The sequence below is a fragment of the Aotus nancymaae genome, unplaced genomic scaffold (assembly GCF_030222135.1).
Source record: "Aotus nancymaae isolate 86718 unplaced genomic scaffold, 86718_ANA_hifiasm-v0.15.2.pri h1tg000012l, whole genome shotgun sequence".
Lineage (NCBI taxonomy): Eukaryota > Metazoa > Chordata > Mammalia > Primates > Aotidae > Aotus > Aotus nancymaae.
Genome location: NW_026988423.1, coordinates 33,733,690 through 33,877,868, shown reverse-complemented (window position 1 = coordinate 33,877,868; position 144,179 = coordinate 33,733,690). Strand labels below are relative to the sequence as shown.

Here is a 144,179-nt window from a genome sequence, read left to right as displayed (position 1 = left end):
CACATGCACACGAATGTTCATTGCAGCACAGTTTACAATAGCAAAGACCTGGAACCAACCCAAATGCCCATCGATGATAGACTGGGCAGAAAAAATGTGGCACATATACACCATGGAATATTATGCAGCCATCAAAAACGATGAGTTCGCGTCCTTTGTAGGGACATGGATGAACCTGGAAACCATCATTCTCAGCAAACTGACACAAGAACACAAAATCAAACATCACATGTTCTCACTCATAGACGGGTATTGAACAGTGGGAACACATGGACACAGGGAGGGGAGCACTATACACTGGGGTCTGTTCGGGGGGAGTGGGGGAGACAGCGGGGGTGGGGAGTTGGGGAGAGATAGCATGGGGAGAAATGCCAGATATAGGTGAAGGGGAGGAAGGGAGCAAATCACACTGACACATGTGCACCTATGCAACAACCTTACATGTTTTTCACATGTACCCCAAAGCCTAAAATGCAATAAACAAAAAAGAAAATGTATCCCTACCTCACACGATACACACAAAAAAGTAGAATTCAGAGATAATAATTTTTCAAAGGAAACATATAAAATTTATAGAAGAAAATATAAGGAAGTTTAAAAACACAAAGTGAAAAGAAACACCACACACTGAAGAAAAGATTTTTGCAGCATATTATAACTAAAATAAAATATTAGTATCCATAGTAACTATTCAAATCAGTAAGAAAAACGGACAAAGGATATTTTCAGACAATTCATAGAGAAATATCTAAACAATGAGTATATAAAAATATGTCTCACCTCACTAATAAATACAGATATGCAAATTAAATAACAAATACTATTTCATATCAATTAGATTCCAAAAATTGTTTTATAATGCTCCTATTCACTGCTATCAATTAGGATACTTCAAGAGCAATTTGACAATACCTATTAAGTTGAGGATGTGAATACTAGCAGACACTAGCAGTTCTTCCTCGAGGTGTCTGTTCTAGAGATACTTGTAAACATGCTCAAGATGTGCACAGGCATCTTCTCTAGATTATCAGTGTTCTATCTAAACTTTCATGACAATAACCTCAATGTGGGTCTTTTTCCATTCAGGAGCTAGGCATACAATAGACCTTCTTAATCTAGAAATTAATGTCCTAAATTTCTTGGAAATGTTCTTTTATTTCTCTGATCAGTTTCTTCACTCCAAACAACTTACAAATGTGGTTTTCCAATAAAAAGTCCAGATCCATCCTGAAAAACCCTACAGTAAAGCCCACCAATTGGTAGTTCTACCCAGTTTCCAACTTCTCAGGGCATCATTTATATTGGTAGTCAAGGGTAGAGTCAAAGCAAACAAAAAGAAGAAAAGCAATAAGCTGGGAGATGCAACATGGAACTTGGTGTCTGTGTTAGGATTCTCCAGAGAAACAGAACCTTAGGAGATTATAAGTATATTCTTTCTCTGAGAGAGAGAGAGAGATTTATTTTTAAAAATTGGCTAGCCAGTCCTAAAATAACAACAATTCAAAAAGACATAGGCTCATATCACTCATAAAAATAAATTCAAAATCTCAAATAAAAAGTTATCAAATCAGACCCATCAATGTATATAAAAATATATAAGTAGGTTAATCTCTGGAATGCAAATAGGCTTAATATTAGAAAATCTATTAATCCTCTCCTTCTTCTTCTCCTTTGCTTTTTCTTCCCCTTTTTCTTCTTTTTACTATACCTTAAAAACATGAAACCATTCTTAGCTTGTGGTCTGTATAAAATACGGACATCCAAGCCTCCCCCTCCAGTGATTTTAATCTGGACAGTGGAGGTAACTAGTTGTTACACGTGCTTTTACCACAATCCTCAGTGATTTTAGAGCGTGTCTAAAGTTGAAGACAGTCATTCCTTCCTGCCTTCAATCATTCAACATACACTATTGAGCTTCTGTTTAGAGCACACAAGAGTGAATGAGGCAGACATAGTAGACTAACTGGTGCTTGAAGTTCATAGGAAGCTGAAAAGCCTCCCCAACCTGGAGCTTCAGAAGATCCCTTCAGAATAATCAGGGCAGAGGAAGGCTAAGGTCAAGTCAGTTGCAACCCTAAAGTGTGAGGATCATCTCCAGGCCAGTGGGATCTCAATTTTCCAGTTCTCTATGCGTGAACCATTCCAGCTCTCTACTGGCCTTCCATTGGTTTTGGGTTGTGATTTGAATCTATTATTTTAATACATAGGGCTCTGATTTTTCCTTTCTGCTTTGCTGTTCCATTTGATCTCCATTTCAAATCTGCCTTAAGCCTGCAAGTATCATGGTATGATTTGAAAGGAATTCCACAGAGGGGTGGGAGGAAGGAGATAGTGAAATGGCTCTCAGTAAATTCCTAAGAAGTGTAAAATTGAAAAGGCCTCATTTCTCATCCTGCAACTGTGTTCACTTCTATGGCTCTTTGATAGTCTGTATAATCTTATCAATTTTCTTTCAGTTCTGAAAAAACCAGGTAAAAAGACATACCATGAAACTTTATGAGGGCCTCATAAAGGTGGTCTCTAAGCCAATGACAGTACCTGGTTAAGTTTCCAAAGTCCTTTCTGTACCCAGTCTACCCTGAGGATTGGGTCTCTAGAGGCCAGCTTTGAAAGTGACCGACTGCCCCTTTTAAATGTGTATGTTAGTTATAGTGACCTCTAGTTCTCACTCAACATTAGGACAGAAAGAAACTGCAGAAGATTATTTCATTTGACTTCTTCATTTTAACAGATGTGGAAAGTGAGGTCAGAGACATAAAGAGTGACCTTACTTTACTAGATATATTTCCTCAAGAGCTGTGTGCAATAAACTTTTTCTCAATTAAGTATTATTTTTCTCTTGACTTTAGAGTGTTAGGGTTATCTTATTCTTTTATATTAGTGTACAACCCATAAGCAGTAACCACACTTATTATAGTGGCCCAAGGGTCATGGAAACGTGGCTGTACCTGGTTGCCTTTGTAACATCTGTAGTGCTCTTCTGGTTGTTGGTTGGAAAGGACAACCCCAAGAAGGGTAGGCAGTGTGAGTGCAGGACACACTACATTTGCTGCTTACTATTCATTTATGGTACATATACAGTCAGTCAGGGAATGAAAGGAGGAACCTGTTTTTTGTTCCTCTTTTCAAGCTTTGCTGTTTCCATAACAAACATCATCAGGGAATTCTGTGTTTGCTGCTACCTCACTTACTCTCTCTCACCAAGTAGCCTTCCAGAAACAACTGGCTTTTCTTCCATACGGCCTCCTCATTTTAACCCTTTCTCCATCTTCCACATGACTGCCATCACCTCCTTCTCACAAAATCTCAAATTCCTTTGTAGGTCTACTTTTAAAGCCACCCTCCCTTGCTTCATAACATGTCTTTCTCTTGTCCCAGCATTCCCTTGCTTTCTGTAGGAACCAAATCAAACATGTATCAATATATGTACATGTTATGCCTCTTCTTCCTCTCCCTTCTAATTTCTTCATCTTTCTAGAAGATTCATATCTGAGCCTCATTTATTCCATCCATGTCATTCTGATTCCTAGTTACAGAAAAACAAACTCTTACACCTGGAAGGGAGCTAAGAGATTAGCTGGCCCAATCCCCTTAGTTGACAAATGAGGAATCTGAGGCCCCAAACTAGTTCATAACATATCAGGCACAATTGTAAGCCGGTGATAGGTGGAAGCAGGACCAACATTCTGGTATGTGTCTTGACTGCCACTCTGCCCCAGGCTTCTTTCTGCCCTACCAGTGACTGAACTTAGAATGAATGTCCCATTTATTTATTCATTGTTCATTCAACAAACATTTCCAGGCCCCAAGATAGGCTCTTGGAAAACAAAGATGAATGTTAAAAAGTCACTCCTACTCATTCAATACCAGCTTGGCCAGCATGGTGAAACCCGTCTCTACTTAAAATACAAAAATTAGCTGGTCATGGTGGTGGACGCCTGTAGTCCCAGCTACTCAGGAGACTGAGGCAGGAGAATTGCTTGAACCTAGCAGGCGGAGGTTGCAGTGAGCCAAGATCACACCACTGCACTCCAGCCTGGGCAACAGAGCGAGTCACCACCCCAAAAAAAAAAAAAAAAAAAAAATCACTCCTACTCTAAAAGAATTCCCAGTTTTGGTGAGCAGTGGGCAGAGGACATAGACATGTAAACAAATAATCAGGAGACATAGTTGAGCCTGGCAGGGATGGAAAGCAGGCCAGATATCTTAAGGAGAGGAAGCTGGGAAGCAACTTGGGCATAAAACTACGTGGGGTGTTCAGGGAGCTGCGAGTAGTGGCTGGAGCATGGTGGGTTTTTGAGGAGTGGGAGGGGCAGGAGGAGTGAGTAAGCCTGGAAGCAGGAAAGAGACAAACCGTAAGAGCTCTGTGGACCATGCCTAGGAATCTAGACATTATCTGGCATCATATCAGGAGCCTTAAAGATATTTAAACTCTGGAGTTGCTTGATCATATAGATAGTTTAGAAAGATTATTTTTGAGGCAGAGTAAAGAATAAGTTGCAAGAAAGTGAGACCAGAGGCCAGGAGACAGACTGGCAGGCTACTGTACTCGTGAAAGACAATGAGGGCCTGGATCAGGTTGGAGGTGACAACCAGCAATTGAAGATATATTTAAAAACAGTGACAGCACTTGGTAGCAATTTGGATGTGGAAGCATAATGAGGAGAGAGGACTTGAGGATAACTCCCAAGATTTTGATATGGGTGGTTGAATGGATTGTGGTCCTACTCACTGAAAGCACAGGAGGAAAACAGGTTAATCTCAATCTTAAGATCCAGGTGAATAATCTCATTGGCAGGTGGAGATACTCTCTCAAGAGAGTGATCTGAATTGAAGATGCTAATTTGAGAGTCCTTATAAGAGAGATCATAATTTAAGCTTGGAGGAGAGGCTTATATCCTCTCTTTCTATAGATGTATGATGTTGGGCATCTTCTCATATACCACTCCTTCTATTGGCATGTAAAGTATCGGCATTCGTTAAGATTCAGCCTCAGTTCCCTGAATCCTAACGAATGCCAATACTTCACAGGCCAATAGAACGAGAGGATTTAAGGAGGAGACTAAAAAGCTATTGTTAGAGAGTGAAGAGGAACTAAGAGTGCATGGGGGGAGAGTTTCAGGAAGGCGGGTGTGGCCAACGCTGCTGTGAACTGCAGAGAAGCCAAAGAAGAAGAGATTTGAGCATTGGAAAGTCACTCCTAACCTCAGCAAGAATGCCAACTACTGAGGTGCTGGGAACAGAAGACCAAATGTAGTGAAATTCAGAGTGGAAGGGAAATGCAGATGTGGAGTCAATGAGTCTAGATAACACAAGAAACTCAGTCATGGCGGGGAGAAATAAGAACAAAAGCTGGAAGAGTGCAAGGCTGGGTCAACAATTACTTCTTGAAGCAGGCCCATGCTGAGTGTGCTGGAGCAATTACCCTGAGACTGGCATTCTCCTAAATCACAGACACTTAACTGTGGCCTCCCAGCACCAATGTAACAGAAAAGCATGGGGTCTCTGGAAGGCCACTGGTACTGCCTAATAAACGTCCTGACAGACAAATACTTTAGATTCATCTCAGCAAAACAGTGCTAGAACAACTGGGCAGCCACATGAAAAAGAAGTGAATCTAGATATAGACCTTATACGCTTCACAAAAATTAACTCAAAGTGGATTACAGACCTAAATATAAAATGAAAAATATAAAATACCTGGAAGATAACAAAGGAGAACATCTAGATGACCTTGGGTTTGCTGATGACATTTTAGATACAACATCAAAGGCATGGTCCATTGTATTAGTTAATTTTCATACTGCTATGAAGAAATAGCTGAGAGTGGGTAATTTATAAAGAAAAAGAGGTTTAATGGGCTCACACTTCCATATGGCTGTAGAGGCCTCACAATCATGGTGTAAGGCAAAGGAGGAGCAAAGTCATGTCTTACGTGGCAGCAGACAAGAGAACATGTGCAGGGGAACTACCCTATATAAAACCGTCAGATTTCGTGAGGCTTATTCACTATCACAAGAACGGCATGAAAAAAACCCACCCCCATGATTTAATTACCTCCCACCGAGTTCCTCCCATGACACATGGGGATTATGGGAGCTATAATTCAAGGTGAGATTTGGGTGCAGACACAGCCAAACCATATCATTCATGAAAGACATAACTGATAAACTGGATTTTATTAAAATTAAAAACTTCTGCTCTGTAAAAGACACTGTCAAAAGAATAACAAGATAAGCCACAGACTGAAAGAGAATATTTTCAAAAGACATGTCTGATAGAACACTGCTATCTAACATATACTATAATGAACTCTTACAACTCAACAATAAGAAAACAGACAACCTTACTAAAAAATGGGCAAAAGAACTGAACAGACACATCACCAAAGAAGATCTACAGATTACCAACAGGCATATAAAAAGATGCCCAACATCATACATCTTTAGGGTACTACAATTTAAAACAACAATGAGGTTTCACTACACATCTGCTAGAGTGATAAAAACCAGACACTGACAACAACCATTGCTGATGAGGATGTGGGACAATAGGAATTCTCAGTTATTCCTGGTGGGAATACAAAATGGTATAGCCACTATGGAACACAGTTTGGCAGTCTCTTACAAAACTGTAAGAGACTCTACTACTCTTAAAGTCTCATATTCTTAGCATATGATCCAGTAATCATACTCCTTGGTATTTACCCAAAGGAGTTGAAAATTTACATTCACACAAAAATCTGCATGTGCATGTTTATAGCAGTTTATTTCTAATTGCCAAAAGTTGAAAGCAAGCAAGTTGTCCTTCAATGTGTGAATGGATAAATAAACTGAAATACATCCAAAGAGCAAATATTATTTAGCACTAAAAAGAAATATCAAGCTATGATAATGTGTGGAGAAATCTTAAATCATATTACTAAGTGAAAGAAGTTAATCTTGAAAGGCTTCATGCTGTATGATTTCAACTATATGACATTCTGAAGAAGGCAAAGCTATGGAGACAACAAAAATACCAGTGATTGCCAGGGGTTAGGGGAAAGGAGGGATAAATAGGTGGAACACAGATGATTTTTAGGGCAGTGATGCCATTCTGTTTGGTACTACAGTGGTAGACATGTGTCATTAAACATTTGTTAAAACTGATAGAATGTACAACACCAACAGTGAACCCTAATGTAGACAATGGAGTATGGGTGATGATGATGTGTCAACATAAGTTCATCCTTTGTAACAAACGTGCCACTCAGGAGTGGGATGTTGATAGTGTGGGACACTGGGAGTGGAGAAGGGGAGGGGGTGTATGAGAATTGTCTGAGAATTTTCACACATTTTTGCCGTGAACCTAAAATGTCTCTTAAAAATAAAGTCTATTTTTTTAAAGTAAACAATTTATAAATAAGTAAATAAGGCAACTACCAAGGGAGTAGATAAAATAGTAGTGATATTTTGTCCTAAATGGTCAAGTTAAATGTTGATTTTATAACTTCTCTACTTTTCTAAATATTATTTTTAAACCACGTGAAAGCAAACACCCTCTGTGAAAGATAGTAAAATAAGCCTTGTCCCTGTAAATTAGCTCGTCTGAGCATTCTCAGGAAATCAGGTTTGGCTTGGGATCGATAGGTAGTATAGTGACCTGGCAGAGATTACATTTTTTTCTTTTGGTTCCCCTTCTTGGCCCAGAAAAACTCACATAAACATCTGGGACCCTCTGATGTTAGATTTAACTGGAGAGTGTGGAGTACCAGAAATAATTAACATTTGCTGTGTACACATAGAAGATTGATTCCAGAATGAGTGGTCCATTTTTCCTGGAGAAAGGTGTGGTAGGACTTCTCTGTCCCCCTTAAAAAGGTGAAACCATCATAGAGTTGCTGAAGGGGTCTCATTTACATGGGTGGGTGAAAGAAAACTGGCCTCATTATCTGAGAAAAGAAGGAGAACCCTTTTATTTCAAACATTTAAAGGCAAAAAAAAGACATATTTGCCCAGAGAACAAACCGAGGAAGGGAAAGGCAGAAGTCTGAGTTTTTGAAGTAAGTACCTGAATGAATTTGGCCTGAGGCTCCAGGAAGGCATTTTGAGAGCCCAAAGCCCTAGAGTGTGGACCTGAGACTCTTTGCTCTGTTCTGGTTCTGACTCTCATAGCCAGCAACGGTGAACTCCGCACCAGGCTACTTCTGGGACAAAACATCCTAACCCTCTCCTCTCCATGTAGGTCTGATGAATACCCTACTTCAGTGCAACAGACGTGACTGGTCCTGCTTAGCTTGTGTGGCTAACGGGGCACAATCTGCTCTAAATAACCACACTCTCCAGTAAGCCCTATATCAGTCTTTCTGATATATTTCTGGAGAAGCTGCCTCTCTAGAATAATTTTTAAGCCAATTTATATAGAGAGAATTTAGATACCACTTAAAATCTTCTATGTTGAGATATAATACATACACAATTACAATAATACATGTTTAATTTTGCATTTTTCATTCTGTGTTCACTTTGATGATCCTGGGTGTCACTTATAGTGAGTAGTGCTACATGATGTCAGTAGTCACATTTGTGTTTGTATTTACTTTTAGGAAGCTCCATGGTGCCTAATTAATTGCCTTTCATCCCCCTGTTGGTTATAACCAATTTTGGAAATAAGCTACAAGGAGTAGACTGGAATTTAAGAATGGCACTAGCTTTAAACAGCACTGAATATAGTACTCAAGTTTCAGATACCCTGCCCATAATGTGTACCACAGTGGGAGCTGGGTACGTCTGTTCCATAGTGGGAGGTGAGTGGTTCTGCACTTCCTGGTATGACTGATACTTGGCTAGGTGGGAGGCCTGAGCATCCACACTCTGGGAACAGATGGAGGCCCTTAGTTCCATGCTGCACTGTGGTCACATTTGGGGAGACTTTCTGGGGTCTTTATAAGTTGGGAAATTGTGCAATCTAGGTTGCATTATGGTCATGATAAAATTAATTTTCAGACTGGAACTAAAGTCATAATTACCATTGGCTCTCATTATTACAGATGGATAAGCTCTCATTACTAACTTCTTATTCATTTATGGCTTTACCCAACAGAACATTAAGAGCCCACTATATGTCAGGGACTGTTCTAAGTGTTGAGGCTACAATGTCAAGCAAAAACAGGTATGATATATATCATCAGTGACTTACAGTCTAGTGGGAGACAGAGACTAAGCAGATACATAAATTAATATATAATTGCAAATCATAGTAAGCATTTTGAAGGCAAGATAAGCAGAAGACAAAAGAAGAACTTGACCTGGTTTAGAGAGTCTTTGCTGGTTTCCCACAGCAAAAGTTGGAGCTAAGATGTGAAACACAAGTAGAGCTTAACAGGGAAGGGGAAAGAGAGACTGGGTATTTCAAGCAGAAGGCACAATATCAACAGTGAAAGAAGGGGAAATGATCCTTTCAAGAAACTGAGGCCAGTGTGTTTAGGGTGCAGAGCAGAAAGGGGGAGAGTGACGGTAGTGGGAGCTGGAAAGGAGGGCCAAGCTGTACAATGCCAGACTCTGTAGGCCATGGTAAGTTCTCCTAAGAAGAACTGGAAGCCACTGAAGGGTTTTAAGCTAGAGAGTAGCATGATTACTTGGGCTACGGTTTGGAGAGTAGATTGCAAAATTAAAAAAAAAAAAGTAGGTGTAGGGTGCCCAGTTATACAGCTACACAGACATGTAGGTGAGAGAAAATTGTAGTTTGAAATAAAGTGGTGGAGTAAAGTTAATATACTAGATAAGGAGCATGATGGGGTAGAAAGGGTCATGAATGCTTTTTGGGATTCTGGCCTGTATAACTGGATGAATGCTAATGCCATTCACAGAGACACAGCATGATTTACCTTTATGACCTTTTTTTTCAAGAAGTCAAGAAGATCAGGTTTGAAAAAATATTGTGAGTTTAATTTTTAATATGTTGTGTTATGATGCATTTTTCAGCAACTAAGTACTGTCGAGTAAACAGCTGGATTATATTTGAAGGCGTGGATGTGTATGAGCTAGGCCACAGAGTAGATATAGAGTTCATGGAGAACCTAGAGAAATGTTAGAATGCAATGGCCTGATAGGTGAGAATGAGCCTGCAAAAAAAAAAAAAAGAGATGTCAAAGAGGGAGGGAGGAAGTGTATGGTGTCATCAAAGAGACAGGACTCAAGAATGAAAGAGTGGTCAAATGTGAAGAACAGCCAAGATGAAAACTAAAAATTGCCCTCTAACTGAAGAGATATAAAAGGACAGTGTTACCCTCAATACAAACTGCTTCAGTAAAGTGATAAGACAGGAGCCAGGTGAGAGTCAACTGGGGAGTGAGTGGGGAGTAAGGAAATGGAAACTGTAACAGACAACTGTCCCTAGGAAATGTGACTGAGAAAGGGAAATGCTCAATAGGTAGAGGAAAAGGTATATTCGAGAGGGATTTTTTTCCTTAAAATGGGGGTGTTGATATTTAAATATTTATGAGATAGATTTCTGCTATCTCATGGATAGAGTAACATGAATGAAATTTGCCCTTCTGCCTGTAACAACAGCAACAATCAGACAAAATATAGGGAGTGGCAGTCTTCTAGACACTGGGCATCAGGAACAAAGAACGGAGAGCCCCGAAAGATGGAAATAAATGAGGTGAGCCATTGATTGCCCCAGACTTGCCTTGAGAGAGTTGCCAGGCTGTGGTGCACTGGGCTCCCCCAAGCAATACCTAGTAGGCCAAGCAATACCTAGTAGGCCCCCTGAGTTGAAGAGACAAAGCCAAGAGTCTGGGGAAACCAAGGCAGCTGAATATACAGGATAGAGCATTGATAAGGACAAAAGGTGCCCAGAGGGTGAGCCCCCAAAAGTTGTAAATGCCTTCATGAGTATTCAGCAGAATACTGATTAGTTACAAAAGTGAAATAGTTAAATACTTAGGAATAAATCTGACAAGAGATATGGAAACCCTGTACACTAAAAACTACAGAACGTTCCTGAAAGAAATTAAAGAAGACCTCAATAAACGGAAAATATACCTCGTTCATGGGTGGGAAGACTCAATATTAAGATGTCAGTTCTACCCAAATTGGTGTATAAATTAGATGCAATTCCAATTTGAATCTTAGCAGGCTTTTCCATGAAAATTAGCAAGGTGATTGATATGGTTTGGCTGTGTCCTTACCTAAATCTCACCTTGAATTATAATGATATCCATGTGTATAGGGCAGGATCATGTGGAGATAATTGAATCATTCGGGCAGTTTCCCCCATACTGTTCTCATGGTAGTGAATAAGTCTCATGAAATCTGATGGTTTTATAAACAGGAGTTCCTCTGCACAAGCTCTCTTGCCTGCTGCCATGTAAGATGTAACTTTGCTTCTCTTTTGCCTTCCACCATGATTGTGAGGCCTCCTATGTGAAACTGTGAGTCAATTAAACCTCTTTTCTTTACACATTACCAAGTCTTGGGTATGTATTTATTAGCAGTGTGAGAAAAGACTAATACAGTGATTCTAAAATTTATATGGAAATGCAAAGGACTTTACATTTTACAACAAATTTTGCTAAAGAAGAACAAAGCTGGAGGACAAATGCTATCTGATTTCAAGACTTGTTATAAAGCTATAGCAATTAAAACTGTAGTATTGGTGTAATAAAAGAAAATGGATTAATGAAACAGAATAGTGAGTCCAAAAATAAAAAGTCTCAACATATATGAACCACTGATTTTTCACAAAATTGTAAAGTCTCTTCAGTGGATTAAGAATGATTTGTTCATTAAATGGTTATGGAACAATTAAATATCCATAAACAAAAAAAGAGAGAAAGAGCTAAAGACAAAGTACAAAGTACTTTGATCCATTTCTTATACTTTATACAGAAATTAACTCAAAAACTGATCAGAGACCTAAATGTAAAATCTAAACTATGAAACTTCTAGAAGAAAACAGAAAATTTTGTGATTTTGAGTGAGGCAAAAATTTCTTAGATATGACATGAAAAGTATAATCCATAAAAGAATAAAACTGGGGGAAAAAATTTGCAAAGTATATATCTGATAATGGATTTGTACATAGAATATAAAGAGAACTCAAGAAACTCAATAATAAGAAAACAATTCAATTGAGCATGCAAAAAGTTTGAATAGACATTTCACAAAAGACGATATACAAATAGCAAATAAATGCATGAAAACCTGCTAAACATAATTAGTCATTAATGAAATGCATACTAATACCACAGTGAAAAGTCACGACACACCTACTGGAATAATTATAAGTAAAAAGAGTAACTATCCTAAGTGTTGGTGAGGATGTGGAGGACCTAGAACTCTCACACACTGCTGGTAGGAATGTGAAATGATGCAATCACTTTGGAAAACATTTTTGCAGTTTCTTAAAAGATTGAATATGAGCCTATTCTATGAGTAAGCTATTCTTAAGTATTTATCCATCAGAAAAGAAAGCAGACATCCACACAAAAACTTGTACATTAATATTCCTTGTTTCATTTGCAACAGCATAAAACTGTAAACAATATCAATGTTCACCAACTGGCAAATGGATAAACCAATCTTGGTTTTTACACACATTAGAATACTACTCAGCAATTTGAAAAATAGTTATTTATATACACAATATAGATAAACCTCAGAATAATCATCCTGAGTGAAAGAAGTCAGACAAAAACAGAGTATCTACTGTATGATTCATTCATGTAAAACTTTACAAAACACAAACTAATCTGTAGTGAGAGGAGACAGGTCAGTGGTTGCCTGGGGAGGAGGGGCAGGAAGAGAAGAATTAGAAAGGGCATAAGAAGACTTTTTGGGTTGGAAGATATGTTCACTCTCTTGATTGTAAGTTTTACATGTATATAGTTATGTCAAAATTTGCCAAATTACAGTCATGTATTGCTTAATGATGAAGATATGTTCTGAAAAATACATCATCAGGCGATTTCATCATGCGAACATCCTAGAATGTACTTACACAAATCTAGATGGGATAGCCTACTACATATCTAGGCTACAGGTATAGCCTATTACTCCTAGGTTACAAACCTACACAGCATGTTTCTATACTAGATGTTGTGGGCAACTGTAACACAATGGTATGCATTTGTGTATCTAAATATATCTAAACATAGAAAAGGTACAGTAAAATTATGGAATTACAATTTTATGGGACCACTGTGATATATGTGGCCTGTCATTGAAAGAAACATTATTATGTGGCACATATATATAGGGTTTGAAATATATGGGGTTTGTTGTATATTTCAGTTATATCTCAATAAAGCTATTTTAAAATAATACTTATGAGATAGATGCAGAGATTGAAGAGAAAGCAGTGAGGAGATATAATCTATATGGTAAATTTCCAAAAGTTGGCAGTGGAACATGCAAAACACATGTCAAAGAAGTAGTTCTGGCTGTGTGCAGTGGCTCACATCTGTAATCCCAACACTTTGGGAGGCTGAGGCAGATAGATCACCTGAGGTCAGGAGTTCAAGACCATCCTGACCAACATGATGAAACCCTGTCTCTACTAAAATACAAAATTCACTGGTTGCAGTAGTGTGTGCCTGTAATTCCAGTTACTCGGCAGGAGAATTACTTGAACCCAGGAGGCAGAGGTCGCAGTAAGCCAAGATTGCTCCATTGCAATCCAGCCTAAGCAACAGAGTGAGACTGTCTAAAAAAAAAAAAGATAGGGCTAAGGATACCTCTTCAGCGACAGGAGGGAAAAAAGAAGATGGGAACAGATGGGAAGGGTTTGTAGATTTGGTAGCAGGGAATTGAAAGGGTTCCCATCTAATGGCTTCTTTTTTAAATGGAAAGTTGAAGGCAAACTCATCTGCTGAGAGTGAGGTGGAGGAGGTTTAAAATAGTCATTGCAGATGGAATGCAGTGTGTCTAGAAGGAGGAATAATAGTTTCCAGGAAGTGCTGAGGGCACAGCTGAGGTTGCTCAGCATGAGTGGATAATGGTGCCCCTCTGCCCTCCCATGCCACTTCCTGCAGCAGAAATCAGATGCCCTCATGCAGACACCAAAGAAGTAGACAGTTCAGTTCACACAGGATTGGAGATTTTGCTTGACGGTGATGGCCAAAAGAAGGAAGTTCAGGGTATCAGTGGAACGTGAAATCTAAAGTGAATAAGGAGTGACATGAAGAAAGGAGAAAGCTAATATTTTGTGAGAAAATAAACTTATTTGGAATGAAGGTTTTGATGACCTTTCAGAATAGTTATAGGGGAAATCATTGAACTATAAATAGAATTCAAAGTTATAATCAGGGAGTAAAATGTGTAAAATAGTCATTTTCAGGCTAATGAGTTTTAGATGTTGACAAGATTCAGTGTGGCTATTGAACCAGGACACTGAGAGAGACTTACCCTGTGGGGACAAAGTTAATAAAGTCCGTATAGATGTGTTGTCAAAAAGATTGCGTTTTGTTGATTGCATCCCTGAGCATTGTTTAGCATGTTCTCTGTCCTTTTATGTCCTATAATTTATATCTAAAAGTATAGTCAGGTTCAGATTTGATTTTTATTTTATTTTATTTACTTTTTATTATACTTTAACTTCTGGGATACATGTGCAGAACATGCAAGTTCATTAAGTAGGTATACATGTACCGTAGTGGTTTGCTACACCCATCAACCCATCATCTACATTAGGTATTTCTCCCAATGCTTTCCCTTCCCTTGCCCCCCACCCTCCAGCAGGCCCTGGGGTGTGATGTTCCCCTCCCTGTGTCCATATGTTCTCATTTTTCAGCTCCCACTTATGAGTGAGAAAATGTGGTGTTTAGTTTTCTTTTCCTGTGTTAGTTTGCTGAGGATGGTTTCCAGTTTCATTCATGTCCCTGCAAAGGACATGAACTCATTCTTTTTTATGGCTGCATAGTATTCCATGGTGTATATATGCCACATTTCATTTATCCAGTCCAACATTGATGGGCATTTGGACTGGTTCTAAGTCTTTGCCATTGTGAATAGTGCTTCAACAAAATACATGTGCATCTGTCTTTATAGTAGAATGATTTATGATCCTTTGGGTATATACCCAGTAATGGGATTGCTGGGTCAAATGGTATTTCTGGTTCTAGATCCTTGAGGAATCACTATACTTCCACAATGGTTAAACTAATTTATACTTTCACCAACAGTATAAAAGTGTTCCTGTTTCTCCACATCCTCTCCAATATCTGTTGTCTCCTGACTTTTTAATGATCACCATTCTAACTGGCATGACGTGGTATCTCATTGTGGTTTTAATGTGCATTTCTTTAATGATCAGTGATGATGAGTTTTTTTTTTTCATATGTTTGTTGGCTGCATAAATATCTTCTTTTGAGAAGTGTCTGTTTATATCCTTTGCCCACTTTTTGATGGGGTTGTTTATTTCTTGTAAATTTGTTTAAGTTCCTTGTAGATTCTGGATATTAGCCCTTTGTCAGATTGATAGATTGCAAAAATTTTCTCCCGTTCTATAGGTTGCCTGTTCACTCTGATGATAGTTTCTTTTGCTGTGTAGAAGCTCTTTAGTTTAATTAGATCCCATTTGTCAATTTTGGCTTTTGTTGCAATTGCTTTTGGTGTTTTAGTCATGAAGTCTTTGCCCATGCCTATGTCATGAATGGTATTGCCTAGGGTTTTTATGGTTTTAGGGTTTTTATGGTTTTAGGGTTTATGATTTTAGGGTTTATGGTTCTAGGGTTTTTATAGTTTTAGGTCTTACATTTAAGTCTTTAAAATCCATCTAGAGTTAATTTTTGAATGAGATATAAGGAAGGGGTCCAGTTTCTGTTTTTGCATATGGCTAGCCAGTTTTCCCAACATCATCTATTAAATAGGAAATCCTTTCCCCATTGCTTGTTTTTGTCAGGTTTGTCAAAGATGAAATGGTTGTAGATGTGTGGTATTATTTCTGAAGCCTCTGTTCTGTTCCATTGGTCTATATATCTGTTTTGGTACCAGTACCATGCTGTTTTGGTTACTGTAGCCTTGTAGTATAGTTTGATGTCAGGTAGTGTGATGCCTCCAGCTTTGTTCTTTTTGCTTGGAATTGTCTTCACTATATGGGCTCTTTTTTGGTTCCATATGAAATTTAATGTAGTTTCTTCTAATTCTATGATGAAAGTCAATGGTAGCTTGATGGGAATAGCACCAACTCTATAAATTACTTTGGGCAGTATGCTCATTTTCACCATATTGATTCTTTCTATCCATGAGCATGGATTTTTTTTCCATTTGTTTGTGTCCTTTCTTATTTCCTTGAACAGTGGTTTGTAGTTCTCCTTGAAGAGGTCCTTCATATCCCTTGTAAGTTGTATTCCTAGGTATTTTATTCTCTTTGTAGCAATTGTGAATGGGAATTTGCTCATGATTTGGCCCTCTGACTATTATTGGTGTATAGGAATACTTGTGATATTTGCACATTGATTTTGTACCTGAGACTTTGCTGAAGTTGCTTATCAGCTTAAGGGGTCTTGGGGCTGAGACAATGGGGTTTTCTAAATATACAGTCATGTCATCTGCAAACAGAGATAATTTGACATCATCTCTTCCTATTTGAATACTCTTTATTTTTTTCTCTTGCCTGATTTCCCCTGGCCAGAACTTCCAATACTGTGTTGAATAGGAGTGGTGAGAGAGGGCATCCTTGCCTTGTGCTGGTTTTCAGAGGGAATGCTTGCAGCTTTTGCCCATTCAGTATGGTATTGGCTGTGGGTTTGTCATAAATAGCTCATTATTTTGAGATATGGTTCATCAATACCTAGTTTATTGAGTGTTTTTAGCATGAAGTGGTGTTGAACTTTATGGAAGGCCTTTTCTGCATCTATTGAGATAATCATGTGGCTTTTGTCATTGGATTATGTTAATTGTTTTGCATATATTGAATCAGCCTTGCATTCCAGGGATGAAGCCGAATTGATCATGGTGGATAAGCTTTTTAATGTGCTGCTGGATCCAGTTTGCCAGTATTTTCTTGAGGATTTTTGCATCAATGTTCATCAGGGATAGTGGCCTGAAATTTTATTTTTTTGTTGTGTCTTTGCCAGGTTTTGGTATCAGGATGATGCTGGCCTCACCAAATGAGTTAGGGGGAGTCCCTCTTTCTCTATTGTTTAAGAAGGATAGTTTCGGAAGGAATAATACCAGCTCGTCTTTGTACTTCTGGTAAAATTCACCTGTGAATCTGTCTGCTCCTGGGGTTTTTTTGGTTGGTAGGTTATTAATTACTGTCTCAATTTTAGAACTTGTTATTGGTCTATTCAGGGATTTGACTTCTTCCTAGTTTAGTCTTGGGAGGGTGTGTGTGTCCAGGAATTTATCCCTTTCTTCTAGATTTTCTAGTTTATTTGCATGGATGTGTTTATAGTATTCTCTGATGGTAGTTTGTATTTTTGTGGGATCAGGGGTAATCTCCCCTTTATCATTTTTTATTGTGTCTATTTGATTCTTCTCTCTTTTCTTCTTTATTAGTCTGGCTAGCAATCTATTTTGTTAATTTTTTTTTTTTAACCAGTTCCTAGATTCATTGATTTTTTTGAGGGTTTTTTATGTCTCTGTCTCATTTAGTTCTGCTCTGATCTTCGTTATTTCTTGTCTTCTAGCTTTTGAATTTGTTTGCTCTTGCTTCTCTAGTTATTTTAATTGTGATGTTAGGGTGTTGATTTTAGATCTTTCTAGCTTTCTGATGTGGGCATTTAGTGCTATAAATTTCCCTCAAAACACGCTTTAGCCATGTCCCAGAGATTCTGGTATGTTGTATCTTTGTTCTCAATGGATTCAAAGAACTTTATTTGTGCCTTAATTTCATTATCGACCCAATAGTCATTCAGGAGCAGGTTGTTCAGTTTCCACGTAGTTGTGGGATTTTGAGTGAGTTTCTTAATCCTGAGTTCTAATTTGATTGCACTGTGATCTGAGTGTTTGTTATCATTTTTGTTCTTTTGCATTTGCTAAGTAATGTTTTACTTCCATTATGTGGTTGATTATAAAATAAGTGCAACATGGTGCTGAGAAAAATGTATATTATGTTGATTTGGCATACAGAGTTTTGTAGATGTTGGTCCAGAGCTGAGTTCAAGTCCTGAATACCCTTGTTAATTTTCTGTCTCACTGATCTGTCTAATATTGACAGTGGGTGTTAAAGTCTCCCACTATTATTGTGTGGGAGTGTAAGTCTCTTTATAGGTCCCTAAAAACTTGCTTTATGAATCTGAGTGCTCCTGTATTGGGTGCATATACATTTAGGATAGTTAGCTCTTCTTGTTGCATTGATTCCTTTACCATTATGTAATGCCCTTCTTTGTCTCTTTTGATCTTTGTTGGTTTAAAGTCTGTTTTATCAGAGACTAGGATTGCAATCCCTGCTTTTTTTGCTCTCCATTTTCTAGGTGAATCTTCTTCCATTCCTTTATTTTGAGTGCATGTGTGTCTTTGCACATAAGATGGGTCTCCTGAAGACCGCATACCGATGGGTCTTGACTCTTTATCCAATTTGCCAGTCTGTGCCTTTTAATTGAGGCATTTAGTCCATTTACATTTAAGGTTAATATTGTTATGTGTGAATTTGATCCTGTCATCGTGATGCTAGCTGGTTATTTTGCACATTCATTGATGCAGTTTCTTCATAGTGTCAATGGTCTTTAAATTCTGGTGTTTTTGCAGTGGCTAAGTACAGATTTTTCCTTTCCATATTTAGTGCTTCCTTCAGGAGCTCTTGTAAGGCAGGCCTGGTGGGGACAAAATCCCTCAGCATTTGCTTTTCTGTAAAGGATTTTATTTCTCCTTCACTTTTGAAACTTAGTTTGGCTGGATATGAAATTCTGGGTTGAAAATTCTTTTCTTTAAGAATGTTGAATATTGGCCCCCACTCTCTTATGGCTTGTAGGGTTTCTGCTGAGAAATCTGCTGTTAGTCTGATAGGTTTCCCTTTGTGGGTAACCTGACCTTTCTCTTTGGCTGCCCTTAGCATTTTGCCTTCATTTCAATCTTGGTGAATCTGATGATTATGTGTCTTGGGGTTGCTCTTCGTGAGGAGTATCTTTGTGGTGTTCTCTGTATTTCCTGAATTTGAATGTTGGCCTATCTTACTAGGTTGGGGAAGTTCTCCTGGATAATATCCTGAAGTGTGTTTTCCAACTTGGTTCCATTCTCCCCATCACTTTCAGGTACACTAATCAAATGTAGGTTTGGTCTTTTCAGATAGTTCCCTACTTTTTAGAGGCTTAACAAAACCTTTTTATTGTTCCATTTTATTCTTTTTTATCTAATATTCTCTTCACACTTTATATCATTAAGTTGATCTTCAATCTCTGATATCCTTTCTTCTGTTTGATTGATTTGGCTATTGATACTTGTGTATGCTTCTCAAAGTTCTCATGTTGTGTTTTTCAGCTCCATCAGGTCATTTGTGTTTTTCTCTAAACTGGTTGTTCTAGTTAGCAATTCCTCTAACCTTTTTATCAAAGTTCTCAGCTTCCTTGCATTGGGTTAGAACATGCTTCTTTAGCTCGTAGGAGTTTGTTATTACCCACCTTCTGAGGACTACTTCTGTCAATTCATCAAACCTATTCTCCATCCTGTTCTGTTCCCTTGCTGGTGAGGAGTTGTGATCCTTTGGAAGAAAAAAGGCATTCTGGTTTTTGTAATTTTCAGCCTTTTTGCACTGGTTTTTCCTCATCTTAGTGGATTTATTTCCGTTTGATCTTTGCTGTTGGTGACCTTCAGATGGAGTTTTTGCATGGTCATCCTTTTTGTTGATGTTGATGCTATTGCTTTCCATTTGTTAGTTTTCCTTCTAACAGTCATGCCCCTCTTCTCCAGATCTGATGGAGTTTGCTGGGGATTCACTCCAGACCTTGTTTGCCTGGGTATCACCAGTGGAGGCCGCAGAACAGCAAAGATTGCTGCCTGCTCCTTCCTCTGGAAGCTTTGTCCCAGAGGGGCACCCGCCAGATGCCAGCCGGAACTCTCCTGTATGAGGTGTCTGTCCATCCCTACTTGAGAGTGCTGCTGGGAAAACCCTCCTTGTCTGGATCCACTGCTCTCCTCACAGCCAGCAGGCAGGAATGTTTAAGTTGGTGAAGCTGTGCCCACAACTGCCCCTTCCCCTAGGTGCTATGTCCCAGGGAGATGGGAGTTTTATCTATCAGCCCCTGACTGGGGCTGCTGCCTTTCTTTCAGAGATGCCCTGCCCAGAGAGAAGGAATCTAGAGAGGCAGTCTAGCTACAGCAGCTCTGTGGTGCTGTGGTAGGCTCTGCCCACTCCGAACTTCCCGGATGCTTTGCAAAGGGAAAAACCCCTACTCAAGCCTCAGTAATAGTGGACACCCCTCCCCCCACCAAGCTCAGGTGCCCCAGATCAACTTCAGACTGCTGTGCCGGCAGCAAGAATTTTAACCCAGTGGATCTTAGTTTGCTGGGCTCCGAGGGGGTGGGATCTGCTGAGCAAGACCATTTGGCTCCCTGGCTTCAGCCCTCTTTCCAGGGGACTGAACGATTCTGTCTTGCTGGCATTCCAGGTGCCAATGGGGTATAAAGGAAAAAAAAAAACTCCTGCAGCAAGCTTGGTGTCTGCCCAAACAGCTGACCAGTTTTGTGCTTGAAACCTAGGGCCCTGTGGTGTAGGCACGTGAGGGAATCCCCTGGTCTGCAGATTGCAAAAACCATGGGAAAAGCATAGTATCTGGGCCAGATAGCATCATCCTTCATGGCATGGTCCCATAGAATTTTTCATCCAAGACTGAAAGGAGATGTAAATTTATTAAATTTGGACATCTAAATGCTCTACCTTGGGAATAAAAATAAGGATCCTTGCTTTGATCTAGAGTAAAAAAAATAGGATGTGGAATGGAGATTCAGCTTTCACTTTGGCTTATGAAGTCTATAAGGCTTTATAAAAGTCTTAGATAAAATTTCCATGTTTCATATTGTTTCTGCAACACTAATTTAGTGCTGATGTTAAGTTTTCTATTGCTCAGCCTTTGCTGTTCTCTTGGGAACTAAATTATCTCTTTTAGGGTTTTGCACTTGACTTACTGTAAGTAATTGACATGTGTCAGAGTCATGATGGATTGGAAACTACTCAAAGTCCAAGGCAATTTATTAAATCTTGTTTATATGCTAAAAAGGTTAAAAGCTAGATATTTCCTTTCGCACATCCCCTTTCACCAAAAGAGAGTGGGATTCTTTTAGCTACGGGAATATGACTCCAAATAACTTTAAATTAGTGCTTCTTATTTCAGCATATGTAAAATATATAGAAAATTGTAAAAGATTGATTTAATTTTTAAAAAGTCAAAAATAAAGTAAATTGAACATTGGAAACTCACCTCACAAAAATTCTGGTATGCTACGTCTATAAATACTTTTTTTTTCACTTTTATGAATAAAGTTAGCTGTCTTTGGAGCACTCTGTATAAGCCAGTGCTTTAAATAGTCAGATCCTGACGCTAAGTCTAGAATTACCTCAATTCTGGAAAGATTTTACTGCCTCTGATGGCAGAAGCTTGTAGAAATATGCACCCATTGAAGTTTCTGATTCCCATGACCACGCATTGGTGTTCCAGGGTCCAGCAAGCATAATAGCCTTGATAACAAAAGCAAATATTTGCCATCCTTAGAAAGCAATAAGAAACAACCAGCTCCAACACATCCCAAGCTTTTGTATGGGTGAATGAAAACCCCTTCTTGCTTCATATTTGCATGTGGAACATGTTTTGATTGTTCATTGTATGTGTGTAATTATGCTCTGTTCATAGTAACTTTTTCATATTATAGACTTTATTTGCATTGAAAACACACTGCAAATAAAAAGAAATGCCAAAAGAGAAACCAGAGAAGAAATGGAGGTGGGGGGAGCAGGGAAAGGAAGAGTAGCTCTAGGCCTTTAAGGAGCAGAAGCCAAATGATCTGGGGGCCAGCCCCAGGGCCACAAGGCTGAAGAGACCTCAGAAGTAACTGCAAGAATGGCTGAGAACGGGCAGCATCTGCATCGGCAGCTTGAACAGAGAATCGGCATTCCAGCAGCATCTACTGCGGTTCACACTTCCACTTGTGCCCTCTTGCTCTCGTGTAGGAGGCCATGTCTACTAGCGAGGCTTGCTGCTCCAGTGAGGACGCTGTCCTGTTACTGTGCTTCAGTTGGGAGCTCCCCCTCCAAGTTCCTCCAGAGGCTAGCACCCCTTCCAAGGTCAGTGCGCATGCCAACACACTCCAGCGCCCTCAAATGTTCCTGAGCCCCTGATACACAACCAAAGAGGTGGCAGGGGACCTGGACTTGTTGCTAGTACAGGCGAGTGGGTGGAGGGCTTGATCACTCACACTCGAGGGGAGGACTGCACCATAAACTGAAAGTAGGCTGTGAGAGATGGCCCCCATTACAGCTGTGTGGGGGCAGGGGTGCCTACCCACACTGGGGGGTGCAGGGTCAGCTTGCCTCGGTGATGTGCTCTGAGATCAGGCTCAGCCAACTTGTACTCCTTAGAAGTAAGCGCAGGCCCAATTGGGGGATAAGAGACCTCCCAGCTGTGTTGATAGCTGTGCAAGTTACCTAGACACATTAAGTCTCAGTGTCCCCACCTCTGAAATGGAGACAGTAATAGGATCTACTGTATAAGGCTGCTGAGGTGATGAAATGTGATGATGTAAAGACCGTCCTTGTTCTGGTGCCTGACATATAGTCTGCATGCATTAAAAAGACACTGGACCAGGTTCTTGCTACTTTTTTGTGTGGGGGGGCAAGGTTGTCTTGCCCAGGCTGGAGTGCAGTGACGTGATCATGGCACACTGCAGCCTCAACCTCCTGGGCTCCAACAATCCTCCCACCTCAGCCTCCCAAAGTGTGAGATTACAGGCATGAGCCACCACACCTAGCACTCTTGCTACTTTCAGCTGAGCAATTTGTGTGTTTAAGGAGCCAGGTGCTTGGGAAGAGATGCCACCAGAAGGAGGGAAGCCCTGGCAGAACCAAGAGAGTTTGGATTGAGGAAATTGACTGAGGATCCCAAAAGGGCACAGATTCAGCCTGACATGCCCCGAGGTTCTTGGGAACCATTTTGAGGAGGTGCACAGCAGCCACTGAGCCCACTCCACACCGTCTGCCCTCTGGCAGCCCAGACAAAGAAGAATTCTAGACCTCAGAATCCTGCAGGAGAGATGACACACGTCTTGATAAACAGGGTAAATTCAGGGCAACCGTTAGGGCCCTTGTTACATTCTTGAGCTACAGGAGAGGCTGCTGCTTGGGTTTTGGTTGTTCTTGGCCTCCTCACTAACCCGGGGCACTATTTCCTTCTCCTCTCCTGTCCCCCATGCCTCCCCCACCCTCTTTTAAAAAAATGTTTAAAGGGTTTTGTCAGTAAATGATCTCATTCATGAAGCAGGCATGATGACAGTTTGCAGAGCTAAATGGGCACTTAAGTGTGTGTCTAATAAATCCGCAACAAAAATAAACAGAAGGGAAGAGGGTTTGGGAAAGAAAGGAAGGCAGGCCGGCAGGCATGAAAGGAGCCTGTCACAGTGATTTACACAGCCCCCCTCGGCAGGCGGTTACTACCCCAGTCCCTCCTGGCCATGGCTGACCTGCAGATGCCAGAGGCTGACAGCACAGAGCAGCAGGTGGAGGCCAACGCCAGAGCGCACCTGGGTGGAGTGCAAACAGTGAGTGGGAAAGGAAGCAGGAAGGCTGCCCCATCCACTGCCCATCCGCTGCCCCTTGGTAAGGCAAAGGCACAAGGCAGGCAAGCCAGGCTGGTGGCACCCACTTTCCTCAGGATCTGTGCCCAGATTACAGATGGTATTACCTGGATCTGCCTGCTCTTCTCAAACCATTCTCCACCCAGGATTTGGTGGACAATCCGGGATTAGAGGCATATTCAGGTGAGTTTAGCAAACACCTGTTATTCCAGTGTTAATCACCCTTCCAGGGGCACAAGAGGCCTACCTAAGGCATGAACACTGTCTTAGTGTCTTAGCCTGGTGAGGACGTGCTTAGGAATGCATCTTCCATGAATCACCTTCCTTGCCCAGAAAGAACACCATATGCAGCGTTAAGGGAAGGCGTAAATGTTACAAAACCCTGACTGGAATCCCTAGCCCCACCCCGCAAACTCACTAGACTGTATGTTTCTCCAATAAGATTTTAGTGTATTTGAGGGCAGGAACAGGTCACTTTGCCCCCTTGGCCCCCTTGGCCCCCTCTCACCCACCTTCCTCCCGTAGTATTAGCACAGGGCTAGGCAGAAAATAAATGTTGAAGAAATACTCATTGGCTTGGAGGGTGGCTAATGCTGCTTCTGGCGGTAGTAAGTCCCAGGCACTGCTTTCTAAGGGCAGGGCTGCACAGGCTCTGACCCTGGTTGGCCTTGAGGCCCTCTCTCAAGTCACTGCCATCTCTTCCAGTTTATCCCTCTGCAAAATGGAAAGGATGTCTCTGGCTGCTGCTTATTCTGAGATTTTGGCTCCAATACTGAAAGCTGAGTTCCTGGAGAAGCCTCCAAGGCAGAAGTCAGCTGGAGACCAGGAGAATCCAGATCCTTTAAGGCCCGTCTTCAGGCTTTGGAGACTTCAGTACAGCAGAAGGAACTCAGAACGTACAAACTGAAAAAAACGCCTTGAGGAATTTACCCTCTAATAGGGAAACAAAACTAATTCATGCCCCCTGGAAATACGGCAGGACCACAGTGATAATTATGAAGGGTGCATTAAGAGGAAGAGGTGAGGCAGGAGTTAACAGAATAGACCGGAGAAAAGGTGAGGTTAATTAAGGAACACTTGCAGGGAAATGTGACTTCAAACCATTATGCTGAGAAGCCTAAGAGAGGAGAGCCAGGTGGGCAGGAGAAAGGACCCACAGGGCACGCTGGGGCAGAGCCTCTCCGAGCAGCACTGGAAGAGTCAAAAAGGAGGAGAGATGCCTCTGTGCCTGGAAGGGACACAGCTCTAGCGAGGCCTCCCAGGAGAAGAGCGGGAGGGGACTGGAAAAGGAGATATTTACACAAAGGGCAACAGCAGCCACTCAAGGTTTTAGGCAAACACGGGCAATTAAGTGCATAGAAATCCTGAGAAACAAGTTTTAGTGCAAAGAACATTTTAACTCTTTAACCCCAACACTACCTGCCCCTCAAAGGGTCCTTTCAAATATAATGCAGGGGAAGATTTACGTAGCACCTATGGAAAACTGACAGAGGATCTGACTCCCAGCTAACATTGATCTGGGTGGGAGAGAGAGTGGGGGAAGCCCGTGGGACGGTCTTTCATGCAGACTGTCAGCCAGGTGACTGCTAAGTCCCTGCTCACTTTCTGCTGAGCAGACAACACTAGACGAGGCTAACAAAACAGTATTTCTGAGGAGGACAGAGTTTCATAGCCTCCAGTCTAGTTCTAAGCCAGACCCAGCCCAGGCGCGTGGGGAGAGGCTGAGGTAGAATGAAGTTCAAGGGTTGTGAGAAGGGTGGCTGAACTCTAAGCACTCTGTGGATGGAAAAGGCTCACAGTGCCCTCATACCCGCTCTTCAAGACAGTTCTAGAACTGGCCAGACTCAGAGAAACTTTAAACCAGCCTCAGTAAGGCTGGTTTTGGATAGATGTGTTTAGATGACTTTGAGGGCTCATGGCTCATAGCATGAGACCATGTGGTTGCTGGCTGTCAAGACAGGGCTGCCGGGGCTGGGCACGGTGGCTCACACCTGTCATCTCAGCTCTTTGGGAGGCTGAGGCAGGCAGATCACTTGAAGTCATGAGTTTGAGACCGACCTGGCCAACATGCGGAAACCCCATCTCTACTAAAAATATAAAAATTAGCCAAGTGTGGGCATGTGGCTGTAAGCCTAGCTACTCAGGAGGCTGAGGCAGGAGAATCGCTTGAACCTGGGAGGCAGAGGTTGCAGTGATTCAAGATCATGCCACTGGACTCCGGCCTGGGCAACAGTGAGACTCTGTCTCAAAAAAAAGAAAAAAGATAGGGCTGCTGTTGTGTCTCAAGAAACCTTTGCAGACCCTGCGTAAGCAAACCGAGGGCATCGTGATCCACAACAGAAACTCAGACGTGCAGACTTGGAGTCTGGGAGCTTCAGCAGGAATCCTTCACTCTTTAGCAGTTAAGATGCATCCTGCGGAAGCAGAGGCAGGAACCCCCCACCTCCGAATGCCTGCAGTGGGAAGAAAGCTGAGTACCGGGAGCTTTTCCACCGCAGCCCTTTGCAGTGCTAATGGCAAAGACCCACTGCAGGGAGTCTGGCCCAGGGCCTTGGTTCCCAGCAAGGCTCCCGAGTAACCATAAGACCCCAGGAAAGACATTAAGCTCTCTGTGATTAATGGGTTTGTATAAAACTGGAGGAACAGCCCATTTTACAGCCCAAGGGGGCAGTAGAAGAGCAGTGTGCTTGTGAAAGTGCTCTACAAGCCTCCCAGAGGAAAGACACTTCTAGAAGAGAGGGCTAAAGTCCCTAAGAGGTCAGCTTCTCCAAGTTAGATTCCTGAGGGCTTGCCACGGCTCTCTCGTTTTCCCGGAAAACTTCAAAACAGCAGCAGTTATCAGACCCTTGAGTAACACCCTGAACTCGCAGGGGCCGCGCTCCTGGATGCCAGGAAGGGGAGAGGATGCTTTTGTTTAGCAAGGCCTGGAAAGGCAAGTGGCCAATGGGAAAGCTAAAGTTGAGACACCCGGAGAAAGAAGCTGAGAGAGCAAAGGGCACTCCATGCTGTGTAATCCTGCTCCAGACCCGCACAGAACCGCCTCCAACACAACACGCGTCAGAGCAAAACTGTGAAGCTGGTTTCTGGATGCCAGTCACAAGCTTTAGGAACTGGGGAAAAAAGAGAAGGATGAAGTTCGAGGAGCAGAGCTTGGCTCTCAAGCAGGGCACAGACAGCAATGACCCTACTCACATTCAAAAGGCCAGCCGTTTCTTCAAAAAATTAAAAGTGGAACTACCATATGACTCAGCAATCCCTCTCCTGGGTGTACACCAAAGGAAATAAAATCAGCATGTTAGACATAGTTGCACCTCTATGTTCGCTGCAGCTGCATTCACAACAGCCGAGCTATGGAAACAGCCAAGTGTCGATCACAGGGTGAATGGAGAGAGAAAATGCGGTCTATATACACAGTGGAATACTACTCCATCTTTTTTTTTTTTTTTTTGAGACGGAGTTTCGCTCTTGTTACCCAGGCTGGAGTGCAATGGCGCGATCTCGGCTCACCGCAACCTCTGCCTCCTGGGTTCAGGCAATTCTCCTGTCTCAGCCTCCCGAATAGCTGGGACTACAGGTGTGTGCCACCATGCCCAGCTAATTTTTTGTATTTTTAGTAGAGACGGGGTTTCACCATGTTGACCAGGATGGTCTTGATCTCTTGACCTCGTGATCCACTCGCCTCGGCCTCCCAAAGTGCTGGGATTATAGGCGTGAGCCACCGCGCCCGGCCCTACTCAGCCTTTAAAGAGAAGGAAATCCTGTCATTTGTGGTGACATGGTAACCTGGAGGATGTTATGTTAAGGGAAATAAGCCAGGCACAGGAAGACAAATATCATATAATGTCACTGTGTTTTTTAATATTTAACTTTTATTTTAACTTCTGAGTATAAACTCAGGTTTGTTACAGAGGTAAACTTGCATCATGGGGGTCTGTTGTACAGACTATTTCATCACCCAGGTATTAAGCCTAGTACCCATTAGTTGTTTTTCCTGATCCTCTCCCTCCTCTCGCCCTCCATCATCTGAAAGGCCCCAGTGTGTGATGTTCCCCACCACATGTCCATGTGTTCTCATCACTCAGCTCCCACTTATGAGAACATGTGGTATTTGGTTTTCTGTCCCTGTGTTAGTTTGCTGAGGACAATGGCCTCCAGCTCCATCCATGTCCCTGCAAAGGACATGATCTTGTTCTTTTTATGGCTGCATAGTATTCCATGGTGTATATGTACCACATTTTCTTCATCTAGTCTATCATTGATGGGCATTGAGGTCACTTTCATGTGGAATCTAAAAAAGCTGAACTAATAGAAGCAAAGAGTAAAATGGTGATTGCCAGGGGTGAGGGGTCAGGGGAGATTGGGGAGATGTTGGTCAAAGGGAACAAAATTTTAGGAGAAATAAATCCAAAGGTGTATTATACAACATGGTGACTATAGTCAATTATGTATTGTATACATGAAAATTGCCGAGAGAGTAGATTTTCAGTGTTCTCACCATAGATAAACATGTGAGATCATGCATATGTTAATGAGCTTGATTTAGCCATTCCACCATGCATACGTTTCAAAATATCATGTTATACACCATAAATATACACAAGTTTTATTTGTCAATTAAAAAAAAATAACTTTTTAAAAGGCACAGGCTGGCCTCTCTGGGTCACCAGGCAAAGCCATGCATAACTGAGGCCAGAAGACAAGTCAAGGGCTTGGGCTTGGATCCTCCAAAACACAAGGAAAGCTCATCAGAGGTTTTACGTTCACCAGTGAATTCAACTCCGAGGGGCAAGACACAAAAGCACAGGTCAGGTGCCAAGGAGTGACAACCAGAGGTCAGAAAGAGCGCCCAGAACCCAGCGCTCAGGAATACGGCTGTGTATGGACACGTATATTGTGCGGTGACAGTCACTATCAGGTATCTCAGAAGAGGACACCATGAAAACACATGGACACACAGAGGGGAAATATACACACAGGGGCCTACCAGAGAGAGGAGGGTTCTCACTGGTAGGGAGAGGATCAGGAAAAATAACTGGTGGGTACTAGGCTTAAATAGCTGGGTGATGAAATAATCTGTGCAATGAACCCCCATGACACAAACTTACCTATGTAACAAACCTGCAGATGTGCCCCTGAACTTAAAGAAAAGGACATCATGGGAGCCCAGGGCAAGAGAACAAACGCCGTCCTGGGAAGCCAGCATCCAGACAGGAGGCCTCTTTGGGGTAGGGTGAACAGGACAGAACGCTTCCTTTGGATTGAGACTGAACCAGCACCAACCCACCGGCTTACTTTGGCCGTTGTGCACATTCTTTGGCTCATTGTGACACCACCTGGTAGGTAGATCATAAAACTGTACCATGGGGTGGGCTGGAGGTAGAGGAGACAGCATTCTGCCCGCTTGGTGAAAGCAACCTCGACAGGCAGCTGGGTGTGGTCTGCTCAAACTGGTTCTTGGAAGCCAAATCCTCCCGTCCTTTGTCTATTCACAAGAGTCAAGAAAAAGACTGCTTTCTCTGTGGATCTCAATAGCAAAGGGAATGAGGCACTACCTTGGCAAAGTCAAAACTGCAGTCACTTTCTGATTGTCTCTGTTAATGGATAAAAGCAGGCTGCCTGCCAGGTGATGGAAAACACGTGGATCTTTCCTGTTTTAACTTTGAAATGAATTATGCGATTGTTTTACAGAACTAGTAACAGGTTTGGCTTCCTTGTTGAGGCCACTGTTAAAAGTCGGTTGGTATTCTCCAAGCCTGCAACTGGGCGGAGTTACTGTGGAATTAATAACTGAGAGTCCTCTAAATGGGCACTCGGCCCTGTAAGGCATCACAGGTGAGATGCCGGGGCAGTGATCATAAAGGTGACCCCTGTGAGTTCATGCTCTGGGTCAGAATACATGAGAATCAGACAAAAAAACGGAGGCAGAGTCCTCCTGCTAGGAAGTCTAGATAGATAGAGCCTCCCTCTTTTTGGTCTTAAATTAACGTGGAACACCATTTTTAAATTTAAAGTCACCCAGCACATCTAGCTAAGTAGTTCTCAAGTCTTCTTTTGATAAAAGTTGCAGAACCCATCATCCAAATGAACACTTAGTCAATAAACCCTGGAAAGATGAACAAGAAACCAATAAAAATAAATACCTGCAGGGGATTCAGGGGAAGAGAGGGCAGGGAGGAAGCAAGACTTCTTTTTTATAATTCTGACTTTTGAAGCATATACATTTCTTACCTCTTTAAAAAAGTAAAACAGACACCCAAATATAAAGCGGCTGAGAATGGAGCTGCTCTTGCAGAAGGCGGTGGGAGAGGTGGAGGGAAGAGCCCCGCTACTCTGCCCTGTCCCACCCCCGAGGCTCGGTGCCACTCCCATAGCTCTCAGCACTTGGACACCAGCGGCCTGACCCAATCCTTTGTTTTATAGACAAGGAAAAGGTGACCCCACCGAGTCTGGTTCACTCTCTGGCCTCTGTGGAGGACACATTTAGGCAGGGTTAGATACAGTCCCAAGAAGACACAAAATGCTCAATCCTTTTGAAAGATTTATTTTTAATTAAAAAATAAAAGTTATCTGAACATATCTGCATTGCAGCTTCAGGGATGACACCTTAACCCGTTTATGCTGAAGGTCGTAAATTTTTTTTATGAAAAATCAGACCTTGGTGATGATCTTGAACAGTAGGATATAAATAACTCCCACAAGCTTGGCATTCCAATAATGGAACACTAGGCATAAATGGGCTAATGAAGCAAAAAAAAAAAAAAAAAAAAGCTTATCAGTTCTTGGGTCTCATGACCATTTTATAATGGGTACAAAGGCACACGTGTCTGCAAACAAACTTGATTCAGAAACATTTCTAATAACTCAGAACTCCCCCCATACTTTTGCCCACCCTCACCCCCCCAAAAAAAACAACCAAAAACATTAAATTCTTTTTTAAAACTACAGAAATAAATGCTGAGTCAGCAAGGAACCTGGGCATGCTGCCCATGTGCCGCCATGTCTCTCTGCTTTGATGACTGACTGCCCAGAGGTCAGGAGGGAGAGAGCTAAGCGCCCTCCACTGCATGCCTGGATAGGGCTTGCAACACAGACCCAGCTCCACAGCCGTCACCCCAGCTGGGGCAGGCAGCTCCTAGGTGCTCTCTCCCTTAATTAAGAGCATCCACGGCTAAAGCAGCCTTTCAGGAAGAGAAAGGCCCAAGACAAGCAAGTCTTTGTCAAATGCTTGTGATGACAAGGCCACTGGGAACTGTGGGAGGGAGGGAGACGGGTAGAGATCTTCTCCCCCAGTTTACTAGGCTGCCGGAAGGTTTTCTCTCCCTACGCTCCCTGCCTTCTCTCTTTTCCCTTTGCCCCAGTCTCCCTTTTCCCTCAAAAGGGTTTTACTTTAGCTTAATGGTGGGGGTTCCGAAGAGGGTATTGGCAACTCCTGGGGTGGGTCTGGTGGCTCTGCCATCTCTAAGGGGACATCACATGCTTTCGGTTCCTGCACTTCACAGAGCTCCTCCTGCCCCCGGGAGGGCTCCAGTCGCTCCTCACCCTGGGCCTGGCTGTTCATCTTCTCTTCAGCTTCAATCTCTTCTGATGTGGGGATAGAGTTCTTCTTGGGGCGACCTTTGGGTTTTGTGGGTGCTTCCTGTCCACCTTTAAGAACCTGCATGAGTGAAAAACAGTTATTAAATGTAAGAAATAACTCCTCTCTGCCTTTTTCCTCCCAGTATAACCTCACACTGCATCTAAACCATCTGTTCTGGCAGTGAAACTGCAGGATTTGGCAAAATATATTTCAACCCAACACCTCTGGCCTACAAAGACACCTTCATTCTTTAAATGCTCAATGCACTTTTAGTTAATATTACATATTTTGGCATTTAATACAATAATCATAAGCAGCTACAGAATTCAACTTCAACAATAAGGAAAGAAATGAAAATTAAAATGTTAATGCAGCAACTATCAAGTTGACAAGCTAAAAAGACAACAATATACGTAGCAAGGCGGAAAATAAACACACTGTGTGAAAGTGTGATTGCTGCAACCTTTTCAAGACAACCTGAGAGTTCAAATCAAAAGCCTTGAAATGTGCATAGCTTTTTGACACAGAAATTTCTTAGGCTACATTTTAAAAAATTATCTAAGACTGAGACCAAGATTGATCTGCCAAAATATTCATCACAATATTGGTTATAGCAGCACAAGTTGGAGGGGAGTGATATGTAATCGCGTAGAATTATAGTAAATCCCAAAGAGAGAATACTTGACAACCGTTACGATTACCATGTAAGAGAATGTTTAATACTATGGAAAATATTATTAATATATTTTTGTATAAAACAGGTTCTTAGCATAATCCAATTTGGAGGCTAGACAACCTATACACCACCTTGATTGCAGTGATCTGTACATCTTGTTTGCACGATCATGGATTATTTTTAATCTTTTCTGTTTTCTAAGCTTTCAACAATGATTAAACATAAGTATTTCTGTAATCAGAAAAAATATATTATAAAACATGTAGTCTTGCAGTGTACAAAGAAGTGCAGCAAAGAGTTTAAAAAGCGTTTTGGCTTTGATAGTAGAAAAACTGGGTGAAATTCCAGCTGTGTCACTTATCATCTTTGTCTTTGGGAAAGTCCTTTAAAGGCCCTGAGCATCTGTTTTCTAATCTGTAAAATGGGAATAATAATATCTTGTATTACAGGGTGACAGTGAGGGTGACCAACAGATAACGTGTATGAAGGGACCAGAACTGCCCCTGAATGGTAGGTTTCCTTTGCCCAGAATAAATATGCCACCCACCCTCCTTCTCCTGGCTAACTTCTCCTGGAAGCCTTCCTGATCCCCGAGGTCTAGGTTAAATGCCTTCTGCTATGTGCCCTAGGAGCAGCCTCTACTCTCCCGACCAGAACAGTTTCTAGAAACCGTGGTCACTGCATGTTTACCTGCTGCCCCTCTCACTCAGCCCCTGCATGTAGCAGGTGTTTGACAACTGTTACCAAATGAACTAGGCTTTCTCAACAAACCTTTCCCTAGAGTTGAGGAAAGATATAAAGCAAGCCAAATAACTGAACCGTAAATGGCCTTGGCTGACTTCAAAGTCCTGGCACCCTTATTACCCCAATTTGTGACCCACACGAGTCCCAGGCGGTAGGCAGGGATAATTTTTAAAATATTTATATTTTACTTTGGAATGTAACAGACACTCCTTCCTCCCTGGCTTGGCACAGTCCTTGATTTTCTGGGCAGCTAGTGAGAAAGGCTTCAAGAGGACCTGGATTAGCAGAGATGATTAGGGGTGGGAGATAGTCTTGCTATTTATAAATCTTAATCTTATCTTCTATATATAACCTAGCTTAATCTTATCTTTGATATTTGCATATAAGCTCCCTGAAGACAAAACTTGCTTCTCTCCATTTCTCCATGCTCCAAGAATCAAACTTCCAGCTAACTTCTATGCATCTAAATAAATATTCTATACATATAAAGTAAATATTTAGGGACTGTCCATCTTTTCATAGTCCCTAAATATTTACTGACTGTTTCTCTTTCCTTCAAGAGTAGCAGAGGACCTCCAGGTGCTGAAGTTTAAGAATGAAACCATAACTTATTTTTTATGTGGCTTTGAGATATAATTCACATATCAAATCCGTTTAAAGTGCACTATTCAGTGATCGTTATGATAGTCACAGAATTGTACAACTATCACCACAATGCAATTTTCGAACACTTCTACCACCCCAAAAAGAAAGCCCATAGCATTAGTGGTCAGTCCCTATTTCCCCCTAACCCCTACCTGATCTGCCCACAGCCCTAGGCAACCGCTAGTCTGCTTCTGTCTCTACAGATGTGCCTATTTTTGGACATTTTATATAAACAGAATCATATAATAGGTGGAGTTTTGTGACTGGTTTCTTTCACTTAACATAATGTTCTCAATGTTCATGTTGTAGCATATGCCAGTAAATAATGTTCCATTTTATGGATATACTATATTTTTTTCATTTGCTCATCAGTTGATGAACATGTGGGTTGCTTCCACCTTTGGGCTACTGTGAATGAAGCTGCTATGAACACAGGCATATAAATATCTGTTGGAGTCCCTGCTTTCACTTTTTTTGGGTATAGACCCAGAAACTGAATTGCTGGATCATTTAGGAGCTCTATGTTTCACAGTTTGAGGACTGTTTTCCAAAGCAAATGCACTATTTTACATTCCAGCCAGCTGCATATGAGGGTTCCAGTTTCCCACATCTTCTCCAACACTTGTCGACGTCTGACCATAGCCATCCTAGGGGGTGGGAAATAGTATCTCATTGTGGTTCTGCTTTACATTTCACTAATGACCAATGAAGTTTAGCATATTTTCATAGTGCTTATTGGCTAGCTGTATATCTTCTTTGGAGAAATGTCTATTCAAATCTTTTGCCCATTTCTAAATCTGGTTGTCTTTTTATTATAGAGTTGTAAGAGTTCTTTAAATATTCTGGAAACATGTCCCTTATCAGATGTAAGCTTCTCCCATTCTGTGGGTTTTTTGATTTTTCTAATGATGTCCTTCACAGCACAAAATTTTTAAATTTTGATGAAGCCCAATTTATGTTTTCTTCTGTTGCTTTTGCTTTTGGTGTAATATCTAAGAAGGTTTGGTCTAATCTAAGATCATGAATACTTACTCATACTCTCAGTTTTATAGTTTTCACTCTTACCATTTAGATAATGATTCATTTTGAGTTAATTTTTGTGTATGAAGTGAGAAAAACAAGAAGTTCTCAGTAAACACCTCCTTTTAGCTGAAAATCTACTCAACCACTGTCTTTTCCACCCAAACAGCTAACACACAGATATTAAGGGGACATTTAACAAGGCAGAGATGCTGACAGAAACCAACCCTGGGGAGAAGACGTTGCCTGTATTTCTTTTCAAAGTCATTATCTGATTTTGATTTCAGTCTGAGTGCAGACTTTCGAAAGCACCCAGTTGTGCCAAGATGGAATTTACATGTTGAAAGCAGCTCCACTCAGTATGAAAGAGGTTATACAAAAGTAAGTTGCCTTGTGTAGTAATCAAACTAGAAAAGGGCAGGTCTATGGAAGCCACCTAATTGGCAAAAGAAAGTCCAGCCCAGCAATTAGAGAACACCACCCACACGGTTTGGGCAGACCCCACCTGGCTGTTTTCCTACTGCATGGAAAAAAAAAACAAAAAACCAAAACAATTAGACCATTTTCTAAATGGAATAAAACATTCCAGCACAAGCAATAATTAGGAGATAACTACCCTCTCGGCTGCTTTCTGCACTCAACCTCTGGCCCCCTGCCTTCCAGCACACTTGAGACATGCAATTATCTCAGAACCACCCTCCATCAGGAGCTGCCCATTCACATGCACCCTGTGGTCCTCGTCCTGGGAGCCCTCTCCCCATTTATTCTTAGAGCCAGTTTAGTCCCATTGATCCGGAGAAGCCAGAGAGCTCATTGTATAAGAGGTCACATGCCTCCTTCTGCCTCTCAGAAGAACACCTAGCACACTATCCACTTTTATGAGCCATGCCTGCTCACAGCCGTCCTCCAAACTCTGAAACGAGGTATTCAGATGTTCTGTTGCTGAGGGTGTTAAGACCAAGCCTTTTGCTTCCCTCCCCAGCAGCCTGGGGAGAGGGGCAGGGAATGTCAGTGCAGGGAGGAACCCTCTCCTTCCCTGCACTTTTCAGATAGGAAACTGAACTGACAGAATTTGTCAGTATCAAAGGGCAAGCCAAGGCAGAGTTGGGATTTGAACACAAACCTCCTGACCATTTGAATTAAACTGTCTTAGCAGTATTGCACTCAGCATAATGTGCAAGGGATATGTAACATGGGCCACTGTTCTACGTCTGATATTTATTTGCAATTACCCAACCTCCCAGCAGACTCCAGGCAGTAGACTTAATAGTGGGGGTGATCTTTGCTCCTTTTTCTCTGTCTTTCTCTGCAGCTTTATAGAGCATCGAGGGCCACATAACTGATGACTGCTTCCATGAAGTTGAGAGACAAGTTTGGATTCCCCAGCATGAATCTCCTCCCAGACGCTGTTCACATTAGCCAAACTTCTCAGCCTGAAGATGGGATGTTCTGCTGGACCTCAAGCAGGGCCCCAAATGCCAAGGCGCTGACTCGGACACTACTAGGGAGCAGGGACTGAGAAAGGACAAGCACTCAGGGCTGCTGGGAGTCCCTGAAACTCGTAAAATTCACTTTTGGCTTATGTATCCTGGCCTCCAAAAATTTGGATTCTTTGAGGACATGGATTTTGTGGATAGGTAAAAAAAAATGCTAAAAATGATAATAATCATGGCAATCACATCTCTTGGCTGTATCCTACATGGCAGGTCCTATTTATGTGTTTTACAGAGATTAGCTTAGTTAATAATACAACCCTACAAGGTACATGTTAGGCCTTTTACTGGGGAGTAACAGGCACAGAGAGGTTAAGTAACCTGCCCAAGATAACACAGAGAGCTACTGGTAACAATTCACAGAGCTGTTAACTATTCAGGGACTTCTTATGAGAAAGACAATGACCGTGGGGCCCTCCCAATTCTGTGACTAGGAGAGAAAGGAGGTATCTGTTTACATCCTCTCATGGAACAGAATTGTATTTTAGAGCTCAAATAGACCACTGAATAATGAGGCTTTCAGCCTGTTGCAAAACACTGTGGGTCCCGCTGGAACTAAATTCAACAGACATGAAATAGAGGGTGCACGTCCCATCTTAATGTGTAAGATTAAATTTACCCAACCCGCTATAGGTTACCAATGCTGACCGGTCAGAACTCGTCAAAGATGCTATCTTGGTTCTGGCAGGGTTACCCTTGGCAGCCATGTGAATAAGTCTGAGAATCAAGTGCTAATCTTTTTCCAGTTCCAATTAGGTTACTAGCCTTGAGACATCTTTATTACCCAATTATCTTTTTCTTTTCCTCCCCAGTACCTAAAGAGATAGCCTTGAAAGAGTTTTACTGGGAAACTAGATGAAGCAATCAGGATCGCAACAAAGCCTTGCTATTCCACTCTCTGCGCTGATCCTATAAATCTCCCTGATGGCTCCATGTAATAATGATACCAGTTTGCAGGTCTGTCTCCTGCATTTGACTGAGTATCTTTTTATAATTTTATTTTCTAGTGGACAGGCTCATGTCTTATCTTTGCATCTCCATGGCCTGAATGTTAAATGCTCAATGAATTATTGCAAAAGTGAACTGACAGCTTGGCCCTCTTGGCTCTTAAAGGGACCTGAAAGTGATTGGCTTGTAGAATGGTCTCTGAGGTTAAATCTGCTAAGTTACTTCCATTTTGGCTTACACGGCCTTGATACCTATCAATAACTGGCCCACAACTGTGCCAGCAGCGCAGTTGCTGGTGAAAAACAAGTGACGTCAGAGGCAAAGGCACACGTATTGTCCCACGGGCACTGGGCGGTGCTGGCAGAGGAGGCTGGCTGTCAATTCCTTAATCATCTGAGTCATAAAAAGATTGCTGATAACCAATTTAAACAATACCTCTGCTACTCAGGAGACATTGATTTCAATGCTGATGATTGACGAGGAAGGAGGTGGGTGGTGGATCTTGCACAGAAAGCAGTGAAGGGACTTGCCCAAAATCAGCCAGGGAAGGGCAAGCATGGGAACACGGGCTGGCGCTTCTCACTCCCAAGTCTAGTTCTTTAGAGATCAATCCCCTAAAAGGTGTCTATGTGTGCCTAGCACTGTAGAGTTTTTGGAAGACTATCTATTTAACCGAATCCATTCTTCCTTCAATTTCTTTCAGACGAAGTCTCACTCTATTGCCCAGGCTGGAGTGCAATGGCACGATCTTGGCTCACTGCAACCTCCACCTCCTGGATTCAAAGGATTCTCTGGTCTCAGCCTCGCCTGTAATCCCTCCCTAGCTGGGATTACAGCCACTCACCACCACGCCCAGTTAATTTTGTATTTTTAGTAGAGGCAGAGTTTCACCACATTGGTCAGGCTGGTTTCAAACTCCTGACCTTAGGTGATCTACCCACCTCGGCCTCCCAAAGTGATGGGATTACAGGTGTGAGCCACCGCACCCAGCTGCGTCCTTCAATTTCAACTTGTCTCAGCAACCTTCTCCACTACCCCTCTTCTGAACTCCAATGGGCTTATAAATCTGTAACAACCAGCGCTTAATGATGACATGCTCGCCAGCTACTTCTTGGGCCTTGTTTCTCTGACTAGACCATAAATTCCATGTAGGCAGGGGTGATACTTTATTTCATTACTTCTTATAGTGCCTAGGACAAGGAATGGCTCATATGAGACACAAAATATGTATTTGTTGACTCATGCAGTATCTGTGTTTGAACACGTAACTGGCATCTCTGTCCTACTTTGTGAGCACTTCATGAGCCAAGTCACCTCCATTTGAAAACCCTTTCATTTCAGGGTCAGGTTCCCCCAGAGGAAATTTAGAGATTTCCCCAGGAATTCCCTTTTTCGAGAATACAATAATTGCTGCTTGTTACTTCTCTCCTAATTTTTTCCATTGATATTCATTTGCAATTTACTTATTTTGTTTGTCCCCCATCACCGTTAGCAGAAAATAGCCAGGTATAGCAAGCACTAAAAGTTTAAGAAGAAACAATATTGGACAAAACCACGGAACTGAGAAAACATCTATCCATTGACTTTTTTTTTTTTTTCCTGAAAACTGACGTGAGGAGAATACCTTAGTTATTTGATTATGATGAAAAATATCACATTCTAGCCCTGAAACACCAGGAAATAGGGCTTGTGACCAGACAGGTTAGCAAATTAGAATGTCATCATGAAGGCATGGAATGGACGAGAGGAAAAAGAGCCAGTAAGATTCGGTGAGGGGGTAAGAAGCCCATGTCAGGTGACATGGTGGCACCTGGGCGCCAGAGAACAGCAGGACTTCTTTCCTTATCGCCACCCATCCTCTTTTTCTTTTTCTCTGGTCTTTGACCTTGTCTCTATGGTTTACAAAGCTGAGAAAGGAAACACTCGACTACTTTGGAAAATTTGGATTTAAGTGCTTTTTTTTTTTTGAGATGGAGTCTCGCTCTGTTGCCCAAGGTGGAGTTCAGTGGTGCAGTCTTGGCTCACTGCAACCTCCACCTCCTGGGTTCAAGCAATTCTCCTGCCTTATCCTCCTGAGTAGCTGGGATTACAGGTGCCTGCCACCAGGCCCAGCTAACTTTTTACATTTTTAGTAGATATGGGATTTCACTATGTTGGCCAGGCTGGTCTCGAACTCCTGACCTTGTGATCCTCCCACCTCGGCCTCCCAAAGTGCTGGGATTATAGGCATGAACCACTGCACTGGCCAATAGTGCTATTTTTTTTTTAAATGAAAAGGATAAATGATAATGAAATTGAGTTCCTCAAAATATAGGGATGTATATACACTTTTTTTTTTTTTGAGACAGAGTTTCACTCTTGTTATCCAGGCTGGAGTGCAATGGCGTGAATCTGGCTCACCGGAACCTCCGTCTCCTGGGTTCAGGCAATTCTCCTGCCTCAGCCTCCTGAGTAGCTGGGATTACAGGCACGCGCCACCATGCCCAGCTAATTTTTTGTATTTTTAATAGAGACGGGGTTTCACCATGTTGACCAGGATGGTCTCGATCTCTTGACCTCGTGATCCACCTGCCTCGGCCTCCCAAAGTGGGACGTATATATTCTAATAAGTATACCTAAAAATCAAAGATGGAAATATTTTAGCTAGGTACTAGAGAAGGATTATGGAAACTGGTCACGATACCAGGCACCTCAGAATAACCAGGATGCTTGTTAACATGCACGTTCCCAGCCCTGGCCCAGACTGCTGGGACCAGAATTCTGGGAGGGGGCCTAGAGTTCTGCTTTTTTTTTTCCTTTGAGATGGAATTTCACTCTTGTTGCCCAGGCTGGAGTGCAATGGTGTAATCTCAGCTCACCATAACCTCCACCTCCTGGATTCAAGCGATTCTTCTGCCTCAGCCTCTCGAGTAGCTGGGATTACAGGCATGTGCCACCATGCCTGGTTAATTTTGTATTTTTAATAGAGACAGGGTTTCTCCATATTGATCAGGCTGGTCTTGAACTCCTGACCTCAGGTGATTCACCTGCCTCGGCCTCCCAAAGTGCTGATTACAGGCATGAGCCACCGTGCCCGGCCAAGTTCTGCATTTAACCTGCTACCCAGGGGACTCTGATGCCCACCAAAGTTTGAGGATCACTGCATTAGAGGATGCACAGCTAAAAGAACAGATGCGTCCTCTATGTCATTATAAACAAAGAGCACTGACTTTTATTTTTAGCTCTTGGTGGGAGGAAGAAGGAAGTTGTTTGAAAAGACTCACAGGTAGGGTTAAAACTAGCAAGTAAAAAGCCTGTGAGCATTTTTTCCTTTGATTTCTAAGGAAACTGGAAAAGAATATCCCTCTAGTTAGGAAATCCAGGTCAAGAGAAATAGCTTAACCTACAGTTCCAACAGCTCCCCCACAAGCTAGCAGCACGGAAGGCCTTCCGATCTCTGCAGCCCAAACTGCCACGTGGTCCTGCCTCCCTCCCATCAGCCCTGGAGTAAAAAGTCCTTCCCATCAGGATGGGCTCATGGCTAGTCACTCCTTTCTTACCATTTTCTTCCATTTCATCCTGCGATTCTGATACCAGGTCTTCACCTGCAGCTGAGTGAGTCCCAGAGACTGAGCCAAGTCCAACCTAGAAGGCATGAGATACAAAGGAAGGGTGAGCAGGATGGGGAGGAGCGGGAGAAATGGGATCCTGCTGACAGGTTTCAGACAGGCTCCAGCATGGGCTACCAAGGCTTGGACCACCCCCATCCAACCAGGTCTTCCCCAAAGCACTTTTCTTTCCTCCCAAGAATCCAACAGAGGAAACTTAGGGACACTGAGAAACAGATGCCCGTGCCTGGGGACACCTGGGCCAGTCCCCATCCTGAAACATTTGTGGTCTGCAAGGGACCTGAGAAGGATGCCTGGGCCTTCAACACAGTCCTTTTCCTGGCTTGACAAGAGTATTCACTCTGACTCTCTGGCCCAACGTCCAAACTGGAAACAAAAGGCAAAGCCGGATGTTGCTGATAAGAATCTCACTCATCACTCCAGCCCCAGCCCCGGTCCCACCTCCGGCAGGTGAGTCTCCTGGCTGCCACAGCCCATCTCCTCTGCACCCTCCCACAGGCCAGCAGCCGTGTCCCACGTTTCCCGCTGTTCTCTAATCACTCCGACTGTGTTATTTCTGCCTCCCTAACTCAGTACTTCTTTTCTACCCATGGAAGTGCCCATCACACTGCTAAATCCAGAACCGCTGCTCAAAAAATACTTCTTAATGGATTGATTCAATCATTCTAGCTGCCCTAAATTGTTATAACAATTAAAATGTTATAAATGAATAAATATTATAAAAATTCCGAAAGAAACATTAAATCCACAGCGCTTCCTGCTTTTCATTCTACTGCTAATCATGGTTCTGTACTTCTCTGTAGTGTTCTGAAAAGCCCTAAAAGTCAAAGCCATTTCTGGGGCTAAATCTTACAACACAGCCACCATTTCCTGAGCACCATGGCATTCCTGGCTACATGCTAAGGTCCTGACATGCTGTCATCAATCCCATTCACAACACAGTGAAGTAGGTATAGTTATTCCCATTTTACAGATAAGAGATTTGAGGCTTGGAGAGATTAGATTCTCTCAGCAATTGTAGCCAAATCCTGTCTGCTACCTGGTTGTGTAAACAAAGTTTTATTGTAACAAGCCAGGCACAGTGGCTCAAGCCTATAATCCCAGCACTTTGGGAGGCTAAGGCAGGTGGATCATCTAAGGTCAGGAGTTGGAGACCAGCCTGGCCAACATGGCGAAATCCTATCTCTACTAAAATACAAAAATTAGCTGGGTGTAGTGGCGGGCACCTGTAATCCCAGCTACTCAGGAGGCTGAGGCAGGAGAAACTCTTGAACCTGGGAGGCGGAGGTGGCAGTGAGCCAGGATCACACCCCTGCAATACAGCCTGGGCAATGGCGGGAGACTCTGTCTCAAAACAAAACAAAACAAAAAAAGCAAAACGAAGCTACTTCTGTGCTACAATAGCAGAGTTGGGTAGTTGTCACAGACCATATGGCCCAAAAAGTCTAAAGTATTTACTATTTGGCCCCGCCTAGAAAACCTTTGCCAACCTCTGGCAGATGATGGTAGAGTTAGGAAGTGGGGTAGGATTCAAACCCACAATGTCTGACGCATACACCAGCTCCTATGTTGGGGCTCACCCCCACCCACAATATATCTGCACAAGTTGAATCTGTCAAAGGGAATCACAGGGATTCATCCCAGTAAGCAGCAAACAGCCAGGTGGAGCAAGTGGAATGAGAAAGGGAAGTCCGTAGTGAGGCTTCCAACGTCAGCCCTTGAGCTACAACCATTGACCAAACAGGAAAAGAACCCAGGTCTCCTTCCGCACCAAATGGATATCTGCCTCCCTAGGCCAACATCAGCTGCCTCCCTGCTGCGCCAGCCCTGCTCAGCAAAGCAGTGTGGACTTCAACTGCAGCAACTTGGGACAACCACCCTTGACAGAGCTTGGGCAGCGACCCCCACTTTCTGCAAGGCCCCGGGTTTCTGAGAATTGCCGTCGGTGAATCTCGGGCCCACAGTCTCATCTGCCTGCTCCATGGGGAGTCTCAGGCATGGGTTTTCAGCTGCAGCTCTCTACCTGGGGAAATCTAATCATCAGCGAGGCCTACAGGGAGCAACCCTGAAGGTCTCGGGTGCAGCTACCCCATCCCCCTGCTCTGACCAGGCTGCACAATTTAAAACCCCAATAATACACAGAGTCTCAAGGGACCCTGGAACTGGTCTTAAACCTGCACTCACATACATCTGGTCATCCCTGTAGAAGGGTTACTAGAAGCTGGCAGTTTTATTGAAAGTGATTAACAGGCTAAAGCCAATAAATTCCCAGTGCCAACAGCACTTGGCTCTGCCCACAAACGAAGCACTGCTTCCCAAGCAGTCACCCATTGAGAACCAAGAACCCAGGGGGCCACCCCACTGACTTTTGGTCTCCCCGGCCTCCCTGGAGACGGGTCCTCCATGGCTCTCGTGGTGCCTTCCCGAGCCCAGTTCACCTGAGGCCATCAGGTGCATTAGTCAATGGAAGGCTCAGTTCACAGCTCTGCCACTGCATTAGCAAACAGAGTTAGCTCACTTGGGAAAAATGCAGCCCTGACTCACTCTGGCTACGGAAACATGCTTCACTGTCATCAGCTTTCTCTCATTACCTGCCACCGTTACAAATTCTCACTTCCCTGCATATTCACTTAAATGGGGTCACCTAGGGAACTGGAGAAACAAACACAGAGGAGGAGGGCGAGAGCTGTGGGAGGAGGGAGCGCTCATGGCGCTGGTCACGTAGAGAGGCGAGGAGAGGGCGGGTGAAGATCCAGCTTCTATGCCAAATGGTGTCTTCCCCAGACAAGTGAATCAATCCTGTGTAGGTTACCTGAGAGATGCCTGGGCAGGTATCGGGGAGTCCCAGGAGATTTGTGAAGAACTAATGTTTCTGTAAAAAAAAAAATTCTCTCGCTTCTAAAAAATCAGCCTAAAGTGTTAGCCACGCGTGCTGAGGCCCATTTGACACAACACCATGCTATCACAGACAATGGTGCCCACTCCCACTGGGTGCACAAGTTCATGAGGCTCTCAATTACACGCTAGGGAAATCAAAACAGCCATGTCATGCCCGGAGATCCCATCTATTAGCCTCTGGTTCACAGACCTGTCTACATCATCTGCCCAAAGACACCCCAAATGCACAGGTCTAAAACAGAACTCACCTGTCCCCATCTCAGTCTACCCTGTTCTCTGCCTTCCAAGTTCAGTTCATGGTATCCCTGTCCACCTGGTGGCTCAGTCCAGGAACCACAGAATTCTCAACTCCCTTCTTGTGTCCTCCTGCAATGTTGATTCTGCCAATTCTCTCTTCAAAATTGTCCTCCTCTCACACATGGACACAGGGAGGGGAACATCACACACCGGGGCCTGTCGAGGGGTGGGGGGCTAGGGGAGGGATAACATTAGGAGAAATACCTAATGTAAATGACAGGTTGATGGGTGCAGCAAACCACCATGGCATGTGTATACCTATGTAACAAACCTACACTTTCTGCACATGTATCCCAGAACTTAAAGTATAATAATAATAAAAAAAAACTGTCCTCCTCTCTATTCTTGCCTCTCTGTTCCCACTGCCACCCTTTAATTCAAGTCTTCAGTGACGATCACTGGATTCTATCCTAACTGGCTCCTGCTCTGTCTCTGGCCTCTCTCATCCATCATTTATGGTGCCACCACAGAGACAATTCTAAAATGTAAGTCCAGTCATGTCACTTCCAGCTCTTAAAGGCAGTGCCAACTGCTTAAACAACCAAGTCCACATCTCAGCCAGGCACACGAGGTCCCTCCCACCCTTCGGTTCACCTCTACCATTTCCCCATTCACACCTTAAACTGGAGATGTCCTGGACACTTGCAGTTTCCTCCATGTACCTGGCGAGACATGCTTCTTTACCTTGTATGTGCCAACCCCTCAGTGTGGGATGCCCCGTCCCTCCTGGAATCAAAGCTCTTCTTAAATTTTGCCTCCTCTGAGAAGGCTTCTGTAACCCCATCTCCCACGCTCAGCAGTAGCCTGTGTTCCTACTGCACTCAACACCATACAGGCACCAGAGCCTGGCTTGCTGCATCCTATAGTCATTCCTTCCCAGGATCCCTTTCCTTCACAACAGGACTCTCTTGACTACTTTCTGGACCTACAGTTCTTGCCACAGTGCCCCAGTGGCACCCAGAAGACTCTTAGCAAACAGCTGACGGTGCCTGGTTAACAGAAGCGGAAGCTAAATTTTCAGTCCGTGATATACAGACTCCTCTGCCACTTAAATTTGTATCAAAGAGCTACTACATAGCTTAAGAGAGTAATCTGAGCTTCCTTCCCTTACTCTTTGATAGGACTGGTGTCCAACCTGATATGGCCAAGGCAGTAGGCAAAAGAAGAGAAAAAGGACCTGGGAATCTCCCCAGTAAATAGGATCACACATTATTAGCTCAGCCATCTCCCGAGTCAGTTTGAAAGAACAAGATGAGATGCACACTATTTTTTTTAAAGAGACAGGGTCTCACCTGGAGTGCAGTGATGTAATCTGATGCAATCATACCTCACTGCAGTCTCAAACTCCTGGGTTCAAGCGATCCTCCCATCTTAGCCTCTTGAGTGGCTGGGACTACAGGCGCATGCCATCACACCTGGCTCATATTTTAATTTTATAGAGACTGGGTCTCACCATGTTGCCCAGGCTGGTCTCAAATTCCTAGCCTCAAACCATCCTACTGCTTCAGTCTCCCAAACTGCTGGGATTACCGGCGTGGTGGCATATGTTGCAGTTAAGATAGTAAATTAGAGAAAAGGAGGTGAGGCATTGAGGCCTCCCAGAAAGCAAGGGTCACAATCTCCCCAACATGGATCTCAGAGGGTTTTAAAGAAGGGGCTCTCTGCCAGGTCCTCCCGGATCTCAGTCAAAGAGTTCTGACTTGACATCCATCAAATTCACCAACATGTCTGACCTCCTCAACCAAATCAATCCAGCCCTTCTCAAGCAAGAGCCAGGCCAGCAAATTGAGTCAGTGGGGAATTAGCAGGAGGCTGTGGAGAAGATTGAGAAGGTAATGAATCCAATTCCAGATCTAGTCCCCTGCCTCCGATCCTTAGTGTGAGTGGCTTAAAAGCCAAGCCGGTTTCCCAACTGACCGCCTGAGCAACAATTTGCTAAACTTGACCTTGTTTCTTATACTGAAATAGTGAAGTTCAAATATGAAGACAGAGTGCTGAGTACAAGTTCAGCCACAGACCGTGTGGTGGATTCATGCGGGCTGGGTTCTGTTAACCAAGGTTGAGCAAAGGAGTGGATTCTTCCATAGTGCCCTGCCTCACTGCTACAGTGCTGTGGCTCCACGGCCCGCAATCGGAGCAAGTCTCCCCTTCTCAAGGGCCTTAACTGCGAAGGGTCCCTTCCCTGTGTCCTCACCTGTCTGGGGTAGACAAGTACTTCTGCTTCTGGAATTTCTTCTCCAGGCCCATGAGCTGCAGCTCGGTGAAGATGGTGCGACTCCGGCGGGGCTTCTTCTGTCGCGGGGTGGGCTGTTCGGTCTCTGACTCGCTGCTGGCTAGGGCCTCGCCCCCTGGGGCCTCAGCAGAGACAGCCTCGGTGACTGGGTGGCAGGACAGTGCCTGTGCGATTCCTGGGGTGGCAGGGACCAGGTGGGAGATGACGGTGGGCTGGCGGGTGATCACCGAAAGGAGCGGATATGCCCGCAGGGAAGGGGAGCCTGGAAAACAAGCAGGGAGGTAGGTCACCACGGGGAACGGTGCGGGGAAGCAGGCTGGGACCTGCGGAGGGCTACTGGCTGAGGTCTGCTGATGGGCAGGGCCCTGCTCATAAGGAGGTGCAGATGGAGGAAGGGGAAGGAGAAGTAACTCAAGATCTACAGCTGCAGGGCGGGCGCGGAGATCTGCTCAGCTTCGTGTGGGAGGATGAAGCCCACAGCCAAGAAGAGGTTCCTGCAAGTCCTCTGGTTTTAAGTGGCTCTTTCCCCTCTCTCTCCCTTCAGAATCCCTAAATTTTTGGTCCATGGAACCAAGAAGATGAAAAGAAAGTAGGCAGGAAAAGTTAGAAACACACATTTCAGAAACTGAAATAGATTTGTAATATGCAAACTTCCTGAGAACCACCTGTGGTCTTTATAAAAAGACATGCTTGTAGCTATGAATTCCTCCTGAGAAGTCTGTGTACCTTGAATCATAGCATTTTTCAGAGCTGACAGGATGCTTTGGGATTACTTAATTCAGCTCCCTCATCTCAGAGGGAGTGAATCGCCCCAGAAAGTTTAAGTGAGTTGCCTAAGATAATGTAACTAACTAGGAGGAAGCAGACCAAGTTCTCCTGGCTTGAAGTCCCATGCTATCACCACATCATGAATCACGTGGATACATAATTTAGAAGAGGGAGAAAAACAGATTTTAATTCACATGAAAGCTCAGATTGGTATGACTGGTGCCTCCAGCACTGTGTTAAGGAGGATTCTCAGACTGGTCAGAGCTTGGCTGAGGAAAAGGTGCTGGGGTCGATCATTAACAATGTCTGCTATAAGCATGTGGCCGGGCAGGGTATGGTGGCATACATACCAGTGATATGCCACTCCTGCTTTAGGAATTTCAAGGCAAGAGTCCTTTTCTGTCCAGCAATCTGTTAAATCGGTAAAGTTCAAGTAAAGCGCTCTTTCCTTTCATTTTTCAACATAGAGCTTAAAATGTCTGGATCATTACCTATGTAAATCATTTTATCTCTCAGTTTAGTCATCTGTACAGTGAGTAAGAAAAGTAGCTGCTTCCAAAGAGTCCTTCAAACCCTAACATACTGATGCCACAAAAGGACCTCTCATCCTCCCCATCGGATATCTGTGGAAAATGGAGAAGAACCAGGGACTGCCCTTTGGGATTCTGTCCAGCCCTGACAAGTGACTTCAAGGCCACGGCCAGCATCTGAGCCATCCAACATTCATACTAGCTCTGAGTTGAAACCGACTAACCTCGCAGAAGCCCAGGTACTCAGGAACTCGGAAGCCCACAGTCCCCCAGAAGCCCACCACCCCTGCTCCGCTCTCTTCTCTGGTATTGCATTTCTCTTCTTATTCCTTCCCATGCCTTCGTTTGGACCCCAGTCATAGTTATTAAAACAAATAACTTCTCTTGTTCTTTGAGTTCACATCAAGCAAGGCCCAACAGAAACCACAAAGTGGTTAAATAACAATAAATCACCACTTGCTACAACTTCCATTAACTCTCCAGCCAACTCCAACACTGGAGGTTTTGTGCTGTGGATTCTTTTTAAGAAAAAAAAAAAATCACCTGGGAATGATATTTTATAGCAAGAAAATGAGGATACGTGGGCTTGTGGTTTGGCTCTGACAGCACGCATCCTGAAATGATACTTCTTGAAAAAGAAGCTGGAAGCTTCTTAAAAAGGCGTAAGATGTTTCTCATCTCAAATCACCTTACTCCTTTAATTCTGCCACTTCTTTCAAAAGAGACTATCTTCCTTTAGCAGGCTAATGTGTAACCTGGAAACTAAGAAGCTTATCATTGTAGGAAATGACTAACAATCCACCTGTAAGTAAGGCTTTGTATCACCTTTCTCTTTTGTAAGAGAGTTAAACATTTTTTTGCCCAACATTGAATAATAGTTTGAAAGTGTGGTAATGTCTAGCATTGGCAAGCATATGGGGAAATAGGCATTCATGCACTGTTGGTGGGCATGTAAAACAGTATAATCCTTCAGGACAAATTAAGCAGTATCTACAGTTTGAGGTCTACGTGTACAAAGATTTATGTACAAGCATATTCACTGCAGCCTAGTTTATCATTGTGAATGGGGGAAATAACCCATATATTAATACCGCTCAACAGGAAAATGATTAAATAAATTGTGGTGCATCCATAGTATGGACTACAATGTAACCATTAAAAATAACTATCTAGGCCAGGTGTGGTGGCTCATGCCTATAATCCTAACACTTTGGCAGGCTGAGGCTGGAGGACTGCTTGAAGCCAGCAGTTCAAGACCAGCCTGGGCAATAAAGTGAGACCCTATCTCTATTTTTTAAACTTACTTTTTTTTGAAGTAGAGACAGGGTATCTGTTTCCCAGGCTGGTTTTGAACTCTTGGCCTCAAACAATCTTCCCATTTCAGTCTCCCAAAATGTTGGGATTATAGGTGTGAGCCACTGAGCCCAGCCAGAGATTCTGTCTCTTAAAAAAAAAAAAAGATATAAACTGATGAAGAAGATCATCGAACAGATGGATAAACTATATAAACTAATATGAGAAAAATATATAAAACACATTAAGAGAGAAATATATGACGTATAATCATTTGTATTATCATTCTTTAAAACCATGATTTTTTTGGTCTGCATTTATAAAAGTTTAGAAAGCTAGTTATCAAACTATTAACAGTGATAACCTTTGGGAAAAGACTTGGAATAAAACAGGATGAAAAGGAATCTACACATCTGCATCGAATCCTGCATTCAGTCCAGCCATGTATATTTACTGAGCATCTACTATGGGCTACACTCTGCTCTGGAAGCTAGGGAGATAGCAATGAATACTATAAAGTCCCACTTTCATGGAGCTTAGATTCATGTGGGGAGGCAGAGAGCAAACAAATAAACAAGTAAATACGTAAATAATGCCAGGTAGTGATAAACTATGATGAAAAATACAGCAAAGTGTGAAGATGGGGCAGGTAGGGTGGAGGGCAGGTATTGGGGATGAGGAGTCAGGGAAGGCCATGGTGGGAAGAGGACCCTTCTGCAGGTAAGCACCCCCACGCAGAGGAGCGCCTGGAGAAGGCACAGGACAAGCACCCCAGCCCCAGAACCAGCACAGGCAAAACCCTAAAGGTGGAACAAGCATGAGTTCAAAGAACAGCAGAAAGGCAGACTAAACAAGAAGCCAAGGAGAGAAAATTGCGGAGAGATCTGATGGAGCCAGATTACACAGGGCCTTGTAAGCCAGGACAAATCACTTGGATTTTTTTTTAAAAGCCATTGGCAAGATGTGAGCTGAGGGAGGACACGATCTGACTGATGTCTTTAACAATCCCTAGGGCTCTGTGTGGAGGTTAGACTGCAGGGGCCAGGGTGGAAGCAGAGAAACCAGTGAGGAGGCCAGGCCCTGTTCTTCTAGACCAGAGGCAGCAGGTACACCAGTGAGAGGGGGTGTATTTTACGGTTAAGTTTGAGATGACTTGATGAAGGGCTGAATGTCAGGTCTGGGAAGAGAGAATTGCCAGAAGATGCCTGATGTTTTGGTCTTAGCAACTGGAGACAGGTTGGTGCCCTTTACCAAGATGAGAAAGACTGGGAAAAGAGCAGGATTGAGTGAGAAAACCGTGATTTCTGTCTTAGACATCTTGCACGTGTTGCGGAGTCAGTTAGATAGTCAGTAGATAGAGGTTGGGTAAATAGGAGTCAGTTAGAGGTTGGTTAGAGACACAGCTCCTGAGAGTCTGTGTGGCCATGGGATTGCATGAGATCACCAAGGGAAGGAGTGGAATAAAGAAATGAAGAAATGCAAGCACTGAGCTCTGGGGCACACCAACATATGAGGTCACAGCGAGGAAGAGGAGCTGGCCAGAGACACTGAGGAGGGGACAGAGAGGCAGTAAGAAAGCCAGCGTCTCTTGACACCCCCAAACCTAGATGATACTTCTGCATTATTTACATTTTGCATAGGCTTTTTTTTAAAAAATCTTTAAAAAAGGGACATTACATTAAGTGAGTTATAAGTTTCATTCTCATTCTGAAGTTTTATTTTATATGGTCAGTTTGTCAAAAAAAATAATCATTTGTTGACCCTTGGTCCCAAGGAGTAGTTAAACCTTCATCTAAAAAGCTAGGCAAAAAAAACCAGTCTAGAAATTCCAGAAATTGAGTGTAAAATATGTTTAGTTTTATGACACTTCCAGTAAAACAAACATTGTGGGTGTTCTCCTGGAAAAGAGGAGCTCTTTAGCCCATTCAGAATCCAAAGGTCTAGAGAATTTTCTCCATTTATGTCAAAAGATGTCTGGGTTCTTGAATCATATTCATTCTTTTAAAGGAAACATCATTTAATGTGGAGAAATAATAGTCTTTTCAACAAATGAGGCCAGGTGTGGTGGCTCATGCCTGTAATCCCCGCACTCTGGGAGGTTGAGGTGGGCAAATCACTTGAGGTCAGGAGTTTGAGACCAGCCTGGCTAACATGGCGAAATCCTGTCTTTACCACAAATACAAAAATTAGCTAGTGTGGTTGCATGCACCTGTAATCCCAGCTACTTAGGAGGCCGAGACATGAGAATCCTTTGAACCCGGGAGGCGGAGATTGCAGTGAGCCAAGACCATGGCACTGTGCATGATGAGACTCTGTTTCAAAAAATAAATAAATAAAATAAAAATTTTAAAAATAATTACTTTAAGAAATGGTGCTGGAGCAATTGGACATCCACATGCAAAAAAAAAAAAAAAAAAAAATGAACCTCGACCTTGTAAATTATTTTTAAAATTCACTCAAAATGGATCATAGATCTTCAGTAGAAACAAAATCTATAAAACTTTTAGAAAGAAACATGAGAAAATCTTTATGACACTGAGTTAGGCAGAAAAGTCTTAGTCATGACACCAAAAGTATGATGCATAAAATAAAAAGACAAAAAACTGGTCTTCATCAAAATTAACAATTTTTTGCTCTGTAAAAGATACTGTTAAGAAAATGAGGCCGGGTGCAGTGGCTCACGCCTGTAATCCCAGCACTTTGGGAGGCCGAGGTGGGTGGATCATGAGGTCAAGGAATCGAGACCATCCTGGTCAACAAGGTGAAACCCCGTCTCTACTAAAAATACAAAAAAAAATTAGCTGGGCATGGTGGTGCGTGCCTGTAATCCCAGCTACTTGGGAGGCTGAGGCAGGAGAATAGCTTGAACCCAGGAGGTGGAGGTTGCAGTGAGCCGAGATCGTGCCATTGCACTCCAGTCTGGGTAACAACAGCGAAACTCCGCCTCAAAAAAAAAAAAAGAAAGAAAGAAAATGAAAAAAGTTGCACATTGTGAGACCTGACGAATCTCACACCTGACAAATGATTTTTACCCAGAATATATAAAGTACTCTCAAAGTTTGACGATTAAAAAATAATCCCATAACAATGTGCAAAAGTTTTGAAAAGACACTGCCAAAGAGGTTCTATATATGGCAAATTAGCACATGAAAAGATGCTTAAGATGATTAGTAATGGGAGAAATGCAAATTAAAAACCACAGAGAGGTACTGTTACACATCTGCTAAAACAATCAAAGTTTTTAATGAACTGACAATATCAGGTGCTGGTGAGGATGTGGAGCAACTGGAACTCTCCTTCATTGCCGGTGGGAATGCAAAATAGTACAGCCTCTTTGGAAAGAGAATTAGCAGTTTCTTATAAAGTTAACCAAATGGTTACCATATGACCTAGCAAAACCCCCACTAGATATTAACCCAAGTGAAAAGAAAACACAAAACCCCATATACAGATGTTTATAGCAGCATTATTAGTGATTATCAAAAACTGGAAACAATCCAAATGTCTCTCATTTGAGGATGGATAAACAAAAACTGATACAGACATGGAATGAAATACTACTCAGAAATACAAAGGAATAAAACTATTGATACACACTGCCAGGCACAGTCGCTCACGCCTGTAATACCAACATTTTTGGAAGCCGAGGCAGGCAGATCTCTTGAGGCCAGGAGTTTGAGACCAACCTGGCCAACATGGCAAAACCCTGTCTCTACTAAAAATACAAAAATCAGCCAGGCATGGTGGTGCATGCTTGTAATCCCAGCTACTCAGGAGGCGAGGCATGAGAATTCTGGAACCCAGGAGGTGGAGGTTGCAGTGAGCCGAGATCATGCCACTGCACTCCAGCCTGTGTGACAAAGTGAGACCCTATCTCAAAAAAAAAAACTAAACAAAAAAACTATTGATGAATAGTGGACGAATCTCAAATGACTATGCTTAAGTGAAAAGGCCAGACTCAAAAGGCTATATGATTCTATTATAGAACATTAAGGAAAGGCGTAATTAGGACTAGAGAATAGACTGCCAGAGGTTAAGGGTCGAGGAAGAGCTTAACCACGAAGGGGAGGCACAGGAGAACTGGCTGGGGCTGGGGGAGATTCGAGGGGAGGTGCAAAGATTGTTTTGTCTTAATCATGGTGGTGGTTATATAACTTTTTGCATTTGTTAAAACTCGTTCTTCTACCAAAATAGTGAATTTTTACTAAGAATAAATTAAAGGAAAATTTTAAAAGAAATTAAAATGTTACACACATTTGCTACAAAATAAATTTAAAACAATTCAAAACTACATAAAGTAGAAGACTCCCCTCATTGCTTTCAACCCCAAATCTTAGAGATAAACTTACAGAATTGTTCCTATGTACATATATATGACCTAAATCCAGTAATGTGTACGCTAATCTATTGAAATACATAGTTACAAAATGCTTATTTTACAAAATATAAATGTGTCACATTATTTTTTCTGAATGGATAGCAAAAACCCTTACACCATATATTGACTAATTCAGTGACTTACAATGGCAGGGTTAAGATATAGTAAATTCCCAAAGAAATGAAGTTGGGAATTTTTGTTCATCAGAATTCTGGGAGTCTGCTGGGGAATTTCCATCAACAGAATTCCAAGAATCTCCTGCTCTCCAGAAAAGCTGCCAAACTGGGGGGGAAAACTACCCCTCCCAAGAGCTGCCCTCTGTGGAGGTGGCCACAAATTGGGAACACAATGTATTGGGGACAGGGAATGCGTGGGGGGAATAGAAAGTTAGAAAACCGAGAGGACCAGACACATTTATAGAGGCCGCTGTGCATTTGCACCTTGCGGGAGAGTGAAGGCTATTTAGAGAAGATTTCTGGAAAATATTTTAGGGAGTATATTTTGTGAAATCCATGAATATACTCCTTTAAGAAAAACTAAAATAAAGATCTTCATATTCAAGGCTTCTTTAGCCAGATTTCTGTTTTACATCCACTCGGCCATATGGGGCCCTAGAAATAGTTGGGTTATATTATGTATACATGGGTCTATTCCCGGATTCTGTTCTGTTCTACTGAACTAATATATGATCCTATTATAGGATCACTCCACTTTAATGATTGTGGGTTTTTAGAGCGTTTTCTTGTCTGGTAGAACGAGTCCCCATCTTTATTCTTCTTACATAATTTTCTTGGCTATTGTCATTTATTTTTCCAGTTGAACTTTTTTCTTTTCATTAGAGACAGGGTCTCTTTCTGCCACCTATGCTGGAACGTAGTGGTGCCATCATAGGTCACTGTAACCTTGAATTCCTGGGCTCAAAGGATCCTCCTGTCTCAGCGTCCCAAGTAGCTCGGACTACAGACACACACTACCACACTCTGCTAATTTTTTTAGAGGTGGGGTCTCACTATGTTGCCCAGACTGGTCTCAAACCCCTGACCTCAGGTGATGCTTTCACCTCAGCCTCCCAAAGTGCTGGGATTACAAGTGTAAGCCACCATGTTCGGTTTCCAGTTGAACTTTAGAAATAAACTTGTTATACTCTGAAGAAAGCAAGTCTCACTAAAAACTTGAGTTACACTAACCTTATAGAATAATCTGTAGAAATGATTCTACTGATGATCCTGTCCTTTAGTAGGCTGAAAAGCAATTGCCAGTTATTTTAAAATGACTTTTAGAGATTTGGTTCCATAAAGCTTAAACCTAATGAAAGTCTTCATGAAAAAAATAAAAAACACAACTTCTGATGAATAATAGTGACTTAAGGCAACATCCTAATCACCAAAGTCCATTGTTCAACAATCTTGATCCAAAATTCAGCTCTAAGAGTGCACTCTCCCCCACTGGCTGAGAGTACGCCCCTAAAGTTGGAGGTGCACACACATAGCTACTGTGATACTGAGAAACATTTCAGGATCTTAGGAGGACCACTATTGTCAATAAAAAGAATCGCCATGAGGCACTGTCTTGAGATCTTGGCATTTGATACGTGTCTCTAAAGTTCAGAAGAACAGGCGCGGCTGGAATGGGAGTTGGTGGGTAACGTGTGTGCTACGAACCACTGCATCTCCTGAAAAGCAAACCCATGGGGAGCAGAAAAGTGAGACAAAATATACTTGAGCCAGCTGCTTGCTGTCTTTTCTAATTTTAATATATGACTTGATTTCCAACAAAGTAGCATTGACCCAGAGCTTTAATTTCACAAAGCACTTGCATTCCAACATTTCATACTCTTGAAAACAAGTACTGAGAAACAGTCCCACCATAAATCTATATTTTGACTAAAAATCAAGCCCAGGTTTTAAAAACAGTGCAAAATTATAAATTAATGCATACATTAGGAGACACTTCGGTTACTGAGAAGACAGATAACTTACAACTCTAAGCATGCCTTTCTCTTTCCTGAGAATTATCACAATGTGAAAATGTTGACTGGAGACAGCTGTCCTGCTACCCTAGAGCATTTAAATACACTTGTGAAATTCAGGCACATTATCTGCTACTGAGAATGTGATGACTGTAATAAACCAAAGACACTGTTTAAACAAACACAGTTTTAGTTGACAAAAGCAGTGTAAACATGACCCCACTGAACACATTTTCTAATAGATGTTTTTCTTCAATCAATCCCCTTAACCAATGTTTCGCTCTAGGATGGAGATCACATAACTGTGTTATCATTTACCTGGAAATACTTCCCTGCCAAATCTTTGGCCTTTTTGAGACTGTGTTTTTGGATTCTGGAAAACCTGAGTACATTAGTGGTTGGCGGATGCCGGGACATCCAGGGAGCTTGGGGAGATATGGAGCATTTGCTAGGCTAAACAGAGTATTTTCAGTCACGCTGGTTCTGAAAGCTGTCAGTAAACTCGTGCATGTGAACATGCTTAGGCCAGGCATGTAGCCACTTCAGGGGTGCTGGTTCCTGGCACATCTCCTCCATCTAAGTCCTTCTTCATGGCAGAAGACAGATCCCTGCAGCTACAGCCGTACTGAACCTCAGAGCAAAATCCCCCAAGTATAGTTTCTGGCCTCACACACCTCCTGTGGGCTTCTCCTCCATTCCTCCAATACTCTAGTCTCCAGATTGACTCTCCACACCCACATTTCCAGCTTACACAAGCAAGGGCCAAAGGTCTGAGTGGATAAGAATCTCTAGGCTGGCTGCTTGACTGATTTACGTTCCAGGAATGTGTGACCTATATGTGCACAGAAAGCTTCAGCGGGACATAAACAACACACATACAAAGACACAGGCCCAGAATTATGCAGATAACCTGGAAGAGCGATGCCATGGACAATTGGGCAGCAATAGCTGTTTCCTAAAAAGAAAAAAACATAAAATCACCCACATCGAAGTATTCCCCTAAGCCCCCATTCCTACCAACTGTCTGGAAATCTGGGGTAGTGGGAAGAATAAGACCTCTATTCCTGAATCACGCAGTGACCCTGAGCAGGTTACCAAAACTTTCTTAGTTTCAATGTCCTATAAAGTCAGGCCAAAATTCTGCCTCCTAGATTACTGTGAGGATTAAAGGCATTAATGAATCTGAAGTGCCCAGGGGGGACTTGGTTCCCTTTCTTTCCCTCCCTTCACTTGATTTCATGAAACTCAGTGATTGAGCCGAATTAAAGTAGATTAATTTTCTTATCAAGAAAGCACACCTACTCATGAAGCATACATATGTATCTTCTCATCCTCTGCACATTCATATGCAAAGCGAGATTCAGCAATAGCAGAGTTGACCAGTTTCTCTTTGCCCAGTGGAAGTCTTCCAATGCCCTTGCAGCCATGTACTGAGACTGACAGCAACCAGGGAGCTCAGAGAAGTCAGTCAGCAGAAGGGCTCACCTGGCCGCACAGCTTCCTCAAAACTACCAACACTCCCACAGAAAAGCCTGAGAGTCCCAAGGCACAGCCCTTCGCAAGATTAGTAACAGGCAAGGAAGGATGGAATTGGGGGACACAAAGCAGAACCAAAGTCAATTTCTAAAAACTGCAGGAAGGGGCCAGGTGCAGTGGCTCATGCCTGTCCTCCCAGCACTTTGGGAGGCTGAGGCAGGTGGATCCCCTGAGGTCAGGAGTTCGAGACCAGCCGGGCCAACCAACATAGCAAAACCCCATCTCTACTAAAAATACAAAAATTAGCCAGTTGTGGCAGTGTGTGCCTGTAATCCCAGCTACTTGTGAGGCTGAGGCAGGTGAATTGCTTCAACCTGGGAGGTGGAGATTGCAGTAAGCCGAGATCACGCCACTGCACTCCAGCCTAGGAGACAGGGTAAGACTCCATCCAAAAAAAAAAAAAAAAAAAAAAAAACCTACAGGGAAAACAGATACAGGGTGGTTAAAGTTACTTTGCCTTGTCTTATAATGAGAGTGAGCTGCATCAAAGTAGAGCTGAGTGTCGGTAGTCACCAGACGTAAAAGTTCTCTGACTGTGTCCCCATAAGCACAATCTGTAAGCCTGGGAGAGAGAAGAACAGAGGGAGGGAAGAAATACAAAGAGATTCTGAGTAGCCTTTTAACTGTGATTCACCAAGTTTTTAGTCCAGCAAGACTGAATGAAACAGATGCACTCTCTACAGATTCCAGCTTTGTGTGACTGAAGAAAACAGAAAATGTTTTAAGAGGCCAACTCAAAGGCTGACAAAATGTCTTAGCCATTAACTACCTCATTTAGAAAAGAAAAAAGAGGGGCTGGGAGCAGTGGTGCACACTTGTAATCCCAGCACTTTGGGAGGCCGAGGCAGGTGGATCACGAGGTCAGGAGTTCAAGACCAGCCTGGCCAACCTGGTGAAATGCCGGCTCTAAAAAATAAAAATATTAATAATAAAAAAAGAAAAGATTGGGCCGGGCGCGGTGGCTCATGCCTATAATCCCAGCACTTTGGGAGGCTGAGGCAGGTGGATCACAAGGTCAAGAGATCGAGACCATACTGGTCAACATGGTGAAATCCTGTCTCTACTAAAAATACAAAAATTAGCTGGGCATGGTGGCGCGCACCTGTAGTCCCAGCTACTTGGGGGGCTGAGGCAGGAGAATCGCTTGAACCCAGGAGGCAGAGGTTGCAGTGAGCCGAGATCGAGTCATTGCACTCCAGCCTGGGTAACAAGAGCGAAACTCCAACTCAAAAAAAAGAAAAAAAAAGAAAATTGGTATAGTTGCTGATTATCAAAACTTACCTTATGGAAGAGAAAAATAAAAATTAATTTGAATCATCAATCACTATTTAATACAAATAAAAATTGCTGACAGTTAAATATTTTAAAAAAAAAGAAAAAGAGAAGAAAAAAGAGGAGGAAGAGCATTTTGTGAGTGAAATGTAAATGAATTGGAAACACAGAATAAAATAAATTTATTCTAAAATCCACATTAGACTGCCATGATAGAGACTCTGGAATAACCATCTAGTTAAATAAAAACTTAAGAAGGTTACAAAGGTTTAAAAATAAAGGGCAGAGAGGTGGAGTGGGGAGAAAAAACTGGGGAGATTTAGAAAAACGAAGCAAAGGACATCAGAGAGACCTTCGAAGGCTGATTGCTTCACACCATCTTTTCAGATTCTTAATTTTGCAGCGTCGAGCCAAGTCTTATCACATTATCCCTGCAATGCACTAGAACTGTAGACACCCACGAAACCACTCAGCAATGCTGGGAGCTAAGTGAGATCAATTATGCTAACCCAACAGGTAAGTTTCTAGACTTTCTCATGCTGCCTAAAACAGCACACCACCTAAAGCGGTCATCATCCAGTCCGCAGCCTCCACCACCCTTCATCTCTGTTGGCCAATGAGTGCATGGACATGGCATGGTCTTTCTCCTCCCAGCACCCACACCTACTTTCATCCATGCTTCACAAGCACTCCTGATAGAAAGCTGCCAGGAACAGCTGCTGTTTCGTACAAAGACAGAATTAATCATGCCTACCTTTGTGCACCCACACATTTTGTTTGTGTCCTTATTCACTCTTACTTAATTCAAACCTTGAATTAGGAGTTAAGTTGTTTACCCATCTGTTTCTCACGAGATTGAAAACTTCTTCAGGAAAAAAATTTGAAACTCCATCTTCCTGGTGCTCAACTCCATGCTTTACTGAACTGATTTTACCTGGAATCAGAATATCAGGGCTCTCCAGCCTGTGGTTCTAACACCTTTGGTCTCTATGACCTTGGTCCACTCATATTTCGAAGCTTCTATTTTCTCTTCTATAAAATGGCAATACTAATACTTCTCCACAAGCTTGGTCGAGAATAACATTGGATAATGAGTATGAAAGACAATGAAGAACTGTCCCAAAAAGGCACTGATTTTTTTCAAACACCCAACTTAGCAGACCCAATGAACGTTCCATATTGTAAAGATGCCTCTATTCACTAAGAAGTCACAACATTGCTTTGCTATGCTAACCTCATCCATCCCTCTGCCTTATCCTGGCATTCATAGAGGCAAAGTCTACATACAAAGTTTCTTGGGAGAAATTCTCTGGTTCACTGTCATCATCATTAGGGAACTCTATTGAACAGCTACTCAGCTCTGTGCTGACTGGTAGAGACAGGAAGAGAAGCAATTTCTGATCTGTGCCTTCAAAAAACTAATTATTTAAAGGTAAAGAGGGAAATGAAGAAACGTGGCAAATGCTGAGTGGTATAGGAACTGTAGGAATTCAGGGCAGGCTGCTGGGTCCTAGAGAGTATGGTGCCTGGAGACGGGGTGAGCTGTGAAAAGAGCAGGAGCGGGGCTACAAGAGGAGAAGGAAGGGGATGGATTCCAGAGGTACTGCCAAGGAAAACCCAATAGGATCTGGAAATGACCTGCAGGGGTGGGGAGAAGAGGGGTAGACACATAGGAGGAGGAAGACTCAAGACCCTCACGGTGACTGCTGGATTTGGGGCCATTGAGAGAAATCTGAAGTCTCCAATATGAGAATGTTTTGGGAGAAAAGATGAGGCTCACAGTCTGAGGTGACAGTCAGACACCCAAATGTCAGAGACAGTCACAAGCTGAGGCTCCCCAGAAGGACTCTGAGATGAATGCATAAATTCACACAAAACCAAAGTTGAAGGATTAAAAACAGAATTCACCTCCCAAGAAGACAGATTTAAGGAACAGAGGATGAAGGACTGGGCTATGGGTACATCTTCATCGACAGGGCTGGAAAAGGACATTGTCAGTAGAAGAGGCAGGCATCACAGCCTAAGAGGCAGTAGCACAGGCCAGAGAGTACAGGGCCAACAAAAATGGCCAAAGAGAACTCCAAGAATGACAGACGTTCAACAGGGTTACTCATTAACAAACCTTTTCACATACGTTTGGAAACTTTCTCCCCCTCTCTGACTATGGCCTCTGGAAGTGGACCATAGTCCTGGTTTAGGGATCTCCACCAGGCATGCTGGGGAGATGTGCATAATGTCAGGGCACAGGGCCCAGATTCCAGAAGAAGCCACTGGAGATGACCTTTCTGCACATGGCCCCCTGGGTCCACAGGCAAGTTCCTGATTACCCAGAAGGAGGATACATCTGCCAAACTCAGAATATTTTATGCAAAAATGTAATTTAAAAATCCAATCTGGGCCAGGCACGGGGTGGCTCATGCCTGTAATCCCAGCACTTTGGGAGGCTGAGGCAGGTGGATCACAATGTCAGGAGTTCAAGACCAGCCTGGTCAATAAGGCAAAACCCCGCCTCTACTAAAAATACAAAAATTAGCTGGGCATGGTGGCAGGTGCCTGCAATCCCAGCTACTTGGGAGGCTAAAGCAGGAGAATCACTTCAACCTGGGAGACAGAGGTTGCAGTGAGCCCAGATCACACCCTGTATTCCAGCCTGGGCAACAGAGCAAGACTCTGTCTCAGAAAAAAGAAAAAAAATCATTCTTCTCCCTACGCATTTTAATCCTGACTTAAATCTCTCTATGGCTTGCCTTAGTTGCAAAGAATTAAAAACAAAAGGAGATAAAAGAGAATAAAATCTGGCAGGGCGCAGTGGCTCATACTTGTAATCTCAGCACTTTGGGAAGTTGAAGCAGGTGGATCACCTGAAGTCAGTAGTTCGAGACCAGCCTGGCCAACATAGTGAAATATCTCTATTAAAAATACAAAATTAGCCAGACGTGGTGGCATCTACCTGTAATCCCAGCTACTTTGGAGGCTGAAGCAGGAAAATCACTTGAACTTGGGAGGCGGAAATTGAAGTGAGCCAAGATGGTGCCATTGCACTCCAGTCTGGGTGAAAAGAATAAAACTCCGTCTCAAAAAAAAAAAAAAAAAGAAAGAAAAGAAAATCCAATTCAACTCAGTAAATTGTGAAATCCCTAGTATAAATCCAAGAGATCTACACACTAACTGGGGATAAAACAATACAGGAGAAGACCATGTCCTGGCCAGGTGCAGTGGCCCACGCCTGTAATCCCAGCACTTTGGGAGGCTGAGGCAGGAGGATCATTTGAAGCTGGGAGTTCAAGACCAACCTAGGCAACATAGTGAGACCCCATCTCTATGAAAAATTTAAACATTAGCCAGGCATGGTGGTGTGAGCCTGTAGTCTTAGCTACTTGGGGGGCTAAGGCAAGAGGATCACTTGAACCCAGGAGTTGGAGGTGGCAGTGAGCTATGATTGCACCATTGCACTCCAGCCTGGGTATCAGTGTAAGGCTCTATCTCTAAAAAAAAAAAAACAAAAACGGGAGAAAAAAAGAAAATTTAATTAAATAAATACATAAAAGACAGACCAGGTCCTTGCCCAGCTTAGGGTCTAGCCAAGATGGTAGATGATTTAAAAAGTAATAGTTCAGGTGCTATAAAGAGTATTATTTAGGGGCTGGGGACAGTGACTCATGCCTGTAATCCCAGCACTTGGGGAAAATGAGGCAGGAGATCATTTGAGACCAGATGTTTGAGACCAGCCTGGCCAACACAGCAAGACCCCATCTCTATGGGGAAGAAAAAGAATATTTAGGAAGATCTAACCAAGCATAGGCTATCAGGATTCTCCTGAAAGAGTGGCATTTAACTAAGATTCTAAGAACGAGGTTAGCTGAGATTCCAATCTGAGACAAACTGAATGATAAAAAGCAACAAGTAAAAGTTTAAGATATGCCAGCATAAAAGTATACAAGTTTGCCAAATTATAACTGTTTAAAAAAAAAAAACAGTAAAACCAAAAACCTCAGGAGTAAAGAAAATAGAGGAAAAGGCATTTGTGCCTCACTTCAACTTCTGAAGTTGGAATTGGTTCCGTAGAGTAAGGACAAGCAGGAAGAGCTCTCTGCTGGAACATGAAGGTAAGTCATTAAACTAGAGCACCTGCAAACAAACCAGTGTCTGGCAAGGTCCCCAAAATATAGTCAGTGATTCGAAGATTTCCCATTGCTGTGATGACTGGCATCATACAGGCATTTCCATCGGGACAATTCCATGTCATGCAGACAGTTGTATGACTTCCATGGAATCCTGTTGATATTCTCTTTCTGGTAATCTATTATTTTTTTCTTTTCTTTTTCTTTTTTTTTTTTTTTTAAGACAGAGTCTCACCCTGTTGCTCAGGCTGAGTGCAGTGGTGCGATCTTGGCTCATGTAACCTCCACCTCCCAGGTTCAAGTGATTCTCCTGCCTCAGCCTCCCAAGTAACTGGGACTACAGGCGTCCACCACCATGCCCAGCTAATTTTTTGTATTTTTAGTAGAGACAGGAGTTTCACCATGTTGGGCAGGCTAGTCTCGAACTCCTGACCTCAGGTGATCCACCTGCCTCGGCCTCCCAAAATGCTGGGATTACAGGTGTGAGCCACTGTGCCTAGCCTGGTATTCTATTATTTTCTAATAGACCTGTATCCTTAGTGGTTATGTAGCTAATGCACACAGTGGTCATAAAACTATGTTTGCAAAAAGGATTTCAACTTTGAAGGAATCCACCCATCGAAGTAGGAAAGAAGGGGAAGCTCTGTGTTTGATGGAAGGATCTTGTTGGATAGAATGAGAGTTTCTTTCTCTTTTACTTAAGCTGTTAAGAGCAAATGGCAGCCAGTGTATCCCCAAACAGTTGAGGGAAAATTTTTACATGAGATATCAATACTTACTCATGTTTGAGTCTTCCTCTTGAACCCACTACTGTAATAAGGGAAACCATAGGAATAATAGCAATAAGATTTTGCAACACAATGCACATCAGTTCGCAGACCATGGTACCCAATTGGTTGCCAGGACCAAAGACAGTTGCTGCCTACAGCAAGAAGTCCTTTCTCTTCCCCTGCATGGAGCCAAATCCTGTCTATGAAGGTTGAACTCTGGCCTTGACACCCCATTAAACTTGCTCAGCCTCTGGGCCACAGTGAGGTCTTTCCTGCTCTGAATATTCCTCATCCGTAAATGGAGTGAGATGATTTTGAAGGTCCCTCTTTGGTACCAAGGTACAATGATTTTATGAATAATATCACACTAGGAAACAATGCTTCTCTCAATATTTCTTAACTCCATTTAAAGTCTTTGCCTTTTACTTCCATCTCCCACAGTGTTCTTCCTGTACTTTGCACAGGATATCAACTGAACAAATATTAGCTGAATACGTGTATAAAGAACAAAATATGAATGCATGCATATAAACTTCTCCAGCTGTACTCAATCATCTCAATTCACAAGGAAGTGAAGTAATAAACTATCAACTATTTACTTACCTGATATTCCCATGGGTGATGCAGACTGTAACTATGAAAGGCAAAAGACTATATCTGCACCATGCACAATTAAGACTTTGAGGTTAGGTGATTTATAGCTAATAACACACTAAATAACAGAAGAGAGATTATTTTTTCTAGCCCAGTGTTTGATGGATGAGGCAGAGGGCATTAAACAAAGTCACACAGAAGAAGGCTGAGGTCTGAACTAGAAACAGAGCTCAAGCTTCCAAAGGAGAGGACAAGTGTTCTGTTCACATCACTGTATTGCCTTTCTGGGCAAGAGCTACCAAAATACTGAGTGCTCGCACGGCCTCGGGTGCTTATTTTCCTCCTTCATGTGGCCTGTTTTTCAGAGAGCTTGAGTGTGTCAGAGTTTCACAGCTAATGATCGGATGTATTAACAGCCAATCCAAAAAGCTTCTGCTTGGAAAATTCCTCCAAATTCGGCCAATGTATGTCTAGGAGGAGAGGAGGAAAGAAAGAATAGACCTTGGATTGCATTACAACCTAAAGGCCCACAGCACTGACACTGATTTGCTCACTAAAAAATAATATTGATAGACCAGGCACGGTGGCTTATGCCTACAATCCCAGCACTTCGGGAGGCCAAGCCCAGTGGAACACCTGAGGTCAGAAGTTCGAGACCAACCTGGGCAAGATGGTGAAATCTCATTTTTACTAAAAATTTAAAAAATTAGCCAGGTGGGGTGGCTCATGCCTATAATCTCAGCTACTTAGGAGGGCGAGGCATGAGAATTGCTTGAACCCAGGGGGTGGAGGCTGCAGTGAGCCAAGATCATGCCACTGCACTCCAGCCTGGATGACAGAGCAAGACTCCATCTAAAAATAATAGTAATAACAATAATAATATTGATAGTAATGCGGCACCTGTGGTGAGGACCTCAGGAAGGGTCAACCACCACAAGCAGAGAGGCTGGACAAACTGCTGAATCATCCTGATGTCTCTCAGATTCCCTCCACAAATCTCAAGAGTAAGGACAGAGGGACAAAAGCGAGGAAGGAAAGCTCACTGGACACCACGAGCAGCTGGACTTTGCACATACGTCTTTCACTCCACACAAAAATTATCCAATGACGAGGTCACATATCTGGGATTGGAACAGAAGTCGGTTTGATTCATGGCCATCCTCCTTTAAGTATATGTCATGTTACCTCCCAAAATTCTAAAATAAAGTAAGTCTTCACTTAGTATTATAGAAAGATTCTTGGAAACTGTGGCTTTAAGTGAAACAACATATAAGAAACCAATTTTCCCATAGGTCAATTGATATAAACAAGAGTGAAGTTCCTACAGCATGTTTCTAGTGACAAAAAATATCAAACTTCTAAACAAAGACCAAAACATTTCTGTTATTAAACATTGAAATAAATATGAGCTATATAAATATTAAGGAATGATTATAAAATCAACTAGGGTATTTACCCAGTTATTCCAGTTCAGGGGCGCAGGTGGCCAGAGCCTATTTCAGCAGCTCAGGGTGCCAGGCAGGGGCCAGCCCTGGACAGGACACCCCGCCATCGCAGGGCACACTCACACGTACACCCACACTCACTCACACTGGGACCATGTAGACATGCCCTTTCACATCCCAAAGCTGGGCACAGCAGCTTTGGGATGTGGGAGGAAGAAACTAGAGGACCCAGAGAAAACTCATGCATATGTGGAGAGAATGTGCACACTCCACACAGACAGTGGCCAGGCCAAGATTCATTTTTTGTCATCAATGTTATAATGAAACAACATAGAATGAAACAATGCTATTTGAGGACTTTCTGTACAACCTGCCGGAGACTTGCCTCGCTGACATTCTAGTTTTCCAGGCAGTTGATGTGCATTCCAGTACTGTTAAAACCTTCTGCTCCTTGCAGGATGTGTTAACGAGCTATGCCAGGCATTGGTTATACTACATGAGAATAGGCCCCCATAATTCTCATGACAGGGTGCCCAATTCCCCCCAAAAAAGGCAGCAGGAAGGGTATGTTTTTATTCTGCGATAGAGATCACATAAACTTTTTCCCAATAGGAAACAATATGTTTCAGTGTAGAAAATTTCAACCTGTAGAAATGTATACATCAGTAAAAGCCATGTATATTCCCACACACAGAAAAACTAAGCAACTTCTACAAAATGAAGGAAGTCCTATTTAGAGAGGCTTCGCCCTGCCCGGGAGAAAGAAGGCACTCTGGTTTCAGTGCAGGGAAGAAGAGGGCAAATAGTTGTGTTTCCCAGGGAACTGCTTGGGTTGAAATAACACAACATTCTGAAATCCATCAAACACAGAAATAATGACCCCCTTACCAAGTCCAAAGAACTGAGCCCAGCCACATCCATGGGCAGAGAACTCAGATTGGCAGCCAGCTCTTCAGGTATTTTCTCATTTTCCATGAGCATTTCCCTATTGACCACATGAGAGAAGTAGAGAGGCCTTTTTATAGAACTTGCAACCATTATGCCTAGAGATAGACATCAACAGTCTGAGTTTCCCCTAATTCATCAATTTACTTCCTCAGCTGGTAACAAGCTACCAAATGTGGTAGAAAACGAAGTGCAAAAACAAATAAATGCTTCCTCTTCTCACTAGATTCTAAGCTTGGGATTACAGAGCCAAAAATCATCATTCTCTCTACAGAAAGAAAAATAAGGTCAATAAACTGCAGTGTCGAATTTTACCAAAGTTATTTCAAAGCACAGAGTTTTAAATTATCTACTTTTAAAGTGTAGGATCTCTTTTGCCTACTTAATAAGATGGATATCAGAACAAGGTTTTGAAATTGTATCAGAAAAGAGAAACTTATGAAAATGACAATGTAATATTTGACATATTTTATTTTATAGGCACTATTATAAACTGCAAAAGCCATACAAATGGAGGCTGCTGTTATTATCTGACAGAGGATCTCTGGACTAGCACAGTCCTTCCCCAAACATCTCCTCTCTTGCTGTCAACATCGGAGAACCCAATTCCCACACCAAGTATAACAATCAACACAGACTCTGATTCTGCAGCAGACTCACACCCCTTCAACAGCTGCAGCATGCTTTCATCTCTGCTCTTCAGGTCTGGCACAGAAAAGAGGATTTTTGACCAAAGCAACTTTCAGGCCCTGCAAGAGAAGAGTTTAAAGTGCCGTTTGCCCTGCAGGCACGTGTTCCTTTCACTGGACCCAGCTCTCTTCTAGTGGTCCAAGCTCAATACTCTCCATCCAGCTGCCACCTGATCCTTTCAGGAAAGATCCTGCCATCCTGCCTTCCCTCCCTCACCACACGGCTGAGAGCAGGAGGTAAGAAATATTCAGGGGACACAGCCTCGACGTCCTGAGGAATGGAGCTGAGTCAGGACAGAGCAGCATCCCTTTCCTATCTGGCTTTGTCCATTTTATCATCCCTATTATCCCACAACTCAGCAAAGCACTGGCAGAAGACAGGAGCACTGCAATGTCTTTTAAAATAAAAATAAAGACACTGGATAGATGTACTCCTACAACACTCCAAAAGCCTCCAAAAATAGCCTCAAGCAGCAGCTGAATTACACCAGGCCAAAATCTCAGTGGAAACCATCCATCCAGTCGGTGACATTTGTAGGCCCATAATGAAGTTATTAAAGTCGGGTTCAAGTTTTCACATCTCTAAGGTAGTATTTAAATATAAACTAAAGGTGACAATACATTAGCCCATTTATTACTCATTAGAGCTTCTAGCTGGTCAGAGTTCAAGGAGGAAATGACCAGCCCCAATGTATCATCCAACTCCAAGCAATTTTTTTTTTTTGAGACGGAGTCTTGCTCTGTCACTCAGGATGGAGTGCAGTGGTGCGATCTTGGCTCACTGCAACCTCTGCCTCCCAGATTCAAGTGATTCTCCTGCCTCAGCCTCCCGAGTAGCTGGGACTACAGGTGCATGACCCCATGCCCAGCTAATTTTTTTCTTTGTATTTTTAGTAGAGACAGGGTTTCACCATATTGGTCAGGCTGGTCTTGAACTCCTGACCTCATGATCCGCCTGCCTTCGCCTTCCAAAGTTCTGGGATTACAGGCATGAGCCACTGCGTCTGGCCAACTTCAAGAATTTTTAAGGGACTCTACTATTTTTTAATATTCTGAACTAGTAAAGAGCTATAAATCCTTAGTTTCAAGATTCTTTGGGCATCATAGCCGAAGATAATCCACTGGAAACACTGAGTCAACTCCTTCCTCCTGAGAAATTTCTGGGAAAGTTTCTGTAGGAAGAGGCTGTCTTGCCAAACTTTTCCATGCCCAAACACTGCGCCTCTTACCTCTCAACACACTAACATTTGGTAGTCTTTCTCAACCAACATTCCTGCCTCCACCCCTAGCCACACCCTACTCATTCCACAACTACCGCTGAGTGTCAAGGCTAGGTAAACAATCTCCGACACAATTCCCAAACACTGCAAGATGAAATAGCAAAACTCAAGTCTCGGTGCTAAGATTTAAAAAGCACATCCAGACTGCCTCTACGTACCAGCCCCTGGCCCTGAACACACCTGAAGACCAAGTTCAAAGGCGTTGCCTTTCAAGTGCCCACACAGAGAACAGCCAGCCTATCCAATCCAGTCCTTCCTATAAAAGACAAAGATGAAACAGGGGTCTTCTAAAGGAATCCATATCTCTGAACTTGACTGACTCATTCTCAGCATGGACTCTGAGGAGGCTAAGAAGGAAGCTAAAAGCCTAAGTCGTGTCATATCGAATCAGAAGTCACAGGAAACAGTGTCATTTGGAAGACAGAGGAAAATTAGTTGGACTTAAGTCACTAATTTACTTCTAAAACACTTAGGATTAGGATCATCTAATCAGCTTGAACTTAAAGTGGGATGTTGGTGCCTTTACTTCAGGAGAAGGGATACAAAGGAAAGTTGGAGTAAGGGGAGAAAAACAGTTTATCAAGTTTTGATACATATCTAAATGTATTTTGTGCAACGCAGGATACAGTCATTCCTCAGCCTACAACTCTTTGAGCAATCTAGTCTTAAGAAGGGGCCCCAGGGCCCAGGGCCGGGCTCACACCTGTAATCCTAGCACTTTGGGAGGCCAAGGCAGGCAGATTGCCTGAGCTCAGGAGTTTGAGACCAGCCTGGGCAACATGGTGAAACCCCATCTCTACTAAAATACAAAAAATTAGCTGGGCGTGGTGGCATACGCCTGTAATCCTAGCTACTTGGGAGGCTGAGACAGGAGAATTGCTTGAACCTGGGAGCCGGAGGTTTCGGTGAGCCGAGATCACGCCACTTCATGCCAGCCTGGGCAACAGAGTGAGACTGTCTCAAAAAAAAAAAAAGAAGAAGAAGAAGAAGAAGGGGCCCCAAAAAGCTTCCAGGGCCCAATGCTCTGTGATTTGGAAAATGGTTTGCAAACATCTGATGTTTCCTGGTGAGAAGGGAGACATATCAAAAGTAATGGGAGATGCATTTAATAGACAAGTTATGACGGATGGGTCCAGCAGAGCAACCCTTATTGCTTATCCCAAATCTCTGAACCACTGTATGAAGAAAGCTTGCTGCCTGGAATAGTCCTGTAAGAGTATGCCCCATGACGTCCTGCAGGCTTTGCTGAGAAACAAAATAAGGTGAAAGACTTTTCCTGAAGCTTCTGGAGCTTAAAGGGGGAAAGGGCCATGAGGAGAACTGGCCAGGCTGACCCCCTCCAATGGAGTCACAGAAACATACCTAAAACTCATCATTATCATCAATAACACCATAAAAACGTGTAGTAAGAGCCTGATGTAGGACCTATCATAGGGAGTGAACTGAGATAGTTCCAAAGCACCAAAACCACTTTTGCCGGTAAAGTTTATAATGCGGGGAAAGGAGAGGGTCATTCCCATTTTTATATTAAAATAGAAGATTTAAGATTAAGTAAAAAGTGAAAAAAATTAAAATTAAATTAACAGTACTAAATAAAAGTATAAATGAGCAATACTGCACTGCTTACCATGACTTTAAAAATGAGATGCTTACTGCCTAGAGCCAAAAGGAACAATGAGGCCATTCATTCATTAATTGCTATCTCATTATTTGGGAGTTTTGTTGACAGGACTATTGTTCCCTTTAATTATTTTTGGCCTAAACTCTTTAGCCCTTATGAAAATCATTAGTAATAATGTATTCGGACTTCTCACACCTAGCTTAGGTAGTAGCATCACATACCTGTGATGCCAGTCACAATGAAGGCACAGTATCTTTCTTAAGGAAACCCACGGCTGCAATCACAACAGAGCCATCAACAGGCCCTGATTCACTCCCTTCTTCTCCCCACTGCCATCATTTGCATGTCATGCTAATATGGGATTTGAGGACATGGGTTAGGTATAACCATAGGGTGATGGAAGCCTAGGGAAAGGATTTATGGAAGTTTCTCATCTAAGACTTGGAAAAGATCTCATCCAATAGAGAAAGGCCTTGAGATCTGCACCCAACCTAGTGTCTATCATTAATACTAAAGGAAAGAAGGCAGGGGAATGGGAAATAAGGTTTATTGGCATGCTGAGAAGTATTACCAGAGTCCAACATTAGAATGAATGACTGTACTTATGTAATTCCTTTATCTCAGTAGCTCTTAGATAAGCCATATAAAACAGCTTAGTCACAGGGCCTAAATTAAATTATATCAAGAAATGAATTGAATCAAATGTCATACGATACTTACAAGCCTAGAACTAATGTAGATAGGACTTAAATCATGTCAGAAAAAAAATCACCATTTGCCTTTTTCTTAGAAGTCTCTGAAGAATGTATTAATACATTCTCAACTTTAAAACCTCCCCCTCTTCATTGTAGTGTAAGAAAGTTCAAACTGATACCAAACCTAAATAACCCCTGAGCTATTACTGTTTATTCTCACACCCCTGCTGTCTCTGGACATAAAGAACATTCTTCTCCAAGATGCCGACACCTTTTCCACCATTTCTCATTCCACCCACCTCTCTCAGGCCCCTAAGCTACATGCCTTGACCATGAGATATCTTTTGACCTCGTTCCCATGTCTCCAGGCAATATGATTTCCCAGGAAATGCTTTCTATCATTGCATTCCCTGCCTCAAAAACCTTCGAGGACTCTACAGTGTCCAGAATATAAAGTTAAATTCCATGAAGTGGTAGTCAAAACCTCTGACCAATTGAATTGAGGCCCAGTTCACTTTTCCAACCAAGGTTCTACTCGGCATCACCTGTCACTTACACAGTATCCAAGAAATATGCTTTCCCTGCTCTTGCCTGTCTCTGCTGCTGACCCTGGTCCTACAGATAGTGGTTACAGCCCTGCTTTTGAGTCTAGCTCCACCACTTAATCACTTGTGTGGCCTCTGACAAATTTATTTAACTTTGATAAGTTTTGGTTTTTCTACCTGTAGAACATCGATAATAATAATGCATAGATCATAAATATATTATGAGAATAAGATAATCCATTTAAATGCTTAGCATGGTACCTGGGAAGTAGCATGTACCCATTGTTCACTTTTTAAATTTCTAAATTAAATAAATTCTTTGTAGTTCTTTAAGGCAAAACTCATATTCTACCTACAACTAGAAACTTTTTCAAGACATATGTAAGAATTCCTCTTCAAATTCCTACTGCACTTAAATTTCCAAACACAATTTAGCATCAAATAGCTCTCTGTTTTTTTTAATCTTTATATTTTTGTTTTCCTCTACCTAAAATAGAAGTTTTTTGAGAACATATGCTGTGTATTATTCCCCTATGAACTTCTTCAGAACTTATTTTAGGGACAGATACATAATTGGCACTCAATTAATAGTCCCTAACTTAGGTAAAAGGTGGGACTCGGACACCGGACCAAAGCAAGGACTAGCTGCAACAGGGCCGAGACAGAAGCAGCTTTCCATAAGACACACCCACCAGTGTGTGCCATGTCAGTTTTCCATTGCCATGGCAACACCCAGAAGTTACCACCCTTTTTCACAGCAATGACTGGACCACCCAGAAGTTATCACCTTTTTCCTAGGAATTTCTGCATAAATTGCGCCTTAATTTGCATATAATTAAAAGTGGGTATCAATGTGAGTACAGACTGCCTTTGAGCTGCTGTGCTGGGCACACTGCTTGCTCTGCAAGGAGCAGTACCTCTGTTGCTGCTGTATACTGCCGCTTCAATAATCATTGCTGTTGAACACCACTGGCTTGCCCTTGAATTCTTTCCTAGGCAAAGTCGAGGACCCTTCCAGGCTAAATCCCAATTTGGGGTCTTGCCTGTCCTGAATCATAAACATTCCAAACCAAAGTAACTCCCTATTCAAAATCATCTACCTGTATTTTATAAACCACTTCATTGGCACTTATAAACCTTGTATGTCACTTAAATTTTGAGTGTTAAATTTCAAGCTCCAACCGAATCCCTCAAAAGGACAAGAGACCTATTTTATATCTGGGGCCCTTCCAGAGAGGTGCTATTCCTATGAGTCTCAATCCCAGCCGCAAATCAAAAAGACCTTGTGAGCTTTCAAAAAAAAATTAATTCTCAGGCTCCACCCCCAGAGATTTTGATATAATTGGCCTATGGTAGGGCCTGGTGATGCGATTATGTAGCCAGAGCTGAGAAGTAACTCAGCACCCAGCACATATTACAAGTCAACAAATTCTTGTTGACTTGCTAATCGGCAAGTTGCGGACTATAATGAAGTCTCTCAGTGCTCCTGTCTTTGGGCAGGTAAACCCTTTTTTTCTAAACCTTCCATTCATTACATGGGCTTCATCCCTATTCTTACTATTTTCTTCCTGGTGTCATCCAGCTCGTGAGCCCACAATTCAGTTACAGAATTGCCATATAAGCAAAGCTCCCCAAAGAATGAAAGTGCTATTTGTGAGCATAACTTCTTCATGTCCATATTATTCTCAGTGATATCCACTCTGCTATTCTTTAGACTCTCCATTCCACATGGAGTGTCACCATAGCACCAACAGAGAGACTGGGACATCTGTGTATTACAGACCTATTTCAAGCCTGTCTAAGAATGTACTTGGAAAGAATCTTGCTATAATTTGGGTTTGGCTATACTGTGGCTGCACAGTGTATACTGTGAGGAGAATGTGATTTCAATAGTTCAGGATCTGAAGAGGCTCTGGAGCAGGCAGAGCCAGACACAGCAGAGGGCAGAGAATTAAATGGATGGCTGTGTGCAGAACTGTGGGGTGAACCCTGCTGCAACTCAGCCCTTTCAGTCCCAGAAGCAGACGTGTATCTTCACCCCACCTGCTGGCAGAAAACTGGGGGATTCTTTTCCAGTGAAATCAAATGGCCATAGCAAATGACCTACTGGCACTAGTGTTTCTAGGCCCCCGACAGCTTGCTCCATGCCTGCGCCCTACAGGGAGGCCTGCTAGCCCGCAGGCTGTGCACATTTCATTCATGCACACACAGCCCCACACACCCCTCTCACTCAGTGTCTCAGAGCCTCATTCCTGTAGATAAAGAGACAGTCCAAGTCACTAAACATCTGAGAAAAGCCTCAAACATGAAAGACAGAAATCAAACAAACAGGTGGAAAAAAGAAAACTGGCATAATCAGAGGCAATTCAGGGAGTAGAAGAAAAACTTATAAAGAAAGCTATCATTAACATCTTCAGAGCGGTGAGAAAGAAATATTATATCCAGGAAATAGTATGTGATTTCAAAAAAGAAACAACGTTCGAGAACAGGAAAGAACTTTATAAAAATATGATAGCTGAATTTTCAAAATAGAAGACAGTTGGAAGATCAAATTTAGGAAAAACACAAAAAAGAAGATTAAAACACAAGGATATAGAATATGGTATTAACAATAGTAGAGCACAGACAAATCTGTAGAAAGTAATATTGACACAATACTAGGTGCTGTTCCATAAACATTTTCTATTCATTTGTAAATACACATTTACATTTGATCTTTGTAAAAAGGTACCATCAATAATTCCATTTTATAGATGAGGCTATTAAGGCCCATATAAGTTAAATCAAGTTTCTAAAATAGGACATAGAGTCAGAATACAAAGTAGGGAAATGTGAAGAGAAAGATAAGAAAATTAGTGGATCAGCCCAGGGCTTGCAATATCCAATTGGTAGAAATTCCAAGAAAAAAGAATGGAGGAAATTATAAATGAAAGACTATAATAGAGTATTTCTTAACTGAAGATGAATAAGATGAATCTGCTACCTTAACAATGAATGAAAAAAGACTCCCCAAAATCCAGATTATTTTACAATTTCAGAAAACAGGATGGAAATCAAGTCCTAAAAGTTTCCAAAGAGGAGAAAAAATCAAACCAGGCCATGTGCACTTTTAATATCATAATAAAAGCACAATAAAGGAACAGTTACTGGTAAAAGTTTCTCTAAGGTAGAACTTAACCTTTACCAGCTCTTCCAAAGTAATCAATTCTAAATATGGTGAATGGACAGCAATTATCCCATCAAATATATTCACTTGTCACCACATCATCTAAAAGATGTTCCTGTTTTCACAAAACAGAAACAAGCCTATGGTTTAGTCGGCTTAGTTACCAAGCCCCTGGAGGGTGAAGAGAATGTGCATGTGGTGGGGGATGGCAGAGATTCTAGAACAGACAATTTAAAAATTGTGCTTGAGCTCTTAAAAAAAAAAAAAAAAGAAACAGACTGAAGAATTCACTGAAAGCAAGTGCTTCATTCCTTTACTTTTTAGTAGCATCCTAGACTAACAGATAGAATACACAGACTATCTCTCACATACTTAAATACGAGGCAGAGAACCGTGAGTGGAATGGGAAACATGAATCTCTCCCCTGAGAGAACACTAAATTTCAGAGCATGCCAACATTTGACAGGTGGGGAGGTTATTCCATTATACTTCAGTTTTGAAAAGTAATTAGCAAATAGAGAGAGAAATTGCTCACAACTTCCACGATTTCTCTGAGAGCTCTTGTATTATCATATGGGGATCTCCTGACCCCCAAGGTCTAAGTTACTCTAGATTCTGGATGGTGAATCCCACCCCCCTTTGATCAGTCTGAGGACAACAAAGCTCACAGCCCATCTCTTAGGGTTCAAGTTCAATCATATTCAGTGGGTGTTCGCATGGAAACCTTCTCATGTAATAGTCAAAAATATTTATTGAGCATCTGTGGTAGACAAAATAAACATGGTCTGCTCAAGGAGCTTATAGTCTAGAGAGAGAAAAATAAACAAATAATCCAATAAAGAAGTATATAAACAGATATATAATCATGGCTTGGGGTAAATACTCTGCCATGAAAGAAGTAAACAGGGTTCAGTGATAGAGCATGTCTGGGTGAGGTTTGAGGGTGGGGAGGCTGAGGTAGTCTCCAAAGAGGAGACATTTCAGAAGAGATTGAAAGGCTGAAAAGCACTAGCCAGAGAAAGACTGTTCCTGACAGTGGAACAACATAGACCAAGAACAAGAAACACAGAAAAGCTTAGTATGTTCTAGGAACAGCAGAGAGGGTGTGGATGAAGCACAGCAAGGGTTTGGAGACAGTTTGGAGAGACAGGCAGGGCCAAGTCATGCGGGAACAAGACCGACACACAGTGAGGCAACCATCCCTGTGCAAGTGCATTAATGGCTATCTTCTAGGGCATGTGAGGGGCTGTGGTCCTTGTTTTATTATTCCTTTTCCAATATTTTTATCTAAAATGTGTCTAGAAACAAAGAAGGTATTCTATCAAATCTCATGTCACAAAAAGTAATGTACTACATGACATAATCAAGATTTTTAAAACTTAAAATGGGCTAACATCAACAGATCCAAATACATCTTCCAGTGGCTTTTGGAATCCAATCTCTTTAGCTTCTTCTTTAATCACTGAACGTATTGTTCTAGTCCTACCGTCAGTCCCCCAGATAGCCCTGGCCTTTTCATGCCATGCTCCTGAAAAGGTTGTTCTGTTTACCTGCTTCTCCTCCTTCACCTGGTTAGCTTTCATTTGTGCTCCAGCCTTTAACAGAGGCACCAAATCCTCCAGGATGCTCCTCTGACCCCCTCCACACCCTCTTCCATTGCAAGTGAAGGGTAAGAGCCCTTCCTCCACGGTTGACAAGCGTCTTGCGTTTATTTTTATCACACCCCTAGCACACTGTATTGATAATTTCTGTTTATGCATGTCTTTCCTACTGGATTGAACTTGAATCCAAAAACTGTATCTTAGTCCAGAACCATATTTTCAAAACAACATTTAGTAGAGTGCTGAATATTTAGTAGGTACTCAAAGTCTACTGAACGAATAAATCCACTAAATCAGCATAATATGAAAAACATCTGATTTCACAGCTGTTTGTGGAGATGAGTAAAACATGGGAATTCAGGCTGATCCTAGCTCAGTCCCAACAGAAGTACAAAACACAGACTGTGCATAAAGTATTGGGCCTAATTTTGAAGTCAGGTTTTAAACAACATGTAATTCTGCAGAAAAGGGTATTGAGAACAGGGAGGGATTTAGAAACAATGTCATCTAAGAAATTGCTACTAGAATTAAATGAGCCGGTAGTGGGGGAAAGCTGTGTCTTCCTCAACTTGTATCCCTAGTAAATAGCATCGTACACAAAATAGGTCCTCAACATAGGTTTCTCGAATGTGTTACATGAAGATGTAGGAGTTTGGTCTGATGTGGGTGAGCAGGGTTATAGAAAGCTGCCCTCTCCACCAGCCATGTTCAAGCAGAGGCTGAGACTGCCGTGGAGGCTCTGAAGGCTCTGTGGGTGAAGGCTCCACAGAGTGAAGGAGGTTACACAGGTGACTTCTGAGGTCCCATTCCGCAAGCTGTAGGACTTAGAGCCTACACTGGAATATACGCGAGAGCAGAGGTGTGTGCCCAACAAATCCTAGAATATCCTTCCTGTAGACCACTGTCAGCTTTGTTAATTTGCTGCCCACTAAGTGCTTCCTCGGGTTCAACTCCATGGGTTGGATATTTGAAAACAAAAGAAAGTCATAGCTGCATTTTTAAACCTGGTTTTTAAAATATTCCTATAAAACCAGTTCTTTAGTTACTCCAGTGGTTCCCTTGCTCCCATTCTCTCATCATCATCATCCTCATCACCATCATCATGAACTATTTTATCTGAATCCAAAAACTGAGGGTTGATGTCCTAGTTTGCCATGACATGCAGGTTCAACTGAACTGAAGAGGCAGTTATGGACTCAATCACCTTTGAGGATGGTTAGCCCAGGACTGGGGGTCCACCTCCCTCAGGGTCCCTTCTCAGATCGCAGAGTCTTGGGAGGTGCCTGCAGGGTCCTCCCTCCCCTACTTCCCCAAGCACTGTCATAGCAGCCACCCCTCCTGCACTAACTATGTCACTGCAATGCAACTGTTGCTTGCACATCTGTCCCCCCACTAGCTGGAGGCTCCTTAGAAGCTGGAAATGTGCCTTATTCACCTTGTATCTCTACATAGGTCACCCAAGGAACAATACAGCCCAGCAACGTGAGTGTGCACTCTAGTGTCAGGCCTGAATTTGCATTTAGATTCTGCTACTACCAAGTTGGGTAGCCCTGAAGGAATTAGTCTCTTTGAGCAGTTTTTCTAAACTGTGAAATGAAGACAAAAGTAATAACCAGGCCGTAGGATTATTGTAAGAATTAAATGAGATTTGTGTGACTTTTATGAACGAAGAGCTCCTTAAACGTTTGTTTAAAATAATGAGCACAAGGAATTTCAGATGAATGTGTGTTTATCATAAGTTAATGCCATCCATTTATTATTTTTTAAATATAGATTTAGAGTTACCATAGACAAGGCACTGTGCTATGCTCAGTAGGTAACAAATATGTTTAAGAAAAAAACCTCTTTGCCCGGGAATTCGTAGTCTAGTAACGAGATAGATAAGTAACATACATAGGTACCCACAAAGCAAGACAATCAGTTAAATGTGGACTAGAGAATATAAACATCATAGAAATTAGCAGACAGAGCAAATGCTTCTCCCTGGAGTGGTCAGGGAAGGAGACGGCACATGATCTGGACTCTGAGTAACAGAGAGAACTTTGATTGGTAGAAGGAAGAACTGTAAGCATTCTAGGCAGAGGGGACATCACTACAGAGGCACAAATACAAAACCATGCATGACAGGTTAGGGAGGAAGAGTCATGAGAGACATGTGGAGACTAGGGTCAGAATGCAAAATAGAATTTCTAAACTTTAAACCATTTTGCCTATTGAAAGTCATCATTTCTTCTATGTTCTCCCGCAAGCCTAAAGGATATGTCCGCACTCTCTGTTCTGTCATCTGTATTCTCCAGTCACATTTTAACTGTCATTTTAAAGAGTAAAGTTATATTATCAGTTATGAAACTGCTACAAGACTAGTGCTGGTAATAATGGCCTGAATTGAGTGTCAATGAAGAAACAGAAAAAAAAGAAAAACTATACAGTTTATAAAGACCGATCAGAGGTAAGGAGTAAAGGAGATAAATAAGGGGTACTTGGAGCCCCATGCCTATGTGAGGCACAAATAGGGATCTCATTAAATAAATAGGGACAGATGTCAAAAGAAAGGGTTCCCTAGGAGGTAGCGATAGCGGAAAGGTGATGAGTTCCGTTTCAGAGTTGCAAACTCTATCATCACCCCGTCTAGAAAAATCAGCCCAAGTCACCTGCCCTCCAGAGTGTGAGTAGCCTACTCTAGGCACATTAAGGAGTGTTAGTTTATTATACTGTAGTCAGGATATCCCAGAATTGAGCCACATCCAGAGGAAAGAAATGCTTCTGCCCAAATGCTCTGAGGCCTTAAATCCCTTGGAGCATTAAAAGGGACTGGATTTCATTGCATCAGATGGAAATCTCTCTCAGATCAAGCAGTGGTCACAAGGACGCAAAAGTCGGATCAAGAGGATATACGTATGGATGTATATATAACCCACATATTTTTTGCATACTTCCAAATTACATTGTTTATGCAGCTGTTCACAAACTCAGCGTCTCTGTTTATTTTTGTCCTTAGAGGAAAAAGAGAAGAGAGTTCTGCCTATTAGGCACAGCAAGATCAAAGAGCCCCCAACCAGGCTGAGAGAGTGCTCCATTCAACCCTTCCATCTGAGCAAAGATCAAAACAAGACTGATGCCCTCGGAATGGCTCCTCCACTAGGAAGCTTGCAATGGCACCTGTCGGAATCCTCCATTCACTGCTCACACCAAATGGACAGGCTTTGTGTTTTCCTGGGAATGAAACATGAAATAACAGCAAGGCCCTCAGAAGAGAAAAGCATTTCTCACCAGGCTTATTAAGACAACATTACTCCCACAGAACAGGTAACATCACTGTTGTTTTATGAACCAAGTGGGAGGCAGGGAAAGGCCCAGAAAGGTCAACTGACAAACTAAAGGTTATCCAGCAATTTGTAAGTGGACTTAGGAAGTAGGCAGATGGCCAACACTTGCTTTTTCTCTTGGGCAAAAGGGAAAAAACTGACGCCCCTGTGTTTTCTTTCTTCATCTCTGCTATGTGTCACCCTCTTAATTGGTTCTAATCACCCAAAGCAAGGTGATAAGTTTCACATGGAGTGACACTGATTCCCAGCATCATTTTGGTTGGCGCATGGGACAGGCATCCCCTTGTAACTGCTGTGTTGGTGCACCGTTCACCCCATCAGCCTGCAGCCTCCCTTGCTGCCCTCTCCAAGCTGGCTGGGGTTTACTCCAGGATGTGGCGATGTGATTCAGAACCGTGAGCCAAATGTCTGTGCAGCAATATGTGTAGCTTTGGGTCTTCACAGTGCTCCTTGTTGAAAATTTCAGGGCAACATAACTACTGGATTATTTTTCATGGAATCTTTGATAGAATCATTCACAGAGTGGGTTTCCAGCGCAGGACCTCAACCCTGCTTGTGGTGCTGTCCTTACACCTACTGACCTTTCTTTGCCTTCAGAAAAGTACTAGTTAGCCTGGGCAACATAGCAAGACACGGTCTCTGAGATAAATTTTTAAAATTAGCTGGGCATGGCAGCACACATCTGTAGTCCTATCTACTCAGGAGGTTAAGGCAGGAGGATTGCTTGAGCCTGGGAGTTCAAGACTGCAGTAAGTTACGATCACACCACTGTACTCCAGCCTGGGCAACAGAGTGAAATCCTATCTCTAAAAAATATTTTAAAAATACGATTCGCCACATGATCCAAACTCTACAGTAGTAAAAGCAACCAAATATTATTTCAGTAAGAAGCAGGGTGAGGGCTAAGTTACTGTTTTCCCATCTAGGCACTGGCAATTCCACATAAAATCTTTACTAGGAAATGGCAGCCAGTTGTATGGCAAACATAAAATGGACAGTCATGTGGGGAAGCAGGGGATGCCAGGCACCATCACCTCTGGCCGGGGAAGCCCTCCCAGAGTGCCAAAGGGGGGATTGTGGCCTACAGCATGTTGGGAAGTGGTGGTGCAAGAGTGAAGGCTGCCTCTCTCGGAGGCTGAGAAACCAGTCGCAGCCTCCTGGAGAAACTGAGAATAATATCCAGAGACATCCAGATTTCACACAAGCCTTTAAATATGATCCAGTGCAGAACCAACCCATTCCCATAATAAACATTAAGTTTGTAATACTGTCCTAATATATCCACTTCAATTTCTTCTACCACCTATTTTGTAAGCAAGAAGGGGTGAAATAGAAGAAACAATTTCTAATTAAATGACTGACAGTGACCACCTGACTAGGAAATCCAAAGAGGCTAGAAAAACCCATTTGAGCTGGGAGCTCTGTAAAGCAGCAGAGCTGCAGGTGAGGCCGTTGCAACAAAAGGACAGCTGTGCCTTCTTTCAAGGACACCATTAGCATTCCACCTGGTCTTATTACATGCCGACTTCTCCTAGTATGCATTTGCATATAGAACTGATGTGCAAATACCATGCTCTCGCCTCTGAATACTTTCTTCACTGCGTGCTGTTTGTTTGGCTCCTCACTTGGCCTGAATCACCTCCTTCCTGGAATTTCTTATGTTCTGATAGACTTTAAGCTCCTTGAGGACAAGGACTCCTGGGGTTTTTGTTGCTGTTTGTTTGGTTTGGATCTCTCTCTGTGTCTACAATGGCACCTTCTATTGTTTAGGCATTCAATTAGCAGTTGCTTTAATTCACTAATTTCTCCTTTAAAGGATCTTCTGGGAACCTGAGACAAAGAGAGTTAACCAACCAGTCAATCCTCTGACCACTGAAGCCTCCCCAGTATTTACAAACAAAGTGAATTGATTGCTTCGATTTCTGAAACATTAAATTTTGTTAACAGCATTTTCATGAATAGCTCATTTTTCTCTTTATAATATCCTATAAATGAAAGGGCACCATTATTAGCCCCTTTTTAACAGATGGGGAAACAGTGACATTTCAATATTAAATGGCCTGCCTAGTCGTGCACTGATTTTTACATTCACTCACTCATTTATGAATTCAAACGGTTACTGGATGCTTATTGGGTCTATAATAGTATGGTACCCCTGACAGTTTACATGCACATTTTCTCTTTTAATCGCCATAACGATCCTGTGTAGCGAGTATGTCTTTTTCTGGAATGAGGAAACAAACACTCAGAGTGTCTAAGTAATGTGCCCAAGCTAATATGCATACTCATCTTAAAAAAAAAAACACACTGTCAACCACATGTTCTGGAAGTTGGCTTTCATTTCTTTCAATGCTTTTCTTTTCTCTTTTTTTTGAGACAGATTTTTGCTCTGTCGCCCAGGTTGGAGTGCAATGGTGTGATCTCAGCTTACTGCAACCTCTGCCTCCTGGGCTCAAGTGATTCTGTCACCTCAGCCTCTGAAGTAGCTGAGATTACAAACGCCCACCACCACACCTGGCCCATTTTTGTATTTTTAGTAGAGATGGGGTTTCACCATGTTGGCCAGGCTGATCTCCAATTCCTGCCCTCAAGTGATCCACCTGCCTCAGCCTCCCAAAGTGCTAGAATTACAGATGTGAGCTACCATGCCCAGCCTCTTTGCACGCTTGATTCACTTATCACAAGTCTTTACCTACAAGGTGCTATGAACAATTTTGGCCAAATGGATGAAACTTGCAGAAACCACTATGTATAAACAGCAGGGTAGAGTTAGCTGCTGTTTCCGATCTTGTCTCTACACATCCTATGTCAATTTATAGTCACTACAACCTCTTTTTAACCACAAAATTGCATGATTAAATTATTGACATATAAAATTTAAAAAATAATAATAATTTAAAGAAATAAAGCCACTTTACCTATTTTCCAACCCCTCTGGTCTCCTCCAGGACCCACCATCATCCATTATCCAACTTCCTCATAAACCTCAAGCTCTCTAAACTTTGCTTTAAGCCAAAAAACAGGTGCTCAAGTCTCTGCCAGACTGAAACTATGTCTTAACTTATATCCATCTCGAACAATTTCTCTTTCCTACTTTAGCCATGTTTCTTGGCAAGACTATATTATTTCCATGTTCTCATTAACTCCTAAATTTACTGTAATGTTGATTCTGTTGCACTATTCCAATGAAGATGCTGATGTTAAGGTCATCGACAACCATTTTTATATCCAGACTATGTTTCTCATTGCAGAGAAAGAGCTTGCACTCCTAACAAGCTCCCAAATATCACTGGTGCTGCTGGCCCATGAACCACATTTTAAGGAGCATGGCTCTGACCACTTTTCAGTCTTCATCCAACTGGATCCCCCAGCTGCTTTTAATACAGGAGATCACTTGTTCCTCTGGAAATTCTCTTCTTGACTCTCTTTTCTAATCTGTCTTTATCTCTCTGGGTAGGGTTTTGCTTAGACATCCATTACATGCTGGGAGTCCCTCTGCTCCATTCTTGACCCGCTCCTGCCACTGCAGGACTGGGTCATCTCTTGCCTGGATGATGGCAGGAACCTCCCAACAAGCTCTCCTGCCTTCAGTCTTAGCCCTGTCAAAGTCATCCTCCACAGTGATTCTCCCCAAACTCAAATCCAATTATGTTATTCTCTTGCTTAAACCCATTCAGTGATTCCCCAGAGCCTGCAGAATAAAATCTCCATGGCACAAGTTTTCTCAAGTATAGAATGTATACTTTACATTCCATTAATATTGGCCTGCCCTTAGCTCCCAGACACATACTATCTGTTTTCAGTCACTTTATCTTTGCTCACATTTTCCCCTCTTCTCAGAATGTCCAAAGCCTCACCCCAGAAGTCTCATTCCCCTGGTAAACTCTCACTCATCCTTTAAGATTCAGCTTAGGTTTTCTCATCCAGAAAATCTTCCCCAGCCTCCTCCACAGACTGGGCTAAGCCCCTTCCTTCATGCTCCCATGGTGCCGCCATGCTTATTACCTTTTTCATAGCACTGCCCAGGGTATTTAAATGGATATGTTTGTATCCCTTTACTACTCAGTAGCTCTTTGAGAGGATAATGCATCATTACAGCTGCTACCTCAATCTGGCAAAAAGTAGGCACTCAAGGAATGTTTTCAGAGCTGACTTAAACCTCTACTTCGCTCCCAAATGAAGGCCCTCACTAGATGAGCAGTCATAAGTACCCTTCAGCTCTAAAGGTCTGTGGTTCTAATCAAAGACCAAGTCTCAGCTGGACATGGTGACGCACACCTGGAATCCTGAGGTAAGAGGTGGAACTTGAGGCCCGAAGCAGGGCTCAGACACCACGGGTGGAAATTGGACAGCAGACCAAATTGAGGACTAGCTAAAACAGGTCTGGGGTGGGAGGCACCTTCCCATAAGACACACCCACTAGTGTGCCACGTCAGTTTACCATTGCCATGGCAAGACCCAGAACTTACCACCCCTTTCCATGGCAATGACCCAACAACTTGTAAGTTACCACGTTTTCCCGAGAAATTTCTGTATAAACCACCCCTTAATTTACATATAATTAAAAATGGGCATAAATGAGTGGAGTGCAGAATTGCCTCTGAGCTGCTATTCTGGGCACACTGCTTATGGGGTAGCCTTGCTCTGCAAGGAGCAGTACCTGCTGCTGCTGTACACTGCTGCTTCAGTAAAAGGTGCTGTCTAACACCACCAGCTCACCCTTAAATTCTTTCCTGGGCAAAGCCAAGAACACTCCCAGACTAAGCCCCAGTTCTAGGGCTTACCTGTCCTACATCAATCCCAGCTGCTGGAGAGGCTGAGGCAGGAGGACAGGAGGATTGCTTGGGCCACAGAGTTCAAGACTAGCCTGGAAAATCTAGTGAGCCTCATCCTGTTGAAAAGAGAGAGGGAGGGGAGGGAGAGGGAGAACGGGGAAGAGGGAGGGAGGGAGGGAGTGGGGGGGGAGAGAGAGAGAGAGAGAGAGATAGAAGGTCTCTAGATTCAAGAGAAGCAGAGAAGCAGCAGCTGGCCTAAAGTCAAACTTGCTCTGTTGACTTTCCAGACGACTTGTCATTCCACTTTGCCTTTCTGGTCAATCTGAAGGTCTTCCCATGAGAACAGCAATCCAAATAAGAAGCTGTCTAATTAACTGCACTCCCAGAGAGCCTACAATACTAAAGCTCTATATATTATGAATGCAATATTCCACAGGACAGACTAATCCACTGGGTCAATCTGAGCTGACCCAGGGGACCATCATATTGGTAGTCTGTCACAATGTCCCTTGAACATTGAGAAAAGTGTTTATGCTTTTTCCCTTGCTGAAAATATCCCTAGGTTGAACTGCAATTCCAGAATGGTGCTTACAGAAGTAAAGAGTACAGCATGACTTTATCTGAGCCACTGTATTATAAAGGAACAAAACACAGCTCTCCCCAGGCTTTTGAGGTCAAGCAAATTCACAGCTACGTAGATCCCTTCTCTCACTGCCCTGTCTCAGCTAGTTAGTTTTCCTAAGGTTCTATTAAGCCAACTATCGGAACTGTAATCAAACTCAGCTTTTACGATGCTGAACTGTGTTCTACATAAAGTGAACTAACACATTTCCTGATCTGCCATGCAGAATTTTGGTAAACTTAGTTAACCAAATAATGGATGAACCAGAATTAAAAATACTCAAACACGGGGTTCTAAATTTCCAATGGGAACAGCAATACGATTTTTTTTTTCAGTTCACCTGTTGCAACTATTCCAATGCTTTGCCATGAACTGTGATTGTTTAAACTCTCAATTAGAATTACTTCAGCAAATATTTATTGAGCATGTGCTTGGAATAGGCAAATGTTCATACATAATCATATCTGGTGTTTTCCTAAGTGTCTTATTTGATATTTAAGAATCTTCAGGCACTTCACCCATAAGCATAATATCTCTGTCCAAAAAGAGAAAGAAAAGAGTTCAAAAGAAGCAAAACAACCCATCCGTGCCACTCCAGGGACGCATGACAAAACTAGAAGTACACTCAGCCTAAGCAAATGAGCTTCTTTTCCTGGTCAAACACAGAGTCCTAACTGATTTCATCAAGAGACATGGATCATGCTCTGACCTTCCAAGGCAGCAATGATGAAAAGAAGAAAACAAAACAGCTATAGATTTATGGAGCAACAATAAGTCCAAAACCACACAACTACAAAAACACCCAAGTCACCATCGCAGCCTCATCATGCTTCCATTGTACAAGTATTAGGTTGAGTTTACACAGGTTCGTTTTAAAAACACAACTTCTAAAGATGCAGTTGAGATCGTGAGATCGTGTTATCATTACAGTCTACTACATCTTATACAACGACATCCATAACACTATATTTCTAAAGACTGGTGATAAAAATAATTACCCTGAAGGTCATGAGATCCTCAACCATCAGAAAATGTTCAACTGTATTCACCATAGTGTTCAGAAAAAGAAACTCATTTTAGAAATGTTCTGCCTCTGCTAGTTCATTCCTCTCAGCCTTCCGTTTCATCCTGCAGGACTCAATTTAGAGGCTGCCCTCCCCGGACCCTCACTAACTGCTCAGCCAAATCTCAGTCTCAGTTAGGTGCCCTTAGCATGCCCACCTTCCGGCATCATGGAGTTTGTCATATGATTCTGGTAACCGCGTATTTACTCATCTGTGTCTCCCACAAGAACGAGGGCAGGGGATCTGATGCTCACATCCATCCCCGTCCAGTCCTCAAATAGTGCCTGGTGGGTAAATGCTCCACAATATTTTTTTAATGAACTCTAGTTGAAACAACAAATGCTGTTAGTTTTCCTTTGTTTTAATCAGAAAGTTCAGTGCGGATCACTGCATCATTTAAGGATTAAATTTAATTCACGAAAAAGGTAGATACTACAAGTATTTTATAAACTTGTTCAGAATCCAGTTTTTTATAAAAATAATCACAGCCCACCTATACAATTTCCTGTGCACAAAAAGAGGCAAGTAAGCTCACGAATAATTTTATTTCAAATGGGTCAGCACTGTTAAATGGTGCTCTAAACATTCTTAGGGCCTTTTCCAATGTCTTCTAGCAGAAGTCAGTTTCTTTCATGAAAAGATGCTTAATACTTGTTATATGCATTAGATGACTACTCCAGTTTCTTAGCACTTTTCATCTCTGAAATTTTTTTTTTTTTTTGAGACAGGGTCTCTGTCACCCAAGCTGAGCGCAATGGCATGATCACAGCTCACTGCAGCCTGGAACTCCCAGATCTTACCACCTCAGCCTCCCAAGGAGCTGGGATACAGGCACATACCACCACACCCGGCTAACTTTTGTTTTTTTGTGGAGATGATGTCTCATTATGTTGCCCAGACTGGTCTTGAACTCCCAGGCTCAAGCAATCCTCCTGCTTCAGCCTCCCAAAGTGTTGGGATTACATGTGTGAGCCATCGTGCCCAGCCTTGAAAGTTTTTAAAGCTTTTCTAATTATTATCATCAGCATTATGGGACACTAAGGCGACAAGAACCACTCTGCCTCTATTTTATCGGAGTTTATTTGTGTGTGAGAATAGATAGGAGGTAAAATCCATGAGCCGGTAACTCCATCAGTCTTTCTTCTGGGGCATCTTGGGGGAAAGAGTTCAGGAGTTCTAGGAGACATAGTCATTGTCTACAACTGCCACATCCTGTATCTCTCAGTGTCCTCATCAAATTCCAGCATATTCTATTACTCCAATTCCTTTTTCATGTTGAAACTGTTGTGAAGAGTTGCTATGCACTGTTTAACAGCTGCCACCTCACTCCATCCCCCACCCACATGGGTTACACTTCAGTCATGTAGATTAACTTGAAACGAACCATTATCCCTCATGATGAAGTACAGACGATATGAACTGAGAGAATTTTTTTAAAGCGGACTGTTTACTACCTACAAACAAAGCCTTTAATTTAAGAATTTCCAAGCTGGAAGAGATCACCCCAGATAATAGAGTCTATTAGCTACATGTGACAAACTGCATATTATGAGTACTTAGACAAAAAAAAAAAGGTAGGTAGGGAAGGAGTGGCAACATCAGAAAACCACAGGTGTGGGGCCAGGGCAATCCCTAAATAGGAGAAAGTTCAATTATGAGGAGAAAGCAGGGAGACATCAAGTAAGAGAAAACATTTACCTACAGGAAGAAAAGTGCTGTAAAGAAACGTGAGGCAATTTAGTAAGGTTCAAAACCGTACTATTTTTACCACCTACTAAGTGCAAAAATATATGCTGGTGTGAGGGGCACCAAGATGAAGGCACAATCCTTGCTGGAAGGAAGCTCAGAGCCCCACGGGAGAGACGGTTAATCTCGTGCACTAAATAAGCCAGTGCTACTGGGCGCACACAGAGAGGGAGGCTGATGGATGAATCTGGTGGTTACTACTACACCCTAGCTTCTTACAGGTTGTGTTTCCTGGATTTCTGCTGTAGAAACAGACAGAAACATCCAGGATTCTGTATTTTTTGAGGTGAAATCTTTTGTCCATACAAGATTCAGAAGACTGAACTCATTCAATCTCTATAGCAGACGGTGAGCACAGGTGCTGTTGTTACACCCATTTCACCATCAGCAGCCTGCCCAGGTCACCCACGTGAGAAGCAGAACCGGAAGCTGAATCCACACCGTCAGGCTCCAAGTCCTGCTGCGTTTCTATAACTCTCCTGAAACAGATTTTGCCATGTGCAGAGATTCTCTTTAAGGAGAAGGCAGTCAAAACCTACCCCCAGGCAAATGTAGAGCTGACCAGCACTGAGGGATTAGAGGAGTGGATTTCTTCCATGCTGAACCATGGCTATTTCAGGATAGGTGCAGAGAGAGAGACGGCTGAACGTGGCACTGGAGGGGTGTGACTGGGGGGGCCAGAGGAGATTCCAAGAACATGAAAAGCCTCACACCCAACCCTAAATGCATGGAACTCACTGCCCACTATCCCAGTCTAATCCAAAAGACCTCATTAAAATCGCTCTTGCAAAGCTGCCTCTTCCTTCAGAGGGAAAGCCTCAGGACAGCGTGCGGACAAGCTGTCAGAGAGGCCTGTGCCATTATTTGTTGACGCAACAGCAGGATCCTTCAAGTGTAGTGCTGGTCCTCGAACGTCTCTGGCGACAGCTGAGTTGTAAGACAGTGGAAATATTGTCAATGCCAGAAACCAGCCTATGGGAACTAAATAGACTCTCTAGGCTCGGTACAGACAACAGGGTGGAGAAAAGCATTTTAAAAATCAAATCGCAAACTGTCATTATGGACCTGATTAGTGACTTTGTTTTTTAAGTTATATGAAATAAATTAAGTGCACAAAAGCAAAACATGTATTATTATAAAAAGCAACTTGTGGCTTCTAATTTCGCAATGGCACTACAGATTTATGTAGCTATTTTAGAGTTGTTGTATTTCAAAGGCATTGCAAGCCTTGGAGTGATCTTGGTTAAGCAACTTAATTACTCTGGGCTTTGGTTTTCTTTCCAATCAAAAAAAAAAAAAGGCTGAGTGGACTATAGCTTCTTGCCTGTCCTAAACCTCGGTGCCTTTGCACAGCTCTGTGGATTATTTCAGGTTTCTAAGGTCTTTTGAAACTCAAAAATGTTAGAAATAAACATTTCTTGGCCAGGTGTGGTGCCTCACGCCTGTAATCCCAGCACTTTGGGAGGCCAAGGTGGGCGGATCACGAGGTCAGGAGTTCCTAGCCTGGCCAACATGGTGAAATCCCATCTCTACTAAAAATACAACAATTAGCCAGGCATGGTGGCACACGCCTGTAGTCCTGGCTACTAGGGAGGCTGAGGCAGAAGAATCGCTTGAACCTGGGAGGCAGAGGTTGCAGTGAGTTGAGATCGCACCATAGGACTCTAGTCTGGGTGACAGAGTGACACTCCATCTCAAAATAGAATAAAATAAAATAAACATTTCTTTTCTAGCAAATAAATGTGAGTAGGGCAGAGACCATTTTACCTATATAATGCAATTCTTTTGTTGCTCTGGATGAAAAAGCTTTTTTAATGTTTAATTTAGAGAAGTACTTCACATTTTAATTAAAATTATTTAATATTTTAAAACTTATTTTATTAAAATATTTATAAAACCTTTACTGTTAAATTGGGATGACTTATTTTCTAGTGGTTTTACAATAAATGCCTTGATTGCTTTAGAAAATAAAATAAATAATTGTTCAACTCTGGGGAAAAAATCGACAAAAAGCACTAAAAATACACCCACTTAATAGGTAGGTAGCATGTGTCCCAAAATAAAAACTACAAGTGTTTGTTCAAGGCACAGTTTTATAATTTTCATTAAACTGTAGAATTATTTTTCTCATAAAAAAACTATTTCACTTAAATGAGTCCTCCTGATCATTAGTTTTCTAAAAAGGAATTTAACAAGCATGTTCAAAGCAGCAAAAACAACCGCAAAGTCCATCAACAGAACAGATAAAACAGTGTGGTTTATGTCCACACTGGACACTCTATCAATAAAAATGAGTGAACCATAGCTACACACAATGGCAGATAGGAATCTGAGAAGTGCAATGCTATGTGAGAAAGCAAGTCACAAAAAATACGGTCAGTGTGATTCCATCTGTATAAAGTTCAGAAATGAGCAAAGCTCAACAATATATGATTTAGGGATAACACATGGCAAAACTACAGAGAAAAGCTGAGAACTGAGATACTGGTGACCTCTAATGGGGGAGAAACATGGACAGCATCAGGGAGGGGAACTCAAGCAACCCAGAAGAAATGTTTTTTTTCTTTTGTTTAAATTTATTTCTTAAATTTTTTTATAGGGATGAGGTCTCACTAAGTTGCCCAGGCTGATCTCGAGATCCTAGCCACAAGCAATCCTCCCGCCTCTGCCTCCCAAAGTGTTGAAATTACAGCATGAGTCACCCTGCCTGGCCGAAATCTTTTTCCTAAACTGGGTGGTGGGTAGATACAAGTGTTCATTGTATTATTATTCTTTTTATCATACATATATTGTATAAACATTTTCCTTGCTCAATATTTAATTTTTAAAAATATTAACGGTAAGATAAAATTCACTTAAGTTATAGCCATCCTGGAATATAATTCCTAAGACTGTGGACAAAAATATTGAACTGTGTCCCTGTCATTAACTTGCTTTGTAAATTTGGACACTAATACATTCCCTAGAACTTCAGCTGTGCAAGAACTTTACTGCTCCAGGAAAAAAAAAAAAAAGATGTCCTAATCTAGGGATATGGCCTACAAAGAAAAAACTAGATACGAAAAATCAAATCCATAATAATAGAAAGAAAATCAGAAAATATTTAAATTAAATATTTAATGGTTTTAGAAAGCATTGCTGAGAATCTTCTCTGTATCTAGCACCATACTTTTTAAAATAAGACATTCTTGAGTGCAAGCACCATACTTTTTAAAATAAGACATTCTTGAGTGCAAGCCATGTCAGATAACAGAGTTCCCGAAGTGTGATCAGGACAGGATTTGTCTTCTGTTCCTCCACTCTTTTTTTTGGAATGGGGTAGTGGTGTTGTTTGTAGATACAGGGTCTTCCTCTGTTGCCTAGGCTGGAATGCAGTGATGCAATCATAGCTCACTGCAGCCTTGAACTCCTGGGCTGCCGGAGTTCATTTTATTTAAAATTCATTTTATTAAACTATTTATAAAACCTTCATTGTTAAATTGGGAAGACTTATAAGGATGAGCTAAATTAGCTGAGACCAGCAATCCTCTGGTCTCATCTGATTTTTTCTTAATTTTTATTTTCAGTGGAGACAAGATCTCCCCATGTTGCCCAGGCTGGTCTCAAATTCCTGGGTTCAAATGATCCTTCTGTCTTGGCCTCTCAAAGTCCTCAGATTACAGGCATAAGATGCCATATCTGGCCTTCTGTTTCTTCACCTGTCAAATGAGAACAATAATAGTATCTCCTCATATGATTGTGGTATAATTAAATAAGTTAGCCAGGCGCAGTAGCTCACACCTGCAATCCCAGCACTTTGGGAAGCTGAGGCAAGTGGATCAATTGAGGCCAGGAGTTTGAGACCAGCCTGGGCAATATGACAAGACCCTGTCTCTACTGAAAAACAAAAAATTAGCTGGGTGTGATGGCACGTGCCTGTAATCCCAGCTACTCAGGAGGCTGAGGCACAAGAATTGCTTGAACCCGGGAAGCAGAGGCTGCAGTGGGCTGCGATCGTGCCACTGCACTTCAGACTCGTCAACAGAGCAAGACTCTGTCTCAAAAAATAAGAAACAAACAAAAAAAATAAGTTAATTCATATAAGGCATTCAGAGTAGTTCCTGGCACATAGTATTATACCAGTGTGTGCTGTTATATGTGTGTATTATATTGTTTTTCAACCTCATCTGTGATTTGCAGTAAGAAAATCAGGTGTCACCTGTACTACATATACTTTTCTGGGAGGTGGAATTTTACCTACCAACATCAGTGATCTCTTCTGACATTAATCAACCTTGCACTTGTGCACACTCCTCTCCATTTTATGGTAAGGGCCAAATCTCAAGGGTCCTCAGCCTATTGGCTGGTAAGCCGGACAGTGCACAGGAAGTTGCAGCAAATCAGGTTAATTTCACACCTCACGCTCCCCAGTGGGCTTCATTAGCTCAAAGGCTAACTTGGAGACTCAAAGCCTCACCCTGACCCAAGAGCCTTGAAGTAAATAAGAGAGCAACTAGAGAGTCATGCTTGTCCTTCCTGACAGGTCTGGCAGCTCCTGACCCTGAAGAGTTGAAAAATCCAAAGGCACATAGTTTTGTGCACTTCCCCAGCAGAGTGGACGATCCCAAATAAGTACTCCATCCAGCTGTGCAAGCCCTTCAGGACAGAGCTGTGCTGACGTGATTGTGTAACTTTTGTGATCATTACTATTACTTCTAGGGATGGGCAACAAGTTAAAGTCAATTAAGAAGCATATAAACTGTCACCCAAATCTCAAACTGAAAAATGCCGGTGATGTTGGCACGCCCAGCCTCTCCTTAGGGGCCATCCTCAGCTTCCCCCTGGGAAAACCGGTCAGGGCTGCAGCAGCAAAGAGAAAGTCTCAAAACTACTTTACTGAATTCTACCACGTTACTAAAAATATACAGAAAATCCTTGTGTTACTTCTAGAAAGGTCTGGAAATTTATCCTCAGAGCCTAGAGCCTGATCTCACTTTAAGAGAGTCCTTGCAAAATTCCCCACTAAACTCCCACTGTTGGGCCTTTCTCGAGTCACAGGATGACAACAGAATCCTGGATCAAAGGAGGTATTTTTGTGCCCTGGAATGACATCATAGGTTGTGGAGCAGTAAAAACCTTATTTCATAACTGAAGAGCTTTGCTTCCAACAGTCTGGTTGAAGAGGAGTTGGCGAACCTTTCTTGTAAAGGGCTGGCGAGTCAATATTTTAGGATTTATGGGCCATGCGGTGTCTGTCACAACCTCTCCCTCTGCTGTGACAGCAGGAAATCTGCCACAGACAACACACAGACCAGTGCATGTGCTGTGTTCCAGTAACATTTTTATGTATGGACACTGATCTCTGAATTTCACATAATTTTCACAGGTCACAAAATGTTTTTCTTTTGATTTCTTTTTTTTGAGAGGGAGTCTTGCTCTGTCACCCAGGGTGGAGTACAGTGGCACAATCTCCGCTCACTACAACCTCCACTTCCTGGGTTCAAGCAATTCTCTGCCTCAGCCTCCCAAGTAGCTGGGGTTACAGATGTCTGACATCATGCCCTGGCTTTTTTTTTTTTTTTTTTTTTTTTTTAGTAGACATGGGCTTACACCATCTTGGCCAGGCTGGTCTTGAACTTCTGACTTCTGACCTCATGATCTACCCACCTTGGTCTCCCAAAGCGCTGGGATTACAGATGTGAGCCACTGTGCCCAGCCTTCTTTTGATTTCTTTTCCTCTATTTACAAGTGTGAAAAACATCCTTAGCTCGTGGCAGTAGAACAATTCATAGTGGGCCAGATTTGGCCAATCCCTGAAAACACCGTAATACATGTAATTCCCTGGAGACTGCATGGAGTCCCTCTCAAAAAGCAACAAATTAATACTCCTTCATCAATCACTGCTCCCCAACATACTGGGGAGGTAGGATGTATTTTACCAACAGGAGAAACTGAGGTATTGAAATATCACAGAATGAGGCAGTGGAGGGCCCTGGAAGGAAGGTTTTTGACAGGAGTTCCACTTTGAACCCTGCTTCCACGCTGCCTGTATGTCAAGTACACACAATGTCCTGTGTGCCACTGCATGAATACTATTATTGTATTATAATACAATTGTCATGATCTTTTTGACCCTGGATGATGAAATTTTTGAATGCATCATTAATACATATGATAATTGGCTACCCGTGTGGCTGGGCAGGCCATTGCCCAATCAGAAGTCATTGACTGCTGTCAGATACGAGGAACGCCTCTGAAAATAAGCACGTACTCACAGGGCCATTTCCAAATGAAATCTTCCATTCTCGTTTTTCAATTTGTTTTTCTCCTGGAGACAACAAATGCTGAGCAAGCACCTAAGGATCCCTGTTCCAGTGGACTAACTTGTTTCCTTATCCCTGACTCTCCCTTCCCCATTGGCCAGCATTCCTCTTCCCCTCCCACCCATTCCTGCCTACTCCCCTCCTACTGGAACACAAACACATGCATTTGTTTTTCTGAATCCATAGGCTGAACAGAGTATTCTCAACGAGATGCCAACAATCCATGTCTCTGACTGAATCCTATTTCAACAATTCAGAAAACTCAAACTCTATGGTTCTGAGGACCCAAAGAGACAAAGTGAGGGTCCATCTCAGTGGTGATGACACATCCACCTGTCTTATCCTACCTGGCCCCCACCCACCACAGAACCTGGATGAGGCCACTAGAGACTGCTTGTCAGAATCACCATTATAAATGGCAGGACAGAGGCACCACCCTGTTCACCGGAGCTTCCTCTGCACCATAGAAGGTGAGAACTCCTCATCAAGAGAATTCGTCTCACACTGTGGAGGGGATTCACCAATTAAAGTATTTTACCAACAGATACTAAACTTCATAAGACACCAGTGATCGACTGAGAAACACAATTCCAGAAAAATCCATGTGGAACTCTTCCTCAGGCAGTTCCTCCACATGACAGCCATCTATCATTACATTCAGAAGTTAGCCCCACCAGCAATTTAAAAGCTGTCATAAAGGCACTTCATTTGGAACTCACTCTGAATCACAGACCCCATACTAGACTAGGAAAGTGATTAGTTGTCAAACTGCTACCTTTTTCTATACTACCTAATAGAGAAAGAATGTCTCATGAAGTTATTTTCCTCTCTCAGTGCTCTGAAATAAGAAAAAGAATATTCTCATTTTCTTCTAAAAGAAAAGACTATTGTAACTCTACTCTTGAAAGAAGAAAAGAAATTAAATGTGTTGAGAAATTCTGCCACTTGTCTAGGATAGTTCTTGAGAATCTTACAGCTGCATGATGAAACATTTCCTAGAGGCAATTAATCCTAAGCAACTCTTGTAAAAAAAAAAATAAAGTAACAAACCACATCTTGTGATGTTGTAGCACTGACCTGTTTGTGCCACTCATTTAAGAATTTATAAAATTCCGAATTCATATTACAAAACAGAAATGTGGGAAAAATAAAACATACTTAATTCATGAAGACTTGAACTCAAACAACTCACAGACCACCCAGGTTGCAAGACGCCTTAAAAGCAGCTAGGGTAGCTGTAACCCAGAAAAATGCCCTGGAGTAAAGTGGGGTTTTTTAAAGATTTTAATTTTTCTTAAGTTTAATTCACCAATAATGGTAATCTTTCCCTAAGGGGTTGTACTTCAGTGATGAGGTTATGATTGTAAGATAATTATTTTTAATAGAAGCTATCAATTACTAAGCCCTTTGTTGCCACAAACTATACTAGGAGTTTTAAATACATTATCTCATTTAACCTACACAACTAACTCTATTATGTGATTATTATTATCTTCATTTACAGATGAGGAAATCAAGTGTCAGAGAAGTTAAGTAACTTACCTAAGGTCACACAGCCAATAAAATACTAAGAACTTTATACACATTATCTCATTTAGCCTCCACAACTAACCCTATTATGTGATTATTATTATCTTCATTTTACAGATGAGGAAACTGAGTGTCATGGGAGTTAAATAATTTGCCTAAGGTCACACAGACAATAAAATATAACAAAACCCGGGACCATCTGACTCAAAACCCCAACAGTAGGATTACTCCACTAAATGGTTTCATACATTGGAGTCATGGGGTGCAAATTACATCAATCTCATCTTTAAGCTGTTACCTACATTATAGTGGTTCCCAGAGTTGACTTTTCATTGTAATCATACAGAAAGCTTTTTAAAAATAGAGATTCCCAGAATCCCCTCCAGCTCAGCCAGATAGAATGTGAAAACATTGTCTCATTCTTTTAAGTGATGCCAATCAACGGCCAGACATTTTTCTCACTGAACCTAATGAGTATTCCATGAAAAATATCCCAAGTGTTAACTCTCAAGGCATTTGGTTGGCTTTAGTTGTTCAGCACTTTCTCTCAAGTTGATAATGAATGAATGAATAGGAATTCCACCCTTGATTCCCTCAGGAAAGCTTTATTCAAAGAATGACAGCTGATGGAAGCACAGTGTCCCAGAGAGTGGTAGCGAGTGCTACACAGACACGGACGTTGACTCCAGGGCAGTGAGATGAGCGGAGAGTCACACAGCCAGACTGCGACAGGTCTGCAATCTCCTAACCACCTCGCTTCCTCCCAAAACCCAACTGCCTCAATCACTACAGGAAATGACAGAATAACTAGCACACAAGAAATTAGTATAAATATGTGTAAAAGAGTTGGCAGGTTCAAAATAAGTTCCAACAGAGCTGACACATTAATTGGACCTTGACATATATATTTTTTATATCTATACACACACATACATATAGTATGGTACCTATACATAAAGAGACAGATGCGTTCTAGTTTACAAACTTCCATATAATCATATCCAGTACTGGACTCTATATTGAAAGAGACAGATGCAAGTTCCAATCCCTGCCACTTACTCATGTGACCCCGTTTCTATTTCTTAACCTCCTTGAGATTCACTTTCCCTGCCTGAAAAGCAGTGGTAATGGTAACTATTTCACTAGAACACATTTATTTATACAAGTACCTAGTGCAGTGCTGGGCACATGTTCACCATTTATTATTATTGTTATTTCTATTTAGCAGCTCCCTAAGAAATGAAACATTCTGTTCAGCAGCTAATTATTCTAACCAGCAAAGGCCCAATCTCTCAGTAGAAAAAAGAAAAAGGCTAGCACTCCAATAGAATGTCCTTCATGCCTTGCTGTAAACTGACGATTGAAAACATGCTTCCAATAGACGCAGCTGTCTAACGTGCTGAGAGCATTAATGAGTTACCGTGATATCCAAGGATAACAAAATTAACAACACTCTCCCAAAATATCTCCTCTGGAGTGACTTACCGATTATTTTAGCAAAATTTTTAGTCATAGAAAACAAAGGTCTTAGATTGGAACCATATTAAAACATCTTCCTCTCTCCCTCATTCAGTGAAACACATTTAAAATTTACCCGAAATATCCTAAATATTTGCTTGTCTTTTCCCAAGGAGTTCCAGACAGGGGATTCAAAAGTGGATCTGTCAGATTTGCTGCCAGTGAACAGACTCTCCTGGGTTGCCGGCAGAAGTCCTCCGCATTTTTTTCTGACTTACGCAGTCCCGCGGCAGCTCTTTGCAATATCTTCCTTGATAATGTTTCCTACGTTCACAGCCCTAAGCCTGGCTAGTTCATTTTACGAGGAATAAGGTTTCACTGGAGAGTTCCAGGAGGTCGAAAGAGTGAGGCACAAGCAAGAGTGTCAGTCCGTTTAATCGATCCCAGCCACAGTGTGTGACTACCTGGGTAAAATAAAATGCAGAAGGACACGGGCCACAGATCGCGTGGGTGGGCGGAAGGCCTCCCAGCGCTTTGATTTGTTTCTTTGTCTATGTATTTATTTAGTCAGACAGGAGTGGTCGCAGGAGGGGAAACGCTTTGGCAGACTCGATGGTACAAACTGTTTCCTCCACACTCACACTTTCCCTTTGGAATGACACAGAAAGACAGAGCTCCCAAAAGGCCATGTTTTTCCCAAAATGTCTAAAGCAACATTTCTAAATTGGGACTATTTTGCAGAGAAAAGAAAAAAACGTCTTTGGTGTTGGGCTGAATAAAGCTTCTGCCACTACGGTTGTCGTTCGGGAGTAAAATGTGGTCCAGGTGAACTCCTCCAAACAAGAGGATGACCTTTTATGACTAGAAACAGACGTCTCTCTAAGATCACCATGGTAGCATTCATCCCTTCTAACAATCCCCAATACCACATATTGAACAAAGTTTTAAAATCAAATCATGACTACAGACTGTAATATGCCAGATAATATGCCAATATCAACATGATTCTTTCCAGCTAAGAATGTTAACATTTTTAGATTACTTGGTTCAATCACAACTGTCCTTAGACAATTTTTGTCAATGAGATTGTCAATCCCAAAGGACCACTGGTGAAACGCTAAAGGTAGTATATTGCCGTAGCAGCAAATACTCATAAAAGCAAGGTGCAATCAAAGGCAGTTTATTATGATTTTAAATATCATTAAGAAGAAGCAGAAAAATCCTGACAAGCCTCTCTTGCAGATTATTGATGTATCTGGGCGGGGTGTGGGGGACCAAATACTTCACTAGTAATCCTTCAAGAGCATGCACCCGACTCAGAGAACTATATACTTCTACGCCAAAGCATTACTGGGGAAACAGCAGCTATCTTGGTGATATATAATAACCCCAACCAGCCAGGCAAAGTTAGTAAGATCCAAAAGCCAGTTTCAGAAGCCACAGTGGTGGTTTCAGTGTGAGTTGTACATCTGTTTAGTTATGAAATGTTGTCCTTTTTCCACTGTGAAACTATGTACAACAAGCTCTGTATTTAAAAGTTGCTGTTTCAGGACCGAAAAGATATTAAGAAAAAGATCGAAATTTCCACGAGATGAAGAGTTCTGTGGACATGTGTGGTCTCTTGTGCTATCAATTTTCAATGTTTACGTTATGAAAAATTTCAGATATACGGAAAAGTACAAAGAATAATGTCAGTAACATCTATGTACCCATGACCCTAGTTTCATCACATCATAATACTTAGCCACATTTGCATTAGGCCTTTTTCTCTTAATAAATTAATAAATTACATAGTAACGTAAAAACCTGTGGTTAGCACTCCCTACTCCCATGCCCCTGCCTCTCTAAACAATATGTAATATTAGTTTGTGCCTTTTCAACCATTTAAATAAATGGTATCAGACAGTATGTATCAATCTACGATTTTTTTTCTCAGCATTGTATTTTTAAAATTTATCCATATTAATACAAGTGTATCTGGTTCACTTATTTTAACTGCTGCATAGAATTTCATTGCATGGATATAGCATACATTATTTCTTTTTATTATACTTTATGTCCTGGGGTACATGTGCAGAACGTGCAGGTTTGTTACATAGGTATACACATGCCATGGTGGTTTGCTGCATCCATCCCCCTATCATCTACATTAGGTATTTCTCCTAATGTTATTCCTCCCCAATCCCTCACTTCCTGCTATCTCTCCCCTAGCCCCAACTCCCCCTGACAGGCCCCAGTGTGTGATGTTCCCCTCCCTGTGTCCATGTGTTCTCATTGTTCAACACCCACTTATGAGTGAGAACATGTGATGTTTGGCTTTCTGTTCTTGTGTCAGTTTGCTGAGCATACATTATTTTAAACTTTTTTCCTTCTGAAAGGATGGATAAATTGTTTTTCATTTTTTACTAACATAACACGCAAGTGAACATTTTGACAGGTATCCTTTTGCACTCATACACTGGCTTCTCCAGGCACATACACAGAAGTGGGACTGCTGAGCTGTAGGGTTTGTGTGTCTGCAGCTTTGCCACGTGTTGCCAAACTGCTCTCCAAAGTTATCCCACCATACCACACTCCCACCAAAGTGTGGAGGGCGTCTGTTGCTCCACATCCTTATCATCAATCGATATTGTCCTTTCATTTTGGTCTACCTGGTGAGTGTAAAATGGTATCTCATGTTAATTTGGGTTTTCCCATTTATCAGTGAGGTTGAGCATTCTTTCACGTTTACTGGCCATCTACCTCTTCCTTTCTATGAATTGCCTGATTGTAGTCTTTGCCTATTTTTCTTATTGTTTCATAAGAGCTCTGTTTATATCTTGTGACTTTAGTCACTTAGCTCCTAGGGTTCTACCATTAACAAAAGAGATGAGCCGGGCACGGTGGCACATGCCTGTAGTCCCAGCTACTCGGGAGGCTGAGGTGGGAGGATCACTTGAGCCCAGGAGTTCTGGGCTGTAGTGAGCTATGCCGATCAGGTGTCTGCACTAAATTCAGCATCAATATGTTGGCCTCCTGGGAGCGGGGGACCACCAGGTTGCCTAAGGAGGGGTGAACCGGCCCAGGTCGGAAACGGAGCAGGTCAAAACTCCTGTGCTGATCAGTAGTGGGATCGTGCCTGTGAATAGCCACTGCACTCCAGCCTGGGCAACATAGTGAGACCCCCATCTCTAAAACAAAAAATAATAAATAAATAAAAATTAAAAAAAAACAAAAGAGATGATAAACCTATCTCAGATGTTCTGAAGCAGATCAAAAAGCACTGAGGCTAGTGCCTATTACATGTTAGGTAATTTCTAAAAAGTCACTAATTACTATTACTATTATTGCCATGCCTATGAGTATGGTTTAGGGTATGAAGCATTTCTAGCATTTCTCTCAAGTTTGTGGCTCCCTTTGGATAAATACTGTAAGACTCAGAAAAAGAAGTCTCAGCAATTGTTCTTTTCCATGAAATTTCCTCAAGATCAGAAGATACAATATCAGCATTCTATTGTCTATAAATTACCAGTAAGGAAATGTACAATGTCAACTCTCCTAGATATTGCTTAAACTAAGCATGGAAGTTACACTTCCTTCAATCCACACAAGACTGTGACCTCTTTTGCGAAATGCCCATCATCCTGAGTCTCAGTGATGTTTAATTCACTGAGTGAAAAAGATTCTGGGAAAGAAAGAGCTGGGCAGTGGAGGATGGCAGGTTATCAATATGAGGGACTTGCCAGTACCAGGTACTTCCCAGGACAGAAATATAGCCACCATTTCATGAAATTCCATCAGGCCCAAGACCACTCCATTTCTCCACATGGCAAGTAATCCTTGAATAAGAAAAACCAAAGGATAATCATCATATCACTTACCAATGCATACACTGGGTTTAAAAAAAAAAAAAAGATCAGAGGTTGGGCGTGATGGCTCACACCTGTAATCCCAGAACTTTGGGAGGCCAAGGTAGGCAGATCACTTGAGGTCAGGAGTTCGAGACCAGCCTGACCAACATGGTGAAACCCCATCTTTAAAAAAAAAAAAAGATCAGAAGTGCACTGATATCACCTAAGCAACAGCCAACCCTATTCAATGCACATTGTGAAAATACTCATCTATCCCCAATACCCAGGAGAACATGTTCCTAAGAACATGTTGGTAAGCTGGAAAGATGCGATAAAAAGGAATTCTGCAAGTGTGTCTGCTTGCACATGGAACATAGTTAGTTTGATGCCAAGATCCTCCCAGCTTGGCTTCTTTTCAGTCATCTCTTGACCTGTACATGGAGGAAGGCTGTGTCATCTGTGTGCACTCTGCCAGGAGGAAGCTCACAAAGCTGCCCTCCAGACCTCTCAAATAGTCCTGAAATCAGCTTCAACTGGTGCCTGGCAGGGGCCCTTTTCACATGTACTTGAACATCACCTAATGTTCAGAATTCTCTCCCTCTGTATTCAGTTTCAACTGGCACTCAAGTAACCAGAGGCTCTCCTTAGTGACTATGGACAGAGGTCTCCTCTTCTCTCTTCTTGAGAGCAATCATACATTAAGATTCAACTCGAGCCCAAATATAATTAGACCAACTTCTGATATCTATCTAGGTGCATGGCTTTCTTCCTTCAATGTGTGCCAAGTTTCCACTTTCAAGAAGTTAAATTGCCATATAAAAATGCCCTGGTGATGATGAGTAATTAGACACTGTAATGGAAAATTAACTGTGTTTTTATTTAGAGCATTTATTTTAACGAGACTTTTCTTCTTCTAACTGTTATTAAGCTGTAATAAAAATAAATTAAATCCTGAGGGTTTCCAAAGGTTTTCTGGTTAGAAAACAAACAAAGCACCTCTCTTCCTGGAGAGTATTTGTTAACGCCACCAAGTTTGTACGAAGTCCTGGTCTGAATCCCGTTACTAATAAATCTTGATGCCAATTCTGATTTTGTCGTCTGTGCTGTGGAGAGAAAACTACCATTCTATCCTCTCTCAGGCAGCTGAAATGGAGGCAGACACCGATAGACAGGTCCAATGTGCTTCCCCACGCGTGCAGTCTTTGCGCCAATGCCCTCAATCTTTCTCTTCTTCTCATTGTCATGCTGCTTCCAAGAAAAGATACTACCTGCAGCATGTGGTCTTCTGCCCATCCTTTGAGAACTGGTGGGCTTTAGCAAGTTCTCGGTAAAAGGTGGCTAATCCAGCTGTGAGTGTATCCCTAGAGCCACACTAGAAACACCAGTTCCACAAGACTGGAGTGTAAAACGGAACTGCATCCCCAACAGAGGATGCAAAATGAGGCTTCAATCTATGCATCCCACCTGAGTCCTTGCAGGCCTCTAACCATATTTCAGCTAAGAGCTCATCAATGGGCTTGGCCATAGACTCACCAGCTCTAGTCTAGTAACTGCACACGTGGACAGGCATGTGGCAAGGAGGACCCTCAGACTCCACAACATGCACATTCACAAGCTCAGTACAAATGAAGAGGCCTTGGCGGGGTGTGGTGGCTCATGACTATAATCCCAGCACTTCAGAAGGCCAAGGCAGGCAGATCACTGGAGGTCAGGAGTTTGCAACCAGCCTGTCCAATATGGTGAAACCCTGTCTCTACTAAAAATACAAAAATTAGCCAGGCATGTTGGCACACACCTGTAGTCCCAGCTACTAGAGAGGCTGAGGCGGGAGGATCGCTAGAAGCCAGGAGGCGGAGGTTGCAGTGAGCTGAGATTGTCCCACTGCACTCCAGCCTGGGTAACAGACCAAGATCCTATCCCAAGAAACAAAAACAAATGAAGAGGCCTTAGCCCATGTGATGTACCTACCTTTGCATCTCTATTGCCCCTTCTACCTGACCTCAAAACACAGAGCTAAGAACACCTGAAATTGCTTCTGGTTTAACATTTACTCAGTCTTCCAGAGTGAAGGCTAAATGGTGAAGAGAGCTCAGGCTCTGGATGTCAACGCTGAAGAGGCCCCAGCACGTGTCTAAGTAAAATCAACTTTAGCCATTTAGTATCCATAGAGCGGCAGAATTTCACAACCACCTTTGTTTTGTCTGTACAGCCTTTCTGAGGAACGCTGTGCTATGAGGCTGAATCTGCGTGGCTTTAAGAATTTCAAAGAAACCTACTCTTTCTTTCCTTCTTCCCTTCCTTTTTTCCTTTTAATCTCTCTTTGTAATTGAAATAATCTCTTGCAGTCCTTACTCCTTTTCATATTAGCTTTTTGGGATATGTTACACTTAATCTTTTTACTCTAATTTCTAGGGTATGCTAAAACTAACAACTTTAAACTGTCCGCATTCTATCACAAATCCAGTCTTGGATCCAGAAATACAACCAACAAAAAACAAACGTATCTGTAGGATATCAGCCTCATAATAGAGTTTCACTTGAGTTGTATTTAGCAAAGTTGATTTGACAATTTTGCTGCTGATAACACCCTGTAGGTAGAGTTCAAAGAGAAAATTCCACATGGTAAGCAAAAGTATTAAATTGTCAGAATGTTCCCCTATCCCAATTCCAAACGGCCTATCACATACACTAGGGAAAAAAAAAAAAAAGAAGGGCTTAGCAATGATTCTACTAGTAGTTGAGAGGGATTTTTTAAAACACCCTAACTGCTAGTCAAGAGTTAGAATAAACTTCAAAATAATGGCTCAATGACAACACCATCACCAAGCAAATATAAATATTTGTTGAATTAAATTATTGAATTAAATGACACTGAAGAGTGGACATTTGGAGAAGCATTTCAACCCTAAACAAAATGTCTAATCATTTTCTCATTTGCTAGTAGAAAAATCAGAACTAGAGAAGACACTGCTAATGAACTATTCGTGAGTTAAAACTGACTCCTAAGGAACCTCTTGGCATCACTAACAAGAGTTATAAAACTTAAGGAGTAGTGAGATAACAGCTAAGGATCCCGAAAGAGGTAAGTTCCAAACACATTCTGACCCTCGATGAGTCCCAGATCCCGTGCATCCCTCTATTTATTTACCCCTGCAATGGGAACAGGAAAAGCAGTTATGAGTAATTGCTAATAAAAGCCTATGTGCCTCTGGCAGAAATACAAATGTTTGTTGATAATGATCATTTTCCCAGACCCTGGTTTATGTTTCTCCATTAACATTCCAGTGTCCAAATCTCAGATTACCAAGATCCTACTGGTTTGGGTCTCTGACTGAAAAAGACCAAGCTGAGATTTGGGGAGTCACCAGAACCAACTCCATGAAGCACTAGCCAGCTCCCTAACTCCCAAACCAGACATTATATATGTCTGCACTGCATTTAATTTTTTGCTGGGATGACACCCAGTGTTTGTGATAAAAATGCACCCAAGGACACTACCCCAAAGAACTTGCTTCTCTTGGATCCATCAAAGGATAAAATGTTCTCAATGCCACCTCCTAAGATAAACACCCTTCCCCAAATGTCCCTTCTAATTGGCTGGTTGACTGTCGCCTGGGTGTGGTTGCACGGGTTAGTCCCGCGTGTGTAACCAAGTTGGAAAAGTCTTCCTGATTTCTGAGTACTCGGACAAGGAGGATGGTGGCATAGTGGACTGAAACTATACTGAAGCACTGACGTGACTCTGGCATTTTGCAAAAAAATACCTTCTGTTTGAGGATATTGATCTATGATCTGATGATCCCCTCCAGCTCTGTAGGACTAACCACCAAAGGTCAGAGAGAGGTGAGAGATTCAACAGAACCATTCTGCCAGAAAAGGAGAAAGGAATTACACTATAGGTTAGTGAAATAAATAAAAGTCTCATCCTGTTCACAGACTGTAAAATGTCCAAGTATCTACACTCACCTCCCCACAAATGTGCGTGTGTAAATGTAAGGTAATTCTAGGTTCTAAGCATAAAAATTGTAACAAAAGTAATTAGTACCATAGATTCATTTATCAGTATCTTCATGTGAAAACTCTTAGGGTAAATTGTAACGATCCTTATTTTTGTGAAGGAAGTTGCCCATTTGTTCTCAATATGCCTCAAATTTAGAAATTGCCTAATTCTAAAGATCAGGCTGAAAGGCAGAGCTTTCAAAAATGACCACGTTGATGCCTCTGCAAACTATTTGACCCTAAGAAGCCAACTTTCTTCAAGTGGCATTTCCACCAAGAAACATTAATCACAACCAGAAAAAGAAAATAGAGCATCCTAAGGTTAAAGAGTATTTGTGATATCCCACAACGCACTTCTTTTTTGGCTTTTGTAATGATGGTGAATGGTCTGAAGTTTGAGAACTCATTTCTGATTTCTAAATGGCAACATACTTCCTTCTGAATGGGGATTACTGTTTACAGATTTAAAAATAAAACCAACTTGTTATATACTAACTTAATTCTAAACATATTCCACCCTTCACCAGTGGCCTGAAAGACACAACTGTTTTCAAATGGAGGCTTTCTTTGGGCTTAGCTGTTTAAATTTTAGTTTAAATGTAATGATAAACCTTCCTGCGGTGGGGCTTACAGGGAAAGGATTCCCTTTTGCGTGTCTATTGGGGTGATTTACAAGAAGTACTAAGAAACTGAAAGAAATTTAGAGACAGCTTTCTAGAACTAAAATTACTGTGTTTATAATAAGAAAGAGCGTATTAAACAATAATTTTTGGAAGGTGAGGATTCCATCAAGGCTAGAGTGTCTAACAATAAATTCCTGTCAGGTGATTATCTGCCTGATAAAAACTATTTCCATTTCTCGGTTTGCTTGAATACATGCTGTTCTGCCTGAGATTTGGTATCATAAATTGACCTTTAGGTTACTAAGTCTATACAGCATGAACTGTTTCATTATGCTGTGTGTGTGTTTTTTTTAATGCTGTAGTTTTCTTTCCACCCCAATTTTATGCACTTACTGTACCGCTGGTAACTTTTTAATTTTGAGGACTTTTTTCTCTTAGTTCCCGTTATTTTACCTGACGTAGTTCACTTCTGTTACACTTATTTAAACCTTAAATCAGTAAATGAAAGGCTGAGAAAGTTCAGTAACTTTAATTCCAATGTATGCCTTTCACTTGAACTTTTTATGCATTGCTTCCACCAAAAGTGGTAAATATTTTATTCTATCTAGCAAAAAAAGAAAAAGAAAAGAAAAAAATTACAGTTTAATTAGGGATGCCAGCAACTCGTTGTTTTTTTCAATTAATAAGACAAAATATTACTTTCAACTAATCGAAGATTTTTATCCTGACCTTAACAGTTAAAAACAACAAAAATGCTTTGAAAGTATGGTATTTGCGAACCCCCTGAGAAGTCACTAATGGGATTCCCATGATCTAATACATGTAAGGCTTTAACTGTAATTGTAAACCTACTGAAGGCTTATGATCTGCAAGTATGAACTATTGTAGCCAGTTTTTATGGGTTTAATTCCACCAGCAAATCCCAGTTTCTATATTTTAATCTCAACTAGAGCAAAATCACGACACATTTTCAACTACCAATCTGAAAGAAGAAAACACTGGAATAATGGGACCAGAAAACCATGGCCAACAACCACCCTCTGCCACAAACGATCAGTGTACTTCGAAAAGCACAAGACTGAGCAATACATAGGTCTGTGACCTATGTGCATTTCACTTATAACACTCACAGAACTACATATGAATCATTTTATTTTCCTCTGATTTATTTCTCACACAAGGTTCAATAAAACACAGCACTTACTCAGCCACCTCTGACTAAATGACTATTCTTTGCAGCTATTTATTACTCCTCTTCTGCCACGTTTTCTTCTATGATCCAATTCTGTGACTCCTATAAGCCAGGAAAAGCTGCCTTCAAGTCAACACAGAGCACAAAATCACTGAAAATTCTGCAGGCACTAGGCTCTGCCTAGGTGCTTAGAAGTTGTTCTGTTTTGTCCCAGGAATGTCCCATATGCAATGTTAATGACTGAAACAGATCCTCTTTTTCCTCAAAGGGAATTGAGTTATTATAGCAAAGGATGATTTGTGCTCAAAACAATATTCAACCTAGCACCCTATTCAGTATATATGTATCCAAGGGTCACACACATCACCTACTCACAAATGTAAAAATATCAATACTCAGGAGATCTACCTTCTTTCTAAAATTTTTTATTTGTTCCTTGTTTCATATATTTCTTGGTTTTAAAAATTCAATATTACAGGGCTTGTTATGGGATATCAGGCCTAATTCTACTTTACAGACAAATTAACTCTAAAAAGGCATAACTGAATACAGTATACATTTTACAACCAAATACATGTAGGAACAATTTGATTTTAAAAGAACTTCACTGTATGTATTTATCATATGTTTACTCATTGTCATATAGGGACTATCAATGGAACCTAGAGAAATACAGGATTCCACACAGTGCACATTAGCAACTTTTGGCCTGAATGTTCCAAAAAATATTTTCCAAAACTGCTGGCCTTTCAGTTTTTTTCAATGTTAGGGCAATTTAATTTATCTCATGCCTCCCATACAACTAACATAACCTCAAAGACTCTTTTGGTTTGGAAGTACTTTATGTTTACCTTTAATGGAAAAGCACAGTCAATAACTTTTTTTCTGATTAAAAGTGTTCCTACTTCTTTCGCGTTTTATTATACCCATGTCCCATAACCTAAATCCTAACAATGCCAAGACACTTTGAAACCTGGAGCTTCTCTTAATGCATTCAAAGATTTTAAAATATCTTGGATTTATTTTTAATAGAAACCCTACTACGTTTTCAATACATGTATTAAGTTATCTTTATCTTTCCTATTGGTCTTAGCTCCTGTGAAGAGAGAAAACCAGGTTTGGGTAATGTTTTTATTGTTATCGTTGCTTTTCGTCACGTAAGACAAACAGGGGTGACCTTTTCGGCTTGTGCCACAAAGGCAACGTACTCCAGAACTACTTTCCCAGAGGGTGATCATTTTAAGCAAAGTTCAGTGAATTCGGGATTTTGTTGGGAACCTCGGGATATTGATTTACTTGTAAAATTCACAGTGGAGACAGTAGGAGGTTGGACAAGTTACCTCAAGGTGAGATGCAAGGCCGTCAAGCTCAAGTTTGAAATCCACAACACCACTTCCTGAAACAATGATTTAGGCGCTGAACCCGGTCAAGTGTTTGAACTTTCAGCTGCAACAATCAGGCGTTGCGCGAGCAGCCCACTCCTAAGGCCCTGCCGCCTTTATTTTATTTCCACTCGTGCGATCGACACCTTGCGTGGCCCTTCCCGGCCGCGTCGCAGATGCCTTTGCAATGCCCAACGCTTGCGGAGGCGCAAGAAAAGAATCCCTTAACTTAACCCTTCCTGTCGCCCTGGGGTAGCAAAACACAAGCGACCGACACGGACGTGAAATCTATCGTACCCCACTAGTCCCCCAGCGGAGCGTCTTACCCGTACAGGAATGCAGGGGCTTGGGTCGCACGACCAGCGACGGGCACACGGAGTAGAGGGAAAGTTTCTCAAAGTAGTCGCAGGTCTCCTTGGAGAGGATCTCGTCGATCATGAAAGTCTTGTAGCGCCGCCTGGCTGCTTTGAGCTGGCCAGGCGAGCTCAGCCTCAGCTCGGCGTGGCAGTGCATGGTGAGCCGGGGCGAGCGCCCGCCGGCCCGAGAGCAGCTGCGAGTGCCCGGCCGGCCCGGACCCCGGGGCTGGCGCGACGGCGGGGCCTTGGCCCCGCTCCTGGCAGCCGGGGAGGCGACGGGGCTCGGGAGGCGCGCGGAGGAGAGCGGGTAGCGGGCGCGCCTGCCGCGCGTCTAGACCCACCCGCAGATCAGCATCTTCACCGAGCCTTTTTGGGACAACGCAGCTGTCAATCAGCGCGCGCTTCCTGCAGGGCCGGGTGCGGAGTGTGTGCTGAGGGGCGTACGCGCCCACCCCACCCCCGCCTGCCCGTGCCACTCCGGCGCTGACCTGCGCGCCTAGTGCCCGGCGGCTCTCGCTCGCCGCCTCCCGCTCTGGTGTCTCGCACTCCTCTGCCTGGCTCTCTATTTTAAGACGCTCGCTGTGGCTCTCCTCCCCCACCCCCCTCCCCCGGGACGAGCTCCAGGTGTGTGTGTGCAGGAGTGCGCGCGCGGTTAGGGGAGCGCGCGCCACCCCGGCCCGCGGCCAAGACCCCGGCCGGTAGCTCCCAGGGGCAGTGTCCCTCAAGCACACCTTAGTGCTTGTCCTGCCACCCGCCGGCCCTGCTCCCAAAGCTCGAAACCCAGCAGGAGGGCACGTTCAGGTCTCTTACTAGAAAGAAGTCTAGTCCTCACTAGGCTCCAGGGACTTCGGGCCACAGCGCCAGTGCCCCCGAGGACCCACGGTGTCTTTCTCCTTCCCCGCGTGGACTGTTTCCCGAAGACCGCAGCTTCCCAAGCCCTCCATCCGCAGCTTGGCTGCCCGCGCTAAGCCTGCGCGCTTGGACCGTAGGACTTTTGCGCTGAAGTTGCAAACTTGACTGCCCCAAGAGCCCAAACCATAAATGACCCTGGTCCCGTCCGTTACCCTGAGAAGAAACTGAGAAGAAGAAGAAAAATATATATAAGAAAAGAAAAACTAGTAAAAATGTGAAATATAGCCGGGAGCGGAGGCTCACGCCTGTAATCCCAACCTTTTGGGAGGCCAAGGTGGGAGGATAGCTTGAGGCCAGCGGTTCGAAACCAGCCTGGTCAATATAGGGATACCCTGTCTCTACAAAAGAGAAATTAAAAACAACCGGCATGGTGGTGCACGCCTGTAGTCCCAGCTACTGGAGATGTTGAGGCAGGAGGAAATCTTGAGCCCAGGAGTTCGAGGCTGCAGTGAGCCGTGATCGTGTTACTGCACTCCCGCCTGGTCAAAAGCGAGACCCTGACTTTTAAAAAGTGCGCTTTTTCTTTTTTCTTTTTCTTTCTTTCTATCTTTCTTTTTCTTTTTTTTTTTTTTTAAAGAAAAACCTGTTAAACTTTTTTTCCTCGTCGGAAGGGGCCAGAGCTGCACGATTCTAGGGGCCCTGGGGCAGCCCGTCTCGTTCGGGGTTTTCCCAGCGCCGGAGCCTTCAGGCAAAGCGGCTTTCAATCGTCGGTTCCCTAGCGACGTCACCGGGTTAGAAAGTCGCGAAAACAGGTGTTTATGGGGTGATTTGCCTTTTTCTTTCCAGGCTCGTAGTCTTGGGGTCTGTTCCAATCAAGATCTGTACTAACTTTAGTTGTTAATTGGAATCGTTGCGTAAAGGGGACCCCACTGAGCCTCCGCTCCGGCAGCCTGAGCCGCGCCGGGTGTTCGGCGGGAACAGTCCGGTGCGCGCCCGTTTCCACGACTTTGCTTTGGAATGAGTGTGCGCGGGGTTGGAAGGAAAACGCACTACAGAGACACTGAGAATTATAGACACGGATGACTTTCCCCAAGGCCGAGTTGGGGGCGGGTGACATTTCCTCCCCGCTCTTAGCCTAGAAGCGGCCGCAAGTCCCGGTGGGTTCTCCGCGGAGCCGCTTGCCTAGGGGGCCCTGGTGGCCGCGGAAGCAAGTCGCCTGGGCTGGGTTAAACTCAGAGGGAGGGACATGCCTGGAAGACTAATCATTAGGCTGTTAAAGAAAATAGATTTTTTTTTTTCTTTTTGTGACGGAGTCTCTCACTCTGTCGCCAGGCTGGAGTGCAGTGGTGTAATCTCGGCTCATAGCAACCTCCGCCTCCCGGATTCAAGCGATTCTCCTGCCTCAGCCTCCCAGGTAGCTGGGATTACAAGCGCCTGCCCCCGCATTCGGCGAAAGTTTGTATTTTTTAGCAGAGGCCGGGTTTCATCATCTTGGCCAGGCTGGTCTTGAACTCCTGACCTCGTGATTCACCCGCCTCAGCCTCTCAAAGTGCTGGAGTTACAGGCGTGAGAAAATAGATGTTAATAGGCAGTCATAGCCTAGCATTAGACATGACCCGCAACGCGTCTTTGAGGAACTTCATTCCCAAAGTGTTTGCAAACTGGACTCTTCCCTCCTTTCCATCTAGAGTTGTTTTCCTTCATTCTCTTTCTCCTTGCAGAGGCTGCTGAAGGGCAGGCAAGAACGGCTGCCAGGTGTCCCAGTGGGGCCGCGAGTTCTGCCGTCGGACTCTGGGGTCGCCAGGCTGGCCCGAGGCGCGCCCCCAGCTTCCGCGGCGGGACCCTGAGACTGGTCCTCTGTCAAGGCGCGGGACCCGGGACAGCTCACTGCTCAGCCCGGGCGCTGCTGTCCGACGCCACCAGGGAGAGGGTTCTCCCGGGCGCAAGTGGAGAGGGAAACCGCTGCGCTGAGTTGGGAACGAGGCCCGGGGGCACAGCGTTAGCTCCCAGGGCAATCCCGGGCGGGAAGCTCTAGGCGCCCCCAGGAAAGTGAACCGCTGGTAGGCAGCCGCCAATAAACTGAGTGCTTGAGGGATCCGAGAGCTAGAGGCGTGTGGGCGACCTCACCCGCAGCGCCGATTACGAGGCGGGCTTGGAGCTGGGGACCAGCACCTGAGCGACAGCACCGCGACCTGACGCCCGGCGAGGGCCCGAGCGCGTCGCGTTTGGACTTTATATCCGCCCGGCTTGTGCCTACAGAATGCGCGCGCTCGGGGCACTTTTCGGGGCTCCGACTTCGCACTGCTCTGCTTTTTCTCAGCCTCTTTTCTTTCCGGCTCTTCGCCTTCCTTCCACCGCCACTAACTCCTCTCCTCTTCTTCCCTCCCACTTCTCCCGTCCCCGCATTGCTCCCCGCACTTAGGGCCTCCGCTTCTCTGTCGAATTTCCCGTTTCTGTTTTCTCTCTTCTGCCCTCTCTTCTCCCTATCGTTCATCTTTGTTCTCTCCCTCTAACCTCCCTTCTCCTCCTCTCCTTCTTCCCTCTTTCTAAACCCGGATCTGGACTCGCTCTCGCGCGCCCGTGGTCGCGGTGCTGCCCCGCGTAAGGCTGCAGGCGGCTCACCCGCAGGGACAGAGCCCAAGACCAGGCGCCCGGAGCACGAGAATCGCCCTGGGACGGGACTCGCCACGGCTGGCCACGTCGCCCTGCGCTCTCACTCCTCTTTGCTTCCACTCTGCCACAGGCACAAAACGCACAAAATCCAGACACTTCCGCAGGCGAGTCCTTCGATTTGAAATCTGCGGTGTTTTAATAGGTGAAGAAGTAAAAATTCCAATTCACGTTTTTGGATTTTCCATCTTTTCTATTTCCCGCTACAGAGGCAAGAAATCTCAGAAGGGGTCTGCGGACACAAGTCCCACGTGCAGTGGAGAGGGAGAGATTCCCTGTCCTGAAGTCTGCATCCTTGCTCTCTCTGTCACTTGCACCTTAAGCTGAGCCTCAGTTTTTTCGTTTGTAAATGGTGACCATAAAACCTACTTCACAAGGATGGTCTTTCATAATCCATGCCTTTATGCAAGTTTGTTCCCTTTACTTGGAATGCCCTCTGCACCTTATCCTGTCCTTCTCTGCCCCAAAACCTAGAGACTCATGTCAAATGTCACCCACTTTGTGAAGTGTCTCCACACTCCCCAAGGCTGCTGATTCCTGTTCCTACTTCTATGGCAGCACTTCCTGTACTACACCGTCTTTTGCATGTTTATGTCACCCACTGGACAATGACCAGGTGGGCCAACACCCTATGTGATATTATTCATTTGTATCACCAATACCCATATAGCACACAGTAGGTTCTCAGTAAATGTGTCATGAATCAATGAATGCGTGAAAGCTGGGAACATTAAATTATGTGGTATGTTAGATGGGACGTCAAATCTTAACTAGTCATACTAAGTTTGTCTTTCTCTTTAAATGAGCCTCTCCCCAACTCCCCTCTTCCCTTGAGAATTTCGGTTTTTTAGCAATGGCATCTAGCCCAATTCCCTTTTTGCTCCCATCTCCCTTTTTTTCCCTACTCTCTCTTTCCTGCTTTCAGACTGTAAAGGGCTTCTATGGGAGGAAGCACACCCCAGCTGTCAATCATGAAGTGGGGCTTTGGTCAGAATAGTGAGGGGTTTTGTTTCCAACATTAATGAAGTGCCTGGAACAGCAAACATCTGCCAACAGGACTCAAACCTTTTCCAGCTGCTGGAGACCCACAGACACTTCCCAGCCTCCTGTGACTGTATGTATCCAGGCAGTGCCTGCTCCTGCACCCTGGGGCAGAGGAGGGGGGACACACCACATGCAGAGGAACAAGCAGGTATGCCCTGAGCCACACGTAGGCAGACATGGAAAGGATAAAAATTCACACCCTCCGTGGAGCTTCAGGGCGTCACTCCCACCTCCAAGCCCCCAACCGCTCACACTCCCAGTCCCGTTCTAGCACCTGTTTCCTGGGGACAGACCCCAACTGGAGAGAAGGGGACAAGGACGTCTTTGCAAAGTTAGAGCTGGAAATTCTAGATTTGGTTTCTTCGGTTTCTTCTATCAACTGGAAACCAAAGACTTCCTCTTTATCATTTCACCTCATATAAGGCAGCTCCACTCTGTTAGAACTCACAAAGCTTAATAAAACAAAATGGTTTTTCATAACGCTAGGGTGACACTGAAGTTGCTTCTAGGGTCTAACTGTAGATGAACTTGGCTTGACTTTTAATTTAACTCTCCTTTTGTATTTTTGGGCTATGTGTTGATATAGATATTCAGAAGCAGCCAGGACACGTCTTATAAGTACATTAACTCACTTGCAACCATCTTTTCTCCAAAGAGTGGAGAGGGGTAAAAAACACTTCTTACATTCTAGTAAAGCGTACTTAATAATTTGTATTTCAGTCGCTACGTTTTGAAATAGTTTCAGACATGTAGAAGCAAAATAGGGAAAGCCTTGTAAGTTAATATTCCCCTGGGCCCCCAGGCCATGCCAAAACTGCTGTCTGTGGAGCTCAGCACGGCAGCCTCAAATAACAGCTTAAAGGAGGTGTACACCGAGGCCAGCTTGTTTTTAATGATGATATTAATTTACAAAAACTGCTCTCATACGCTATAAACCATCTTTTTTAAGAGAAAGCACAAATGCGATTCACTTGACAAATGGGCTTGGAAAGGACTGAATAGATCTTTTTTTCTTTCTTTTCTTTTTTTTTTTTTTTTTTTTTTTAGACCAAGTCTCACTCTGTCACCCACGCTGGAGTGCAATGGTGCAATCTCGGCTCACTGCAACCTCTGCCTCCTGGGTTCAAGTGATTCTCCTGCCTCAGCCTCCTGAGTAGCTGGGATTACAGGTGTGCACCACCATATCTGGCTAACTTTTGTATTTTTAGTAGAGACAGGGTTTCACCATGTTGGTCAGGCTGGTCTTAAACTCCTGACCTCATGATCCGCCCGCCTCAGCCTCTCAAAGTGCCGGAATTACAGGCATGAGCCACCGCACCGGCCAAGAAAGGAATGAATAGATCTTTCTATTCTTTCTCAAAACATCTTTCTAGAGGAAAAGTCTAAATTGAAGGGGAGGGGGAAGGCAATGGCTTTTTCTACAGAGCACCAAGCATCTACATGAAGAACAAAAATGCAATAAATTATCCAGATGTTTCCAAATTATTAGAAACTTGGTATACAGACTAAAATTGGCTGATTATCTCCCTTTTAAAATTGTGCTATCCTGACATCAAACAGCCATGTTTCTGTCAATACTGCATGCCGTTACAATATTCCAACAGATATAGCCAGGAAAATAAAAGTTAATCTCTCCCAAGTTTCTAATAATATTGTGAAAATAAATATGAATGTTTGGGGCATCATTGATTTTGATTTTTTTTTTTTAACCTAATATCCTTTCACCAATGAGAAAGCTGCACAAGAGAGAAACAGCACTTTTATGAAAACGCAGTGGAACAGCATTCTGGCTGCCTGGGGTAAGAGGAAAGAGCTTCTGAGTCAGGCAAACCTGGGTTCTATGCCCAGCACATTCACTTGGCAACTTCCCTGACCTCTAGTCCTCAACCATATCATGTGGGTAATAACAGCCAACTCAGGGTTTGCTGGAGGATTTCACGGGAGATTGTGTACAGGACACTAACTTATGAAATGCCTGTCTCCCCACCACCTTTACTTTTTCAAGAAAATAAGCAATTTGCTATCAGAAACCATGACAAAATAAAACTGCATTTTAAAAGGCACCAAAACCAGCTTCTGCGGATACGTAAGTGTGTGAGGTGGGGTTTTGTTCCAAGTTCAAAACCCAGGACCAACCAAGAAATAGTGACAGGGGCAGGAGTAGGAGGGCAGGACTATGGTTAACTAAAGGAAATGACCCTGGCCATGAGGGTCCCTAAGTGCTATTTAACATCTGGCCCTACAGCCACAGACCCAGCATATCTGCAGGTGTCAATTAGTCTAACCAGCACTTCACAGGGGACTGGGTCATTTGTAGTTCTGATGGGTTTTGTCTGCCAAAAACTGCCATGATCCTGCACCCACTGGGTGACAGCACATTAAATCATCTCATAAATCATTTTCATTCTGTCCTTGGCCTCAAGCAGTCCTTGGTTAGGTTTTGTGTGAATTCTCTCTAGTCTTCCCTCATCCAGCGAGGCAGGATTTCAAAGCGAACAAGCGGTCGGTCAGTCATTAGCATTGCCTGTTATCAAGGACAAGAAGGCTCCTGTGTCAGCCAGCACAGGGAAGGACCTGTGGAGCCAGTCTGCCTTCTGAACACATGAAGGAAAAACAACACTCACAAGAGCTTTGGATGATTAATGAAATCTGCTGGCATGATTGTTACTGTGCTCATACAAAACAAAATATTTACTAAGAACACTGGGTGCAATATGTCAATCAAAGAATGTATTGGTCTCTGCACTCCAAGTCCTAAGGAAAGCGGACGTTTGTACAAACTCCTGGACACAGGTGCTAATCACCTACTGAGGTCAAAGTGTAGATGTAAGTGTGTGTATGAGTGTGTGTCTCTCTCTGTGTCTGCACATACACACCCTGTGCTCACTTTGTAAACTTTTCTTTCTTCTTTAAAAAAAAAAATGAACGAAGAGTGGGCAAAAGGAAGTGAAAAAAAGGGAAAAGAAAGACACTTGAAAATCTTGTTTGTTAAACAAATTCAAGAGGAATCCTCAGTCTCATAGAGGTAAAAAAGAAAAGAGAGCTGAGGGGGCCATCCAGCCTGAGGTTTCACATTTGTAGTGTCTTTCTGTCCTGGGTTCAGCCATGATTAGCAGGCTTCTATGTGTGCAAAGAAATGTAGACTGTTTCCCTTTCTAAGAAATACTCCTCAATTTGAAATATTTCTTACAATTGTAGGCTTTTAAGAGAAAATTTACCTCTGTGAGCTTCATAAAGAATGTTTTCATATCTGCAGAAATTATAATAGCACAGCAAATATGCTAGAAGCAAAATAGAGAAACAAAACAATAATATGGAAAATCCGGTATTGAATATTCTTATATAAAACGCTCAAAAACTTAAGAAAATGCAAACTGTCATTAAGAAAATGATAATCTGAGTCAAGTGACTATTTGCTTAGGTTTTTCCATTTGAGGATTTTTATGCAGAGAAATATTTTACTTCACTTTAGGCGGACAGCCACGAGGACAGCTTTTACAGATCTCGAATGCTGTGGTATTTTCTATGTTACTTTCCAAAGTTGCAAGGATGCTTGGATCTAAAGGGGCTATAAATTACTAAAGTAAATGAATGATATGGTGCCAATTTCTCTGCCTTTCAATTACGCAAGCAGCCTGCCTTTTTAAACGGAATTTGAAGTCATCACAGAAGAGAATCCCCAATTCTATTGCCAGTCCACATCCTGATACGTTTACTTAAGTCAATTATCAAGTTGCTTAGATTATGTCTACAGAAGCTGCCAAAACATCTGGTCATTTCAATCAGTTCAATAAAAGATTCTGCCAAGTCAGGGGGGAAAATTAGTCAAATTACTCATTTGTATAGGCAGAACAGTGGGTTGTTTTCTCTGGGTAGACAGTGCACGGATATAGCTCAAAAGGTTTTGGTTTTCTCTTCTGAAACCAGGATACAGTTTATAGTTCCTGAAGGAGGTTGTGATTTTTATCAGTGTTTGGGAGGTGCTCTGACAGATCTGTAGTCCAAAATGTAATGGATACGAAAAGGACTTAGCCACGTCTCTGAGACAATTCTGTACTCATTTGAATCCTATGTTCTCAATGTCGGGACCAAGTCAGAATTAAGCCAATGGGTGTTTGCTAAATTTTGAAAAATAAAAGTAATAGTCCTAGAAATCACAGAATAGTGCCTTTTCTCCTAAAACCCACTGGCATTCTTGTCCGTGTATGTCCTCACTTTAACAAAATCTGACACATGATTTGAATTAACAAATACAGAGGAATATATGGTGTTTCCCTGCCACCTCCGTTGCATAAAATGCTGCTCTATAAAATCAAACTAATGCAGTCCTATTATTCCTTCAGTCTCTTATACAGTATCTTAGATGGATATTTGAAATTTCAAATGATTATCTTTACCGACCACATAGTGGCAGCCCCAAAGAGAAATAAATGCTCAGAGAAGGGGAGGAAGAGATTCAGGAGCCCAGCCCAACCTTCTGTTCCTATTACCCTGTTTTTCCTTTCACATTTACAGACTCATTCAACGTCTCAGATCAGAGGACTTTAATGAAACATTCTGAAAAACGATTTAGTTCAGAAATCTGTATTAGAATACAAGCTTTCCCTTGACTAAACATACTGGAAGAAGAAAACAGTTTCATTATTCATCTTGAGCAACGTTAAGTACAAATAACCTACCCACGTCTAATTTTATATGACTTTGTTCTGTGTACATAGATCTGAAGGTTTTTTAAGGCCTGGGACAATTAGGAACAATTATTGTCATAACCGAATAATATAAACTTTGTATTAAGCTCTGAGGTGACTCACCCTCCTACTAAATATTCCAGAGTACATGATCTGTTAGGCTGATGTCTGTGTAACTTGTTAAATGTCTATGGTTTAATTGTTAAGAGTTGCTTGTTAATGAATTAGCAAGAAAGTCTTTCTGTTTCCTTTAAGAGAGAAAATAGCTCTTTGTTTCAAGAACAAAGAAATGTTTAAAACCTGTTTTCTAGGTAGGAGGAAGGTAATTTTTTAAAAAGAGAAAAAGGTTTATTTAGAATCTCGGTAGGAGTAGACTCTTGCTTTATAAAAAAAAAAAAAACAAAAATAACAACAACAACAACAACAACAAAAACCAGAAATCTTACTATAGCTCAACTGAACTGAAGAGTAACATCTGGGGTCCAGTAAAGAATACATTCAGGTAGCCAAAGAGGATTTTAGTTTTGACACAGACAGATTGGAGGTTGGTAGGATCAAGACTTTTTGTAGAATTAGCAGAAGGGCGCTGCACTAAGAATAAATAAAACCAGGTGGTGAAACGGGGGTTGTGGGGTAGATCTTAGTTAACTTCTTGTGGACAGAACTAGGATTTGTTTTCCCTCTGTGAAAACTAATGATGCAGAGTTTATGCCTTTATTTATCCAGTATAATTTTGGAAAAGTAAGTTTTACTGCCCTGACGATGATGGTTTGGAGAACAGAAAGGAAACAGGACATGAAGAGAAGAGAGAGTATGTCATCGAACAGAATATACAGATTCTGAGATTCCAAAGAACCTCAAAATTATTAACACAAATGAAAAACAGTGCCCGGTCTTGAATTCAGCTTTAGAATATACACACCCCACATACTTCTAGGCTAATGAGTAGTTTACTGTCCTGATGACAAACTAAGAAGTCATTTACAAGGTAATATTTTGGAGTGCAAAGACCCACATAAAAGAGCCTGAATTAGTCACATGCTGTTTGTGGGAATGTAACCTGGTATGATATTTCTGGAGGGCAGTTTGGCATTATATCTCAAATACAAAATCAATCCAGCAATCCCAATCTAGGAATTGAAACCAAAGCTGTGGTTCTCAAATATGACTGTACACATCATTTCCTAGGAGAGCTTGTTTAAAAACGGCCAATTCCTAGATTTCTTCCCCCCAGAAATGTGTAGGTGTGAGAACTGACATTTTAAAACAAGTAGTCCTATTGATTTTGCTGCTGTTTAACAAACAGGTTGCTAAAGAGATAAAAATGATAAAAGTGGGTCAGGTTGTAATAAGAAAAAAAAATGTTAGTTGTAAGATTTTAAGGAATTAAACGTTAGTTGTAAAATTTAAGGAAATTAGGAAATCTGTAATTTTACCTCTCTGAGCCCCAGTTTCCTTGTCTTTAAGATAAAAAGTACATACCCAATGGGGCTATCATGACACTAAAGATATTTATAAATGGTTCAATGACTGACATGTAAAGATCAATAAATGTTAACTATTATTACTGTAATGCTGAATGAAAAAGTCATTGAAGTAATAGAATGTGCAATAAAATTCAAGTTTCAAAACATTGTTTATATACACATGTATATAGGTGCACATAGAGGTGTCTAAAAGCATATTCAAAAACTAACAGTGATAATTTATTTAAAACTTATATTATTATTATTACGTTTTTTACAGATGGATGTCTTGCTATGTTAACCAGGCTGGTCTTGAACTCTTGGCCTTAAGCAATTCTCCTGCCTTGGCCTCTCAGTGTGCTGAGATTACAAGTGTGAGCCACTGCATTCAGCCAGTGATAATTTATTCTCTATAATTTTGAATATTGTTTACATTGTTTTACAATTAACATCTTTTTTCCTAAGAATTATATTTAAGTTCAAAAATATTTTACGTTCAAAAATAAAAAGTGAATTTCAGTATCTTACATTTGCGTAACATTTCCATTTACAGAAAATTTTCAAATGCAGTACTTCATGTGAACTTCATTCAGCCCTACATATGAAAAAGGACATCTTGCTATTCCTATTTTATGCAAGAGGAAACCGAGGAAAAGTGGTTTACTTAAGGCTACTCCACACAGCCACATCTACACTTGCAGAGCCGAGTCTCAAACCCTAGTCTTTTGAGTCCAAGTTCACCATACCCTCAATGAGACAATGTTTCTTCACTCATCTCAGTTATATTTTTCAAAAGAAATGAAATCCCAGTTTTATGAGTTTCTATTTTTCACATATCCACCCTCTCATAAAAAATGCTAAGCACGTGATAAAACTGAGGTAAACTGAATATTAAGAGGTCTGATATAAAAATATATTAAAGTCAGGAAATACCACAGGTCTGGTAAGAAACCTTAACCATCTCATGTGTCATGAGCTTTGGTTACTAGGTAATCCTCTAAATATAGACAGCCTCAATCACTTGTTAAAAATTAACAGAAATTTCATGAGCAAGGAAAATGAGTTGATAATTATGTAGAACTTGGATTGTCCATTGGATTGCTCTGAGTTCTCGAAAATTTTTCACCTCCTAGCAATCAAGCCCCGGTGTCTGGCGGAGCCTCCCAGCCAAGCCGGTTTGGCTCTGGACCACGCTTGCAATCAGAAAGGATCCTAAGAGCCGCCACGTCTCAGCGTTGCAGTGTGGCCGCTACTGCCCTCTACCGGATGGCAGGGAAGCATGTCGTGTGTGTTGTGGAATCCGGTCTCCCTCTATCGGCACAAAGTAGGTATATCATCGAAGACTGGCTCTCCGGAGGTGTTGAGTCAATGCTAATGACTGTCCCAGAACTTTGTCTTAGGAAGGCCGCTGGGGGTTCCTTGACCTGAGCACTGTCAGAAGTGTCACCTGTTGCTATTCTTCCCTAAAACAGATCAAGGGACTCTCTAGACTGGACAGGGAAAGCTCTTTGCCGGTCCTGCACTCCAGGATTAATCCTAGTCATTCTCATCATCAAGGACTTGAATTCTCCACTGTGCATGACTTAGCTCTACTTCTAGTTAATAAAGGCATTGAATAAGGAGGATATGAAAGCAGCACATACCAGTAGAAAGTCTGTAGCATACAACTCCAAGATCCAGGACTGTGCCCTGGTATCACCATTTATTTTTATTTATTTATTTATTATACTTTAAGGTCTGGGTACGTGTGCAGATTGTTCAGGTTTGTTCCATAGGTAGACACATGCCATGGTGGTGGTTTGCTGCATCCATTGCCCTGTCATCTTCTACATTAGGTATTTCTCCTAATGCTATCCCTCACCAATCCCCCCACCCCCTGCTATTCCTCCCCTAGCCCCCCACCCCCCGGGCTCCAGTGTGTGATGCTCCCCTCCCTGTACCCATGTGTTCTCATTGTTCAACACCCACTTATGAGTGAGAACATGCAGTGTTTGTTTTTCTGCTCTTGTGTCAGTTTGCTGAGAATGATGGTTTCCAGATTCATCCATGTCCCTACAAAGGACACGAACTCATCTTTTTTTATGGCTGCATAGTATTCCATGGTGTATATGTGCCACGTTTTCTTTATCCAGTCTATCATTGATGGGCATTTGGGTTGGTTCCAAGTCTTTGCTATTGTGAACAGTGCTACAATAAACATACATGTGTATGTGTCTTTATAATAGAATGATTCATAATCCTTTGGATATATACTCAGTAATGGGATTGCTGGGTCAAATGGTATTTCTATTTCTAGATCCTTGAGGAATCTCCACACTGTCTTCCACAATGGTTGAATTAATTTACACTCCCACCAACAGTGTAAAAGCATTCTTATTTCTCCACATCCTCTCCAGCATCCGTTGTCTCCTGATTTTTTAATGATCGCCATTCTAACTGGCGTGAGGTGGTATCTCAATGTGGTTTTGATTGGCATTTCTCTAATGACCAGTGATGATGAGCTTTTTTTCATGTTTGTTGGTCTCATAAATGTCTTCTTTTGAAAAGTGTCTGTTCATATCCTTTGCCCACTCTTTGATGGGCTTGTTTTTTTCTTGTAAATTTGTTTAAGTTCTCCATAGATTCTGGATATTAGCCCTTTGTCAGATGGGTCATTGCAAAAAATTTTTTCCCATTCTGTTGGTTGCCAGTTCACTCTATTGATAGTTTTTTTTTTTTTTTTTTTTTTGCTGTGCAAAAGCTCTTAAGTTTAATTAGATCCCATTTGTCTATGTTGGCTTTTGTTGCCATTGCTTTTGGTATTTTAGTCATGAAGTCCTTGCCCATGTCTATGTCCTGAATAGTATTGCCTAGGTTTCCTTCTAGAGTTTTTATGGTGTTAGGTCTCATGTTTAAACCTTTAATCCATCTAGAGTTAATTTTTGTATAAGGTGTAAGGAAGGGATCCAGTTTCAGCTTTCTGCATATAGCTAGTCAGTTTCTCCAACACCATTTATTAAATAGGGAATCCTTTCCCCATTGCTTGCTTTTGTCAGGTTTATCAAAGATCAGATGGTTGTAGTTGTGTGGCATTCTTTCTGAGGCCTCTGTTCTGTTCCATTAGTCTGTATCTCTGTTTTGGTACCAGTACCATGCTGTTTTGATTACAGTAGCCTTGTAATATACTTTAAAGTGAGGTAGCATGATTCCTCCAGCTTTGTTTTGTATTGTTTTGTTTCCGCTTAGGATTGTCTTGGCTATGCATGCTGTTTTTTGGTTCCATATGAAGTTTAAGGCGATTTTTTTCCCAATTCTGTGAGGAAAGTCTTTGGTAGCTTAATGGGGATAGCATTGAATCTATAAATTATTTTGGGCAGTATGGTTGTTTTCATGATATTGATTCTTCCTATCCATGAGCATGGAATTTTTTTCCATCTATTTGTGTCCTCTTTTATTTCCTTGAGCAGTGGTTTGTAGTTTTCCTTGAAGAGGTCCTTTATATCCTTTGTTAGTTGTATTCCTAGGTATTTTATTCTCTTTGTAGCAATTTTGAATGGGAGTTCACCCATGATTTGGCTCTCTGTTTGTCTGTTATTAGTGTATAGGAATGCTTGTGATTTCTGCACATTGATTTTTGCTGAAGTTTCTAACCAGCTTAAGGAGATTTTGAGCTGAGATGATGGGGTTTTCTAAAAATAAAATCATGTCATCTGCAAACAGGGACAATTTGATGTCCTCTCTTCCTATTCGAATACCTTTTATTTCTTTCTCTTGCCTGATGGCCCTAGCCAGAAATTCCAATACTATGTTGAATAGGAGTGGTGAGAGAGGGCACCCTGGTCTTGTGTCACTTTTCAAAGGGAATGCTTGCAGTTTTTGTCCATTCAGTATGATATTGGCTGTGGGTTTGTTGTAAATAGCTCTTATTATTTTGAGATATGGTCCATCGGCACCTAGTTTATTGAGACTATTGAGAGTTTTTAGCATAAAGAGCTGTTGAATTTTGTCGAAGGTCTTCTTTGCATCTATCGAGATGATCATGTGGTTTTTGTCTTTGGTTCTGTTTGTGTGATGGATTATGTTTATAGATTTGCGTATGTTGAACCAGACTTGCATCCCCGGGGAAGAAGCCTACTTGATCGTGATGGATAAGCTTTTTTGATGTGCTGTTGCATTCAGTTTGCCAGTACTTCATTGAAGATGTTTGCATCGATGTTTATCATGGATATTGGCCTGAAATTTTTTTTAGTTGTGTCTCTGCCAGGTTTTGGTATCAGGATAATGTTGGTCTCATAAAATGAGTTAGGGAATATTCCCTATTTTTTGTATTGTTTGGAATAGTTTCAGAAGGAATAGTACCAGCTCCTCTTTCTACGTCTGGTAGAATCTGGCTGTGAACCGGTCTGGACCTGGACCTTTTTTGGTTGGTAGGCTATTAATTGCTGACTCAACTTCAGCCTTTGTTATTGGTCTATTCAGGAATTCAACGTCTTCTTGGTTTAGTCTTGAGAGGGTACAAGTGTCCAGAAATTTATCCATTTCTTCCAGATTTACTGGTTTATGTGCATAGAGTTGTTTGTAGTAATCTCTGATGGTAGTTTGTATTTCTGTGAATCAGTGGTGATATCGTCTACAACCATCTGATCTTTGACAAACGTGACAAAAGCAAGTAATGGGAAAATGATTCCCTGTTTAATAAATGGTATTGAGAAAACTGGCTAGCCATGTGCAGAAAGCTGAAACTGGACCCCTTCCTTACACCTTACACTAAAATTAACTCCAGATGGATTGAAGATTTAAACATAAGACCTAACACCATAAAAACCCTAGAAGAAAACCTGGGCAAAACCATTCAGGACATAGGCATAGGCAAGGACTTCATGACCAAAACACCAAAAGCATTGGCAACAAAAGCCAAAAGAGACAAATGAAGCATTACCCAGCAATTCGACTCCTAGGTATATACCCCAAATAAAGAAAAAACAGAAACAAGCATCTTTTCAGGCAAATGCTCATTACCTAAAATAGCTAAAGTAGAAACTATCCAAGTGTTTATCAACAGAAAATTGTATAAAATTAGATTTTATACAAGATACTTAGATTTTTAGTTATGCTTTTCAAATCTTCAATATCATTATCACTTTTTCTGTCTTCTTATTCTACCACCAGAAGAAGTGAAAAAAATATTTAAATCTAATTATAAAACTCAATAATAGAAAGACAATAACCCTATTTTCTAAATGGACAGATTTGAGTAAACCTTTTTTCAAAGAAAATATGCACATGGCTAATCAGCACATAGAAACGTGTTCAACATTGTTAGTCATTAGGGAAACGTAAGTTGAAACAGCAATGAGGTACCACTTCATACCCACTATGATGGCTACAATATTAAAAGAAAAAAGAAACAGAAAATAACAAGTGTCAGAGAGGATGTGAAGAAATCGGAACTCCATACATTGCCAGTGGGAATGCAACGTGGCACAGCCACTGCAGAGAACAGTTTAGCAATTCCTCAAAACGTTAAACCTAAGAGTTACCAGAGTTACCATATGATCCAGCAATTCCAGTGTTAGATATATACTGCCCCCATTAAAAATCCATGGTAATACAAGTCTTGTTTATAGAAGCATCATCCTTAATAGGTAAAAAAATGGAAATACCCCAAATGTTTGTCAGTCAGAGAATGGATATGTAAACTGCATTACATTCATACAATGGAGCACTACACAACAAGGGGAAATAATGAACAACAGTTGGTAAAATAACATGTATGATTCCACAGACAAAGTGCTGAGTGATAACAGTTGAACACAATTGACTGACAAAGTATAATTCCATTTCTGTTATTTTTAAGAAGAGGCTAAACTAATCCATAGAGAAATAAAGTAGATCAGTGTTTATCTTTGAGAGATGATATTGCGTAGGCAGTGCATAAAGGAGTCTTCTGAGATGCTGGAAATGTTCAGTACTGACTTGGATGGAAGTTAAAAGAATTTATACTTTTATAAGAATTCAAGGAGCTATATGCCTGAGATTTGTGTACTTTGTGTGTCTTATAATTTAGTTTTTTTAAAAAACAGATTTAAATATCCTTACAAGTTAATGATTCGCTTATTTAAGCAATTATAGAATAAGCAAAATAGCCTAGAAAGGAGAGCCAACTTCAGTTTTGTCTGCTGCTGACCTTGTTGTTCTCTGTGCTAGGTTCTCAATTTAGAGAATCTAAAAATAGCAAGGGGAAAAATGAAAGAACCAAATGACTCATATAAATTCAAGCATATTTACTAGATGACACAAAAAAGGAAAAGATTCCTTGGCAGTTATGGTAGACAGACTTCTAAGATGTCCCCAAGTTTCCTGCCCCCTGGTATACGCACTCTCTAGTATACCTGGCACTGCACTTATGATGGGATATTACTCCTGTGATTATATGGCAAATGGGATTTTGCAGAGATAATTAAATTTCCAATCAGTTGACCTTAAAATAAGGATAACCTGGGTAGACCTGGCGAAATCACATGAGTCTTTAAACTGGAGCCGGGGGTCAGAGACAGAGATTTGAAGCACAAGAAAAATTCGATGCATTTTGCTGGCTTCAAGACTGAGAGGGCCACATGGCAAGAAATGCAGGCAGCCTCTATAGGCTGAGAGCAGCCCCTGTCTGACAATCAGCAAGCAAACTGAGACCTCAATCCTACAATTGCAAGGAACTGAGTTCTGGCAACAAGAATTGAGCTTGCAAGCAAATTCTTCAGCAGAGCCTCTCAGACAATAACTTAGTTGCCACCTTGATTTCAGCCTTGTGATACCTACAAAATGCATTTGTAGAAACATTGTTACCTCCTTGCTCAACCACCTGTTAAGCACCTTCATTGTACTGGTATTTTATGTATATAATCTTTTTTTTGCGGGGGGGGGCGGACAGAGTTTCACTCTTGTTACCCAGGCTGGAGTGCAATGGCGTGATCTCGGCTCACCACAACCTCTGCCTCCTGGGTTCAAGCAATTCTCCTGCCTCAGCCTCCCAAGTAGCTGGGATTACAGGCGTGCACCACCACGCCCAGCTAATTTTTTTGTATTTTTAGTAGAGACGGGGTTTCACCGTGTTGACCAGAATGGTCTCGATCTCTTGACCTCGTGATCCACCCGCCTCGGCCTCCCAAAGTGCTGGGATTATAGGCGTGAGCCACCGCGCCCGGCCTTATGTATATAATCTTTAAACCTATGACCCACCTTGCCGCATTAGTTTTCTTTTGATGTGTAGGAAATTGACACAAAAAAAACTTAACTGCCTAAAACAACATCCATGTATTAGCTTATAGTTCTGTAAGAGTACCCAATTCTGACCTACAGAACTGTAAGCTAATATATGGATGCTGTTTGGGGCAGATTCGTTTGCAGCAATTTGCTGAGCATCAAAAGAAAATGAATATGGCAAGACGGTCATAGGTTTGGAGATTATTTAGGTAAAACACCACGTACAATAAAGGTGCCCAAGGAGTGGTAGCTATTCCCACCATGTAAACTGACAGTTACAAGACAATGAGCCAACAATGGTTCTACAAAATGCATTAAGTGAAGAGAATCCTATGTCTTTCTGGGGAATTCATAAAAAGTTCCCTTGAGAAAGTAGAGTTGGTGTTGAGACTGATGAACCAGTGAAGGTTTGTAAGTTACCTCAGCCTGCTTTGGCACAAAGACTCAGAGAAGAAGTTCCATATGCATATGCATACAGCATCGAATGAAAAGTGTTGCTAAGGAACAGAAAGTAGGAGATAAATATAGTCAGGTTTTCAGGGACCAGATCGTTCCTGCTTCAATCCTCCCTGTATTAATATCCAGACGCCTTAGGTACTACATGATCTGGTTTGTGCTTTCATCTCCTATCTCACATTCTTCCACTGTATTTTTCAGATCCTATTGTAGGTTTCATTATTAGCTGCCATTATTCACCACTCCTCAAATTTATGCCATTTGTCACGTAATCTTTCAGTACTGTTCCACTCAGCAATGTAACTTGTTAGGTCAACAAAATGAAGCAGAAGTCATGCTGTGACTATTCTATGTCTGTCTGAACTCAAGAGACATGTCACATTTCTACTTTTACCTTTCACCTCTGATGTCGCCGTGAGAAAAATATGGCTAAGCCGCTGCTCTCAGAAGAAGGAGAAGGAGAAGGGGCACACAGAGAAGAACCAAGTCACTCCACCAAGTGCAGCCCAAATGGATCAACCCTCAGCCAACCTGCCAGTCTGTCTGCACAAATGATTCTTGTTTTAAGCTACTCAGTTTTCGGAAGCTAAGTGTGGAAATAGCTGATGCTAAGAGAATTGTGGAAATCCAAGCCACCTGCTCATATAATTCATTTGTGGTGGCCACAAAGTCTTTGCTGTTTCTTCTATCAAGAGGTGTAATTTATTTTCTTTTTCCCATGAGTCTGAGTTGGCCTCTTAACTCACTTTGACCAGTAGAATGCTGCAGAAGTGACACTGTCACAGCTCTGGGCTGAGCACTTAAGATAACTGGCAGGTCCACTTTTTGTCTCTTGAAAGCCAGCCACCACGAAGTCCAGCTGCCTTCAGAGACCACTATGGTGGGAGGTGACCCAAGCCAGCATGTGGCAAAGCACCAGGCACGTGAATGGAACCCTTTTGGACTACCCAGCCTAATCAATATAGTAACCTCACGACATAGAGACACGATAAGGAGCAGATGAACCTCCCAGCCAAGCCTGCCTGAATTCCGGACTCACAGAATCATGAGGAAAAAGAAGTCATTAATGTTTGAAACCACTAATTTCTGGGGAGGTTTGTCACACAGCAATAGGAAAGGGAAACACTTGTGCCTTCTAGACCTGTTCAGGTTTGGCCTCATAGATCCTATTTCCATCCTACAGTGGCATGCTATTCTGCAGGTCCAGTGTTATGATTTAGTCAAGCAGTTAGAGTTAGTTCAACGTGAGTAGTTCAGGTTGTATAATCACTTGGTGTCCCATAGTCAGACATTCAGTCTCTGCCAGGGCCCAGTAGCAAGTCAAGGGCTGCTTTCAAATAGAGGCAATATTGGCCACAAAAGAGAGCGTGGTCTTCCCCTGTGGACTCCTATTAGAACTTACCGGATGCTGCATATAGCATCTCTGTCTCCCAGAGATGTTTAACATAATTTTAGATCTGCTGGATTTTATGATGAAATTGGTGGGGCAGTTCAAAACAGTGCTTGGACCTCTGCAAAGACATTTCTTGTGCTGGGTCCCATTCAAGACTGGCAACTGTATGGATAACCCAGAGCTCCAGTCAGAACAGCAGAGCCAAATGTCATGTGTGATACTCCAGAATCCAAAGGGGCCCACAGACTGTGTGGCTTTCTCCTGTGGTGAATAGTGCAAGGTGCAGCAACCTGTGTCTCACTTAAAAGTGGATATCCCAGAGAGAGATCCAAGATGGCTGATCACTAGCAGCTTGGGATTGTAGCTCCCAGAGAAAGCGCACAGAACAAGAGGACACCACACTTTCAGACGAATTTTTGTTACCCACAGACCGGAATATTCCCAGCAGAGGAGCCCCACGGGTTGCCAGGGTGACTCTTGTGGCCGGCGCGGTGGTTCTTGGTGCAAAGTAAATGGGACTGGGTTCCCTTTAGGTTGACGTTTGGAGCTCCAGGAAGGCAGAGTTGCCCATTTACCTGATTGAAGAAGGGACTCAAGAGGGAAGCCAGATTGGAGATTCCCGGGCAGAAAAGCACCATGAATCTTTTTTTTTTTTTTTTTTTTTTTGGAGACGGAGTTTCGCTCTTGTTACCCAGGCTGGAGTGCAATGGCGCGATCTCAGCTCACCGCAACCTCCGCCTCCTGGGTTCAGGCAATTCTCCTGCCTCAGCCTCCTGAGTAGCTGGGATTACAGGCATGCGCCACTATGCCCAGCTAATTTTTTGTATTTTTAGTAGAGACGGGGTTTCACCACGTTGACCAGAATGGTCTCGATCTCTTGACCTCGTGATCCACCTGCCTCAGCCTCCCAAAGTGCTGTGATTACAGGCGTGAGCCACCGCGCCCGGCCATGCACCACGAATCTTAATGCTGCTGTTTTGGCCAGCACAGTGGGTTGCTCAGATTTCAGCACTGGGAATCCACAAGTTGGACATCCACTCAGAGACCTAATTTGAAAGTAGGCAATTACAAAGATGACAGGTGGATGAACTTACAATGATGGGAAGAAACCAGCATAAAAAGGCTGAGAATACCCAAGATCAGAATGCCTCTCCTTCTACGGGGGATCACAGTTCCTCTTCAACAAGAGAACAAGGTCTGATGGAGAACGAGTGTGTTCCATTAACAGATTTAGGCTTCAGAAGGTGGATAATAAGGAACTTCAGTGAGCTAAAAGAATATGTTCTAGCCCAATGTAAAGAAACTAAGAACCTAGAAAAAAGGTTTGATGAAATGTTAACGAGAATAGACAACTTAGAGAGGAATATAAGTGAATTAATGGAACTGGAGAACACAATACGAGAACTCCGCGAAGTATGCACAGGTTTTAACAGTCGAATTGATCAAAGCAGCAGAAAGGATATCAGAGGTCGAAGACCAACTTAATGAAATGAAACGAGAAGACAAGATTAGAGAAGAAAGAGTAAAAAGGAATGAGCAAAGTCTCCAAGAAATATGGGACTATGTGAAAAGACCTAATTTACGATTGATAGGTATACCTGAATGTCATGAAGAGAATGAATCCAAGTTGGAAAATATTCTTCAGGATATTATTCAGGAAAACTTTCCTAATCTAGTAAGGCAGGACAATACTCAACTCCAGCTAACCCAGAGAATACCACAAAGATATTCCTCAAGTAGAGCAACTCCAACACACATAATCGTTAGATTCACTAGGGTTGAAATAAAGGAGAAAATTATAAGGGCAGCTAGAGAGAAAGGTCACATTACCCATAAAGGGAAGCCTATCAGGCTCACAGCAGATCTCTCACCAGAAACCCTACAAACTAGAAGAGAGTGGGGGTCAATATTCAATATCCTCAAAGAAAAGAAATTTCAAGCCAGAATCTCATATCCCACCAAACTAAGCTTCATAAGTGAAGGAAAAAGAAATTTTTTTGTGAACAAGCAAGCACTCAGAAATTTCATCACCACCAGACCTGCTTTACAAGAGCTTCTGAAAGAAGCACTACAAACAGAAAGGAACAACCAGTTTCAGTCATCCCAAAAACTTACCAAAACGTAAGAGTATCTCTATAATGAAGAATCTACATCAACTGATGGGCAAAATAGCCAGCTAGCATTAAATGACAATATTGAACTAACAAATATTAATATTAATTCTGAATTTAAATGGATTAAATGTCCCAATCAAAGACACAGACAGGTAAATTGAATTAAAAGTCAAAACCCATTGGTACGCTGTATCCAGATCTATTTCACAAGCAACGACATACAAAGACTGAAAACAAAGGGATGGAGCAAGATTCACCAATTAAATGGAGAGCCAAAAAAAAAGAAAAAAAAAAAAAACAGGAGTTGTAACTTTCGTCTCTCACAAAATAGACTTTAATAGTAACAAAGACTAAAAGAAACAAAGAAGGACATTGCATAATGGTAAAAGGATCAATGCAACAACAAGAGTTAATGATTATAAATATATATGCACCCAATACAGGAGTACCCAGATACATAGGACAGGTTCTTAATGACTTATAAAGAGACCTGGACTCCCACACAATAATAGCGGGAGATTTTGACACCACATTGTTAATATTCGATGGATCCATGACATAGAAAATTAATAGGGACATCTATGATTTGAACTTAGATCTGGAATAGTAAACTTAGTGAATATTTATAGAATTCTCCACCCCAGGTCCACAGAACATACATTTTTCTCAGTATCATATTACACCTATTTTGAAAGTGACTACATAATTGGAAGTGAATCACTCTTCAGCATTTGCATAGCATTTCACAGCCTTAAATGAAGTAATGGTTGGCTGTTTGTTTGTTATTTTCTTCCCTTATTCTTTCCTGTCTCTGTTGTTAAGCACAATTATCAGCATAAAAGAGGTTTTTAATACCTATTTTTAGATTGCGTTCCAGCCCAGGCAATAGAGCAAAAATCCAGTTCTCTCTCCCCCTTTTTCTTTCTCTTTCTTTCTTTCTCTCATAAATAAAAAAGTGGATATCCCAATATGCCCCAAACCATTAGACTCCTAATAATTTCATGGAGGCAGTGAGCACTTTTGAGCTCTCAGTCTCTGACAAGCATGTGTCTCACTAACACAGTCAGCATGCTTGCTAAGTCCTTTTTCCAGATGCAACTCAAAAAATATCATCACTGTCAAGGGCCAGCATGATGTTCTGGGGATAATAAGATGATCAAGTTTCTCCAGATTATTTAATGCCACAAAGCAGAAGTCTTGACATGGCTCTAAGAGAGTAGAAGTAATGCTGCTATTCCCCCCATGTGAAGGCAAATTGCTTCTAATTATCTTTTTTGAAAAGAGGGGAAAGGGGAAATGTGTTCAGTCAATAGACACATGCCAGGAGCCAAAGACTATATTGATTTGCTCCAGCAAAGATGCCGCATCCAGAAACACTGCTGTGATTGGCATCACTACCTGATTAAGTTTGCCCTCACCTATAATCCTTCTCAACTACTCCTCTGGCTCTTGCATGAACCAAACAGGAAAGTTTGAAAAGGATATGGAAATCTGGGAAAGATTACATGTAGTGACAGCATTTTTTTTTTCTTTCTGTGTTTCCACATAAAAACAGAAAGAGAACTAATAGAAAAGCCAAAAACCCATGGGCAGCATTTGCAGGGAAACTAAGTGACAAGGTATCCTCATGAACTACAAGATGCAATTGATGAGGGTAACCCACCAGCAGCACAAGGGCAGCATGGTATGAGCACATGTGTGAGAGAATGCAGATAGAAGCAATATGGTATTTGACAAGCCAAGAACAGGTGAATCCCAAAATAGTAACTGGTATTCCCCAGAAGGTGTGGTGAGCTAACTTGAGTGCAGCAGCTGAAACTGAGCAGTTCTGCCTAACCCAGTGGTAGGTGAGCAAGAAGCCCAAGGTAAAGGCCAAAAGTCTGCAGCAGCCTAGCATCCGTCACTCTCAAAACTGCCTCCCTGAGGCCCCCTCCTTCCCAGAACTGTGCCCACACTGAGAAGAAAGTTCTAACAGTAAAATCAACATTCCGCAGGACAGGGATAATAATAATACAGATAAAGAAAGAAAGGGCCCAGATAAAGTGGAGGGAAAGAAAAAGAGGAAGGAAATTTCCAAAAGCAAACCACCATGTATTTGAACACTACTGTGAAGCTAGAAGACCCACTCTGAACTATGCCTCTTTCCAAAATTTCAGGAAAACTAATTTCACATCAAAATTAACACGAGAGAAAGCATCAAGTTCAAATCCTTGGGAATTCTTAGGGAGAAAAAAAAGTGAATAAAGAGCAGAAGAAAACCTCCTACAGACAATACAACATGCCTACATCTTACCCACAGATGAAGTCAAAACTGCAAACTTCTATATCAGAAGACATTAAAAAATATTTTTTAAGGTAATACAAACTTCCCTCCTTCTTAAATAATTGAGCCCGAGAACCATGCATCAGGCACAAGCAAAGGAGATTGAGCAAGAAGTCATTTGGCAGGGACTGGGAACAGAGTGAAGAAGGTGGCCCAGTCACACCATTAAGGTCCAAAATTAGTAACATAGGGAGATTGAGCAAATAACTCAGTGGGAATCAGGCTTCTGATTATCAGAGAAACGAGTTATAAATTTGCAATGAGGGCAAGCTAGAAGGAATACTCTGTTGTTAAACTGAAATTGGAGGTATTGGTATGAACTTCTGGTTTTCCACATATAGAGAATAAGCAAACACAGATGTGTGTGTGTGTGTGTGTGTGTGTGTGTATTGATATAATTGCTATCTCTGTCCACTAGAACTGCGTGACAGCAGCAACACACAAATTGCAATGAGCGCACATAGCGTCCCCAGACATTGGGTTCCAATGCCATTCTCCACTAAGAGGAGAAGTAGCTTAGTCTAGGATGGTGGCAGAGAAAGTACAAGATGAACCTGGAGCATCCTATGGTGATTAAAAAAATAAGAGAATTAAAAGAATGATTGGACTTATCAAAAGGGCACAAAAAAGCAGCAGGAAGGGGCTTCCACTGGACAAATTTGGGGCAAATTGAGAATCAAAATAAATAATGATAGTAACAAATAGTATATCTCATTGCATAATACAGAGATACCTGAGCCAACACTGATATAAATATATACATTAATAAATAAATAAGGAGAAGAGAAAGCCCTTCCTGCGGTAAATGCTAAGTAGTAAATGCAGAAGGAATGATGGAATAAGAAAATCACTGGGTATCATAGTGGTAAAAATTAATTCAGATAAGAAGCACCAATACATCCTAAACTAGTGGATTAACATTGGATGAGGAAGGGGATATTTGCATAAGTTCAAAATATCTCATTACGGAATAATTATTAGGTACAGAGGGGAAAAGTGTAACTTTGCAGTGGAGAAACTTGGTAGATAGCTTTCAATCCAGGGGTCAAAGTAACATCACCAGAGGTAGAGCAAATCAATACCACGTGCTACCTGACGGAATGCAGAGAGAAGAGCACAGCATCACTGTTGTGATATTCCTAATACTAACTCCAAGAACACAGGGAAGATCGTTCTCATGACCCCTGCTTGAAGACCCTGCAAGAAAACCAATTTCAGGCAACCATGATGACTAGAGACACTGATAGAAGGACTGGCGGTGAGCATTAAAGACAGCTTACTTGCAGAATGAAGGCTAAATGAAGATCAAATGGAAGAGGATAGTATGTAATGGTTATACGCTATATTAGTCAGAGTCTTCCAGAGAAACAGAACCCGTAAGATAGATAGAGAGAGACAGAGCGATAGATCGAAATCTAGATCTAGATCTAGCGAAGAGGGTTTTTGTCTTGAGAGTTGGCCCACTTGATTATGGAAGGTGAAAAGCCCCATGATATATTTTCCACAAGCAAAAGAAGCAGGAAAGTCAGTGGTGTAATTTAAACTATGTTTGAAGGCGGGAGAACCAGAGGAGCCAGTGGTCTCACTCTCAGTCCGAAACCAAAGGCCTGAGAATCCAGAGCTGTAATGTCCAAAGACAGAAGAAGATAGATGGTGAATGGCCCAGCTGCAGATACGAGAGCAAATTGCCCTTCCTCTGCCTCTGTGTGTGTGTGTGTGTGTGAGCAACATGGCTGTTTATTCACCTGGATGCAGGTGGGCTAGGACTGAAAAGGGCATTAGCAAAGGGCAGTGGGATAGGAGTTGGTTTTCTAGGTTTGGGTAGTTTTTTGGGGGGTTTGGGGTGTTGTAGAGTAAGTTCAATTACAATGGCAGGGTTGGGTGAGAGGTATTTACATTATCATACGAGCAGTTAAGATGGCAGGGTTGGGTGAGGGGCTTGTTCAGAGAAGCTCTGCTAGGTGATCAGGGACAATGGCAAACGTAGGCAGGGGGTGGCAGACATCAGCAGAGGCAAGCAGGCAGACTTTCAGGCTCCAGGCTTGCATATGGAGACCTGACATACCTGTCAAAATAGCCAGTGGTGTGCATCTGTGAGCTGGTCTGATGACTCCAGGTCGGTAGGTAGATCTCTTCATGGAGGGAGCACAAGAACAGGGACAGGGGTTTGTTCTCCCGTAGGAGTTCTCACGTCCCTGGTTTCTGGCACCAAATGTTGAAAAACACATGCTTTGAATGTGAGGCCTTCCAAACAGGCTTTGTGTGAGCAACATGACTGTTTATTCACCTGGGTGCAGGTGGGCTAAGGCCGAAAAGGGCATTAGCCCTTCCTCTGCCTTTTGTTCCATCCCCAGATCTCAAGCAGATTGGACAATGGTCACCCGCATTGCTGAGGGCAGATCTCCTTCACTCAGTGTGCTAATTCAAATGAGAATCTCTTCTGGAACATCCTCACAGACACACCCAGAAATGATGTTTCACCAGCTATCTGGGTATTCCTTAATCCAGTCAAGTTGGCCCCTAACACTAACCATCCATATGGATGAAAATATAGTACAGTTGTACGAGGACATTTTCAACTTGTTTTCAGTAATTATATGTGTATATATGTGGTGATGGTTTTACTGTTGTTATTCCGAGACTGTAAAGTATATAATGTGGAATGAAGCTTACTTAGCCCTATTAGAGAACCCTAGCAACAGTCACCAAACCAGTTGCAATGAACATTAGACTTCAATTTAAAACATCATTTCCCACTAAGAGAAACTAGGGCTTCTTGGAGAAATTTTTATTTTGTAGAGACAGAATCTCACTGTGTCGCCCAGGCTAGTCTCAAAGTCCTGGGCTCAAGCAATCATTTTATCTCAACCTCCTAAAGTGCTGGGATTACAGGTATGAGCCACTGTGCCTGGCCTGAAGACTATTCTTTCCATATTGTATTGTATCTTGCTGTCCCTTGAAACAGTCAGTTCACTGTTTAAATAAATGTGAGGGTTTTTTTCAAGATTTTCGATTCTATTCCATTGACCTATATGTCTACCCTTATGCCAATATCCTATTGTTTTGATTTCTGTAGCTTTCTAGTAAGTTTTGAAATCAAGAAGTGTAAATTCCTCAACTTTGTTCTTTTTTTTCTGGACTTTTTTGGGGGGCTGTTTTTGTTCCTTTGCATTTTCTTATAAATTTTAAGATAAGCTTGTCAATTACAACAAAGATGCCAGCTGAGATTTTGATAAGGATTGCATTGAATCTGTAAATCAGTTTCAGGAATGTTGCCATTTTAATATTAGGACTTCCAATTTATGAACATGCAATGTGTTTCGATTAATTTACATTCTCCTTTCTTTCTTTCTTTCTTTTCTTTCTTTCTTTTCTTTCTTTCTTCTTTTATTTTTTATTTTTGAGACAGAGTCTCACTTCATCACCCAGACTGGAGTGCAGTGGCATAATCTCAGCTCACTGCAACCTCTGTCTCCTGGGTTCAAGTGATTCTCATGCCTCAGCCTCCTGAGTAGTTGGAATTACAGGTGCATACATACCACCATGCCCAACTAATTATATTTTCTTTACTGTATTTCAGCAATGTTCTATAGCCTTCAGAGTATATGTCTTGTATTTCTTTTACTTTTTTTTTGAGACAGAGTCTCACTCTGTCACCCAAGCTGGAGTGCAGTGGGACAATCGTGGCTTACTGCAGCCTCGACCTCCCTGCCTCAGCCTTCTGAGTAGTAGTCTCCATGCCTGGGACTACAGGTATGCATCATCGTTCCCAGCTAATTTTTAAAAACTTTTTTGTGGAAATGGGATCTCACCATATTACCAGGCTGGTCTCAAACTCCCCCAAACTCAAGTGATCCTCCGGCCTCAGCCTCCTAAAGTACTTACAGGCGTGGACCATCCTGCCTAGTGTTGCAGAATTTTGCTCCTTAGTTCAGCTAAAACTGGGTTTTTGTCACATGACCGAGAAAGATGAGGAATGCAGACACATTGAAGGGTGAGAAGAATGGAATGTATTGGGAGAAAAAAAAAAGGCAGGGGGTAAACCTCTCAGCAAAGCAAGAGGGGATCCTGCTAGCTCACAGACTGAATACCAGGCCACCATACAGGAACTGAAGAGGCCAGGCTCCGCTCTGCAAATTCCCCAGGGCTCCGCCTCATTCTCCCAGTATGTAGGCCAATTAGAAATTCTCCAGGGATGCTCCCCTTTATCTTCCTACTACATCCATCACTAGCCTTGTATTTCTTTTGTTACCAACGCAATTCTTAATGCTTTGGTGAAGATGCTGGCCTTTTGGATTTCCGAGGGCACATGATTAGGGCATAGACGAGCAGCTTGTTCAAGCATTTTCTCTCTCTAGCTTTCATATGCTTTCCTTAACAACACTCTTAGTAAAGAGTGGTTATCAAAATCACAACAATGGACTCATATAGGAATTGTTGGAAATACATATCTCAGGTACTGCTCAGATCTGTTTAATCAAAAACCTCAGCTGATTCATGTATAATTAACAATTGAGGTACATTTCTATGCAGTAACTTAGGGAAGCTCATTGACCATAGGCTGCCTCTGCTTCAGTTAGACAAACTAGCAAACTGCCAATGCCTCTTTCAAGTGCTTAAAACAACATATTAAATCTTGAATCTTGAGCAAATAAATGCATATCAACAAATTTTCCTGTTCAAACTTTATGTTTCATAATCCTTGGTTTTCGTCTCTTAGAATCCACTCCTGTGCCTGCTCCCCAGATTCATGACAATGTTGGTCAATCTGGGCTGTGTGGAGATCTAACTCTCATCCTGGAGCTAAGGATGGGAGGTACAGGGTCCTGGTGAAAACTGGTATCCTCTTGTGAGATATTTCCCCAAGTGCAGTTGTAGGAGACCAGAATATGGCACCCCCAAAACAAGATTATTTTGAGCTGATTATTTTGAGAAACAGCAGCCACAGAGAAACTCTGAAAATGGAACTGGAGTTATCATTTTGTAAGGGAAATTTATATATGTAAAAGAAATCTCCATTTGTAAGAGTGTCCCCTTTTCTGGACCAGGAAGGTAAGGATGACTCTAAATCACTAGAAATTCTTGTCAATGGAGAAGGCACTTAGTTAAATCTGCATAACAAACTTTACCCTTGTTTATGGCTTTTCAGTCATTTTCCCATAACTGGCCTCCCCAACACCTTCTTACCTTGCTCCATTGAAGATGACACTGAAGAATGAATTCAAAGCCACATCTTGGAGATTTACTTATTTCTCTAGGTATCTCTCATGTATACATAAGTTATACATGTAAATAAACTTCTGTTTCTTTTTATTAATCTGTCTTCTGTAATGGTGGTGGTTCATCTCAGCTAAGAACTATGAAGGGTAGGAGAAAAATTATTTTCCCTCCTCTACATAGACTTTGAAAGGCTTTCTAAACAAGTAGAGTCAGGAAGAGGGGAAGTTCCTTCAGACAGGCAACACATCCTCTTCCAGCAAGAGACATCTGAAAAGATCTGGGGGTTGAAAGTTGTCAGCTTTGTCCATTTTGGCCAAAATGTCTCAGTCACACATCTCATGGTCCTGAAACTGCCTTTGCAAAAATTGTAACTGAGAGAAATCTAGCATAGCTAACTCCATCTTGCTTCTAACCTCACAAGCTAACTCTCTTTGCTCATTCCTGGATGTACGCTGTCAGGCCTCCACGTGCAAGCCGGGACCCAGAAAGTCTAAAATTCTGCCTGCCTCGGCTGATCACCACCTCCCCCAACCCTGCCCCACCCCGCCCCTCCCAGCCTGCGTTCTCCATTATCCCTGGTGCCCAGCAGAGCTTCCCCCGGAAATTAAGCTTCTAAACCCACCCTGCCATCTTAGCTGTTCTTATAATAATGTGAATACTCCTCACCCCACTCTGCCATCTTTTTTTTTTTAATTTTATTTATTATTATTTTTAATGGTGCCATGACTCGGATCACCCTGCCATCTTAATTGTTCTTACGATAATGTGAATACTCCTCACCCCTGCCACCATCCTAACTACTCTTATCCCACCCGCCATTGTAACTGAACTTATGGTAATGCATACTCCTTGTCCCTATCCCCACCACTGTAACTGATCTTACTCCCTAACACCCCTGCCACCTCCCCAAAAGATTTGCCCCAACCTATAAAATCAACTCCTATCCCACCGCCCTTTGCTAATGCCCTTTTTGGCCTTAACCCCCCTGCACCCAGGTGAATAAACAGCCATGTTGCTCACACAAAGCCTGTTTAGGGGGTCCCTTCATTCAAAGCATACATTTTTAACATAAGTCAAGCTAATTATGGGGGTGAATTTAGTTTGTAGTTTCTTCTTGCTCAGAGACTAAAATTACCTTTATAAAACTAATAAATTGGCCACAAGGTTAGAATTATGTTTCAGGAGTCATGTAGCCAGAGGTCGCAAGATTTGTAACCTCCCCAACTGCTCCTACAGACAACATCATTATTGCAAAACCTAAGACTGGTGTTTGAGATATTGTTCAGAACTTGCATTCTGGTGGACTGGCTGGTGCCATGTGAATCATTAACTTATACCAAGAAACTGGCTTAACTGGTCTTGTGACCCCCACCCAGGAACCAACTGCGCACAAGTAGACAGTTTTGACCCCTTATGATTTAATCCCTGTCAGGCCTCCATGTGCAAGCCTGGACCCAGAAAGTCTAAAGTCCTGCCTGCCTTGGCTGATCTCCTGTCCTCCTTGCTTGGCTGGCCCTGTGATTATTAAACGTTTTCCTTGTTGCAATACCTGCTATTCTCAGTGTATTGGCTTTTTGCAGGCAGCAGTTAAGAATCCACTGGGCTGCAATGGTCCTATTCTATCACTGTTGTAGGAGTTATTAAGAAATTATTTTAGGCAGATAGAGAGGAAAAGGGATCCTTGGGAAGTTTTTGTTTCTTTTAAAGCAGCTCCAGAAACGTCTCTTGTCTAGCAGGAAGAGACAGGTAGCAACCTTTGATGTGCAAATGTCATCCATTAGAAACTGGGTCCACCCAAACATGGCGATTCCACTGTCTTCTTCCTTGCCCCGACATTTGCCTAGCAACATGGCTACCCCCACATATCTCCATGCGTGTAGAACATCATGGCACCTTGCATTTACATACTAAAAGACTAGGGTGAGAGGGCCAGTTTTTTCATGGGCTACATGAATGACATGCCTGGTCAAACCAATCCCCGGAGCCCTATGCAAATCAGACACCCCCTCCTCCAGCCTTCTCATAAAACTGGCTGATTTCACTGCACTCAGTTTCCTCTCTCAGCTTTGGAGCCCTCTCCCTCTGTCTCTGTACAGGGAGCTTCTTCCTTCTTTCTTGTCTATTAAACTCTCTGCTCCTTAAAACCACTCCATGTGTGTTAGTGTCTTTTTATCAAAATTAGTGCAAGACTAAGAAACCTGGTGCTCCTCCAGTCATTGGACCCATATCATCACCATTAGTGATAGAATCTGGCAATGAATTATCAAATAATGTGTAAATTATGGTACATTTATGTAACCAAAAGCTATGCAATAATTTAACAGTATTGGCTTGGGGAGATGGACAGTTGGAGGCATTAAAAACAAAAACTGAGAAGACAAAATTCTACCTCAAGACTACATCATCAATTTCTGCTCCAATTTTCCAGCCTACTGGCCTTCTCTATAAATTTTGAATTTGCCAATTGTCCCTCACCACTCAAAATTGTGTGAAACAATTCCTTTTTAAAAAATGATCAAGAGCTCTGTAGATCTCTCTCTTATTAATCCCATTTCTTTGGAGAACTCTGATAGATACAGATTTGGGAAACTGAGCACGATTCTAGAAAAACAGAATCTTAAAAATGAGTTCCCTGAATTGGTTTCCTAATACGATTTGCTTTAAAGGGACAAATGATATTATCCCCACCGAACTCATGGCATGATGTGGAAATAGAGATACAAAAAAATGTTACTATTGGATGCTCCTAATAAAGTACTTACAAGAGGCAAGTTTCTGGGAAACCATATATTTAACACCTTAGAATATTTTTGTCAAACTAATGAATATAATACAATTGCCTAACTAGTTGTGCCTAACTGCACTGGAGAAAGTGAGGGAAAAAAATGGTGAGCTCAGGGATTCTAATTTCTACCTCATGCTTCACAAAACTGATATGAAAGATTCTGTATCTGCCCTGAAGAAACCGTTATCTTCCATAGCTGCAGAGCCAAAATTGCTGAAAAGTAAAATCAGCCTCATCCTGTGAGTGGCTAAATTACAACATGAATTGAATTCCCAACTTCACAGGGTATCTGTGTTAAAGCAAAGGCATGGATTAGAAAAAAAAAAAAAGAGATTCTGCAAATTGGAATGCGGACATATGGGCAGACATCGATAAGGCTGGGGCCATCAAACTCCTAAATTCTGTTGAGTTTTTCTTTTTTCCCAATAGAAACAGCCCTTCCACCTGTCTATAAAGGAGTTAACCCTACTTTGTCTGAAGAACCTGTAATGGCCACCCCTAAAGTAGTTGCCTCATAGGACACTGCTAGTTCTCCTACCCTCACCACCTATCTTTGCCTCTAGACCTATCACTAGATTCAACTCCCAGCATGCCCTGACAGATGTAGAAAGTGTAACACATGACGAGGTATGCTACACTCAGTAGAACCACATGATTTGTTCAATGCATAGAACACAGATATCTAGGGAATAGTAAGGGGTTGGATATTAAGAGTGTGGAATAATGGTGGAAAAACATAAAGTTGGATCAGGCTAAATGTAGTCATATAAACCCAATTCTGGATTCAATGTTGCAGCTTGAGGAATTAGAAAGGGCTCTAACAGTTTGTTTAGCTGGGTGGCTTAAACATGGAAAAAAATGGTGGCATTTTCAAGATAGCCGATTAGGAGGAAGTCGGGATCGCAGCTCCGAAAGAAGGCGCAGAGGGTGAGTGGACGCCGCATTTCCAGACAGATTTTTACTGACCACAGACCAGGGGATTAAGAGGAGGAGGAGCCGCACAGGTCACCAGCGCCGCTGGTTTGAGCGGAGCGGCGCGCCGCTCGGCCTACGCCCTGAGGTGGGGGGCGGCGGATCCACGTACAGAGCGAGAGAGACTGAACCACCTCTGAGCCAGCAAGGGGAGCTGAAGCAGGGATTCAAGCCAGGACACCCCCGGGCAAGGGCACGCCATGAATCTCAGAGCCGCTGCTTTGGCTGATGCAGCGGCTCACAGGGCAGTGGAATTTTACTGCCCACAGACCAGGAGATTCACAGGTGGAGAAGCTCCACGGGTTGCCAGTGCCGCTGGTTGGACTGGCGCGGCTGCTCTGCCTGCACCCAAGGCAGGGAGCAGCGGCCCCTTGTGCAGAGTGAGCGAGACCGGATCCCCTCAGGGCCAGCAAGGGGAGCTGAGGCAGGGACTCAACCCAAGAGATTCCTGGCAAAGAGGACGCCTCCAGAAACACGGCTGAACACGGGACAGTCCAGCTCTGTGGAGAAGGGGTGTCACCCACCAGGAAACACCCTGCAGTTCCCAGGACAATTTGCCCACAGCAGCTCAACGAAGCCTCTGCAGGCTGAGTGTGACTAGGCTGCCACCTTGTGGGCAGGGAAAACCATTGCAACAGCGGAAAATCATAACGCCCTAATTCCCTGGGACAGACCACCTAGGGGGAAGAAAAGGGGGTTTATGAGTTCAGCTACTGCAGACTTAAAATTACCAAAATCAGAAAGACAGCAACTACAAAGTCGATAGGTGGATAAATCCACAAAGATGGGAAGAAACCAGCTCAAAAAGGATGAAAACACCCAAAACCAGAACACCTCTCCTCCTACAAGGGAGCACAACTCCTCACCAGCAAGGGAACAAGACTGGATGGAGAATGAGCGTGATGAAATGACAGAATCAGCTTTCAGAAAGTGGATAATAAGAAACTTCCTTGAGCTAAAAGAACATGTTCTAACCCAATGCAAAGAAACTAAGAACCTCGAAAAAAGACTTGACGAAATGTTAACGAGAATGGACAACTTAGAGAGGAATATGAACGAATTGATGGAGCTGAAAAACACAACATGAGAACTTCGCGAAGCATGCACAAGTTTCAACAGCCGAATTGACCAAGCAGAAGAAAGGATTTCAGAGGTCGAAGATCAACTCAATGAAATAAAACGAGAAGGCAAGATTAGAGAAAACAGGGTAAAAAGGAATGAACAGAGTCAACAAGAAATATGGGACTATGTGAAAAGACCTAATCTACGTTTGATAGGTGTACCTGAATGTGACGAAGAGAATGCATCCAAGCTGGAAAATACTCTTCAGGATATTATCCAGGAAAACTTCCCCAACCTAGCAAGTCAGGCCAATATTCAAGTCCAGGAAATACAGAGAACACCACAAAGATATTCCTCTAGAAGAGCAACCCCAAGGCACATAATCATCAGATTCGCCAGGGTTGAAATGAAGGAGAAAATACTAAGGGCAGCCAGAGAGAAAGGTCGGGTTACCCACAAAGGGAAGCCCATCAGACTTACAGCAGATCTCTCAGCAGAAACCCTACAGGCCAGAAGGGAGTGGGGGCCGATATTCAACATCCTTAAAGAAAAGAACTTTCAACCCAGAATTTCATATCCAGCCAAACTAAGCTTCATAAGTGAAGGAAAAATAAAATCCTTTGAGAACAAGCAAGCACTCAGAGATTTCATCACCACCAGACCAGCTTTACAAGAGCTCCTGAAGGAGGCACTACACGTAGAAAAAAACAACCAGTACCAGCCACTCCAAAAATGCACGAAATGGTAAAGAGCATCAACACAATGAAGAATCTGCATCAACCAATGGGAAAAACGGCCAGCTAGCATCAAAATGACAGGATCAAATTCACACATAACAATATTAACCCTAAATGTAAACGGACTAAATGCCCCAATCAAAAGATACAGATTGGCAAATTGGATAAAAAGCCAAAACCCATCAGTGTGCTGTATCCAGGAAACCCACCTCACAAGCAAGGATACACAAAGGCTCAAAATAAAGGGATGGAGGAAGATTTACCAAGCAAATGGAGAACAAAAAAAAGCAGGAGTTGCAATTCTCATCTCTGATAAAATAGACTTTAAAGCAACAAAGATCAAAAGAGACAAAGAAGGACATTACATAATGGTAAAAGGATCAATGCAACAAGAAGAGCTAATGATCCTAAATATATATGCACCTAATACAGGAGCACCTAGATACATAAGGCAAGTTCTTAAAGACTTACAAAGAGACCTAGACTCCCACACAATAATAGTGGGAGACTTCAACACCCCATTGTCAATATTAGACAGATCAACGAGACAGAAAATTAACAAGGATATCCAGGACTTGAACTCAGACCTGGAACAAGCAAACCTAATAGACATTTGCAGAACTCTCTACCCCAAATCCACAGAATATACATTCTTCTCAGCACCACATCACACCTACTCTAAAATTGACCACATAATTGGAAGTAAATCACTCCTCAGCAAATGCAAAAGAACGGAAACCATAACAAACAGTCTCTCAGACCACAGTGCAATCAAGTTAGAACTCAGAATTCAGAAGCCAACCCAGAACCGCACAGCCTCATGGAAATTGAACAACTTTCTCCTGAATGTTGACTGGATAAACACTGAAATGAAGGCAGAAATAAAGATGTTCTTCGAAACCAACGAGAACGAAGACACCACATACCAGAATCTCTGGGACACATTTAAAGCAGTCTCTAGAGGAAAATATATAGCAATAGGTGCCCACATGAGAAGAAAGGAGAGATCTAAAATTGACACTCTATCGTCAAAATTGAAAGAGCTAGAGGAGCAAGATAAAAAAAACTCAAAACCTAGCAGAAGACAAGAAATAACTAAGATCAAAGCAGAATTGAAGGAGATAGAGACACGAAAAACCCTTCAAAAAATCAATAAATCCAGGAGCTGGTTTTTTGAAAAGATCAACAAAATAGACAGACCACTAGCCAGACTAATAAAAAAGAAAAGAGAGAATAACCAAATAGATGCAGTAAAAAATGATAAAGGGGATATCACCACAGATGCCAGAGAAATTCAAACCATCATCAGAGATTATTACAAACAACTCTATGCACATAAACTAGAAAACCTGGAAGAAATGGATAAATTCCTGGACAGTTGCCTCCTCCCAAGCCTAAACCAGGAAGAAGTCGAAACCCTGAATAGACCAATAACAAGGTCTGAAGTCGAGGCAGCAATTAAGAGCCTACCACCCAAAAAAAGCCCAGGTCCAGATGGGTTCACAGCCGAATTCTACCAGACATACAAAGAGGAACTGGTACCATTCCTACTGAAACTATTTCAAATAATCCAAAAAGAAGGAATCCTTCCCAAATCATTTTATGAGACCAACATCATCCTAATACCAAAATCCGGCAGAGACTCAACAAGAAAAGAAAATTACAGGCCAATATCCATGACGAACATAGATGCAAAAATCTTCAATAAAATACTGGCAAGCCGATTGCAACAGCACATCAAAAAGCTTATCCACCATGATCAAGTAGGATTCATCCCGGGGATGCAAGGATGGTTCAATATACGCAAGTCTATAAATGTAATTCACCACATAAACAGAACCAAAGACATAAACCACATGATTATCTCAATTGATGCAGAGAAGGCCTTC

The 144,179-nt window shown here is 42.3% G+C and overlaps 1 protein-coding gene across 1 annotated transcript; it reads right to left on the bottom strand.

Moving 5' to 3' along the window:
- Positions 1–30,233: 30,233 nt before the first annotated feature.
- On the bottom strand, positions 30,234–107,614 carry BARX2 (BARX homeobox 2). Its single transcript, XM_012470628.3, has 4 exons — positions 107,240–107,614; positions 45,808–46,108; positions 40,350–40,434; positions 30,234–31,362 (listed from the first exon to the last, which is right to left on the bottom strand). Exons 1-4 carry the CDS (start codon positions 107,424–107,426, stop codon positions 31,096–31,098), a joined length of 840 nt encoding a protein of 279 aa, XP_012326051.1. The 5' UTR covers positions 107,427–107,614; the 3' UTR covers positions 30,234–31,095.
- Between the last annotated feature and the right edge of the window lie 36,565 nt (positions 107,615–144,179).

Excerpts from the sequence above, each read along its gene's own strand:
- BARX2 (XM_012470628.3), bottom strand. The coding sequence starts at position 107,426 with ATGCACTGCCACGCCGAGCTGAGGCTGAGCTCGCCTGGCCAGCTCAAA. Across the intron at positions 46,109-107,239 it reads GCCCCTGCATTCCTGTACGG|GCTCCCCTTCCCTGCGGGCA; the intron begins GTAAGACGCTCC and ends CTTGTTTTCCAG. Across the intron at positions 31,363-40,349 it reads GGATGAAATGGAAGAAAATG|GTTCTTAAAGGTGGACAGGA; the intron begins GTAAGAAAGGAG and ends TCACTCATGCAG.